This window comes from Protomyctophum parallelum, assembly GCF_964188405.1.
Source record: "Protomyctophum parallelum genome assembly, chromosome: 5".
NCBI classification, from domain to species: Eukaryota; Metazoa; Chordata; class Actinopteri; order Myctophiformes; family Myctophidae; genus Protomyctophum; species Protomyctophum parallelum.
This window is the reverse complement of record NC_139702.1, coordinates 12,043,236-12,187,414: the sequence shown is the minus strand read 5'-3', so window position 1 is coordinate 12,187,414 and position 144,179 is coordinate 12,043,236. Positions and strand designations below refer to the sequence as shown.

General features: G+C 39.8%; 1 protein-coding gene across 1 annotated transcript; it reads right to left on the bottom strand.

Moving 5' to 3' along the window:
• Positions 1-72,974: 72,974 nt before the first annotated feature.
• Positions 72,975-139,048, bottom strand: LOC310858195 (neuronal acetylcholine receptor subunit alpha-7-like; the record flags this gene model as incomplete). Its single annotated transcript, XM_083764300.1, has 21 exons — positions 72,975-73,616; positions 75,192-75,301; positions 79,338-79,424; positions 81,745-81,939; positions 92,666-92,833; positions 93,628-93,707; positions 101,083-101,192; positions 111,615-111,659; positions 126,108-126,247; positions 129,805-129,841; positions 130,705-130,774; positions 130,999-131,092; positions 132,749-132,823; positions 133,020-133,164; positions 133,746-133,856; positions 134,685-134,728; positions 135,719-135,863; positions 136,532-136,597; positions 136,970-137,041; positions 138,018-138,166; positions 138,826-139,048. The coding sequence occupies 21 exons, from the start codon at positions 139,046-139,048 to the stop codon at positions 72,975-72,977; spliced, it is 2,808 nt and encodes a 935-aa protein (XP_083620426.1).
• Between the last annotated feature and the right edge of the window lie 5,131 nt (positions 139,049-144,179).

Here is a 144,179-nt window from a genome sequence, read left to right as displayed (position 1 = left end):
TAACAGAGTAGATCTACATTGCAGTATTGATACTTTTACTTTACTACATTTGATTACTTTTCCCCACCACTGCATGTATGTGGGTGTGTCCAGGTGCATATTGGTGGGTGTGTCCAGGTTAGTAGCTGTCATAGGAACAGTGTGACAGCCTGCTCCTCACTAGACAACTAACCACATCTTTATCCTGCTCTGTGAGTCCTGCTTTACATAGACAACCAGGTCACACCGAGGACTCACAGCTACAGAGAGGACATTATGACAACAACTGAACTCTGCCCGGCACTCCTCTCTACTTGAACTGAATAAACAACTTGTGAAAATGGCGAAGGGGAGCCTATTCAACACCCCCCTCTTCCTCTTCCTCTTCCTCATCATCATTGCTGCTCTTCAGTTGGAAGCTCGTGTCCCGATGAAAACATTTCATTATGTGAAAGAGGACAAAAGCTGGCCTGATGCTCAACAACACTGCAAGGAGAAGTTCACTGACTTGGCTTCTGCTAGTAATCATAGAGAAGACCTGCTGAATCAGTTTCAGACGTTTAATTATAGATATGCGTGGATCGGCCTGTACAGAGACCCCGGGAATGCTTCTATCTGGAGGTGGACAGGAGAAAGGTTGGTCTTGTTCTCTGCATGGCGTCTCACATTTTGTTTTAGAATGCAATTCGAATGGGTGCTTACTAACAACCAGCCTGCAATCCATTGACACTTATAACTAACTCACTCAATCGATCAATCAATCAATCAAACGTGTATATGTATGTAGAGCGGTCATGTAATATTGATTATTTTTGTCCTACTTTTTGTCCTTACACAAACATTAAATGCAATTGACAATGAATGGACAATTTTGAGTGTCTGTGTAAACACAAACATTGTTGGCGAAGGAGAGGATGCAAACGTGATTGGCCGGAATGAGATGATGTATGATGATGATGAGAGCTTCACACAGGTGTGATTTTTTATTTTTTTTACAGAGGAGACGCTTCAAGTGACACAAACTGGGCATCTGGACAGACAGAACAGGAGGAGAACTGTGGAGAAATTGTCTTTAAGAATAGCAGGTGGTACAGTTATAATTGCTCCTATCGCGAGTCATTCATCTGTTTCGTTGACAACGTGATCCTGGTGAAGGAGAACAAGACATGGGAGGAGGCTCTGGAGCACTGCAGGGCCATCGGCAGCGTCGACTCCAGCCGACATAATCATTACCGCGACCACCAGTATGACCTGGTGAGCCTGCAGTCTGAGGACGACCGCCGCTACGCCAGGGACAAGATCCAGGAGGCCACGACCAATGAGGTTTGAGGATTTGGGGTTGACATTGTAGGTAGAACTGACATTTTGTTGAAATGAATGGAGGAAACTTGATTTTCTTTATTTTTTTTTCTGAGTTTTATTATTCTGATGATAATTTGTTGAAACCGTCAATGTACTTTGTAATAGGCCTTGCAACCTATAGGCTCCAAAGTAGCCTGACAGTTAGTTGCGGGTTTGAGTAAATACAACTTCTAATTGTTTTATGTTGGATTGTGACCGTACCCACAACACAAAAAAGTTTATATCATTAATGTTTCATTAAATAACAAAAATACATATCATAGGAACAAACAGCTTGGACAATAATAGTAAGGTTGACTAAACAATGCTAAATCTAAGCTGAGTCCTGATTCCAACACAGTAACACTTTAGTGGAGATGTTTCACCTGCTTTGCTTTCCATGTCGTCCCCAGGTGTGGACGGCTCTGCGTTTCCTGGCGGGCCAGTGGCTCTGGGTGGACGGGGAACCACAGCAGTACCAGGACCTGCCACTGTGTCCGGCCCGGGGGCGGCACTGTGGAACCCTACCCAAAGACCACGGCACCCAGTGGCAGATCAGGGACTGCAGGGAGAGAAGGAACTTCCTCTGCATCAAATCCCGTTAGAACAGACACACTACTAGTAGTAACCAACCAGGCACAGCTGGACTTTGTGGTCATTCATATAACTTTAGAATACTACTGTATTTCCACAGACACATTTGTCTGTGTACGGACATGTTGGTGACCCCTTCTTCCCATAATTGTTTGTTAGAGTGATATAACCTGTTTGCTTGACCACAAATGCTAATAATATATGTTTAGATTAATTTAGGTTTGATGTTTACCTGGTGTACTACACTTTATAATCAAGCCCAAAAAAAACCATCAACCAGCAACTACCAATAATTTATTTGCAAGTGACTTTACAGAAAATACAAGTCAAATGTTGCTTATAATAAGCAGACATGGCAACACGGACTGAAGGAAGCAAAGCACACACACAAGGAGCCCCAGTACCTTGGCGGGGGAAAACGTGGATAAACAAAGTGAGTTTTGCATCACTACCCAAATGAAATCTGCTGACCAAATAAATTCAAATGCCTCCACTTGTATTGTTTTGATTTACCAAACCCAAGTATCATGGAGACAGGAACGTTTTGACTGGTTAATTCAATTTTTTTAACTTAAAGCTGTAGGAAATACTTGGCATTAGTGGTTGCAAAGGTATTAATTGAGTCCCGTGGTGGGAGTTCTGGTCTCGTTTTGGTGAATATTAAGTAGTTCCGGCCATTTTGTGGGGGGTCTGGGGGACGTGACATTGTAATTGGCTAGCAAAAATAGTGGGAGGGGCCTATGTAAGCGATTGCGGCAACCACACTTTTCTAGTTTGTATTGTTGACCTATTTCTACCATATAGAGCAACTTTTGTTCAACTTGTAACCCTCTGTCACATGAAGGATCTGCTTTTTGTGTCCAGTATCACTACGCCAGCAGCAGCACTAAACCATAGTTCCATGTGACAGAGGGGTCAAAGTTGAACGAAAGTTTCACTATATTGTAGCGACCCTTCGAAAGACCCGGCCATAACTTCATAGACAGGCTGTAGCTCCAAGGGAGCTACAGCCTGTCTTGGCAAGGCTTGTTGCTTGCCTTGTCTACTGAGTTGGAGATCGGGGTTCGACTCCAGCATGCGGCCTTGCGCGAGGGACGTGAGGGACTTGAGGAGTGAACCGAGAAGCACGGGGGGGGGGGCGCTTCAGAAAGGAGGAGGTATTGTAACGATGAAGTATCAATGAAGTATGAATGCAGTCAGTGCACGCACACACGTACGTGCCTGCAAATCTTCTCCACCCCAAACAGCTTATTCTGCCGTTACTATTGACTCTTGTTTGGGAGATTGGATCGTTGAAAAAGTCATTAAAACTTTCATAACTACAATATATTCAAGAAAAGTTATTTTGCATGGCTGCGAAACGTTGCTCACTATAGACATTCAATGAAATTGAATGGGAGGCAGACAAATCGGCAACACAATAACACATTCTATAAATTCGTTCGTACGATCCGTTTATCACAGTAACTGTATTGCCAGTGAGAGATGGAATTGCCACAATTTTAGAAAGTTAGTTACTTCCAAATTTATTTTACTGTTTTGGTTTTCAATTAACTTTCAGGTGACAGTTCGATCTCTAAGAGTGCACATAACTTCTGCAACAAATTGATGTACTGTAGATTGTGTTTTATCATTTCTGTGCTGCTGTGCTGTGCTCTGTGACATTTAATTCTGCTGCTCCTTCTCTGCTGGGAAAATCACTGTCTTTGAAGTGAAATAATTTGGCCTCAAAGCGAGCGTGCCATTGCTCTCTCCTCTCAGAAGAAGCCGTTTCTCTTTTTTGGACCGATGGGTCAACCAGTAAAGGTTGAACTACTTGCCCATCTCTCTCTCTCTCTCTCTCTCTATCTCTCTCTCTCTCTCTCTCTCTCTCTCTCTCTCTCTCTCTCTCTCTCTCTCTCTCTCTCTCTCTCTCTCTCTCTCTCTCTCTCTCTCTCTCTCTCTCTCTCTCTCTCTCTCTCCCCTAATGTCCTTTGTAAGTATTGCAGAAAACGGCATAGTGCTTGTAGTTTTAAGTAGAAGTAGACCTAGATCGGAGAGGCTATTGTCGGTAGCAGCCAGAGGCGAGCACGGCAGTCGCAGTGCGCTAGGTGGTGCGCAATGGTGTGATTTTGGTTGACCTTCCGAATAGGTCCCATCAGAGTCTCATCTAAACAAGGGTTCACTAGAAAGAGACCACACCTTCTGCTCAAGTTTAACAGTATAGTATAGTGTATTGATGAGGAGCCTGAGGTGGGTGGGGGCGTGTAGTCTCGGGAGCCTGACGACCACCGTAGCTCTGCTCGGGAGAGGACAGTCACCTTTCCCCCGAACTGCATTCATACTCCATTTTGACAGGATGAAGCAGCATAGGTAAGCGACGCGATAACAGGTGTATATTTACACTGTGGTGACTGTTTAGTGATTGGCTGTGAGACTAGGAATACAGGTGTAATTGATAAAGGGTCAAAGGGATGGGAGTGATGGAGATCGCAGAGGGCGGTCTCTACTCCTGAACCTGATAAAGGGTCAAAGGGATGGGAGTGATGGAGATCGCAGAGGGCGGTCTCTACTCCTGAACCTGCGTTGAATACAACTTCATTTGGTGAACATGACAACCCCAGGGAGTATTTGTAGCGACTCATAATTTGCACAACACATTCTCGTTTATTACAGACACACAAATAATATATACAGTATTGAACAGTGGATAGAACGTCCATTTCAGTCTCTCTGATACAGTAGTTGATGCTCATCATATCATGCATATTGCGTAGACACTGTGTCAAGCAGCAAGGTGAGAAATCATGACAATGGTCAAACAAACACAATTCTGACAAAGGCCTACAGTATATCTCGCTTTCTCTCCAGGGATGGATATACACGGTTTCCCCATTTCCCATTCAATTATTTTTTTATGTAGCCATTATGTAAACAAAACTCAAAATAAAGCACCAACACAAACAAAACAATTGGAACTTCAGCACATTTTTCAGCAAGAAACACTTTATACTTGAGGCAGGGAATGCGGACTGTAGTCTCTCTAGAGGACTATTACGATGATAAACGAATGAACAAAGAGTTAATTATTAAGTAATAGTACCACTGCAAAAGAAAAGAGAGGGAGAGAGAGAGAGCTGGGAAAACAGTAAATCATGCCCAGCATGGTATGCGAAGATCCCACACTGGGTGCAGTCGGGCACTAAACGCACCCTGGTTACTGTTAGGTCATGCCAGGAGGAACTGAGGGCGGGTCAGACAGAGCCATGATGCCGGGTTCCGGCCGGGGTTTTGTTTCCTTAGAACATTTCTTCATTTGAGGCTATGATCACGCTGGCCTAAAGGTGTCAAAAGAGCAAACCATGCAGTGCACAGCTAGCGGACACCCTCAGAGCTGCAGCGCTGTCATAAACTATCCCGTCAACTCTGACTATATCCCCCATGTATCCTCCTCCTCCTCCCCCTCTTTTCTCAGCTGGCCTCGATCCTCTCCCTTCTTTCTTTCGTCCGTCCCTATCCTTCGTCCACAACGTAACATTATCCTGTTTGTGTTGTTTGTTGAATGTAGATGCAGTGGCGTGCACACGACATTTAGAGGGGCAGGTGCTCAAGTGAAAAAAGGGCACCTTGTGCAGCGCATTTTGGGGCGGGAACCCATTTTGGTGCTTCAGCTATTGAAAAATAGCAGATCTACAAGCTCATAGTGTGCCACCGAGTGGCGTGCTACGAGCTTGTAGGTCTGCTATTTTCTTTTTAATCGAAGAACCACTGACATAGAAACATAGCTTTAGATTGTGGGGGCCTAAATAATATAGTAGAAGCGTTTTTTATCAAGATTTGATCAATGTCACCGCATGGTCCACACACTACAAATTAAGGAAAAAAATAAATCGTTTTTGTGGTTGACACACAGGTAACAGCCTAGCCGCAATTTGCAACTCTAGATTTTTTTACAATCTGTTGAATCTAGAGTTGCAACACCCTCCATCCACTTCCTATTCATGATTTTCGGTTTCTGATCTGCTGGTCTTAAATGACGTTAAACTCACCAACATTGCAGCTGTAGTCCAAGCTTGAATTATCCTCTTTCAATCTGCCGAGCTTGTTTTTCATAAAAATCCCCCGTAGACATGTTATGAGTTACTTTCTGTCCAAAATATTCCAAGAGTGACATTTCCGAGCCGCCATTTGTATTTTTGCAACGTGCCGTAAAACAAGATGTGAGGGGGAGCGCTTGTTTAATAGAATCTTACCTGCGCAGGTAAGACACCCAAAGAAGAGGCAGACACAGTGCGACGCCCCATCACACACAGCCTTCTATTAAACAAGCGCTCCCCCTCACATCTTGTTTTACGGCACGTTGCAAAAATACAAATGGCGGCTCGGAAATGTCACTCTTGGAATATTTTGGACAGAAAGTAACTCATAACATGTCTACGGGGGATTTTTATGAAAAACAAGCTCGGCAGATTGAAAGAGGATAATTCAAGCTTGGACTACAGCTGCAATGTTGGTGAGTTTAACGTCATTTAAGACCAGCAGATCAGAAACCGAAAATCATGAATAGGAAGTGGATGGAGGGTGTTGCAACTCTAGATTCAACAGATTGTAAAAAAATCTAGAGTTGCAAATTGCGGCTAGTAACAGCCTAAAGTGAGAGCTCCCAGGGCCCTTTGGAAAGTAACGGTGTGGCCTGTTAGAGCTTCTCCTTGTTTTAGGTGTTGTTCAGTAGTGACAGTGTTGTCTTCAAGTGTGTTTATGTTTGTAAACACACGTTTTAGTGTACGAAGAATATAATATAGGCTACTGTGTTTTGTGTAGTTGAACCATGGTCATCAATTTTCTGTTGACAAATGACAAGGTTTGATCACAAGGGGAGCTGTGGGGAAATGTGTGTGAGCAATAGTTCCAGGAATAGTTCTTATTCCAGGAAGTGAACTGCCAGGAAGCTATAAAAGAGCAGGAAGTGAGGCACGCAGCCTGGGTTCCATTTTGGGCATGTTAGAAGAGGGTTTGGTGTGGTTATGTTTCTTTGCAAAACACACTCTTTTAAAAGCCAATGCACAGCCTGACTGAAGAACTTTGCTTAGGGAAGGAGAGAAGGTTTGGTCGGCCATCTTCTGAGGTTTTGAGCTCTTACAAACAATCAGAGCTTGTATAACAAAGGAACCAGCAGAGGACCCCGGACTTAAAGGTCGGGTGAGGTGGATATATCTTTTCTTTTTCCGGTAAGCAATGCATTGCCTTTTTATTTCATACGTTTTTTGGACTACCTAATTTAATAAAAGAGGATCTACGACGTTCGGCACACTCGGATACTTGGATTACCTTTTTTCGGGATTACTTTTGGAATACTTTGACTTGGGGGCACCTTTAAAGGGACATTGCAGGGGAGAATTTAAAGGGAGTTGAACATTTAATTTACGTTTTGAAGGGATTGATTGCTCAATTGTATGATTTTGGTTTGATCTACCTTTAAACAATATAAAGATATTGCATTTCAGTTAGAAGGAAATAGTTTTGTGTTTTCTTGTGCTCTACAATACTGCTCGTTTCCAGTATTAAGATTTACTGTCGCAGGTACAGGACCTTTATTAATATAACTCAGTCAGACTTATTACTTCAATAGTCCTGATTGTTATAATCGCTTTTTCATCTCGCTTTTTCATCGCTTTTTTCATCGCTTTTTCATCGCCTTTTCATCGCCTTTTCATCGCTTTTTCATCGCTTTTTCATCGCTTTTTCATCGCTTTTTCATCGCTTTTTCCATCGCTTTTTCCATCGCTTTTTCCATCGCTTTTTCCATCGCTTTTTCCATCGCTTTTTCCATCGCTTTTTCCATCGCTTTTTCATCGCTTTTTCATCGCTTTTTCATCGCTTTTTCATCGCTTTTTCATCGCTTTTTCATCGCTTTTTCATCGCTTTTTCGTCTCGCTTTTTTCATCGCTTTTTCAACGCTTTTTCATCGCTTTTTTCATCGCTTTTTCAACGCTTTTTCAACGCTTTTTCATCGCTTTTTCATCGCTTTTTCCATCGCTTTTTCCATCGCTTTTTCATCGCTTTTTCCATCGCTTTTTCCATCGCTTTTTCATCTCGCTTTTTCATCGCTTTTTTCATCGCTTTTTCCATCGCTTTTTCATCGCTTTTTCATCGCTTTTTCATCGCTTTTTCATCGCTTTTTCCATCGCTTTTTCCATCGCTTTTTCATCGCTTTTTCATCGCTTTTCCATCGCTTTTTCCATCGCTTTTTCCATCGCTTTTTCCATCGCTTTTTCCATCGCTTTTTCCATCGCTTTTTCCATCGCTTTTTCCATCGCTTTTTCCATCGCTTTTTCATCGCTTTTTCATCGCTTTTTCATCGCTTTTTCATCGCTTTTTCATCGCTTTTTCATCGCTTTTTCGTCTCGCTTTTTTCATCGCTTTTTCAACGCTTTTTCATCGCTTTTTTCATCGCTTTTTCAACGCTTTTTCAACGCTTTTTCATCGCTTTTTCATCGCTTTTTCCATCGCTTTTTCCATCGCTTTTTCATCGCTTTTTCCATCGCTTTTTCCATCGCTTTTTCATCTCGCTTTTTCATCGCTTTTTCATCGCTTTTTCCATCGCTTTTTCATCGCTTTTTCATCGCTTTTTCATCGCTTTTTCATCGCTTTTTCCATCGCTTTTTCATCGCTTTTTCATCGCTTTTTCATCGCTTTTTCCATCGCTTTTTCCATCGCTTTTTCCATCGCTTTTTCCATCGCTTTTTCCATCGCTTTTTCCATCGCTTTTTTCATCGCTTTTTCATCGCTTTTTCAATCGCTTTTTCCATCGCTTTTTCAATCGCTTTTTCCATCGCTTTTTCCATCGCTTTTTCATCGCTTTTTCATCGCTTTTTCATCGCTTTTTCCTCGCTTTTTCCATCGCTTTTTCATCGCTTTTTCATCGCTTTTCCATCGCTTTTTCCATCGCTTTTTCCATCGCTTTTTCCATCGCTTTTTCATCGCTTTTTCCTCGCTTTTTCCATCGCTTTTTCCATCGCTTTTTCATCGCTTTTTCCATCGCTTTTCCCATCGCTTTTCCATCGCTTTTTCCATCGCTTTTTCCATCGCTTTTTCCATCGCTTTTTCCATCGCTTTTTCCATCGCTTTTTCCATCGCTTTTTCCATCGCTTTTTCATCGCTTTTTCATCGCTTTTTCATCGCTTTTTCATCGCTTTTTCATCGCTTTTTCATCGCTTTTTCATTGCTTTTTCATCTCGCTTTTCCATCGCTTTTCCATCGCTTTTTCATCGCTTTTTCATCGCTTTTTCATCGCTTTTTCATCGCTTTTTCATCGCTTTTTCATCGCTTTTTCATCGCTTTTTCGTCTCGCTTTTTCATCTCGCTTTTTCATCACGCTTTTTCGTCTCGCTTTTTCATCACGCTTTTTCGTCTCGCTTTTCGTCTCGCTTTTCGCTTTCTCGCTTCTCGCTTCTCGCTTCCTCGCTTCCTCGCTTCTCGCTTCTCGCTTCTCGCTTCCCGCTTTCTCGCTTCTCGCTTCTCGCTTTCTCGCTTTCTCGCTTATCGCTTCCTCGCTTCTCGCTTCTCGCTTCTCGCTTCTCGCTTCTCGCTTTCTCGCTTCTCGCTTCTCGCTTCCCGCTTTCTCGCTTTCTCGCTTCTCGCTTATCGCTTTCTCGCTTCCTCGCTTCTCGCTTTCTCGCTTTCTCGCTTTCTCGCTTCCTCTCTTTCTCGCTTCCTCTCTTTCTCGCTTTATCGCTTTATCGCTTCCTCGCTTCTCGCTTTCTCGCGTATCGCGTTCTCCCTTATCGCTTTGTTTCTCGCTCTCGCAATTGCTGTGATGTGGTTTGGTATGTCTCTCTGCTATAAAAGGGAGGTGTGTGAGTTAGACCTTGGTTGACACCAGGGGGGCAGTCAGCCAGATATTTCGTGAAGCCTCATTTGAAATCGGTAGTTCATAATAATGGCCTGTTGTGGCGCTGGACTGGACCCAAAAAGCCCCATAGCTCCATAGAGGCCCATGTATTTTGGCCCAACTTCACCTAGACTGTATTACCTTAATAAACATGGTCATGAATACTTTCTTCTTCCAGTCACTAGTTTAAAGTCTCATTTCTAATGTCATAATATTCTTTTTGGAAAATTATGGTCCCATTAATTAAAAAAATTACCATAAAGAAAAAACACCATCACGTATGTTCTGAGGGGCGTGGCTACCGTTACAGTCTATGATCGGGATTCCCCTCCCACTCGAGTCAAAATAAAAACCAACGGAGAAGAAGGGGGGAAGTCCCGCCTCGTTGTCTGGGCAGCCAATGGCCAGCTGGTCCAAAACGGAGCCAGCCAATGGCCAGCTGGTACCAAACGGATCTAGAAAGATGGCGACTTACAGTGCAGGAATAACAGGCTTCATTTTACGTCCATGTTAGACCCGGCGAACGCTTTGTCCATATTTTTTACAGTCTATGGTTGACACACAGGTAACAGCCTATAAGTGAGAGCTCCCAGGGCCCTTTGGAAAGTAACGGTGTGGCCTGTTACAGCTTCTCCTTGTTTTAGGTGTTGTTCAGTAGTGTTGTCTTCAAGTGTGTTTATGTTTGTGTACATCTTTATGTTTTTCGCCATTGTCTTTGCAGAGGCCGCACTGTACCATAATCTGCACGGGACTGGAAAGGTGAATAAAAACCCCTGTCTTTTTGGAGCCTTGGCCGGTCAGCTAAACTTAACACATGCCTTGTGAGCTTGTAGATCAGCTAATTTAGCTGTGCAACAGCGTCTCGTGATGAATGTTTCAGGGCTTAAGAGATTAAATCACAATCTTACCATTACCTCAACGCCACAGGTACATGCCTATGATGCCTTGTGAAGCTGAAGTAATGACAACCGATTTTGTCCCCAATTAGACATGCCATCTCCAATCAACTGCATGGTTTCATGTTCAACCAGTGGCGTGCACAGATAGACACTAGGGGGTGCTAGAGCACCCCCTGCCCTTTTGGCAATTTTGCTCTTTAAAAAAAAATATATATATATATATATATTTGTTTTCCTTAATTTGTAGTGTGGACCATGCGGTGACATTGATCAAATCTTGATAAAAAAACGCTTACTATATTATTTAGGCCCCCCACAATCTAAAGCTATGTTTCTATGTCAGTGGTTCTTCGATTAAAGAAAAATAGCAGACCTACAAGCTCGTAGCGCGCCACTCGGTGGCGCGCTATGAGCTTGTAGATCTGCTATTTTTCAATAGCTAAAGCACCAAAATGGGTTCCCGCCCCAAAATGCGCTGCACGGCGGTGCCCTTTTTTTCACTTGAGAACCTGCCCCTCTAAATGTCTGTGCACGCCACTGTGTTCAACCGTTTTTCCCAAAGATGACCGATGTCAGCATGTGTGCACACGCACGCACACACACACACACACACATGCACCCATAAGGATACACATCGACCACACAGACAAACTGCCTATAACAGCCGGAACAGAGCAGTATTTGGCATGTCGTTTGGCTTTGCTCTTATTGGTGTCATGCCAGCTATTGTTAGTTTATGTACATGGCTCACATGTACACACACACACACACACACACACACACACACACACACACACACACACACACACACACACACACACACACACACAGAGTAAATCCCTGTTTAAGAATGGCATGAAAACATAAGAACCAGCTGCTCTCTGTCCTGTCCTACACATGCAGTTAAAATCCAGACTAGAGTGTTCATCCATTTACCCCTGAGAGTAACACTGTCTGCTTTTTGCTTTGTTATATCACCCCACATTTCTCTCTATCAGTGCATTTGCTTCACTGGCCCTAACTTTAGACTGCTCTTCCATGAGACTGGTCCAAATGTGTTTATTGCGCAACCCACAACACACGCATGCTCGCACGCACACACACACACACACACACACACACACACACACACACACACACACACCCACACACACACACACACACACACACACACACACACACACACACACACACACACACACAGATAGAGAGAGACACATTACAAAAGGGGAAGAGAGTTATATTGGCTTAAAATGTGATTGGGGGGGGGGGGGACTGTTGTGTAAGATTGCACATGTTCAGGACAGAGAGCGCACCCACCACCACAACATGCCAGTAAACATTTTGAGTCAAGACCCACTGGGAGTCAGTTATAGGTCCAGACCCACTGGGAGTCAGTTATAGGGCTTCTGTTTGAGTCCAGACCCACTGGGAGTCAGTTATAGGGCTTCTGTTTGAGTCCAGACCCACTGGGAGTCAGTTATAGGGCTTCTGTTTGAGTCCAGACCCACTGGGAGTCAGTTATAGGGCTTCTGTTTGAGTCCAGACCCACTGGGAGTCAGTTATAGGGCTTCTGTTTGAGTCCAGACCCACTGGGAGTCAGTTATAGGGCTTCTGTTTGAGTCCAGACCCACTGGGAGTCAGTTATAGGGCTTCTGTTTGAGTCCAGACACACTGGGAGTCAGTTATAGGGCTTCTGTTTGAGTCCAGACACACTGGGAGTCAGTTATAGGCAGAGCCGGACTAACAATGGAACTAGGTGGAGCCTAAGCGCCAGGGCCCGAAGCTTGCAGGGCCTGGTACGAGACTATAGGTACAGCTGTTGCTTCTTTCGAAAAATATAACGCAACATAAGAACCCCCGCTAGTGTTTTTGGTCTTCTCGTCTGACAGTTTCTGTAGCAGTTTTCGGGAGGGGGGGGGGGGGGAGCAGTCTGTTTGGGGGGGGGGTTCCCGACGGCTGCTCGTCGCTTCCTGACAGAGGGGAAGCGAGTAAGCGACGCCGTCAGAAGCCCCCTTGCTCAGGAAGGCCCCCTCACTCAGACCGACCAACGTGTGTTCTTGCGACAATAACATACAGCCTATGTAAAGAGGAATATAAACAAGACATTGGCGCAAAACTTCATATTTACCCTGCTCTAATACAACAAAAGTGTGTTCTTACATCCTCCATTTCACGATTCCAGCACTCGTGAATAAATTAATTTAATTGCTATTATGAAAGTTTTCAGTGACGTTGCACCCACTGGTTGCATTGTCGTCAATAATTAATCTGTTTTTAAAACGTTCTAATATTAATATAGCATATTGGCATTGTCTGTTGGTGCACACATGTTATATGGACCATGTAACAACATGGTCAACAGCACTGTTTGCAAATGTAGCTACATTTGTTGGCCACAAAGACAATTTAGACAAAACATGCTGCTGCCTGCTAATGGAGCTTGTAGATATAGGCTAATTCTTTTTCGGGAAAATTGCAGTTTAGCAGAGACTGAAGTTGGAAAGGCTGTGCCCAGTGCGGCAGTTCCTACTGTGTCTTGTGTGTCAGCGGGCAGCGCAGGCAGTAGTGGATATGCGCTAAACGCATGCATGTTAATTAATTAATTAATTAATTTACTGAATCTGTAGGGCCTTTTGATTTGGTGAAGCGCCAGGGCCTTGAGAGGGGTTAATCCGTCACTGGTTATAGGGCTTCTGTTTGAGTCCAGACACACTGGGAGTCAGTTATAGGGCTTCTGTTTGAGTCCAGACCCACTGGGAGGCAGTTATAGGGCTTTTGTAATTACTACTGGGAAGACCCCATGTATAACTATACCCCCATGACTAGTGCACACAAAAACATTATGATAGCACTGTTTTGTCGAAATACGCTTTTAAACTCGCTTTTACCACAACCCCCCCCCCCCCCCCCCCCCCCCCCTCTCTCTCCCTGCAGAGAGAATCCAAGTCTTCATGGATCTGCTGCTTCCTTCCCCCTGAAGCAGTGATGTAGAGTCTGTGGGTGCCGGGGAGGCAATTTTGAGGTATTTGTACTTTACTTGAGTATTTCCAATTTCCAGTAGCATACATTTACTGCTATACTCCACTACATCTCAGAGCCAACATTTTTACTTTTACTCCACTACAATTATTTGACAGCTTTATAGTTACTTTTTAATTTTGATTTGGAAACATAAATTAACCACTTCAAGCCTACACATTTCGGCCATTTGAAAATAGCCAATCTACAAGCTCACAATGCGTTGCAACGCGACGCTTTGTGAGCTTAGATTTTGTACACATTTGGAACTTGTGAAAAGGGACATTCTGCAATATGAGTACTTTTTGATGCCGATACTAAATAGTAGTTCTAAATTGCAGTATTGGTACTTTCACTTAAGTAAAGCAATCGAGCCCACTGTGTGGGCGTACGGTAGTTGAGTGAAAGACAAAACAATAGAGCTGATGATGTTAGAGGGTTGGAGTGGGCAGAGGAGCAGACATGATGTCAGAGGGTTGGAGTGGGCAGAGGAGCAGACATGATGTTAGAGGGTTGGAGTGGGCAGAGGAGCAGACATGATGTTAGAGGGTTGGAGTGGGCAGAGGAGCAGACATGATGTTAGAGGGTTGGAGTGGGCAGAGGAGCAGACATGATGTTAGAGGGTTGGAGTGGGCAGAGGAGCAGACATGATGTTAGAGGGTTGGAGTGGGCAGAGGAGCAGACATGATGTTAGAGGGTTGGAGTGGGCAGAGGAGCAGACATGATGTTAGAGGGTTGGAGTGGGCAGAGGAGCAGACATGATGTTAGAGGGTTGGAGTGGGCAGAGGAGCAGACATGATGTTAGAGGGTTGGAGTGGGCAGAGGAGCAGACATGATGTTAGAGGGTTGGAGTGGGCAGAGGAGCAGACATGATGTCAGAGGGTTGGAGTGGGCAGAGGAGCAGACATGATGTTAGAGGGTTGGAGTGGGCAGAGGAGCAGACATGATGTTAGAGGGTTGGAGTGGGCAGAGGAGCAGACATGATGTTAGAGGGTTGGAGTGGGCAGAGGAGCAGACATGATGTTAGAGGGTTGGAGTGGGCAGAGGAGCAGACATGACAAGAATAGAATTGATTTTTTTATTTAACCTTTATTCAACCAGTAAAATCACATTGAGACTGCGTCTCTTTTACAAGTGGCAACTGGCCAAGAGGCAGAAATAAAATGACACTTACCACATCGTCAATGTTACATTTTGAACCAGCAAATACAACATCCATAATACACCTTAAAGTACCTATGCATAAATACAACAAGTCACCTGTCCTACTTTTTAGTAGCAGGGCAAAATACACCATATACACAACTACACGATCTGAACCGATATAATAAATATATAGGCATGAACATAGGCTATAGATTGTTGATGTCTGCTGGAGAGGAACTGCTCTGAAGCCTTGGATATGTCTTCAGAAACTATAGGATATAGGCTATTATGGTCTGAGAATTCAAGTCATATACTGTATATCCTGTGGTGTTGTTCATAATGTAATAAGATGACAGCACACAGGGATGACATCATCGGTGACGCGTCGCCCAGGGTGACGAAGAACCCCTTACACACCTGCGATATACTTTGAAACCGCATGTCACATTAACTGTCACTGGGCGACTGTGGCTCAGGATGTAGAGCAGGTCGTCCAATGATCCATCGGTCGGCGGTTAGAATCCCGGCTCCTCCTCATGTCTTCATGTCAAAGTGTCCTTGGGCAAGACACTGAACCCCAAATTGCTCCCGATGTGCTGGTTGGTGCCTTGCATGGCTTCGGCCGCAATGTGTGTGCAAATGGGTGAATGTAATGCACATGAAAATTGCCTTGGATAAAGGTGCTATATAAATGCACCATTTACCATTTAATTTACAATTTTGGAGGTCTGGCTCATGGACTAAAAACTGGTTCTGAACTGAGCCGGTTCCCACCCGGTGGAAAAGGGGTGAATGACAGCAATGCACACATTTCTCTGTGAGGAAAGAGAGGAATCTCAAACAGGCTGAGGTTTGGACAGGGGGGGGAAAGCTCTCCACTGTTTCTTTCATACACAGTCCAGCCATATATAACCAGGCTTTTACTGTGCCATTACTAAATGAACAACATGACACACCCTTAGAATATACTTGAGGCACACTTCGTTATACACGCAGAGTGTCATCGCCTTGATCTATGCACCTCCTATCCCTCTCATCTGTAATACAGAGAGATCAGAATCTGTTGTAGTCATTAAAGTCCTTCCTCGCAGCCAGGTACACGATGAAAGCAGCACAGGTCAGCTCTTTGAAGCTAAGCAGAATTAATTCCATCTCCACGGTGTAAACAGCATATATTTAGACTCCTTGTTCGGAAGGATCCATTTGCGCTGCACTCTAACTGTCTGCAATGTCGCATTATAGAATAATTAATCATTCGGTACCGGGAAAATACTGATACCTGGATGGATGGGTGGGTGGGTGGGTGGATGGATGGGTGGGTGGGTGGGTGAGAAGATAAACTGATGGATAGGAGATTGACAGACGTGCGTGGATAGATATACATACAGTATGTAGGCCTACAGTAAAATGTTATTTTTACCGTTAAATTAACACACATTTGGCTAGATACTGTAGATAGACGGACAGAAGCGGACATTATGTTAATAATGTGGATATCTCGGGAATAATGACTTGACAGGCATGAAGGATGATTTTTATAGATATAATATTGATACTAGGGATGTCCCATGATACTGACATGATATACTGACATGATACCGACATGATACTGACATGATATACTGACATGATATACTGACATGATACTGACATGATATACTGACATGATACTGACATGATATCCTGACATGATATACTGACAGGATACTGACATGATATACTGACATGATACTGAGCATGATAAAACTAATAAAACTCTAATAAAACTATAGGATAAAACTCTAATAAAACTCTAGGATAAAACTCTAATAAAACTCTACGATAAAACTCTAGGATAAAACTCTAATAAAACTTTAGGATAAAACTCTAATAAAACTATAGGATAAAACTAATAAAACTCTCATAAAACTCAAACCAAAACCTCAAATAAAACCCCAAATAAAACCAAAACCTCAAATAAAACCAAAACCACCTGAACCACTGGAACACTGAGCCAAGGACCAACTGGCCTGAAGAAGAAGGGTCCAGATGGGACCCCCCCCCCCCATAAAAGACGTATTTTTACGGCTCTAGCAGTGACTCTAAGCATTTTATTTCAAGGACCCCCAGTTTGACATGCATTAGTCTATGGACCCCCCATTTAATGGCATTTCTATCTCTGGGACCCCCCAATTTATTTTGTTAAATCAATGTTAATTTAACTCAGAGTGTACAACTGGAACCAAATGGACCTGTGTGACGGCCCTGCCCCCTCTGCCTCTGCTCAGTAGGCTATCTGGCAGCCTGGGTGATTAGGGCAGAGTGGAGCAGGCCGTCAGGCCAACTGTGTACACCTGAGTGGGGTGTGGTCTCTGGGAGAGTATATAAGGGCCTCTCCTTCCATGCTCTCAAGCCAGCTATCTTACCTTCCTTTCAAGCAGTCGCACACCTTTTACAACACTCACACACAGCACACTCCATACATCCATACACTGCATACATGACTGATTACTGACATTGTCACATCTCATACCAGTTTATTTGATTACTGCTTACTTATTTTAAGAATTAGAATAATAAATATAATATAAAAGGTTTGCCTTGTGTGTGGACTCCCTTTTTGTCATGTATTGCCCTAGAGTGCATGACAAATGGGGGCTCGTCCTTAAGGTCAGTTTGATTGTAAAACAAAATTAGTTCTTTGATTGAAATTGGTTTGTACCTTGTTTTGTTGGGAGTTGCACACACAAGTTTGGTTTTGGTTTTGAATTCCTTTTAGGAGCTGGAATTAGAGCAGCATTTGGCCCCAGAGGTAAGTGTTGGGACTTGCGGGTTACAGGGATAGGTTGGGGTAGGTTTTTTTTGTGAACAAACCCCAAGAGACTGGTGCCGATAGGGTATCAGTTTTTTTGTTTTGTTCTTTATTTTACCCGTAGTGTGGTTTTTGTGTAGCGGCGGATTCTGAGGGTCACAATGGGTGGCTGGAGGGGAGAAATCCTCATGCTCAGTGGCCGACCGTAGGATGAAGTTATGTAGGTAGTATATAGGATCATTAGGTAGATTAGGGTGGGGTTTGTTCCACTTTTTTGCTTAAATTGCCTTACTGCCCCACACTTGCCTTGTACCTTATAGCCCCAATACTATCTTTTTGGTAATCTGCATACTGCCATTGTACAAAGTTTAAGTCACCGTCTATTGAATTGTTGAACAAGATTTTATTCAGTACCCAAGCATTTGTAAGAGAATGAAGAGTATCATACAGGCTAACATGGAGGATTCTGGGAGTGCTGGTGAATGGGGGAATAAGAGTGGTGCAAGTTTTATGACTGGGTTGTGTATTTTGAACATGGCTATGCAATTTAAGTGTCTGACAAACGTCTTCCATAAGTTTAAAACTGGACTGGTGAGCATTTGGGGAATTCAGGGATTTATTGGGAACATATGAATAAAATGTTCAATGACAAAATGGCCCAAACAATGCTTTTCAGGTTGCATGTGTTGTGGGTGACCCAGGCGGTGCTTTTCTGGTTGCATGCACTGGGGGTTGGATTCAGTTTGTCATTTGGCTGTGGTGTGTTGCCTTTGATTGGCAAAAAGCACAATTTGTTGGTGTGTGCCTCCTTTGATGTCCTGTTGAGGGCAAGGAGGACACTTTGGTCCACGGACTAAGCCTGGCATATAGGCTTAAGTCCAAATTCATTTGGATGGCCCATAAATTATTTGGGTCCTAGATCCTGAATTCCAGATACATGGTAGCTTGCCAGCCTTGCCTAGTGGATTTAAATTGCTTCAGTCACTGAAAATGTCCATTTGGTTCCATTTGTACACTCTCTGAGTTACAGAGACAATTGGATTATTGGCCATAATCGCCGTTAACTAAGTAGCTAGTAAAAAATACCTTATTCTTTAGTTTAATGACGTTTTGATGTCGCCTGGCCAACTGGTCCTTCCTGCATACGATACGTCATGGACCCTTACAGGTCTGTGACTCTGAGAGTGTAACACATGTAACCAAATGGACCCTTATGGGTCTGTAACTCTGAGAGTGTAACGCATGGAACCAAATGGACCCTTATGGGTCTGTAACTCTGAGAGTGTAACACATGTAACCAAATGGAACCTTACGGGTCTGTAACTCTGAGAGTGTAACACATGTAACCAAATGCACCCTTACAAGTCCAACACTGGTCATCGAAGCGTTTCAACATTTCAACGAATGGACCTGTAAATGACCACAAAACAAACTAAGGCACTGGTTGTGGTACTTCTGGTTTACCGGAACGGGGTTCAACTCCCTGCAGTGTTCTGCTCAATGTGTTGCGTTTACATGGTTCAGTTTTATTTTCTGCTCAATGTGTTGCATTTTCATAGATGATAGCTGTGATGATACTGTGTTTGTAGCCTACTCCCTACAGTTAGGTTACCACTCTATTATATGTGTATTATTTCTGTTCACTATAGAACTAGAAGCAATTGATGATATGCACACGGCCGCCATCTTGCCAGCAAGGTGCTACCTAGTCAACAAGCACTTCCGAACTCCAGCATTTAGGAAAAAAATCATCCGCAAGGAGTTTCTTGTTAGGGAATACCTCATAACAAGTCTACAGTGGATTTTTATTAAACAAATACATTGCAGATAGAGGATAATTCAAGCTTTCTGTACAGCTGCAATGTTAATGAATTAGATAGGACTGTTCTGATTGGATGAATAGGCTGTCCACGGGAAGTTGCACCATTTTATTCCCCTGATTTCGGAGGATTCGAGAAAAAAAAGGGGAAAACCCGGAAAAGCAAAAGGCTATAGTCCATGACCTCATACTATCGTGTGCCATTTTTTCCCGATTTCGGGGGATTTGGAAAAAAGGTGAAAATCATTTCATTTATACTGGTCAAGGTCATTTATACTAGTGAAGGTCATTAAAAAAGGATTTGAGGATTTCTAAAATTTCAAAAAACATGGGCTATAGCCCATCGTTTTTTTTCTCCAAATCCTCAAAAATGATGAAAAACGGCGTGCTATAGTATGCCGTACGGTAGCGGCTATATCCCATGTTCAAAAATGATGAAAAATGAGGTTAAAATAATAATTCAAAATTTCAAAAAACGATGGGCTATAACCCATGGTTTTTTTTTTTCATTTTTTTCAAATCCTCAAAAATGATGAAAAACGGCGTGCTATAGTATGCCGTACGGTATGGGCTATAGCCCATGGTCAAAAATGATGAAAAACGAGGTTAAAAAAAAAATCAAATTTTTTAAAAACGATGGGCTATAACCCATGTTTTTTGAAATTTTGAATTTTTTTGAAATCCTCAAAAATGATGAAAAACGGCGTGCTATAGTATGCCGTACGGTAGGGGCTATAGCCCATGTTCAAAAATGATGAAAAACGAGGTAATTTTTTTTTTCAAAATTTCAAAAAACGATGGGCTATAACCCATGTTTTTGAAATTTTGATTTTTTTTCAAATCCTCAAAAATTATGAAAAACGGCGTGCTATAGTATGCCGTACGGTAGGGGCTATAGCCCATGTTCAAAAATGATGAAAAACGAGGTTAATTTTTTTTTCAAATTTTCAAAAAACGATGGGCTATAACCCATGTTTTTTTTAATTTTGATTTTTTTTCAAATCCTCAAAAATGATGCAAAACGGCGTGCTATAGTATGCCGTACGGTAAGGGCTATAGCCCATGTTCAAAAATGATGAAAAATGAGGTTAAAAGAATAATTCAAAATTTCAAAAAACGATGGGCTATAACCCATGTTTTTTGAAATTTTTAATTTTTTTCAAATCCTCAAAAATGATGAAAAACAGCGTGCTATAGTATGCCGTACGGTAGGGGCTATAGCCCATTTTCAAAAATGATGAAAAACGAGATAAAAAAATAATAATCAAAATTTCAAAAAACGATGGGCTATAACCCATGTTTTTTGAAATTTTGATTTTTTTTTCAAATCCTCAAAAATGATGAAAAACGGCGTGCTATAGTATGCCGTATGGTAGGGGCTATAGCCGATGTTCAAAAATGATGAAAAACTAGGTAATTTCTTTTTTCAAAATTTCAAAAAACGATGGGCTATAACCCATGTTTTTGAAATTTTGATTTTTTTTCAAATCCTCAAAAATTATGAAAAACGGCGTGCTATAGTATGCCGTACGGTATGGGCTATAGCCCATGGTCAAAAATGATGAAAAACGAGGTTAAAAAAAAAAATCAAAATTTTTAAAAACGATGGGCTATAACCCATGTTTTTTGAAATTTTGAATTTTTTTCAAATCCTCAAAAATGATGAAAAACGGCGTGCTATAGTATGCCGTACGGTAGGGGCTATAACCCATGTTCAAAAATGATGAAAAACGAGGTAATTTTTTTTTTCAAAATTTCAAAAAACGATGGGCTATAACCCATGTTTTTTGAAATTTAGAATTTTTTTCAAATCCTCAAAAATTATGAAAAACGGCGTGCTATAGTATGCCGTACGGTAGGGGCTATAGCCCATGTTCATAAATGATGAAAAACGAGGTAATTTTTTTTTTCAAAATTTCAAAAAACGATGGGCTATAACCCATGTTTTTTGAAATTTAGATTTTTTTTCAAATCCTCAAAAATGATGAAAAACGGCGTGCTATAGTATGCCGTACGGTAGGGGCTATAGCCCATGTTCATAAATGATGAAAAACGAGGTTAAAAAAAAAATCAAATTTTCAAAAAACGATGGGCTATAACCCATGTTTTTTTAAATTTTGAATTTTTTTCAAATCCTCAAAAATGATGAAAAACGGCGTGCTATAGTATGCCGTACGGTAGGGGCTATAGCCCATGTTCAAAAATGATGAAAAACGAGGTTAATTTCTTTTTCAAAATTTCAAAAAACGATGGGCTATAACCCATGTTTTTTTTAATTTAGAATTTTTTTCAAATCCTCAAAAATGATGAAAAACGGCGTGCTATAGTATGCCGTACGGTAGGGGCTATAGCCCATGTTCATAAATGATGAAAAACAAGGTAAATATTTTTTTCAAAATTTCAAAAAACGATGGGCTATAACCCATGTTTTTTTTAATTTAGAATGTTTTTCAAATCCTCAAAAATGATGAAAAACGGCGTGCTATAGTATGTCGTACGGTAGGGGCTATAGCCCATGTTCAAAAATGATGAAAAATTAGGTTAAAAAAATAATTCAAAATTTCAAAAAACGATGGGCTATAACCCATGTTTTTTGAAATTTTGATTTTTTTTTAAATCCTCAAAAATGATGAAAAACAGCGTGCTAAAGTATGCCGTACGGTAGGGGCTATAGCCCATGTTCAAAAATGATGAAAAAGTAGGTTAAAAAAATAATTCAAATTTTCAAAAAACGATGGGCTATAACCCATGTTTTTTGAAATTTAGAATTTTTTTGAAATCCTCAAAAATGATGAAAAACGGCGTGCTATAGTATGCCGTACGGTAGGGGCTATAGCCCATGTTCAAAAATGATGAAAAACGAGGTAATTTTTTTTTTCAAAATTTCAAAAAACGATGGGCTATAACCCATGTTTTTTGAAATTTAGATTTTTTTTCAAATCCTCAAAATGATGAAAAACGGCGTGCTATAGTATGCCGTACGGTAGGGGCTATAGCCCATGTTCATAAATGATGAAAAACGAGGTTAAAAAAAAAATCAAATTTTCAAAAAACGATGGGCTATAACCCATGTTTTTTGAAATTTAGAATTTTTTTCAAATCCTCAAAAATGATGAAAAACGGCGTGCTATAGTATGCCGTACGGTAGGGGCTATAGCCCATGTTCATAAATGATGAAAAACAAGGTAAATATTTTTTTCAAAATTTCAAAAAACGATGGGCTATAACCCATGTTTTTTTTTATTTAGAATTTTTTTCAAATCCTCAAAAATGATGAAAAACGGCGTGCTATAGTATGTCGTACGGTAGGGGCTATAGCCCATGTTCAAAAATGATGAAAAATGAGGTTAAAAAAATAATTCAAAATTTCAAAAAACGATGGGCTATAACCCATGTTTTTTGAAATTTTGAAATTTTTTGAAATCCTCAAAAATGATGAAAAACAGCGTGCTAAAGTATGCCGTACGGTAGGGGCTATAGCCCATGTTCAAAAATGATGAAAAATTTGGTTAAAAAAATAATTCAAATTTTCAAAAAACGATGGGCTATAACCCATGTTTTTTGAAATTTTGAATTTTTTTGAAATCCTCAAAAATGATGAAAAACGGCGTGCTATAGTATGCCGTACGGTAGGGGCTATAGCCCATGTTCAAAAATGATGAAAAACGAGGTTAATTTTTTTTTCAAAATTTCAAAAAACGATGGGCTATAACCCATGTTTTTTTTAATTTTGAACTTTTTTTCAAATCCTCAAAAATGATGAAAAACGGCGTGCTATAGTATGCCGTACGGTAGGGGCTATAGCCCATGTTCAAAAATGATGAAAAACGAGGTAAAAAAAAAAATCAAAATTTAAAAAAACGATGGGCTATAACCCATGTTTTTTTTTATTTTAATTTTTATTCAAATCCTCAAAAATGATGAAAAACGGCGTGCTATAGTATGCCGTACGGTAGGGGCTATAGCCCATGTTCAAAAATGATGAAAAACGAGGTTAATTTTTTTTTCAAAATTTCAAAAAACGATGGGCTATAACCCATGTTTTTTGAAATTTTGAATTTTTTTCAAATCCTCAAAAATGATGAAAAACGGCGTGCTATAGTATGCCGTACGGTACGGGCTATAGCCCATGTTCAAAAATGATGAAAAATGAGGTTAAAAAAATAATTAAAAAATTAAAAAAACGATGGGCTATAACCCATGTTTTTTGAAAATTTGAACATTTTTCAAATCCTCAAAAATGATGAAAAACGGCATGCTATAGTATGCCGTACGGTAGGGGCTATAGCCCATGTTCAAAAATGATGAAAAATGAGGTTAAATATTTTTTCAAAATTTCAAAAAACGATGGGTTATAACCCATGTTTTTTGAAATTTAGATTTTTTTTCAAATCCTCAAAAATGATGAAAAACGGCGTGCTATAGTATGCCGTACGGTAGGGGCTATAGCCCATGTTCATAAATGATGAAAAACGAGGTAATTTTTTTTTCAAAATTTCAAAAAACGATGGGCTATAACCCATGTTTTTGAAATTTTGATTTTTTTTCAAATCCTCAAAAATTATGAAAAACGGCGTGCTATAGTATGCCGTACGGTAGGGGCTATAGCCCATGTTCATAAATGATGAAAAACGAGGTTAAAAAAAAAATCAAATTTTCAAAAAACGATGGGCTATAACCCATGTTTTTTGAAATTTTTAATCTTTTTCAAATCCTCAAAAATGATGAAAAACGGCGTGCTATAGTATGCCGTACGGTAGGGGCTATAGCCCATGTTCAAAAATGATGAAAAACGAGGTTAATTTCTTTTTCAAAATTTCAAAAAACGATGGGCTATAACCCATGTTTTTTGAAATTTAGAATTTTTTTCAAATCCTCAAAAATGATGAAAAACGGCGTGCTATAGTATGCCGTACTGTAGGGGCTATAGCCCATGTTCATAAATGATGAAAAACAAGGTAAATCTTTTTTTCAAAATTTCAAAAAACGATGGGCTATAACCCATGTTTTTTGAAATTTAGATTTTTTTTCAAATCCTCAAAAATGATGAAAAACGGCGTGCTATAGTATGTCGTACGGTAGGGGCTATAGCCCATGTTCAAAAATGATGAAAAATGAGGTTAAAAAAATAATTCAAAATTTCAAAAAACGATGGGCTATAACCCATGTTTTTTGAAATTTTGAATTTTTTTGAAATCCTCAAAAATAATGAAAAACAGCGTGCTATAGTATGCCGTACGGTAGGGGCTATAGCCCATGTTCAAAAATGATGAAAAATGAGGTTAAAAAAATAATTCAAATTTTCAAAAAACGATGGGCTATAACCCATGTTTTTTGAAATTTTGATTTTTTTTCAAATCCTCAAAAATGATGAAAAACGGCGTGCTATAGTATGCCGTACGGTAGGGGCTATAGCCCATGTTCAAAAATGATGAAAAATGAGGTTTAATTTTTTTTCAAAATTTAAAAAAACGATGGGCTATAACCCATGTTTTTTTTAATTTTTTAATTTTTTCAAATCCTCAAAAATGATGAAAAACGGCGTGCTATAGTATGCCGTACGGTAGGGGCTATAGCCCATGTTCAAAAATGATGAAAAACGAGGTAAAAGAAAAAATCAAAATTTCAAAAAACGATGGGTTATAACCCATGTTTTTTGAAATTTTGATTTTTTTTCAAATCCTCAAAAATGATGAAAAACGGCGTGCTATAGTATGCCGTACGGTAGGGGCTATAGCCCATGTTCAAAAATGATGAAAAATGAGGTTAAAAAAATAATTCAAAATTTCAAAAAACGATGGGCTATAACCCATGTTTTTTGAAATTTTGAATTTTTTTCAAATCCTCAAAAATGATGAAAAACGGCGTGCTATAGTATGCCGTACGGTAGGGGCTATAGCCCATGTTCAAAAATGATGAAAAATGAGGTTAATTTTTTTTTCAAAATTTCAAAAAACGATGGGCTATAACCCATGTTTTTGAAATTTTGATTTTTTTTCAAATCCTCAAAAATGATGAAAAACGGCGTGCTATAGTATGCCGTACGGTAGGGGCTATAGCCCATGTTCAAAAATGATGAAAAACGAGGTTAATTTCTTTTTCAAAATTTAAAAAAACGATGGGCTATAACCCATGTTTTTTGAAATTTAGAATTTTTTTCAAATCCTCAAAAATGATGAAAAACGGCGTACTATAGTATGCCGTACGGTAGGGGCTATAGCCCATGTTCATAAATGATGAAAAACAAGGTAAATCTTTTTTTCAAAATTTCAAAAAACGATGGGCTATAACCCATGTTTTTTGAAATTTTGATTTTTTTTCAAATCCTCAAAAATGATGAAAAGCGGCGTGCTATAGTATGTCGTACGGTAGGGGCTATAGCCCATGTTCAAAAATGATGAAAAATGAGGTTAAAAAAATAATTCAAAATTTTAAAAAACGATGGGCTATAACCCATGTTTTTTGAAATTTAGAATTTTTTTCAAATCCTCAAAAATGATGAAAAACGGCGTGCTATAGTATGCCGTACGGTAGGGGATATAGCCCATGTTCATAAATGATGAAAAACGAGGTAATTTTTTTTTTCAAAATTTCAAAAAACGATGGGCTATAACCCATGTTTTTGAAATTTAGAATTTTTTTCAAATCCTCAAAAATGATGAAAAACGGCGTGCTATAGTATGCCGTACGGTAGGGGCTATAGCCCATGTTCAAAAATGATGAAAAACGAGGTTAATTTCTTTTTCAAAATTTCAAAAAACGATGGGCTATAACCCATGTTTTTTGAAATTTAGAATTTTTTTCAAATCCTCAAAAATGATGAAAAACGGCGTGCTATAGTATGCCGTACGGTAGGGGCTATAGCCCATGTTCATAAATGATGAAAAACAAGGTAAATCTTTTTTTCAAAATTTCAAAAAACGATGGGCTATAACCAATGTTTTTTGAAATTTAGAATTTTTTTCAAATCCTCAAAAATGATGAAAAACGGCGTGCTATAGTATGTCGTACGGTAGGGGCTATAGCCCATGTTCAAAAATGATGAAAAATGAGGTTAAAAAAATAATTCAAAATTTCAAAAAACGATGGGCTATAACCCATGATTTTTGAAATTTTGAATTTTTTTGAAATCCTCAAAAATAATGAAAAACAGCGTGCTATAGTATGCCGTACGGTAGGGGCTTTAGCCCATGTTCAAAAATGATGAAAAATGAGGTTAAAAAAATAATTCAAATTTTCAAAAAACGATGGGCTATGTTTTTTGTTTTTTGAAAAAAATTTTGAAATTTTGATTTTTTTTTCAAATCCTCAAAAATGATGAAAAACGGCGTGCTATAGTATGCCGTACGGTAGGGGCTATAGCCCATGTTCAAAAATGATGAAAAATGAGGTTTAATTTTTTTTCAAAATTTCAAAAAACGATGGGCTATAACCCATGTTTTTTGAAAATTTTAATTTTTTTCAAATCCTCAAAAATGATGAAAAACGGCGTGCTATAGTATGCCGTACGGTAGGGGCTATAGCCCATGTTCAAAAATGATGAAAAACGAGGTAAAAGAAAAAATCAAAATTTCAAAAAACGATGGGTTATAACCCATGTTTTTTGAAATTTTGATTTTTTTTCAAATCCTCAAAAATGATGAAAAACGGCGTGCTATAGTATGCCGTACGGTAGGGGCTATAGCCCATGTTCAAAAATGATGAAAAATGAGGTTAAAAAAATAATTCAAAATTTCAAAAAACGATGGGCTATAACCCATGTTTTTTGAAATTTTGAATTTTTTTGAAATCCTCAAAAATAATGAAAAACAGCGTGCTATAGTATGCCGTACGGTAGGGGCTATAGCCCATGTTCAAAAATGATGAAAAACGAGGTAAAAGAAAAAATCAAAATTTCAAAAAACGATGGGTTATAACCCATGTTTTTTGAAATTTTGATTTTTTTTCAAATCCTCAAAAATGATGAAAAACGGCGTGCTATAGTATGCCGTACGGTAGGGGCTATAGCCCATGTTCAAAAATGATGAAAAATTAGGTTAAAAAAATAATTCAAAATTTCAAAAAACGATGGGCTATAACCCATGTTTTTTGAAAATTTTAATTTTTTTCAAATCCTCAAAAATGATGAAAAACGGCGTGCTATAGTATGCCGTACGGTAGGGGCTATAGCCCATGTTCAAAAATGATGAAAAACGAGGTAAAAGAAAAAATCAAAATTTCAAAAAACGATGGGTTATAACCCATGTTTTTTGAAATTTTGATTTTTTTTCAAATCCTCAAAAATGATGAAAAACGGCGTGCTATAGTATGCCGTACGGTAGGGGCTATAGCCCATGTTCAAAAATGATGAAAAATGAGGTTAAAAAAATAATTCAAAATTTCAAAAAACGATGGGCTATAACCCATGTTTTTTGAAATTTTGAATTTTTTTGAAATCCTCAAAAATAATGAAAAACAGCGTGCTATAGTATGCCGTACGGTAGGGGCTATAGCCCATGTTCAAAAATGATGAAAAACGAGGTAAAAGAAAAATCAAAATTTCAAAAAACGATGGGTTATAACCCATGTTTTTTGAAATTTTGATTTTTTTTCAAATCCTCAAAAATGATGAAAAACGGCGTGCTATAGTATGCCGTACGGTAGGGGCTATAGCCCATGTTCAAAAATGATGAAAAACGAGGTAAAAGAAAAAATCAAAATTTCAAAAAACGATGGGTTATAACCCATGTTTTTTGAAATTTTGATTTTTTTTCAAATCCTCAAAAATGATGAAAAACGGCGTGCTATAGTATGCCGTACGGTAGGGGCTATAGCCCATGTTCAAAAATGATGAAAAATGAGGTTAAAAAAATAATTCAAAATTTCAAAAAACGATGGGCTATAACCCATGTTTTTTGAAATTTTGAATTTTTTTCAAATCCTCAAAAATGATGAAAAACGGCGTGCTATAGTATGCCGTACGGTAGGGGCTATAGCCCATGTTCAAAAATGATGAAAAACGAGGTAAAAGAAAAAATCAAAATTTCAAAAAACGATGGGTTATAACTCATGTTTTTTGAAATTTTTAATCTTTTTCAAATCCTCAAAAATGATGAAAAACGGCGTGCTATAGTATGCCGTACGGTAGGGGCTATAGCCCATGTTCAAAAATGATGAAAAACGAGGTAAAAGAAAAAATCAAATTTTCAAAAAACGATGGGCTATAACCCATGTTTTTTGAAATTTTTAATCTTTTTCAAATCCTCAAAAATGATGAAAAACGGCGTGCTATAGTATGCCGTACGGTAGGGGCTATAGCCCATGTTCAAAAATGATGAAAAACGAGGTTAATTTCTTTTTCAAAATTTCAAAAAACGATGGGCTATAACCCATGTTTTTTGAAATTTTGAATTTTTTTCAAATCCTCAAAAATGATGAAAAACGGCGTGCTATAGTATGCCGTACTGTAGGGGCTATAGCCCATGTTCATAAATGATGAAAAACAAGGTAAATCTTTTTTTCAAAATTTCAAAAAACGATGGGCTATAACCCATGTTTTTTGAAATTTAGATTTTTTTTCAAATCCTCAAAAATGATGAAAAACGGCGTGCTATAGTATGTCGTACGGTAGGGGCTATAGCCCATGTTCAAAAATGATGAAAAATGAGGTTAAAAAAATAATTCAAAATTTCAAAAAACGATGGGCTATAACCCATGTTTTTTGAAATTTTGAAATTTTTTGAAATCCTCAAAAATAATGAAAAACAGCGTGCTATAGTATGCCGTACGGTAGGGGCTATAGCCCATGTTCAAAAATGATGAAAAATGAGGTTAAAAAAATAATTCAAATTTTCAAAAAACGATGGGCTATAACCCATGTTTTTTGAAATTTTGATTTTTTTTCAAATCCTCAAAAATGATGAAAAACGGCGTGCTATAGTATGCCGTACGGTAGGGGCTATAGCCCATGTTCAAAAATGATGAAAAATGAGGTTTAATTTTTTTTCAAAATTTAAAAAAACGATGGGCTATAACCCATGTTTTTTTAAATTTTTTAATTTTTTCAAATCCTCAAAAATGATGAAAAACGGCGTGCTATAGTATGCCGTACGGTAGGGGCTATAGCCCATGTTCAAAAATGATGAAAAACGAGGTAAAAGAAAAAATCAAAATTTCAAAAAACGATGGGTTATAACCCATGTTTTTTGAAATTTTGATTTTTTTTCAAATCCTCAAAAATGATGAAAAACGGCGTGCTATAGTATGCCGTACGGTAGGGGCTATAGCCCATGTTCAAAAATGATGAAAAATGAGGTTAAAAAAATAATTCAAAATTTCAAAAAACGATGGGCTATAACCCATGTTTTTTGAAATTTTGAATTTTTTTCAAATCCTCAAAAATGATGAAAAACGGCGTGCTATAGTATGCCGTACGGTAGGGGCTATAGCCCATGTTCAAAAATGATGAAAAATGAGGTTAATTTTTTTTTCAAAATTTCAAAAAACGATGGGCTATAACCCATGTTTTTGAAATTTTGATTTTTTTTCAAATCCTCAAAAATGATGAAAAACGGCGTGCTATAGTATGCCGTACGGTAGGGGCTATAGCCCATGTTCAAAAATGATGAAAAACGAGGTTAATTTCTTTTTCAAAATTTAAAAAAACGATGGGCTATAACCCATGTTTTTTGAAATTTAGAATTTTTTTCAAATCCTCAAAAATGATGAAAAACGGCGTACTATAGTATGCCGTACGGTAGGGGCTATAGCCCATGTTCATAAATGATGAAAAACAAGGTAAATCTTTTTTTCAAAATTTCAAAAAACGATGGGCTATAACCCATGTTTTTTGAAATTTTGATTTTTTTTCAAATCCTCAAAAATGATGAAAAGCGGCGTGCTATAGTATGTCGTACGGTAGGGGCTATAGCCCATGTTCAAAAATGATGAAAAATGAGGTTAAAAAAATAATTCAAAATTTTAAAAAACGATGGGCTATAACCCATGTTTTTTGAAATTTAGAATTTTTTTCAAATCCTCAAAAATGATGAAAAACGGCGTGCTATAGTATGCCGTACGGTAGGGGATATAGCCCATGTTCATAAATGATGAAAAACGAGGTAATTTTTTTTTTCAAAATTTCAAAAAACGATGGGCTATAACCCATGTTTTTGAAATTTAGAATTTTTTTCAAATCCTCAAAAATGATGAAAAACGGCGTGCTATAGTATGCCGTACGGTAGGGGCTATAGCCCATGTTCAAAAATGATGAAAAACGAGGTTAATTTCTTTTTCAAAATTTCAAAAAACGATGGGCTATAACCCATGTTTTTTGAAATTTAGAATTTTTTTCAAATCCTCAAAAATGATGAAAAACGGCGTGCTATAGTATGCCGTACGGTAGGGGCTATAGCCCATGTTCATAAATGATGAAAAACAAGGTAAATCTTTTTTTCAAAATTTCAAAAAACGATGGGCTATAACCAATGTTTTTTGAAATTTAGAATTTTTTTCAAATCCTCAAAAATGATGAAAAACGGCGTGCTATAGTATGTCGTACGGTAGGGGCTATAGCCCATGTTCAAAAATGATGAAAAATGAGGTTAAAAAAATAATTCAAAATTTCAAAAAACGATGGGCTATAACCCATGTTTTTTGAAATTTTGAATTTTTTTGAAATCCTCAAAAATAATGAAAAACAGCGTGCTATAGTATGCCGTACGGTAGGGGCTTTAGCCCATGTTCAAAAATGATGAAAAATGAGGTTAAAAAAATAATTCAAATTTTCAAAAAACGATGGGCTATAACCCATGTTTTTTGAAATTTTGATTTTTTTTTCAAATCCTCAAAAATGATGAAAAACGGCGTGCTATAGTATGCCGTACGGTAGGGGCTATAGCCCATGTTCAAAAATGATGAAAAATGAGGTTTAATTTTTTTTCAAAATTTCAAAAAACGATGGGCTATAACCCATGTTTTTTGAAATTTTTTTTTTTTTTCAAATCCTCAAAAATGATGAAAAACGGCGTGCTATAGTATGCCGTACGGTAGGGGCTATAGCCCATGTTCAAAAATGATGAAAAACGAGGTAAAAGAAAAAATCAAAATTTCAAAAAACGATGGGTTATAACCCATGTTTTTTGAAATTTTGATTTTTTTTCAAATCCTCAAAAATGATGAAAAACGGCGTGCTATAGTATGCCGTACGGTAGGGGCTATAGCCCATGTTCAAAAATGATGAAAAATGAGGTTAAAAAAATAATTCAAAATTTCAAAAAACGATGGGCTATAACCCATGTTTTTTGAAATTTTGATTTTTTTTGAAATCCTCAAAAATAATGAAAAACAGCGTGCTATAGTATGCCGTACGGTAGGGGCTATAGCCCATGTTCAAAAATGATGAAAAACGAGGTAAAAGAAAAAATCAAAATTTCAAAAAACGATGGGTTATAACCCATGTTTTTTGAAATTTTGATTTTTTTTCAAATCCTCAAAAATGATGAAAAACGGCGTGCTATAGTATGCCGTACGGTAGGGGCTATAGCCCATGTTCAAAAATGATGAAAAACGAGGTAAAAGAAAAAATCAAAATTTCAAAAAACGATGGGTTATAACCCATGTTTTTTGAAATTTTGATTTTTTTTCAAATCCTCAAAAATGATGAAAAACGGCGTGCTATAGTATGCCGTACGGTAGGGGCTATAGCCCATGTTCAAAAATGATGAAAAATTAGGTTAAAAAAATATTTCAAAATTTCAAAAAACGATGGGCTATAACCCATGTTTTTTGAAAATTTTAATTTTTTTCAAATCCTCAAAAATGATGAAAAACGGCGTGCTATAGTATGCCGTACGGTAGGGGCTATAGCCCATGTTCAAAAATGATGAAAAACGAGGTAAAAGAAAAAATCAAAATTTCAAAAAACGATGGGTTATAACCCATGTTTTTTGAAATTTTGATTTTTTTTCAAATCCTCAAAAATGATGAAAAACGGCGTGCTATAGTATGCCGTACGGTAGGGGCTATAGCCCATGTTCAAAAATGATGAAAAATGAGGTTAAAAAAATAATTCAAAATTTCAAAAAACGATGGGCTATAACCCATGTTTTTTGAAATTTTGAATTTTTTTGAAATCCTCAAAAATAATGAAAAACAGCGTGCTATAGTATGCCGTACGGTAGGGGCTATAGCCCATGTTCAAAAATGATGAAAAACGAGGTAAAAGAAAAAATCAAAATTTCAAAAAACGATGGGTTATAACCCATGTTTTTTGAAATTTTGATTTTTTTTCAAATCCTCAAAAATGATGAAAAACGGCGTGCTATAGTATGCCGTACGGTAGGGGCTATAGCCCATGTTCAAAAATGATGAAAAACGAGGTAAAAGAAAAAATCAAAATTTCAAAAAACGATGGGTTATAACCCATGTTTTTTGAAATTTTGATTTTTTTTCAAATCCTCAAAAATGATGAAAAACGGCGTGCTATAGTATGCCGTACGGTAGGGGCTATAGCCCATGTTCAAAAATGATGAAAAATGAGGTTAAAAAAATAATTCAAAATTTCAAAAAACGATGGGCTATAACCCATGTTTTTTGAAATTTTGAATTTTTTTCAAATCCTCAAAAATGATGAAAAACGGCGTGCTATAGTATGCCGTACGGTAGGGGCTATAGCCCATGTTCAAAAATGATGAAAAACGAGGTAAAAGAAAAAATCAAAATTTCAAAAAACGATGGGTTATAACCCATGTTTTTTGAAATTTTGATTTTTTTTCAAATCCTCAAAAATGATGAAAAACGGCGTGCTATAGTATGCCGTACGGTAGGGGCTATAGCCCATGTTCAAAAATGATGAAAAATTAGGTTAAAAAAATATTTCAAAATTTCAAAAAACGATGGGCTATAACCCATGTTTTTTGAAAATTTTAATTTTTTTCAAATCCTCAAAAATGATGAAAAACGGCGTGCTATAGTATGCCGTACGGTAGGGGCTATAGCCCATGTTCAAAAATGATGAAAAACGAGGTAAAAGAAAAAATCAAAATTTCAAAAAACGATGGGTTATAACCCATGTTTTTTGAAATTTTGATTTTTTTTCAAATCCTCAAAAATGATGAAAAACGGCGTGCTATAGTATGCCGTACGGTAGGGGCTATAGCCCATGTTCAAAAATGATGAAAAATGAGGTTAAAAAAATAATTCAAAATTTCAAAAAACGATGGGCTATAACCCATGTTTTTTGAAATTTTGAATTTTTTTGAAATCCTCAAAAATAATGAAAAACAGCGTGCTATAGTATGCCGTACGGTAGGGGCTATAGCCCATGTTCAAAAATGATGAAAAACGAGGTAAAAGAAAAAATCAAAATTTCAAAAAACGATGGGTTATAACCCATGTTTTTTGAAATTTTGATTTTTTTTCAAATCCTCAAAAATGATGAAAAACGGCGTGCTATAGTATGCCGTACGGTAGGGGCTATAGCCCATGTTCAAAAATGATGAAAAACGAGGTAAAAGAAAAAATCAAAATTTCAAAAAACGATGGGTTATAACCCATGTTTTTTGAAATTTTGATTTTTTTTCAAATCCTCAAAAATGATGAAAAACGGCGTGCTATAGTATGCCGTACGGTAGGGGCTATAGCCCATGTTCAAAAATGATGAAAAATGAGGTTAAAAAAATAATTCAAAATTTCAAAAAACGATGGGCTATAACCCATGTTTTTTGAAATTTTGAATTTTTTTCAAATCCTCAAAAATGATGAAAAACGGCGTGCTATAGTATGCCGTACGGTAGGGGCTATAGCCCATGTTCAAAAATGATGAAAAACGAGGTAAAAGAAAAAATCAAAATTTCAAAAAACGATGGGTTATAACCCATGTTTTTTGAAATTTTGATTTTTTTTCAAATCCTCAAAAATGATGAAAAACGGCGTGCTATAGTATGCCGTACGGTAGGGGCTATAGCCCATGTTCAAAAATGATGAAAAATGAGGTTAAAAAAATTATTCAAAATTTCAAAAAACGATGGGCTATAACCCATGTTTTTTGAAATTTTGAAATTTTTTGAAATCCTCAAAAATAATGAAAAACAGCGTGCTATAGTATGCCGTACGGTAGGGGCTATAGCCCATGTTCAAAAATGATGAAAAATGAGGTTAAAAAAATAATTCAAATTTTCAAAAAACGATGGGCTATAACCCATGTTTTTTGAAATTTTGATTTTTTTTTCAAATCCTCAAAAATGATGAAAAACTGCGTGCTATAGTATGCCGTACGGTAGGGGCTATAGCCCATGTTCAAAAATGATGAAAAATGAGGTTTAATTTTTTTTCAAAATTTCAAAAAACGATGGGCTATAACCCATGTTTTTGAAATTTTTTAATTTTTTCAAATCCTCAAAAATGATGAAAAACGGCGTGCTATAGTATGCCGTACGGTAGGGGCTATAGCCCATGTTCAAAAATGATGAAAAACGAGGTAAAAGAAAAAATCAAAATTTCAAAAAACGATGGGTTATAACCCATGTTTTTTGAAATTTTGAATTTTTTTCAAATCCTCAAAAATGATGAAAAACGGCGTGCTATAGTATGCCGTACGGTAGGGGCTATAGCCCATGTTCAAAAATGATGAAAAATGAGGTTAAAAAAATAATTCTAAATTTCAAAAAACGATGGGCTATAACCCATGTTTTTTGAAATTTTGAAATTTTTTGAAATCCTCAAAAATAATGAAAAACAGCGTGCTATAGTATGCCGTACGGTAGGGGCTATAGCCCATGTTCAAAAATGATGAAAAATGAGGTTAAAAAAATAATTCAAATTTTCAAAAAACGATGGGCTATAACCCATGTTTTTTGAAATTTTGATTTTTTTTTCAAATCCTCAAAAATGATGAAAAACGGCGTGCTATAGTATGCCGTACGGTAGGGGCTATAGCCCATGTTCAAAAATGATGAAAAATGAGGTTTAATTTTTTTTCAAAATTTCAAAAAACGATGGGCTATAACCCATGTTTTTTGAAATTTTTTAATTTTTTCAAATCCTCAAAAATGATGAAAAACGGCGTGCTATAGTATGCCGTACGGTAGGGGCTATAGCCCATGTTCAAAAATGATGAAAAACAAGGTAAAAGAAAAAATCAAAATTTCAAAAAACGATGGGTTATAACCCATGTTTTTTGAAATTTTGATTTTTTTTCAAATCCTCAAAAATGATGAAAAACGGCGTGCTATAGTTTGCCGTACGGTAGGGGCTATAGCCCATGTTCAAAAATGATGAAAAATGAGGTTAAAAAAATAATTCAAAATTTCAAAAAAGATGGGGCTATAGCCCATGTTAAAAAATGATGAAAAATGAGGTTAATTTTTTTTTCAAAATTTCAAAAAACGATGGGCTATAACCCATGTTTTTGAAATTTTGAATTTTTTTCAAATCCTCAAAAATGATGAAAAACGGCGTGCTATAGTATGCCGTACGGTAGGGGCTATAGCCCATGTTAAAAAACGATGAAAAACGAGGTTAATTTCTTTTTCAAAATTTCAAAAAACGATGGGCTATAACCCATGTTTTTTGAAATTTAGAATTTTTTTCAAATCCTCAAAAATGATGAAAAACGGCGTACTATAGTATGCCGTACGGTAGGGGCTATAGCCCATGTTCATAAATGATGAAAAACAAGGTCAATCTTTTTTTCAAAATTTCAAAAAACGATGGGCTATAACCCATGTTTTTTGAAATTTTGATTTTTTTTCAAATCCTCAAAAATGATGAAAAGCGGCGTGCTATAGTATGTCGTACGGTAGGGGCTATAGCCCATGTTCAAAAATGATGAAAAATAAGGTTAAAAAAATAATTCAAAATTTCAAAAAACGATGGGCTATAACCCATGTTTTTTGAAATTTTGAATTTTTTTGAAATCCTCAAAAATAATGAAAAACAGCGTGCTATAGTATGCCGTACGGTAGGGGCTATAGCCCATGTTCAAAAATGATGAAAAATGAGGTTAAAAAAATAATTCAAAATTTTAAAAAACGATGGGCTATAACCCATGTTTTTTGAAATTTTGAATTTTTTTCAAATCCTCAAAAATGATGAAAAACGGCGTGCTATAGTATGCCGTACGGTAGGGGCTATAGCCCATGTTCAAAAATGATGAAAAATGAGGTTTAATTTTTTTTCAAAATTTCAAAAAACGATGGGCTATAACCCATGTTTTTTGAAATTTTGAAATTTTTTCAAATCCTCAAAAATGATGAAAAACGGCGTGCTATAGTATGCCGTACGGTAGGGGCTATAGCCCATGTTCAAAAATGATGAAAAACGAGGTAAAAGAAAAAATCAAAATTTCAAAAAACGATGGGTTATAACCCATGTTTTTTGAAATTTTGATTTTTTTTCAAATCCTCAAAAATGATGAAAAACGGCTCGCTATAGTATGCCGTACGGTAGGGGCTATAGCCCATGTTCAAAAATGATGAAAAATGAGGTTAAAAAAATAATTCAAATTTTCAAAAAACGATGGGCTATAACCCATGTTTTTTGAAATTTTGAATTTTTTTCAAATCCTCAAAAATGATGAAAAACGGCGTGCTATAGTATGCCGTACGGTAGGGGCTATAGCCCATGTTCAAAAATGATGAAAAATGAGGTTAATTTTTTTTTCAAAATTTCAAAAAACGATGGGCTATAACCCATGTTTTTGAAATTCTGAATTTTTTTCAAATCCTCAAAAATGATGAAAAACGGCGTGCTATAGTATGCCGTACGGTAGGGGCTATAGCCCATGTTCAAAAATGATGAAAAACGAGGTTAATTTCTTTTTCAAAATTTCAAAAAACGATGGGCTATAACCCATGTTTTTTGAAATTTAGAATTTTTTTCAAATCCTCAAAAATGATGAAAAACGGCGTGCTATAGTATGCCGTACGGTAGGGGCTATAGCCCATGTTCAAAAATGATGAAAAATGAGGTTTAATTTTTTTTCAAAATTTCAAAAAACGATGGGCTATAACCCATGTTTTTTGAAATTTTGAAATTTTTTCAAATCCTCAAAAATGATGAAAAACGGCGTGCTATAGTATGCCGTACGGTAGGGGCTATAGCCCATGTTCAAAAATGATGAAAAACGAGGTAAAAGAAAAAATCAAAATTTCAAAAAACGATGGGTTATAACCCATGTTTTTTGAAATTTTGATTTTTTTTCAAATCCTCAAAAATGATGAAAAACGGCTCGCTATAGTATGCCGTACGGTAGGGGCTATAGCCCATGTTCAAAAATGATGAAAAATGAGGTTAAAAAAATAATTCAAATTTTCAAAAAACGATGGGCTATAACCCATGTTTTTTGAAATTTTGAATTTTTTTCAAATCCTCAAAAATGATGAAAAACGGCGTGCTATAGTATGCCGTACGGTAGGGGCTATAGCCCATGTTCAAAAATGATGAAAAATGAGGTTTAATTTTTTTTCAAAATTTCAAAAAACGATGGGCTATAACCCATGTTTTTTGAAATTTTGAAATTTTTTCAAATCCTCAAAAATGATGAAAAACGGCGTGCTATAGTATGCCGTACGGTAGGGGCTATAGCCCATGTTCAAAAATGATGAAAAACGAGGTAAAAGAAAAAATCAAAATTTCAAAAAACGATGGGTTATAACCCATGTTTTTTGAAATTTTGATTTTTTTTCAAATCCTCAAAAATGATGAAAAACGGCTCGCTATAGTATGCCGTACGGTAGGGGCTATAGCCCATGTTCAAAAATGATGAAAAATGAGGTTAAAAAAATAATTCAAATTTTCAAAAAACGATGGGCTATAACCCATGTTTTTTGAAATTTTGAATTTTTTTCAAATCCTCAAAAATGATGAAAAACGGCGTGCTATAGTATGCCGTACGGTAGGGGCTATAGCCCATGTTCAAAAATGATGAAAAATGAGGTTAATTTTTTTTTCAAAATTTCAAAAAACGATGGGCTATAACCCATGTTTTTGAAATTCTGAATTTTTTTCAAATCCTCAAAAATGATGAAAAACGGCGTGCTATAGTATGCCGTACGGTAGGGGCTATAGCCCATGTTCAAAAATGATGAAAAACGAGGTTAATTTCTTTTTCAAAATTTCAAAAAACGATGGGCTATAACCCATGTTTTTTGAAATTTAGAATTTTTTTCAAATCCTCAAAAATGATGAAAAACGGCGTGCTATAGTATGCCGTACGGTAGGGGCTATAGCCCATGTTCAAAAATGATGAAAAATGAGGTTTAATTTTTTTTCAAAATTTCAAAAAACGATGGGCTATAACCCATGTTTTTTGAAATTTTGAAATTTTTTCAAATCCTCAAAAATGATGAAAAACGGCGTGCTATAGTATGCCGTACGGTAGGGGCTATAGCCCATGTTCAAAAATGATGAAAAACGAGGTAAAAGAAAAAATCAAAATTTCAAAAAACGATGGGTTATAACCCATGTTTTTTGAAATTTTGATTTTTTTTCAAATCCTCAAAAATGATGAAAAACGGCTCGCTATAGTATGCCGTACGGTAGGGGCTATAGCCCATGTTCAAAAATGATGAAAAATGAGGTTAAAAAAATAATTCAAATTTTCAAAAAACGATGGGCTATAACCCATGTTTTTTGAAATTTTGAATTTTTTTCAAATCCTCAAAAATGATGAAAAACGGCGTGCTATAGTATGCCGTACGGTAGGGGCTATAGCCCATGTTCAAAAATGATGAAAAATGAGGTTAATTTTTTTTTCAAAATTTCAAAAAACGATGGGCTATAACCCATGTTTTTGAAATTTTGAATTTTTTTCAAATCCTCAAAAATGATGAAAAACGGCGTGCTATAGTATGCCGTACGGTAGGGGCTATAGCCCATGTTCAAAAACGATGAAAAACGAGGTTAATTTCTTTTTCAAAATTTCAAAAAACGATGGGCTATAACCCATGTTTTTTGAAATTTAGAATTTTTTTCAAATCCTCAAAAATGATGAAAAACGGCGTACTATAGTATGCCGTACGGTAGGGGCTATAGCCCATGTTCATAAATGATGAAAAACAAGGTCAATCTTTTTTTCAAAATTTCAAAAAACGATGGGCTATAACCCATGTTTTTTGAAATTTTGATTTTTTTTGAAATCCTCAAAAATAATGAAAAACAGCGTGCTATAGTATGCCGTACGGTAGGGGCTATAGCCCATGTTCAAAAATGATGAAAAATAAGGTTAAAAAAATAATTCAAAATTTCAAAAAACGATGGGCTATAACCCATGTTTTTTGAAATTTTGAATTTTTTTGAAATCCTCAAAAATAATGAAAAACAGCGTGCTATAGTATGCCGTACGGTAGGGGCTATAGCCCATGTTCAAAAATGATGAAAAATGAGGTTAAAAAAATAATTCAAAATTTCAAAAAACGATGGGCTATAACCCATGTTTTTTGAAATTTTGAATTTTTTTCAAATCCTCAAAAATGATGAAAAACGGCGTGCTATAGTATGCCGTACGGTAGGGGCTATAGCCCATGTTCAAAAATGATGAAAAATGAGGTTTAATTTTTTTTCAAAATTTCAAAAAACGATGGGCTATAACCCATGTTTTTAGAAATTTAGAAATTTTTTCAAATCCTCAAAAATGATGAAAAACGGCGTGCTATAGTATGCCGTACGGTAGGGGCTATAGCCCATGTTCAAAAATGATGAAAAACGAGGTAAAAGAAAAAATCAAAATTTCAAAAAACGATGGGTTATAACCCATGTTTTTTGAAATTTTGATTTTTTTTCAAATCCTCAAAAATGATGAAAAACGGCTCGCTATAGTATGCCGTACGGTAGGGGCTATAGCCCATGTTCAAAAATGATGAAAAATGAGGTTAAAAAAATATTCAAATTTTCAAAAAACGATGGGCTATAACCCATGTTTTTGGAAATTTTGAATTTTTTTCAAATCCTCAAAAATGATGAAAAACGGCGTGCTATAGTATGCCGTACGGTAGGGGCTATAGCCCATGTTCAAAAATGCTGAAAAATGAGGTTAATTTTTTTTTCAAAATTTCAAAAAACGATGGGCTATAACCCATGTTTTTGAAATTTTGAATTTTTTTCAAATCCTCAAAAATGATGAAAAACGGCGTGCTATAGTATGCCGTACGGTAGGGGCTATAGCCCATGTTCAAAAATGATGAAAAACGAGGTTAATTTCTTTTTCAAAATTTCAAAAAACGATGGGCTATAACCCATGTTTTTTGAAATTTAGAATTTTTTTCAAATCCTCAAAAATGATGAAAAACGGCGTGCTATAGTATGCCGTACGGTAGGGGCTATAGCCCATGTTCAAAAATGATGAAAAATGAGGTTTAATTTTTTTTCAAAATTTCAAAAAACGATGGGCTATAACCCATGTTTTTTGAAATTTTGAAATTTTTTCAAATCCTCAAAAATGATGAAAAACGGCGTGCTATAGTATGCCGTACAGTAGGGGCTATAGCCCATGTTCAAAAATGATGAAAAACGAGGTAAAAGAAAAAATCAAAATTTCAAAAAACGATGGGTTATAACCCATGTTTTTTGAAATTTTGATTTTTTTTAAAATCCTCAAAAATGATGAAAAACGGCTCGCTATAGTATGCCGTACGGTAGGGGCTATAGCCCATGTTCAAAAATGATGAAAAATGAGGTTAAAAAAATAATTCAAAATTTCAAAAAACGATGGGCTATAACCCATGTTTTTTGAAATTTTGAATTTTTTTCAAATCCTCAAAAATGATGAAAAACGGCGTGCTATATTATGCCGTACGGTAGGGGCTATAGCCCATGTTCAAAAATGATGAAAAATGAGGTTAATTTTTTTTTCAAAATTTCAAAAAACGATGGGCTATAACCCATGTTTTTGAAATTTTGAATTTTTTTCAAATCCTCAAAAATGATGAAAAACGGCGTGCTATAGTATGCCGTACGGTAGGGGCTATAGCCCATGTTCAAAAATGATGAGAAACGAGGTTAATTTCTTTTTCAAAATTTCAAAAAACGATGGGCTATAACCCATGTTTTTTTAAATTTAGATTTTTTTTCAAATCCTCAAAAATGATGAAAAACTGCGTACTATAGTATGCCGTACGGTAGGGGCTATAGCCCATGTTCATAAATGATGAAAAACAAGGTAAATCTTTTTTTCAAAATTTCAAAAAACGATGGGCTATAACCCATGTTTTTTGAAATTTTGATTTTTTTTCAAATCCTCAAAAATGATGAAAAGCGGCGTGCTATAGTATGTCGTACGGTAGGGGCTATAGCCCATGTTCAAAAATGATGAAAAATGAGGTTAAAAAAATAATTCAAAATTTCAAAAAACGATGGGCTATAACCCATGTTTTTTGAAATTTTGAATTTTTTTGAAATCCTCAAAAATAATGAAAAACAGCGTGCTATAGTATGCCGTACGGTAGGGGCTATAGCCCATGTTCAAAAATGATGAAAAATGAGGTTAAAAAAATAATTCAAAATTTCAAAAAACGATGGGCTATAACCCATGTTTTTTGAAATTTTGAATTTTTTTCAAATCCTCAAAAATGATGAAAAACGGCGTGCTATAGTATGCCGTACGGTAGGGGCTATAGCCCATGTTCAAAAATGATGAAAAATGAGGTTTAATTTTTTTTCAAAATTTCAAAAAACGATGGGCTATAACCCATGTTTTTTGAAATTTTGAATTTTTTTCAAATCCTCAAAAATGATGAAAAACGGCGTGCTATAGTATGCCGTACGGTAGGGGCTATAGCCCATGTTCAAAAATGATGAAAAACGAGGTAAAAGAAAAAATCAAAATTTCAAAAAACGATGGGTTATAACCCATGTGTTTTTGAAATTTTGATTTTTTTTTAAATCCTCAAAAATGATGAAAAACGGCGTGCTATAGTATGCCGTACGGTAGGGGCTATAACCCATGTTCAAAAATGATGAAAAATGAGGTTAAAAAAATAATTCAAATTTTCAAAAAACGATGGGCTATAACCCATGTTTTTTGAAATTTTGAATTTTTTTCAAATCCTCAAAAATGATGAAAAACGGCGTGCTATAGTATGCCGTACGGTAGGGGCTATAGCCCATGTTCAAAAATGATGAAAAATGAGGTTAATTTTTTTTTCAAAATTTCAAAAAACGATGGGCTATAACCCATGTTTTTGAAATTTTGAAATTTTTTCAAATCCTCAAAAATGATGAAAAACGGCGTGCTATAGTATGCCGTACGGTAGGGGCTATAGCCCATGTTCATAAATGATGAAAAACAAGGTAAATCTTTTTTTCAAAATTTCAAAAAACGATGGGCTATAACCCATGTTTTTTGAAATTTTGAATTTTTTTCAAATCCTCAAAAATGATGAAAAACGGCGTGCTATAGTATGCCGTACGGTAGGGGCTATAGCCCATGTTCAAAAATGATGAAAAACGAGGTAAATCTTTTTTTCAATCTTTTTTTTTCAAAATATGCCGTACGGTAGGGGCTATAGCCCATGTTCAAAAATGATGAAAAACGAGGTAAAAGAAAAAATCAAAATTTCAAAAAACGATGGGCTATAACCCATGTTTTTTGAAATTTTGAATTTTTTTCAAATCCTCAAAAATGATGAAAAACGGCGTGCTATAGTATGCCGTACGGTAGGGGCTATAGCCCATGTTCAAAAATGATGAAAAATGAGGTTTAACTTTTTTTTCAAAATTTCAAAAAACGATGGGCTATAACCCATGTTTTTTGAAATTTTGAAATTTTTTCAAATCCTCAAAAATGATGAAAAACGGCGTGCTATAGTATGCCGTACGGTAGGGGCTATAGCCCATGTTCAAAAATGATGAAAAACGAGGTAAATTTTTTTTTCAATTTTTTTTTTCAAAATATGCCGTACGGTAGGGGCTATAGCCCATGTTCAAAAATGATGAAAAACGAGGTAAAAGAAAAAATCAAAATTTCAAAAAACGATGGGCTATAACCCATGTTTTTTTAAATTTTGAATTTTTTTCAAATCCTCAAAAATGATGAAAAACGGCGTGCTATAGTATGCCGTACGGTAGGGGCTATAGCCCATGTTCAAAAATGATGAAAAATGAGGTTAAAAAAATAATTCAAAATTTCAAAAAACGATGGGCTATAACCCATGTTTTTTGAAATTTTGAATTTTTTTCAAATCCTCAAAAATGATGAAAAACGGCGTGCTATAGTATGCCGTACGGTAGGGGCTATAGCCCATGTTCAAAAATTATGAAAAACGAGGTTAATATTTTTTTTAAATTTTCAAAAAACGATGGGCTATAACCCATGTTTTTTGAAATTTTGATTTTTTTTCAAATCCTCAAAAATGATGAAAAACGGCGTGCTATAGTATGCCGTACGGTAGGGGCTATAGCTCATGTTCAAAAATGATGAAAAATGAGGTTAAAAAAATAATTCAAAATTTCAAAAAACGATGGGCTATAACCCATGTTTTTTGAAATTTTGATTTTTTTTTAAATCCTCAAAAATGATGAAAAACGGCGTGCTATAGTATGCCGTACGGTAGGGGCTATAGCCCATGTTCAAAAATGATGAAAAATGAGGTTAAAAAAATAATTCAAAATTTCAAAAAACGATGGGCTATAACCCATGTTTTTTGAAATTTTGAATTTTTTTCAAATCCTCAAAAAAGATGAAAAACGGCGTGCTATAGTATGCCGTACGGTAGGGGCTATAGCCCATGTTCAAAAATGATGAAAAACGAGGTAAAAGAAAAAATCAAAATTTCAAAAAACGATGGGTTATAACCCATGTTTTTTGAAATTTTGATTTTTTTTCAAATCCTCAAAAATGATGAAAAACGGCTCGCTATAGTATGCCGTACGATAGGGGCTATAGCCCATGTTCAAAAATGATGAAAAATGAGGTTAAAAAAATAATTCAAATTTTCAAAAAACGATGGGCTATAACCCATGTTTTTGGAAATTTTGAATTTTTTTCAAATCCTCAAAAATGATGAAAAACGGCGTGCTATAGTATGCCGTACGGTAGGGGCTATAGCCCATGTTCAAAAATGCTGAAAAATGAGGTTAATTTTTTTTTCAAAATTTCAAAAAACGATGGGCTATAACCCATGTTTTTGAAATTTTGAATTTTTTTCAAATCCTCAAAAATGATGAAAAACGGCGTGCTATAGTATGCCGTACGGTAGGGGCTATAGCCCATGTTCAAAAATGATGAAAAACGAGGTTAATTTCTTTTTCAAAATTTCAAAAAACGATGGGCTATAACCCATGTTTTTTGAAATTTAGAATTTTTTTCAAATCCTCAAAAATGATGAAAAACGGCGTGCTATAGTATGCCGTACGGTAGGGGCTATAGCCCATGTTCAAAAATGATGAAAAATGAGGTTTAATTTTTTTTCAAAATTTCAAAAAACGATGGGCTATAACCCATGTTTTTTGAAATTTTGAAATTTTTTCAAATCCTCAAAAATGATGAAAAATGGCGTGCTATAGTATGCCGTACAGTAGGGGCTATAGCCCATGTTCAAAAATGATGAAAAACGAGGTAAAAGAAAAAATCAAAATTTCAAAAAACGATGGGTTATAACCCATGTTTTTTGAAATTTTGATTTTTTTTAAAATCCTCAAAAATGATGAAAAACGGCTCGCTATAGTATGCCGTACGGTAGGGGCTATAGCCCATGTTCAAAAATGATGAAAAATGAGGTTAAAAAAATAATTCAAAATTTCAAAAAACGATGGGCTATAACCCATGTTTTTTGAAATTTTGAATTTTTTTCAAATCCTCAAAAATGATGAAAAACGGCGTGCTATAGTATGCCGTACGGTAGGGGCTATAGCCCATGTTCAAAAATGATGAAAAATGAGGTTAATTTTTTTTTCAAAATTTCAAAAAACGATGGGCTATAACCCATGTTTTTGAAATTTTGAATTTTTTTCAAATCCTCAAAAATGATGAAAAACGGCGTGCTATAGTATGCCGTACGGTAGGGGCTATAGCCCATGTTCAAAAATGATGAGAAACGAGGTTAATTTCTTTTTCAAAATTTCAAAAAACGATGGGCTATAACCCATGTTTTTTTAAATTTAGATTTTTTTTCAAATCCTCAAAAATGATGAAAAACTGCGTACTATAGTATGCCGTACGGTAGGGGCTATAGCCCATGTTCATAAATGATGAAAAACAAGGTAAATCTTTTTTTCAAAATTTCAAAAAACGATGGGCTATAACCCATGTTTTTTGAAATTTTGATTTTTTTTCAAATCCTCAAAAATGATGAAAAGCGGCGTGCTATAGTATGTCGTACGGTAGGGGCTATAGCCCATGTTCAAAAATGATGAAAAATGAGGTTAAAAAAATAATTCAAATTTTCAAAAAACGATGGGCTATAACCCATGTTTTTTGAAATTTTGAATTTTTTTGAAATCCTCAAAAATAATGAAAAACAGCGTGCTATAGTATGCAGTACGGTAGGGGCTATAGCCCATGTTCAAAAATGATGAAAAATGAGGTTAAAAAAATAATTCAAAATTTCAAAAAACGATGGGCTATAACCCATGTTTTTTGAAATTTTGAATTTTTTTCAAATCCTCAAAAATGATGAAAAACGGCGTGCTATAGTATGCCGTACGGTAGGGGCTATAGCCCATGTTCAAAAATGATGAAAAATGAGGTTTAATTTTTTTTCAAAATTTCAAAAAACGATGGGCTATAACCCATGTTTTTTGAAATTTTGAATTTTTTTCAAATCCTCAAAAATGATGAAAAACGGCGTGCTATAGTATGCCGTACGGTAGGGGCTATAGCCCATGTTCAAAAATGATGAAAAACGAGGTAAAAGAAAAAATCAAAATTTCAAAAAACGATGGGTTATAACCCATGTTTTTTGAAATTTTGATTTTTTTTTAAATCCTCAAAAATGATGAAAAACGGCGTGCTATAGTATGCCGTACGGTAGGGGCTATAGCCCATGTTCAAAAATGATGAAAAATGAGGTTAAAAAAATAATTCAAATTTTCAAAAAACGATGGGCTATAACCCATGTTTTTTGAAATTTTGAATTTTTTTCAAATCCTCAAAAATGATGAAAAACGGCGTGCTATAGTATGCCGTACGGTAGGGGCTATAGCCCATGTTCAAAAATGATGAAAAATGAGGTTAATTTTTTTTTCAAAATTTCAAAAAACGATGGGCTATAACCCATGTTTTTGAAATTTTGAAATTTTTTCAAATCCTCAAAAATGATGAAAAACGGCGTGCTATAGTATGCCGTACGGTAGGGGCTATAGCCCATGTTCATAAATGATGAAAAACAAGGTAAATCTTTTTTTCAAAATTTCAAAAAACGATGGGCTATAACCCATGTTTTTTGAAATTTTGATTTTTTTTCAAATCCTCAAAAATGATGAAAAGCGGCGTGCTATAGTATGTCGTACGGTAGGGGCTATAGCCCATGTTCAAAAATGATGAAAAATGAGGTTAAAAAAATTATTCAAAATTTCAAAAAACGATGGGCTATAACCCATGTTTTTTGAAATTTTGAATTTTTTTGAAATCCTCAAAAATAATGAAAAACAGCGTGCTATAGTATGCCGTACGGTAGGGGCTATAGCCCATGTTCAAAAATGATGAAAAATGAGGTTAAAAAAATAATTCAAATTTTCAAAAAACGATGGGCTATAACCCATGTTTTTTTAAAATTTGAATTTTTTTCAAATCCTCAAAAATGATGAAAAACGGCGTGCTATAGTATGCCGTACGGTAGGGGCTATAGCCCATGTTCAAAAATGATGAAAAATGAGGTTTAACTTTTTTTTCAAAATTTCAAAAAACGATGGGCTATAACCCATGTTTTTTTAAATTTTGAATTTTTTTCAAATCCTCAAAAATGATGAAAAACGGCGTGCTATAGTATGCCGTACGGTAGGGGCTATAGCCCATGTTCAAAAATGATGAAAAACGAGGTAAATTTTTTTTTCAATTTTTTTTTTCAAAATATGCCGTACGGTAGGGGCTATAGCCCATGTTCAAAAATGATGAAAAACGAGGTAAAAGAAAAAATCAAAATTTCAAAAAACGATGGGCTATAACCCATGTTTTTTGAAATTTTGAATTTTTTTCAAATCCTCAAAAATGATGAAAAACGGCGTGCTATAGTATGCCGTACGGTAGGGGCTATAGCCCATGTTCAAAAATGATGAAAAATGAGGTTTAACTTTTTTTTCAAAATTTCAAAAAACGATGGGCTATAACCCATGTTTTTTGAAATTTTGAATTTTTTTCAAATCCTCAAAAATGATGAAAAACGGCGTGCTATAGTATGCCGTACGGTAGGGGCTATAGCCCATGTTCAAAAATGATGAAAAACGAGGTAAATTTTTTTTTCAATTTTTTTTTTCAAAATATGCCGTACGGTAGGGGCTATAGCCCATGTTCAAAAATGATGAAAAACGAGGTAAAAGAAAAAATCAAAATTTCAAAAAACGATGGGCTATAACCCATGTTTTTTGAAATTTTGAATTTTTTTCAAATCCTCAAAAATGATGAAAAACGGCGTGCTATAGTATGCCGTACGGTAGGGGCTATAGCCCATGTTCAAAAATGATGAAAAATGAGGTTAAAAAAATAATTCAAAATTTCAAAACCCATGTTTTTTGAAATTTTGAATTTTTTTCAAATCCTCAAAAATGATGAAAAACGGCGTGCTATAGTATGCCGTACGGTAGGGGCTATAGCCCATGTTCAAAAATTATGAAAAACGAGGTTAATATTTTTTTTAAATTTTCAAAAAACGATGGGCTATAACCCATGTTTTTTGAAATTTTGATTTTTTTTCAAATCCTCAAAAATGATGAAAAACGGCGTGCTATAGTATGCCGTACGGTAGGGGCTATAGCTCATGTTCAAAAATGATGAAAAATGAGGTTAAAAAAATAATTCAAAATTTCAAAAAACGATGGGCTATAACCCATGTTTTTTGAAATTTTGATTTTTTTTTAAATCCTCAAAAATGATGAAAAACGGCGTGCTATAGTATGCCGTACGGTAGGGGCTATAGCCCATGTTAAAAAATGATGAGAAACGAGGTTAAAAAAACAATTCAAAATTTCAAAAAACGATTGGCTATAACCCATGTTTTTTGAAATTTTGATTTTTTTTCAAATCCTCAAAAATGATGAAAAACGGCGTGCTATAGTATGCCGTACGGTAGGGGCTATAGCCCATGTTCAAAAATGATGAAAAACGAGGTTAATTTTTTTTTCCAAAATAAAAAAAAACGATGGGCTATAACCCATGTTTTTTTTTATTTTGAATTTTTTTCAAATCCTCAAAAATGATGAAAAACGGCGTGCTATAGTATGCCGTACGGTAGGGGCTATAGCCCATGTTCAAAAATGATGAAAAATGAGGTTAAAAAAAGAATTCAAAATTTCAAAAAACGATGGGCTATAACCCATGTTTTTTGAAATTTTGAATTTTTTTCAAATCCTCAAAAATGATGAAAAACGGCTCGCTATAGTATGCCGTACGGTAGGGGCTATAGCCCATGTTCAAAAATGATGAAAAATGAGGTTAAAAAAAGAATTCAAAATTTCAAAAAACGATGGGCTATAACCCATGTTTTTTGAAATTTTGAAATTTTTTAAAATCCTCAAAAATGATGAAAAACGGCTCGCTATAGTATGCCGTACGGTAGGGGCTATAGCCCATGTTCAAAAATGATGAAAAATGAGGTTAATTTTTTTTTCAAAATTTCAAAAAACGATGGGCTATAACCCATGTTTTTTGAAATTTTGATTTTTTTTCAAATCCTCAAAAATGATGAAAAACGGCGTGCTATAGTATGCCGTACGGTAGGGGCTATAGCCCATGTTCAAAAATGATGAAAAACGAGGTAAATTTTTTTTTCTCAAAATTTCAGAAAACGATGGGCTATAACCCATGTTTTTTGAAATTTTGAATTTTTTTCAAATCCTCAAAAATGATGAAAAACGGCGTGCTATAGTATGCCGTACGGTAGGGGCTATAGCCCATGTTCAAAAATGATGAAAAACGAGGTTAAAAAAATAATTCAAAATTTCAAAAAACGATGGGCTATAACCCATGTTTTTTGAAATTTTGATTTTTTTTTAAATCCTCAAAAATGATGAAAAACGGCGTGCTATAGTATGCCGTACGGTAGGGGCTATAGCCCATGTTAAAAAATGATGAGAAACGAGGTTAAAAAAACAATTCAAAATTTCAAAAAACGATTGGCTATAACCCATGTTTTTTGAAATTTTGATTTTTTTTCAAATCCTCAAAAATGATGAAAAACGGCGTGCTATAGTATGCCGTACGGTAGGGGCTATAGCCCATGTTCAAAAATGATGAAAAACGAGGTTAATTTTTTTTTCCAAAATTGAAAAAAACTATGGGCTATAACCCATGTTTTTTGAAATTTTGATTTTTTTTTCAAATCCTCAAAAATGATGAAAAACGGCGTGCTATAGTATGCCGTACGGTAGGGGCTATAGCCCATGTTCAAAAATGATGAAAAATGAGGTTAAAAAAATAATTCAAATTTTCAAAAAACGATGGGCTATAACCCATGTTTTTTTTTATTTTGATTTTTTTTCAAATCCTCAAAAATGATGCAAAACGGCGTGCTATAGTATGCCGTACGGTAGGGGCTATAGCCCATGTTCAAAAATGATGAAAAATGAGGTTAAAAAAAGAATTCAAAATTTCAAAAAACGATGGGCTATAACCCATGTTTTTTGAAATTTTGAATTTTTTTCAAATCCTCAAAAATGATGAAAAACGGCTCGCTATAGTATGCCGTACGGTAGGGGCTATAGCCCATGTTCAAAAATGATGAAAAATGAGGTTAAAAAAAGAATTCAAAATTTCAAAAAACGATGGGCTATAACCCATGTTTTTTGAAATTTTGAATTTTTTTCAAATCCTCAAAAATGATGAAAAACGGCTCGCTATAGTATGCCGTACGGTAGGGGCTATAGCCCATGTTCAAAAATGATGAAAAATGAGGTTAAAAAAAAATTCAAAATTTCAAAAAACGATGGGCTATAACCCACGTTTTTTGAAATTTTGATTTTTTTTCAAATCCTCAAAAATGATGAAAAACGGCGTGCTATAGTATGCCGTACGGTAGGGGCTATAGCCCATGTTCAAAAATGATGAAAAACGAGGTAAATTTCTTTTCTCAAAATTTCAGAAAACGATGGGCTATAACCCATGTTTTTTGAAATTTTGAATTTTTTTCAAATCCTCAAAAATGATGAAAAACGGCGTGCTATAGTATGCCGTACGGTAGGGGCTATAGCCCATGTTCAAAAATGATGAAAAACGAGGTTAATTTTTTTTTCAAAATTTCATAAACGATGGGCTATAACCCATGTTTTTTGAAATTTTGATTTTTTTTCAAATCCTCAAAAATGATGAAAAACGGCGTGCTATAGTATGCCGTACGGTAGGGGCTATAGCCCATGTTCAAAAATGATGAAAAATGAGGTTAAAAAAATAATTCAAAATTTCAAAAAACGATGGGCTATAACCCATGTTTTTTGAAATTTTGAAATTTTTTCAAATCCTCAAAAATGATGAAAAACGGCGTGCTATAGTATGCCGTACGGTAGGGGCTATAGCCCATGTTCAAAAATGATGAAAAACGAGGTTAATTTTTTTTTCCAAAATTAAAAAAAAACGATGGGCTATAACCCATGTTTTTTGAAATTTTGATTTTTTTTCAAATCCTCAAAAATGATGAAAAACGGCATGCTATAGTATGCCGTACGGTAGGGGCTATAGCCCATGTTCAAAAATGATGAAAAATGAGGTTAAGAAAATAATTCAAATTTTCAAAAAACGATGGGCTATAACCCATGTTTTTTTTTTTTTTGAATTTTTTTCAAATCCTCAAAAATGATGCAAAACGGCGTGCTATAGTATGCCGTACGGTAGGGGCTATAGCCCATGTTCAAAAATGATGAAAAATAAGGTTAAAAAAAGAATTCAAATTTTCAAAAAACGATGGGCTATAACCCATGTTTTTTGAAATTTTGAATTTTTTTCAAATCCTCAAAAATGATGAAAAACGGCTCGCTATAGTATGCCGTACGGTAGGGGCTATAGCCCATGTTCAAAAATGATGAAAAATGAGGTTAAAAAAATAATTCAAAATTTCAAAAAACGATGGGCTATAACCCATGTTTTTTGAAATTTTGATTTTTTTTCAAATCCTCAAAAATGATGAAAAACGGCGTGCTATAGTATGCCGTACGGTAGGGGCTATAGCCCATGTTCAAAAATGATGAAAAACGAGGTAAAAGAAAAAATCTAAATTTCAAAAAACGATGGGCTATAACCCATGTTTTTTGAAATTTTGAATTTTTTTCAAATCCTCAAAAATGATGAAAAACGGCGTGCTATAGTATGTCGTACGGTAGGGGCTATAGCCCATGTTCAAAAATGATGAAAAACGAGGTTAATTTTTTTTTCAAAATTAAAAAAAACGATGGGCTATAACCCATGTTTTTTGAAATTTTGATTTTTTTTCAAATCCTCAAAAATGATGAAAAACGGCGTGCTATAGTATGCCGTACGGTAGGGGCTATAGCCCATGTTCAAAAATGATGAAAAACGAGGTTAATGTTTTTTTCCAAAATTTAAAAAAACGATGGGCTATAACCCATGTTTTTTGAAATTTTGATTTTTTTTTAAATCCTCAAAAATGATGAAAAACGGCGTGCTATAGTATGCCGTACGGTAGGGGCTATAGCCCATGTTCAAAAATGATGAAAAATGAGGTTAAAAAAATAATTCAAATTTTCAAAAAACGATGGGCTATAACCCATGTTTTTTGAAATTTTGAATTTTTTTCAAATCCTCAAAAATGATGAAAAACGGCGTGCTATAGTATGCTGTACGGTAGGGGCTATAGCCCATGTTCAAAAATGATGAAAAGTGAGGTTAATTTTTTTTTTCAAATCCTCAAAAATGATGAAAAACGGCGTGCTATAGTATGCCGTACGGTAGGGGCTATAGCCCATGTTAAAAAACGATGAAAAACGAGGATAAATTCTTTTTCAAAAATTCAAAAAACGATGGGCTATAACCCATGTTTATTTATTTTTTTTATTTTTTCAAATCCTTAAAAATGATCAAAAACGGCGTGCTATAGTATGCCGTACAGTAGGGGCTATAGCCCATGTTCAAAAATGATGAAAAATGAGGTTAAAAAAGAAAATCCAAAATTAAAAAAACGATGGGCTATAACCCATGTTTTTTGAAATTTTGATTTTTTTTCAAATCCTCAAAAATTATGAAAAACGGCGTGCTATAGTATGCCATACGGTAGGGGCTATAGCCCATGTTCAAAAATGATGAAAAATGAGGTTAAAAAAGAAAATCCAAAATTAAAAAAACGATGGGCTATAACCCATGTTTTTTGAAATTTTGATTTTTTTTCAAATCCTCAAAAATTATGAAAAAAGGCGTGCTATAGTATGCCGTACGGTAGGGGCTATAGCCCATGTTCAAAAATGATGAAAAACGAGGTTAATTTATTTTTCAAAAATTTAAAAAAAGATGGGCTATAACCCATGTTTTTTTAATTTTTTAATTTTTTCCAAATCCTCAAAAATGATCAAAAACGGCGTGCTATAGTATGCCGTACGGTAGGGGCTATAGCCCATGTTCAAAAATGATGAAAAACGTTTTTTTTTTTTTTCAAAAATTATGGCTATATAACCCATGTAAAAAAAAAATTCATTTTTTTCAAATCCTCAAAAATGATGAAAAACGGCGTGCTATAGTATGCCGTACGGTATGGGCTATAGCCCATGGTCAAAAATGATGAAAAACGAGGTTACATCTTTTCTTTCAAAAATTCAAAAAACGATGGGCTATAACCCATGTTTTTTGAATTTTTGATTTTTTTCCAAATCCTTAAAAATTATCAAAAACGGCGTGCTATAGTATGCTGTACAGTAGGGGCTATAGCCCATGTTCAAAAATGATGAAAAAAGAGGTTAAAAAAAAAATCCAAAATAAAAAAAACGATGGGCTATAACCCATGTTTTTTGAAATTTAGATTTTTTTTCATATCCTCAAAAATTATGAAAAACGGCGTGCTATAGTATGCCATACGGTAAGTGCTATAGCCCATGTTCAAAAATGATGAAAAACGAGGTTAAAAACAATTCAAAAATTCTAAAAACGATGGGCTATAACCCATGTTTTTTGAATTTTTGATTTTTTTTCAAATCCTCAAAAATTATGAAAAAAGGCGTGCTATAGTATGCCGTACGGTAGGGGCTATAGCGCATGTTCAAAAATGATGAAAAACGAGGTTAATTTATTAAAAAAAAAAAAAAAAAAGATGGGCTATAACCCATGTTTGTTTTTTTTTCACGTTTTTCAGACATCTATTTTTAGACGTATTTTATCCCATTTTATGTAAAAAACTCTATTCTAAATGGGCTATAACCCATGTTTTTTGAATTTTAGATTTCTTTTCAAATCCTCAAAAATTATGAAAAACGGCGTGCTATAGTATGCCGTACGGTATGGGCTATAGCCCATGGTCAAAAATGATGAAAACCGAGGATACTTTTTTTTTTCAAAAAATCTAAAAAACGATGGGCTATCGTGATATCGTTCGATTTGAGATTTGAGATTTGTTCGATTTGAGATTTGTTCGATTCGATTTGTTCGATTTGAGATGATTTGAGATTTGTTCGATTTGAGATTTGTTCGATTTGAGATTTTGTTCGATTTGAGATTTGTTCGATTCGATTTGTTCGATTTGAGATTCGTTCGATTTGAGATTTTGTTTGATTTGAGATTTGTTCGATTCGATTTGTTCGATTTGAGATTTGTTCGATTTGAGATTTGTTCGATTTGAGATTTTGTTCGATTTGAGATTTGTTCGATTTGAATTGGTGAGATTTGTCACACATTACCGCAGTGAGATTTGTTCGATTTGCCGATTTGAGATTTGAATTTGGTTCGATTTGAGATTTGTTCGATTCGATTTGTTCGATTTGAGATTTGTTCGATTTGAGATTTTGTTCGATTTGAGATTTGAATTTCGAATAGCCCATTCAAAAATGATGAGAAACGGCGTGCTATAGTATGCCGTGCGGTATGGGCTATAGCCCATGGTCAAATATGATGAAAAATGAGGATAAAAAAAATACAAAAATTCAAAAAACGATGGGCTATAAACCATGTTTATTTTCTTTTTTCCATTTTTTTCAAAACCTAAAAAATGATGAAAAATGGCGTGCTATAGTATGCCGTACGGTATGGGCTCAAAAATGATGAAAAACGAGGATAAAAATCTAAAATCTAAAATTCAAAAAACGATGGGCTATAACCCATGTTTTTTTTTTTTTTTTCAAATCTTAAAAAATGATGAAAAACGGCGTGCTATATTATGCCGTACGGTATGGGCTATAGCCAGCCCATGGTCCAAAATGATGAAAAACGAGGATTAAAAAAAACTAAAAAAGAATGGGCTATAACCCACCGTTTTTTTCATTTTTTTCAAATCCTCAAAAATGTGGAAAAACGGCGTGCTATAGTATGCCGTACGATACTTAAACGTAGGTTTAAGTACGTATGTAGGACTAGTAGCATGCCAAAGTTTGTGCTATTGCCATAGAGAATGCATTGGGCGTTTAAGTTAAATAACTCAGAAACTATAAAACATTTCAAAGTAAAAAGTTCCAGCATGTGTCTCCACAGTAAGCTGAATAATAAAAAGTGTGAATGGAGTTTCTAGGTGAAAGTAATTTTTTGACGTGACAAAATCTGCCATGGAGCCCAAAAGTCTCAAATTTGAAAGCACTATATTTCTAAAACTATGAAACATTTCAAAGATTCCTTTTCAGGCAAACATGTCCACATTTTTTTCAAATTCTCAAAAATGATGAAAAACGGCGCGCTATAGTATGCCGTATGATATTGGTACGATATTGGTACGATATAGCCCATGGTAAAAAATGATGAAAAGCGAGGATTAAAAAAAAATGAAAAAATGAAATGAAAAACGGCGTGCTATAGTATGCCGTACGATATGGGCTATATGAGTACAAACACAGTAAAGAACCTGGGGGTTATCATCTATGAAAAGGCAACACAATGAGCAGAAAATGAACCATGTAAATACAACAAATTGAGGGCACCGCAGGGAGTTGAACCCCGTTCTGGTAAACCAGTAGTACCACACCAGTGCCTTAGTTTTTGTTTTATAATGTACAGGTCCAAATCAGTCATTAGTTTCAATTTAGCTAAATATGTTTTAAACTTACTCTTGCCGATCTCCTGCGGCAAGATAATTAAAAAAGATAGCCTACACACTCAATTTGAATCAAGACTATAAATGATAGTCATGATTATGTCTTTTTACAATTAAAAACCGGAAGACTCACCTCAAATACCTTAAGGAAAACTCCTCAGACATAAACTAAGAAAATATTTTATCATGCTCATAAAGTGCTGCAAAGTGCTAAGAGTGAAAAGTGCAGCAAAAACGTTTGGGTCATAGGCCCATTGTCAATGCCTCGCCTACTGACCGGCATGGATGAAGTTTTAGCTGCAAATGGCAGCATAAATAAATCACATCAATACACACCACATAATGTGATGTTAACTGACATGAAGCTTCACTCGAACATTATAAAAGACATACATCACATCAACCAACATCACATACCTAGCCCTAACCTAACCCTATGTTCATTATGTGATGTGGGATGACATGATGAAGCCTTACTCACAAATGTGAAATGAGACAAGACATAAACACACATCACATACCGGGCCTGTGTTCATAGGTGATGTTGGCTTAGGTAATGAAGCTTTACTCACAAATTAGATCTGATAATATAGCACCAACAATGGTCTTATGACCTAGATGTTTGCTGCTGCACTTTTCACTTTAAGCACTTGGAGCGCTTTATGAACATGAACAAAATAGATTGTCTTGGCCTCTGCCCAAGCAGTTGGCCTTAGGTTTTTCTATCTAGTATTTTTCTATCTAGTTGTCCCATGTAGGAAACATGGGGCAAGACTGTACAATTTATGCCATTTGTGGACGATTGACATAAATTATACGAGGTAGCAGCATTCTTTGCGCCCCAGTATTTGTCAGCAATAGCCTACTATGAACACAGTACACAACATACAACAGCAATTAACACAATTCGTATGGCGTGAACAATGCCGACAGACGTGAATGACGAGCTATCCGCAATTGCTGTGAAATATCACCTTTAAAAAAACCCTCACATAAATGCACATCACATACCGGGCCTGTGTTCATTACATGAAACGGCTCCAAACTGTACGCGAGACAAGACCCGAATCACACATACACTAGTGAAGAACTAGTGTCATAGATAGGCAAGAAAGAAATAAGAAATTACAAAAAAATAAAGCAAAATGCGATTAAAAACTCTGAGACCACAAAAACAAATAACTTTATTAAAGCAAAGAATAGAAGAGAGAAAAGATGAAGGTTGGGTAGAAACCAACTGTGATCCAATATTATTAATAAAATAAAATAAAAATCAATAATGGATTATCTTTGCCTCGTGAGATTGGCCATTTGCTACTTTAGTGTGTGACACTAGCATGACCAAGTAAGGAAATTAATTTACAAAAGAAGGTTGAACTATGGAGATACAAGTTTTCTGCCCAACAGCCAAGGATAATAAACTACGCTCACTTACCTTCAATATCAGCCAGTAAATGACACAGCGGCCATCATTTGCTTCCTCGTTAGTTTGCACAGACCTACAGCATAGTAAGCTGTAAACACAGTGTTAAGGGGCTACATGCTACCATAATGACACAAGACATAAATCACATACCTCCACATAACATTTGTACACATAAAACACTAGTGAAGAACTAGGGCAATAGATAGACAAGAAGAAAGAAATTACTTAAATGAAATAAAGCAAAATGCGATTAAAAGCTATGACAACAAAAAATAAATAACTTTATTAAATCCAAAGAATAGAGAAGAGAAAGGAGACACAAGAAAACATACATATGTGATGTGGACAGACTTTACCCGTAAATTATGTTAATGGTTAAATAAATCGACTGGCATTATACACACAAATTAAGTGAAACTATACACAACCTACGGTATGGTAGCATGTAGCCCACTTAAACAAGCAGCAGGAATCAGACGGTTAACTAACCTTCTCTGCTAACAGCACCCAGCAGTGACAACAGCATAGAGTTCACCCAGCAGTGGCAACAGCATAGAGTTCACACCTCCAGTTAGCTTCACTTTCTGAAATGGCAGGGGAAAATAAAATAATTAGTTGTCAATTCAATTTGGTTTTGGTAGCTCTGAAATTATCTCTTCCTTCCTTCCTTGACTTCCTTATTGACATCCCATCGTACCGCCTCCAGCCCCGACACATGGCTAGCTGGTGTACCTACGTTCCTGCCTCTGATCTGCTAGCCACTGGGCTGGAGGAGGTACAATGGAAGGAAGAGATAATTTCAGAGCTACCAAAACGGTCAAACACAGATAAAAAATACTTAACGACTTCTGTGCCAAAGGAAAATTTGCAGCCGTTTCCGTTGTCTCCTATAGCTCTTATATGCTTGTTTTGAAACTTATCACGAGTTCTCACACAGCGCAGCACGGGCGTTTTCGACGCTAAGTCCGTCCGTATTCCATAATTTCCATAAGGATTTCAACTGATGGCAAGGGACCCCACGGGTCAGCGATGAAAAGAGCTCAACCGGGGGTCCGAGAGGGGCTATATTATGTGATTTTCATCTTTTTTTCAAATCCTCCAAAATCACGAAAAACGACATAGGCTACTATAGTATGCCGTCCGAAACCATGGACTATATTATGTCGTTTTTTCGTGATTTTCATCTTTCAAATCCTCCAAAATCACAAAAAACTGTATGTATAATGGGGCTCAATGTCAAAAAATCACTTTCACACTTTCACCTTTCATGGCAAATCACGTTCACCTAGAAACTCAATTCACACTTTTTATAATTCAGCTTACTGTGGAGACACATGCTGGAACTTTTTACTTTGAAATGTTTTGTAGTTTCTGAGTTATTTAATTTAAACGCCCAATGCATCCTTAATGGCAAAAGCACAAACTTTGGCATGCGACTAGTCCTACATACTTACACCTAGAAACCCCATTCAAACCTATTTAGGTTCATCTTACGGTGGACATGTTTGCCTGAAAAGGAATCTTTGAAATGTTTCATAGGTTTTTAAATATAGTGCTTTCAAATTTGAGACATTTATAATGGGGCTCAATGGCAGCTCTGTGGCACGTAAAATAATCCCTTTCACCTAGAAACTCCATTCACACTTTTTATAATTCAGCTGACTATGGAGACACATGCTGGAACATTACTTTGAATTGTTTTATAGTTTCGTAGTTATTTTCGTCTTTTTTTTAAATCCTCAAAAATGATGAAAAACCGCATGCATTAGTATGCCGTCAGTGATTATCGTCTTTTTCCTCAAAAATTATGAAAAACGGCATGCTATGCTTCCGAGACCATGGGCTATAAATGATGAAAAACGAGGATTTGAAAAAAAATCACTCCGAGACCATGGGCTTCAAAAATGATGAAAATCGGCATGCCATAGCATCCCTGTTCGAGGCCATCGGCTATAGCCCATGGTCAAAAATTATGAAAAACGAGGATTTGAAAAAAAGACGAAAATCACTCTGAGACCTCAAAAATGATGAAAAGCGGTATGTATCGATCAAACACAACCATTCACACCTCTTACCAAAGCTTACAAAAGCTGCCGAGTGTCAACAGAGTGAATTAACATTGGCTGCAGAGTTTAGGTGTGTGGTCTTCAAATCACGGATAAAGTCCACAGAGCTCTGTTCCGTTTGACCTGGCAAAACCGATGCCGCCAAACAGAGCAGACATCATTTACTGTACCATGCTTACATAAGACACCTCCACCTACAGTATAGCCCAGGTGCTCATGTACAGTATGTCCCTCAGTTTCAGCATACCATGAGACCAGGAACAGCATGCTCTGTGCGATTCTAACAACTGAACTGACCCATAAGGGTTACATCATTTTTTTCAAATGAACAATGCAGATTTTACTATGCAGGGAGGAATGCAGAAAGAATGGTGCGTGCGTGCGTGCGTGCGTGCATGCGTGCGTGCATGCACATGTGCTGCATGCATACGGGACTGTGTGCATGTATGGTGTCATGCAGTGCAATCTATTTCCAAACACCAAACAGCTGTCCGTCTGGGTGTAGTGGAGCCTGAGATTAGATTTAATTAAACAATAATGGTACCACTCTGTTGAGCACCATTTATATGTGTCTGTTTTCTGACTGCATGTCCCTGTTTGTGGATGTGTTACTGCATTCCATGTACAGTAAACTGACCTACATGTCTTGTTCTGTGATAGGTCCACAACAATATGTATGTTGTTGTTATCCACAACAATATGCACACAATAGTTCCTCACTTTGTTTCTCTCAGCCATTCGTCACTGCTGGGAGATGTGAATGCACACGGTTGTTGAAATTTCCTAGGCTGAACTGAACATGTCTGTATCCCTATATATCGGCCCTAATAGAAGTAAGCTTTGGGAACGGTTTCCGAGCCATGTCATGTGGTCCGTATATGGCAGAAGTATCTCATGTTTGCTGTAGCGTGTAAGGCAAGTACATACCTGCCTCAGCCATGCTGTAAAAGCACACCCCCTGGACAGCATGACACTCATGTCACCCCCAATCCAATGCTTGATGCTGAGTGCCAAGCAGGGGATTAGGTCCCGTTTTTCAGTCTTTGGTATGACCCGGCCCGGGGGATTGGACCCGACCTTCCGATCTCAGGACGTACACTATAATAACTAATGAGCGTTGTGCATGATACTATGCAAGTTTTGTTTGGTAACTCGGTTCAATTGATGCTGGCTCCATGTTTCTAATCTCAACCAATCACATACTTCATAATGGATCACCCAGTTAAATGGCTGCTCTCTCTTGCTGCTGCTCACCCTCCACCACCCCACCTGTCGTTTTCGATCTGAGGAATTGCTTTCTCAGAGCAAAAAGAAGATCCAATTCATTGCCAAAACAAAATAAATATTATGCTTCTCATTTTATATTAAACTATAAAAAGTGCCCTTCTTCAGAGCACAGGTCTCCACCAGGGCAGGTACAGTAGGTTATGGTGGCCTCCTGGTGGTGCTATAATAGGCCAAACGTGAAAAGTGTGGCATTCCGTGTTACGCCTTTCACGGCAATTGGATGCTGCATTCATGATTTGAGGCATTGGCCGAATACAAGCGGCCGAATATAAGCGGCCGAAATACTTCACCCTACTCCTTTTCGGACATTGGAGTATTTTCTTTTTTGTTTCAGTTTTGTTTTAATGTATTTGATTTCAAATAATGTTCGAAATAAAGTCATTAATTCATTCATGATTTGAGGCATTTTGTTCAAAACGGACCAAACCTATACAAACGTTGACATCAAAGTCAATTGACGTTGATAATCTGAATTAGGACGGAATATGAAATATCAGACAGATGCGTAATCCCAGTCTGCCTAAAGTTTAATGCTGGAGTTTCAATTTTATTAAGGCTAACGTACATATTTACCAAGAAACAGACATATTGATCAGACTTTCAGCACAGAGCACATGTTGAAGTCCCATCCCTCGTACTGTTCAATTTTAATGTTTGAATGGGGTATCTAGGTGTAAGTATGTAGGACTAAGTTTTAACTATTCAGATGGAATATGAAAAGAAATATAATGAAATTAATGTCATAAGAATACACAACTGTATTACATATAACTTCTCAAGTGCTTTTATTTTTATGAATTAATTTATTTTTAACATGAATAAGGCTCTTATGTCCCTCATCTCAAGAATGAGTGCTATATATAGATGTCTGTATACATTTAGACGTCTACATTTAGACCTTGATTAGCCTGGCTAATCAAGGTCTAAATGTAGATGTCTATATATATAGACGTTGAAACAACGTTGTTTCAACGTCTACATTTAGACGTCTGTATACATTTAGACGTCTACATTTAGACCTTGATTAGCCTGGCTAATCAAGGTCTAAACTAAATGTAGACATCTATAGACGTTGAAACAACGTTGTTTCAAAGTCTACATTTAGACGTCTGTATACATTTAGACTTTGAAACAACGTTGTTTCAACGTCTACATTTAGACGTCTGTATACATTTAGACGTCTACATTTAAACCTTGATTAGCCTGGCTAATCAAGGTCTGAATGTAGACGTCTATAAATAGACGTTGAAACAACGTTGTTTCAACGTCTATATATAGACGTCTGTATACATTTAGACGTCTACATTTAGACCTTGATTAGCCTGGCTAATCAAGGTCTAAATGTAGACGTCTATATATAGCACTCATTCTTGAGATGAGGGACAAAAGTGGAAAAAACATGTCCCACACATAAGAGCGATATTTATGTTAAAAAATAAATTAATTCATAAAAACTTGTAAAGTTAAATGTAATACAGTTGTGTATTCTTATGACATTAATTTCATTATAATGTTTTTCATATTCCATCTGAATTAGTTAAAAGCAGGCTCTGTACCCAAAAAGCCTGTATTAAGCTTGTCCCCAGCAAGTGGTCACAATTTCAAACTGCCAAAAAAGTGTCTAATACTGTCACAATCACATAAATATACATACTAAATGAAAGCAGATTGTCAACAACATAGCAAACAATATACACAGTTAATTTGAATTTATATTTTCCAATAAATATCTCATATCAAATGTGTGTCCCACATCTCCGTCAACTCCGTCAGGTTTTTTAAAAGTCTTAAATTAATCAGAATATATTGTCGACAGATTTAGCCTGAAGACTCCTTTTCCAAGTCATGTTTATATTTGTTGCAACAGTGAAGCACCTGGTCTGACAAGCATTCAATTGTTTGATATTTTAAACAAACAATGTTGATGTGGTCACAGCTTTTACATGTCAACTCCGTCAGGACATTATTATGCTCTTTGTTAAGAATTCCAAAATAATGTTTAGTATTTTAGTTTAGGGTTAGGTTTAGCTAACAACTGAAGAAAAAACAAAATGGCTACATTGTACTACAGAGGGTTAAGATGAAAACAAATGCCATTTTGTCAACTCCGTCAGACGTCAACTCCGTCAGGTTTTGTGTCTGACGGAGTTGACATGTATCTGACGGAGTTGACTAAATGGCATTTGTTTTCATCTTAACCCTCTGTAGTACAATGTAGCCATTTAGTTTTTTCTTCAGTTGTTAGCTAAACCTAACCCTAAACTAAAATACTAAACATTATTTTGGAATTCTTAACAAACATAATAATGTCCTGACGGAGTTGACATGTAAAAGCTGTGACCACATTGATATCAACATTGTTTGTTTAAAATATCAAACAAATGAATGCTTGTCAAACAATAAAAGCAACACACAGCCATATACATTGATGACATAAAGTAGTTCTGTTGTCTGTTCTGTTTAGAGTACAAACTGTATCCACATATAATGAACCAGGTAGGTTAGCTTGGAACAATGTGCTAGCCACTAGCCAACATTTGTGCTAATATGAAAGGCATTGGAACTGCTTGGTGGCTCTAGCCAATTAGCTGCTAACTCTTATGGCTAACCAACATGGCTACAGGCTTAGCTAGTTTGTAGCAACTCACCAATGTTTAGCTGTGCAGTGCAGCTTCTGTGTGTGTGTGTGTGTGTGTGTGTGTGGGGAGCAGAGAAGGGCGGGGCAAGCAGTTGAGGTGTGTCGTCTGATTGGGTGAAATTCACCTGTCAGTCTCCATGTCTTTGGCTGGCTATTTGTCAGCAGCATGACAGGGGGAAATCATGTTAGGTAGACTTGCTCCATTTCTTCATTAGTAACCAGTTTCCATGACCTGGGTTACACTAACTCATGTTGATTAGGTGAAACGGTGCCAACACAAACATTAAATGACATTAAGAATAAAGAGACAATATGACATAATGGGACAATATGACATAATGGGACAACATGACGTAAATGTTCCCTTCATTGTCAATGGCATTTTAAAAACAACCATTGAACTAAACACAAACATTAAACCTGTATATAGGAGGGGCTAGCTCCCCTCAAAAAGTGTGAATGGTGTTTCTAGGTGAAAGTGATTTTTGACACTTGCACTCGGTTTGAGCATAGATATATAAATAGGCTAATAGAGAGGGCACTGGAATTCCCCTCCCATCATGGACCGTCTCGATTATTTATATATCTATGCTCAAACCGAGTACGTAGTTTGTAGGGCGAGTGGCGAGTGGCTAGTTTCAAAAAGGGCCACTGGGTCACATTTTTATAGTCTTTGGTATGACCCGTCCCGGATCTAACCCCGACCTCCCGGTCTCAGGGCAGACACTTAACAGTTAAGAGTCTAAACACAAGCCCAATGAGCTGGTCAATAAATACAAATAAAATAAAAACTATCCAAAGTCCCAAAAGAAAATGACAGAGAGGTTCAAATTGTGGAAAAGTCTTTCAGCAATAAGATTACACTATAACACTATAATTATGATTTTGATTTTGATTTTGAATTATGATTTTGCAGGGCTTGAAGTCAGGCAAGCGTATCAAGAAAGCTGGATTGTTCATGATGTAGAAGAAGATCAGACAACGTGTCATCGTCATTTTGGCTGGTGGTGAACATTTTTGTTAAAATGACTTTTTACCTTGGACATACACAATGAGTATAACACATAAACAGCTAGCCCTGAATGACCATAACAGGTGTAACATAGGGCCGATTCATACTATTTTACCGCTGTTTCGGCGCTGTAGTGCCGAAATGATTTCGGCTCGTCAGAAATTTTCAGTAGCACCGAAGAGCCGACTTTAGGACGGTACCCGCCGCCCCGAACCTCAAATGACGTCAAATTGTAGGCTCTACAGAGCCGAACCGACTTTTATTCGGCTCTAAAAAGAAAGAGATGCAAGAATGCACGGCCTGGGCCATGGCATCTTGGCTGGTAATCCAGTCTGGCAGTATGCTGCGGGTTCAACTCCCGATCCCGACGGCCTTTACTGCATGTCTCTCCCCCCCCCCCCCCCCCATCTCTCTCCCCATTCATGTCAGCCTACTGTCTGTCCCTCCATAAAATATATAAAATAAAAGGCGAAAGCCACAAAAAAACCCATTTAAGAATGCACGCACACCCACACATGAGGACTGTCTCATGTTGAAATATGTCCACTGAAATAAGGGGAGGGGGGTACAACTAACATATGAGAAGGATTAACGTCGCTAACCCATTAAATAATCAAACTTATAAATCACGGCTATAATGTCACTGTAACATTCATGATTTTCATGAAAATCGACATTAGGGCATCATTTGTCATGATGAAAATCATGAAAAACTATTTTCATGGTTGTCGACAATAAAAATAACATGGACGGATACACACACAGACACACGGACACACGGACGGAGTGCATACTCACCCCATGCCTTCGGCCTGGTGGAGACAATAAACAATATTTTATACATTCATGAGTTATACCGTATACTGAGCTGAGCTGGTCAATAGAATAAAGAGCAGAGAACTTTTGCAGAGAGTGCTGTATGTCCATAAAAGGTTACTCAGCTGTCGAGTAACGAGTCACGACTTTGTGATGCACATCATCATCACTCACACACAAGTGTGCTGTCCTGTCCGTGCCATAAAATGTGCACGTACTGTACACAGAGGATTATTGATTGATGGGGAGTCTTCTATACAACACTGGGTGCGCTCGGTAATGTGCAGCGCGAGCGCACTCGCCTATTAGTTTGTATTGGCAGTGCACTCAGTGTGCCTATATATCCGAACGCACCCCCATAGTTTCCCCAAACAATATGGGTTGGGCACCCATTTTGGTTCGCAGACCTATTTCTTTCGGTCATGACATGACATGACATGACTCCTAAGTACAGTACAGTACAGCACAGCACAGCACAGCACAGCACAGCACAGCACAGCACCACTCACTTCAGACTGGTCTGATTTGTTGTACCATTTCGCTTTTTGCAGAACGGTTTTGTCATAGACATAGTAGAAGTCATACAGCAATTACAGCGACTATTATTTACAAGTTTACTCCTTTATTTTCTTCAAAACAATCATGTACAGTTAATTAATGTACACATTTCAAAGCATGTGGAACTGATACTGAGTAGAGAGGTACAGACCACAAAGAAAAAGACACTCGTATTGTAATCGTATTGGTTAAAGTTAACCGATATTACAACAATCGTGATCAATAGTGGCCTGCAAATCACAGTGATGTACAGCTAAATCATCAAACTGGCGTTTTGATCTGTTCTCCACTGGATTAATCAAGGAAATTATGAATCCGCCATGAACCCAATCATATTACCATAGATACCAACAGAATGACATTTTGATTATTTTACAGATCATGGTTACTGCATCTTAAATATTGTGTTCATTTATATTTTTATACAGAATAAAAATGTCCTGGATTTTGTAATGACATTATCATCACAACTGTATCACTCTCCGCATTGTTCACAGTCAATATGATATATTTTGAACACCATAAGAGTCAAACTAAAATGCTACTCACAGAAACAACTCAAATATGTCCATTAGTTGTCAACATGTGTGTTGGTTTATCCCACCAAATATCTACACCTTTGGCTCTTTCGCCGTTTGCGTAGCCACGTCTCGAAGGTGTCAGTAGAGGTCCAATGTTCCTTTGCCCATTGGGCCAGTGGTACAGTGATAATAAAAGCTTTGCCACATTGAACATTCTTTCACCTGTGTGAAATACTGTAAAACACTGGCTGCAACCTTCTGCCAAAATGAACCTTGACAGCTAAAACCATATGGCCTCTCACACCAGTCACAACATTACTGGTGGTTGCAGGAAAACAGTATCATCTCGACTAGCAGAAATCATATATTTTCGTCATTGTGGGAATCATAATCTATTATTACATTTGGGAGAATTCCACGTCCACATATTTGTGCCCATGGAGCTCACAACTTTGTGCGCCAGTTCAGGTGGCCAAGTTGTATATTGGGCGCGTTCGGAAATGCGCACCGGGAATGTGGTCAGTTTGTTGAGTGTGGTGGGCGGTGACGTCAGCGCGTTCAGTGTGCCTTATTTACGCGACCACAGCTGTGACGCATTCACACGGATCACACCGGACAACCCCAGCTTCAGGGTAGGGTCGCTCAGTGCGGGCACTCGGCACACCTGATGCGCAGCGCACTGGATTTTCGAACGACAACGCACTGAGTGCACTAAATAAACGAACGACAAAAGAGCACACCAGTGCGTTCAGGGCGCATTTCCGAACACGCCCCCTATATACAACTAGTGGAGTATGCGGAAGTGCCGTTCACGCCTTTGTCGCCGCGATACGTCACCGTCTTGACCGAACCCAGCGCTGTGGGGTCTGTGACTAAACTGGGCAATCACAGTGCGACTCCCCTACGCCCAGCTTTTGCAGTTCCCTCGCTCGGTGTTGAAAGTGAAAAGTGTGAAAGAGCACTTTTCTGTATCGCATCGAACTAGAACACTATGGATGCACTTGGATTATCTCTCTCTCTCTCTCTCTCTCTTATTCAAGGAGAAAAAACAACACGGAACAACATGGCTAAAGGTCACATCGCTGTCTGCCTTCGTTCAAAATGTACGGTTTGTGTGTGTGCGGGTGTCTCACTCGGACACACGATATTGACAGAGAAACAACATGGACATGCGTACGTTAAGACGCGGGCTCTCCACGTGAGATTCTAGTCCTTATAAGACTGTATAAATGAGTGAGACGCTGGTGTCAAAATCAAGAAATCTCGCTCTAACAGTCTATGTGTAGATATAACTAGTAGAATCATGCACATCATGGAGTGCAATTCACAATATTACACAATCAACATTTGCCACTCTCCTCATCCAAATGTGGTAGGAGAGGAGGACGACGTTGAGATAATATTGTGTGCCACTTTAGCAGTGAAAAAGGTCAAACTTAAGGCCTATTCATAGTCTGGATTTTCGGTGGTGAGCTGACCACCTCGACCACCGCGAAATAACGTTGATCGGTGGTGAGTAAAAACAGAGAGAAGGGCTGGAGCGGTGGCGGTGGTTTGCTCTTCACCGCGGCTCGTGACGAAAATCCAGACTATGTATGAGCCTTAAATTGTTGCCATTTTTAGGGACCACATCCACTGATTCATCGTGACGGCAGATTAAATTTTTACATTTTAAGTGACCCATTTCTGCAGATGGTGCAGAGTCAGACACATCAAACGGTGCAGCTAGTGACACATGTCATGTCACACACTCCCCCCTCCATCCCCAAGATAGTCCACAGATCTTCCAGACATTTGTATCAATGCGGGTGAGCGAGTAGCATAAAAGAGGTGGATGGCTTTTTTGTTGTTCTTTTTATTAACTGCCTTGCTTTGTCTTATAACCAGGATTAGCCTAGATATATTTTTGTGCTGTTTTTTTTGGCTGGATAACTGCTTTGAAGTCAGTGATCCCATATGAAATGCTATTGTTTGCTGAATGAGATTTGGTTATATTTGGATTAAATTCGCTTTAGTATTTTTATTTTTCTGTATTGGGGGCCAGTGAATTGTGCTGGTATGAGGATCATATGATCTTTAGCTGGAGTTGGCGGGTATAGGTACAGTGTGTGCATGCCTGTATACGGTATATCACTGCATGACTGTAGTAATGCCAGGTAACACACACGCTGACTTCAGGTCAAAAATACTTTTCCCCCCCTGCAATGTTATGTATTGGCTACTCTGTCTCACCTTGGAGCTCCTTTGACACCTTCTCCCCCCCAGTGGGGTTCGTAGAGCCATTGTGTCTTTTAAATATTGACTACTTGAACAACGGGCTGACTGGAGGTGTGACGTTCACTCCCGTGGGGAAGAAAGGGTTCCAGCGGTCAGTTTGACATGAAACCAACAGCTAAAAATGGTTTAATTAATAAATATGCCGGATTATTTGCGGATTATTTGCATTTAGGAAAAGTCATGGAAGAGGAACGGTTTTAGAGCTTCATGGGCAAAGATAATCAACTTAAAAATCTAAAAAAAATGGGTCAGAAAGACCTCTCACAGTGGCCTGGGCCGGCCAAGCGGTCCAGGCACCTAGGCTGGTAATCCCCCCTCCCCCCCCCCCCATCTCTCTAAAAGTAATCAGGGCTGGTGAGTTGTGACATCAACTCTATCATTTGAATTGTTGGCACTAGTTGACAAATGATATATTTATTCTTTGGTGGGCAGACCACACACCACAGATAGTATACTTACAGCGGGCTTCAGAATATGTTACATTGGAGTCTGGAGCAGTGTTTTGATAAGAATAACGGGGATGCCTATACACTGCCCGTCCCCTTGCACAGGCGCCGAAAGTTCTTTTAACGGCAGTGGGTGCCCCCCCCCCCCCCCCCCAGTGCGGGAGTGCACTCGCCTATTAGTTTTATTAGTTATTACACAGAGCGCTCAGTGCGCTATTTCCGAACGCGCCCATAGTGTCAGTGGGTGCTTCAGCCCTCAAGCACCCCCGGACTCGACGCCGCTGGCCTTGTGTGTCAATGTGCTTCACTCTGTGGTCGAATGATGTAGCATTTATACCCTCACTGCGCGTGGAGTGTGTGGCACTATTTTAGGACATTTACCTGGCAGGTGGATTGTCTGTTCAGTTCTGTGTCACCTCAGTCAAGAACACCAGACAGCAGTGTGACTGTGAAGGGATTTCCCTGAGGTTTTTAACTACAGCACCTGTGTCCTGCAGAGCCTAAATAATCTTACATCTCGACAATCGTCTGATCTTCCTTGCTCTCTGTGTCATAGTGACCAAAAGGAGGACTGTGCAAGTGTTGTTTAAGGCAGTGGATTTCACTGCCCAAACTGTTCCCGAATACGGTTGCCTGGTCCCCGCTGGCCATGATTCACATTGGCCTTGATTCTTCTGCACCCGAGTACGCGTCAATCAACTGTATTCAATGCTTTCACATTGCAGCGATCCGTATCCAAGTACACTTCAATCTGTCCCGAGACTTCATCCATGCGGTCCCGTGAACGGTTGGGTGATCCGTTTCCGGTAACGGTACGCAGCATTCACACTATACCACAACATCTGCCAAGTGGTCCCGAGTGCACAACCACACAAGAGGATCAGATTGAAGTTTTGGGTGGGATTAATGGTGACAAGTGACGAGGTTGAATACACATCCGTATATACTGTAAATGTCAGCCAGTAATCCGTGTGGCATGTCGTTTGCAAGATTACAGGAGGGAAATGTTTGCCTTACATTATTAAAATGTATTAAAAGAGTATTAAAAAAAGAAAATGCACTAAAAAGCTAATCAGCAATACAAAGGCTTGGTATAAACACATCCCCAAAAGCAATGTCACATCCAATACATTATAGAACATTTTTTTCTTTTTATTTCTCGTTTCTCTTTTCATTTTTCTTTCTTTTTTTTGTGTGGGGGTTGGGGGGGGGGATTTAGTCTGCATTTAGTCCAATTGCTACACCATTTCGATTTTCTGCAACTGACCACAAATCCGACACTGATCATACATGATATCTGAAGAATATAACGACACCAATGTCTTCCGTAACCAACCATTGGTTACGGAATAACGTTTACTAATAGCCAAAGTGTATAATACAGTAAAGATATAGAATATACTACTGTATATTTAGGGGGTATGCTGAACAGTGAAGCTGTTACAGGACCTCGTGGAATCACTGTGCTAATGTATAAGCTCAATTGACACATAGTCAAGTATACTGTACAAACAAAATTGGTCTTTAAAGTCTTTAAAATCACAGTGAAATCCCTTGTTTTTCCCCAGTTCATGGCCCTCTCCTCTCTGTCCATGACGTAAGTGTTGGGCTGTGAGACCGATGCAAAACAGGAGTTCCCAGGAGCTCTCGCGTACAGACGGGAGGCGAGGCGACAGTGAGACAGAAATGCAGAGGATCACTGTACAGTACACTGTACAGCGTACAGTGAAGGAAGAGGTGCGCTCTACGGCAAACGGGACAGAAACCATGGTGACATATAAGGTTTAAGGACAACTTTAGTTTTTTTCAACCAAGGTTCATGTTTTAGGTTGTTATTAGAGAAACTAAAAGATGAGTGTTGTTTTTTTTTTTCCATTTGCTGCTTTCTTTCGTTTTACGGATTTTAGCTGTTTTTGACAGGGGGCAAGGGCATTCGAGCATGGGGCTAAATATGTATTTTTTTACAACATGTTATAGCGATTTATTTTTAAATTATTTACTATAGTCCTAATAAACCCCAGGAAATTTAATCTGGCCACAAAACATCACGAGATCTACTGAATGTGTCAAACTGACATTGAGCCTACAGTGTGGCTATACTTCACATTCAGTAGATCCTGTGATTTATTTGTGGCCAGATGTATTCTTTTATTTGTAGGGTTTATTAGGACTATAGTAAAAAATAAAATCTCCATAATATTTTGTAAAAAAATACATATTTAGCACCATGCTCGAATGCCCCGGCCCCCTGTAAAAAAACAGCTAAAGAAGCGGAGAAAGAGATAGGAGAGAACTCAATTGTTTGCTGATCAAGACTGTCAAATATCGGCCTGGGCCGTGGCTCAGCGGTCCAGGCACCTTGGCCCCGAGTCTGGCAGTGTGCCGCGGGTTCGACTCCCGAACCCGACGGCCTTTACTGCATATCACCCCCCCCCCATCTCTCTCCCCCAGACAGTGAGCCTGTCTGTCTCTCTATAAAAAATATAAAATAAAGGCGAAAGCCGCAAAAAAGAACAAACAAATAAAAGGACAAACATCAAATATCTTAACCCTAGAACACTTAACGCATTCTGACCGGGCACCCATTTTGGTGTTAGCATCATGTTATGCTTTAGCTATTGAAAAATAGCAGATCTACAAGCTCATAGCGCGCCACCGAGTGGCGCGCTACGAGCTTGTAGGTCAGCTATTTTTGAAAAATCGAAGAACGACTGACATTTTTAGAATCTGATCTCAGGTCAGAATGGGTTAATCAGACCAGTGCGTGTCCAGTGGAAACCTCGTATGAATCTGATCTCAGGTCAGAATGGGTTAAACCCAGGTGATTTTTATCCCGACAATTATGTGATTCTGGCCCGGGCCGGGACAGTGTGTTGCATGGTTGAGTCCTGATCCTGTTGCATGGTTGAGTCCTGATCCTGTTGCATGGTTGAGTCCTGATCCTGACGACCATTGCTGCGTGTCTCCCCCGCCACCCCCAATCTCCCTCCCCGTTAGCAGTCAACCTACTGTATTTCTGTCAACAACATTTCATGTTGAAATATTAAAGAAGAGTACCTCAAATGGCCATGGCATTGCTGTACTTTAATATATTTTGATATATTTTCGGTTATTAAAATATACCCAGGTTTAGTGATGTTGTGACAAAATTAAGGTTTAGTGTTCTAGGGTTAAGAATGGACTAGTGTGGTGCTCTTGTATTTTCAGTGGTGCTCTAAGGTGACAATTACGTAATATATTTATACATTTTAAGATTGTGTAAATTAGTCTAAATGAGTGATTTGTATGACACTTGAACGACGCATGAATGTAGGACATAGACAAGAAGGGCTATTTGGAATTGTCTATGATGGGGCTATAGAAGAAGTAGTGTTGGCCAAGTCTGTGTTCACACTGTCCAACTGTTTATGAATAAATAAGCGCTGCCAAAAGCGCTTTTCCGACACTGGGGGATATCACAACCTTATCACAACCTCACCAGGCTAAGTAACGGGCAATCTTCAGACCTGTTGAGCCGGCAATCTCAAGAGAGCAGACTCAGCAGACACAAAATGCATCGTTGGGCAGCCGATAAAAACAAGTGGCCCATCATATGCACATTCCTCCAAAAATGTTAACCATTCTCAACTTTTGAAAGTGCAGCAACAGCCTATTAGTTCAAAGGAGGACAGTGTGAACTGACTCGGTCCAAGATGGATTGACATGAAAAGTGCATTAGTGAGCTTCTACATTATTAACAAGAGCACGTAGCCTCGACCTGCTACAGAGCAACAAGCTACCTACTGTATACACAAGGTGTTGTCAGCGATTATACAGCTAGGGAAGCCATCTTGAGATGGAGTACAGCCACAGAATCAACACGTAAAGATGTATTATTGACAAATATATTAAAACGGGGGGGGGGGGGGGGGGAATGTTTGGCGTTGAGGTGTCATAACTTGTAAACGGTGGATTTAAAAACGGACTGAACGGGGTTACAGAGTAGTAGTAGGAACAGTAGTAGCCTAGGGAGGTTTGTGCGGCATATAGTTTTTAGTGTTAATATGTTTCCTTTAGCATTAGCCAAGCCTTCCTGGGATCCCTCTCAGAAAAAGAAAGTGTGAGTGAGTGTGTGTGTGTGTGTGTGTGTGTGTGTGAATGTGTGTGTGTGTGTGGGGGGGGGGGGTGTTCATCCTTATGTGAAGTCTTTGGTAACGGCCTCTAAGAAGTTGGGAGCCGACATGAGGATGGTGAAGGTGCATATGATGGAGAAAAGGGAGAAGGCCACCAGGCACAGTCGATCCACCACGGCCGCGGCAAACTTCCACTCGCTGCAGACGGCCTCGCCCTCGTCCTGGTCGCGGAAGCGCTTGGCGATGTACTGCACCTCCTCCAGGATGCGGGAGATCTCGGGCACGTGCTCCAGCAGCAAAGTCCTGGTCTGGAGGGGGTGGTCGTGCGGGGACGACGACCCGTTCGTCTGGCTGCCTCCGATCCCGCCGCCGCCGCCACACATCACCACGCCCGAGTCCGTGCTCGTGGGGGGGAACGCGGGGTTGTCCGTGCCCATGGAGTGGTAGCCAAAGTACAGGTTCATGTTCCCGTTGGTCGTGGTGGTGGTGGTGGTGGTGGAGGTGGTCGACGGGTTGGACGCCTGGCCTGGAATGGTGGTCATGGGGATGCTGGTGGTGCTGGCGTGGTGCGGGGCAGGGTGGCAGTACTTGTAGGCGTTGGTCGAGGAGGTGCCGCTGCTGGAGCCGGTGGCCGTCTTGCGGTCCTCGCCGGGCTTCTTCATGCGGAGAAACCAGGCACACCAGTTGAGGAGGATGATCCGGACCTGGAGGAGGGAGAGATGACAGCGGAGGCAGACAGAATGTCAGGGACCAAAATATGGATGAACAAAAAGGAGATAAAGAAATATGGATGAACAAAAAGAAGATGAAGAAATATCAGAATGTTCAGCATGAGAGTATGATTTCCCTCTGACTCACATTACCCTCGAGGCAATCTGGGAACCCAAAGCCAAAAAAGAAAAAAAGTTTTTTTCCCCCTTTGAATATGCCTCTGGGGGAACCGCCCAATTCCCCGTGTAGAGACCGGATGTCGGACCGGCGTTCACTCTCCTTCAGCTCTCCTCTTCCGGTGGTGCGTCTCGGTTTACATTCCTACTGACAGCAAACTCTAGATTGCTTTGCTGACAGATTCAGCTGCGGAGCTCTGAATCTGTCTTGAGAGATTACCCTATACTAGACTGGAAAGATGTCGAGCATGGCAATGATGCCTCGGCTTGGACACAGACAGTTGAATACTGGACTACTCGCCCCGGTGCTTGCCTGTTTTTCCTCCCGGAATTCTCCCCAGTGAGGGGGATAACTTTGTAATATGCTATTGGCTGTTTGTATTCTTTTTGGAAAAATATAAAAAGATACTCCTGTGGAAAGGCTATATTATTTGACTTATATTGAACCTATAAACAATTTAGTATTATTTAGTATATGGTTTTGCCCCCTCAAATGGTACCTCGTCAGATAATCCCCACATATCCTACAACAACTTCTGTGAACAGACTTAGTAGCTTTTCATAAATTATATTTGTACTTAGGCTGTCTGCTGTCATGAAAGTTTATAGTTAGAGAAATTCAAAGTCCAGCCGTCTGCTGTCCTACCTCTCCCACCCCTCACTGGGGAAAATTCTGGGAGGAAAACAGAAACGGGGCGAGTAGTCGAGACAGTTTGGACAGCTCACCAGAACCTCGGCTTGGACACAGACAGTTTGGACAGCTCACCAGAACAACAAGTCACAACACCACACACTGAGCAACTGTGAGAATGATTGCATTCATTTATAGGGCATATCTCAGCTTTATCTAACTTTTTCCATTTGATTTCATTTTGCACATGTTGGTGTACTACAATACAATATAATTTCCTAATAAAGGAGAATAAGAAAAGAATACCTGATGATCGGCATATCCAACAGTATAGGCTACTTTTTATAATAATTTAAACAAAAGAAGAAAAGAAAAAACAAACAAATGAACAAACAAAATATTGAACAATTAAACAATAATAAAAAAAACTCTAAATTCAACTCCTATATATCATATTCGTCTTCAATTTGTTTAATTATTTTATTTATCATTTTTGTATTTATCATTATTTTGTTTTAAATAGAAAAATATCTGTACAACCCTTTAAATCATTGCGCGTGCCTGTGTGTGTGTGTGTGTGTGTGTGCACGTGTGTGCACGTGTATGTGCACAGCAAAAATCCTGAGTGCTAGAGAGTGCTGAGGTTTCACTCTGAGAGTGTAAACATTGTTGCTCACTCACATAACGCTCAGCATTTGACTCAGTACTGTACATATTATAAAGAATATAACGTGATATTAAGAAGTCATGCAGCCGCCTACCACTTGGGGCATCTTCCCTCCCTGTGGGTCATGATGGTGGAACTGCAGAACCAGGACCGTGACCACCACGGACAGGCCCACGATCATCATGGTACTGGCAAAGTACTGGGCTGAGAACAGGAACACGGACATTATTATCATCATGGTACTGTCAAAGTACTGGGCTGAGAACAGGAACACGGACATTATTATCATCATGGTACTGGCAAAGTACTGGGCTGAGAACAGGAACACGGACATTATTATCATCATGGTACTGGCAAAGTACTGGGCTGAGAACAGGAACACGGACATTATCATCATCATGGTACTGTCAAAGTACTGGGCTGAGAACAGGAACACGGACATTATTATCATCATGGTACTGGCAAAGTACTGTTGTTTACAGCATGCACTGCTGACGAAGGCTACAAGCCGAAACGCGTACGTTGTGCATACTATACATAGCATACTATGCCAATTAATATAAACAAATAAAGTGCCTTAAAGGACATGCATTTCCGCGAGTGCTGGTATTCTCTTTTTAGAGATTTCGTGAAAAAGTATACTGGGCTGAGAATAGTAACACAGAGAGAACATGATCATGTTTATTACAAATAAAGAAGTTCCTAAGAAACTATACTCGAGAGAGAGAGTGTGGATATTTCCTTTTATCATTTGAACATCATTCCTAGAAGTTCTTTTAAAACAGGCCTGGAAATCCACCTTTCAGCTGGTCCAAGGGAGAGGAAATGATACAGGGTGTTATTTTTCCTCAAAAATCAATAAATGTTGTTGATACTATTCTAGTTACTATTCTAGTCTAGACTGCAAGGACTTTTTTGGTGCTATCCCTTTTGGAGTGTTTGACCATGAGTACTCTGTTGCTGTTTTAACATTCTGTCTAAACTCTAATACATTAATCAATCAACCAATCACAAGTATTTCTCTTCAAGGAAAGTACTGTAGCATTGGTAAGCGCTGGCATTTACGCTGTCACAATTATTACATAATAGCCAGAGTCATTTCCATTCATATCAATTCAGCTGTTGATAGACGTTTAGTTTCTCACACACACACACCCACACACACACACACACACACACACACACACACACACACACACACACACACACACACACACACACACACACACACACACACACACACACACACAGTCAGCATCGCGACTTAAGGGCAAAAACCTTCATATTTCCGGCGTATACATATAACATTTCAACATAATTTGATTCATAAATGACACGGATGAACTTGAGAACCATTTAATTGAATCTTTCATCTATCACTTCTGCCTCCGCAGTACAGATGTACTGTACGTGTCCCTTCCAATAAAGTGGACTGTGCTAATAGCTACTGGCTCCACACTACACCACACAGAGCTGAGCTAATAGCTACTGGCTCCACACAGAGGTGCCAGCTCTCATTACCTAGAGCCCTTTCTCCTCTGCTGTCTTTAATAGCACATTGTATCACCACCTGCCTTCATTCTCTCTCTCTCCCTCTCTCTCTCTGTAAACCATTTCTGCAGGCACAGGCACAGGGTATATAATATCCTCCAGGCCAAACCACAGGTGAGACCTTACATTGATTATTCAAACGTTTTCGCCTCACCAATTACCAACAACACTTTGTGGACACAATAACAACAGAAGGAGGTTTTTAACACCACAGGCAGCCACAGGTTGATTCCTTATTGGCACAATTAGCACACCTGAGTTTGTTTCTCTTTGACTATAACAATGTTTGTGTCAGTCTTATGTGTGATTAAAACATTGATGCATCTGAGGTCCAGTCGTTGAGCCGGCGCGCCATGGGCAGTCAGTCAATGTCGTCAGAGTCAGTCTGAGATCCCCATCCTGAACTGACCTCGGCTGGGTAATTGATTCTTGCTTTCATAGCCTCTCTCTCTCATATCTCTCACATCACATCACATCACACCGATAGTTAACCCAGATCTACAAGCTACGAGCTTGTAGATCTGCTAAATTTTTTTTATCGTGTAGCTTGTAGATCTAGCTCATAGAAAAAAAGCTTGTAGATAGCCACCGAGGTGGCGCGCTACGAGCTTGTAGGTCTGCTATTTTTGAAAAATCGTAAAAATGTGGCCCAAATGTTTGAATATATATTCTTTCAGAGTGAATGTTTTTAACTAAATGGGTTAAAGTCATATACCTTGTGGATCTTCCAACCCGAGATCACCCAAACGCGGTGAAATAACACGGATTGGCAAATTCCGTACATACACTACTGGAAAACCCCCAAAAATCCGTACATATTACACTGAAATCAATCCGTACATATTACACTGAAATCCTCCATATAGACCGCGACAGAGGGGCGCCGTCTCTACCGAACTTGAGCAACGTACGAGAGACACCACCGAGCGAGTTGCCCCGTCCGAGTTGCAACCCGATATAGGCACATGCAGAATGGTGAATAATGTTGTGGGGAGAGCATTTTCCCCCGACTGAGATAACGTGCGTGAAAGCCCTGTTGCGGTCAAAACAGTAGTAGTGTAATAATATCTACGGATTTTTAGGGTTTTCCAGTAGTGTATGTACGGGATTGCTTGGGTGAGATCGGGCTCGGGTCTTCAATTAAACAAGACAGGGTATAATAGCAGTGTTGATCTGGGACTACATGTGGCCAGCAGTCTGGGACCAATGATGTACAGTATGACGACATTCTGGGGCTTTTATTCCATTCATGCTGAGATCATACATGATGCTTGCAATCCATCCGTGTTATTAGGCTTAACACAGCGTTCGTCCAAGGGGACAATCGTCCATATTATTTTATGGGCATATTATTTTATGTGGCCCGCCATAAATAACATGGACCATAAATCAAATTCATATTGTGTGTAGAATTAATATGTGACCTTTTTAGACCTGGTTACATTTGACTACAGTACCAACAAAATAATTGCGAACGCAGTGATTGCGAATGCAGTGAGCACTAACTATGAGACCCTGCAGATCATGTCTGTGTGTGTGTCTGTGTGTCATGAGCACTAACTATGAGACCCTGCAGATCATGTCTGTGTCTGTCCCGCTGTGACACCACCCGCCCGCCACCAGAGGGCGCAGCTGTAGCACACACACCCACACACACACAGGGCGCAGCTGTAGCACACACACACACACACACACACACACACACACACACACACACACACAACCACACACACACACGAGCTGCGTTCGCTTCCCGCGTTTGCGCGTCTTACTTGTATTGTTAAGGTACATACAGTATGACAGGAGATGCCGTCAGTCGTAAGGTATTTTCATATTTTCAAAAAATATGGCCCCTGGTTTAATAAAATGATGAAACACAGGGGAGATACGACAGAGAGATTGTGTCCTCAGACTCAGGTGTACGTTTACCTCGCTGCTTGGACCTTTGGGGACAACACGCCGGTACATTCCCTTTTTACACTTTATCGAGCAGCGAAACCGTTGAGATTGGGAGGATCAAATCTGAGCGAGCGTTTGTTGACCCTACGGTTACTTCACAGTGCAGAAGAAAACTGTCTACCGTATTGGGTTGGGCAACACATTCAGAGTTTCCAGGAGGTGGAACACTACCACTCATATAGTCAAAACAAAGCTGACAACCCCGTGATTTATGTTTTGAAACACCTTAGATGTCAGGCATTATTGCCCTCTCGGGCCGTTGCTTTTAGTGCATAAAAATAAAACTAGCAATCTGCAATACGTACTTTTTTCTCCTTGACAAGCAAATTATGAATTGAGACAACCCTTGAGACACGGTTATTAGAATAGGCTATATGTCCCATTGCGAATAGTGTGTGTTATATTATAGGCCTGGCCCTGTTGCAGTCCAGCCAAGACAAATGCACACTTGAACCTAGCAGTTCTTGTTCACGCAGGCGTAACACCAGCTTTGTATCTAGTTGATTTGCAACACCTTATATCAATAAGGAATAAAGACCACCGCTCATCAAACATAATTCACCCTAATTTCATTTAAAATAATCTAGAAATGTGTTTAGTAATAATATTCATCAGTAGAACACATGGTTACACATGAGGTTACCACATGGATATTCATTGTTGATAAAAAAAACAAAAAAACAAGTAATGTTCAGTGGATATATGCGAGCAGAACTGCAGTGCATCTTACCTATGAGAGGAACAGAGTCTGACGTAGCGGGCATGATTTCTGCTACCAGCAACATGAAGACCGTCAACGACAGCAGCACTGTGATTCCTGGAGGCAGATAGGAAGAGAATGGGTTGACATGTGTGTGTGCGTGCGTGTGCGTGCGTGCGTGCATGCGTGTGTGTGCGTGTGTGCGTGCGTGGCATGTGCGTGTGTGAAATTGGAAGGTTGTTTTCAAAAAAATGCATTCAGTCTTTCTTCATTGTGTCACACCGAATGGCATTTTGGTACGATCTGCCATTTTGTCCGGGTGATTACATTGCCATGCTTACACCAGGGTTTTTTTTTAATTCATCTGGTAATGAATAGAATCTAGCCCGCACACTAATTCACGGCCATAATGTCAACATTAGCATAGAGCAATGAAACATGAACGGGTTCACAATAGTTCTGGGATTCAGTGTGCAGCGGATGTAGACTGATCAGCTTCCATTACTCCTCCGTCCGCGCTATAACACATCTGTGTGTGGGGTCCAGGGACCCCCAGGGGTCATTGAGGGAGTACCAGGAGGAGCTAAATGATAGTTTGGAACCAAATGGACCCTTATGGGTCTGTAACTCTGAGAGTGGACAAATGGAACCAAATGGACCCTAACGGGTCCATTTGGTTCCATTTGTCCCCTCTCAGAGTTAAATTAACATTGATTTTACAATATGAATTGGGGTCTCAGAGATAGAAATGCCATTACATGGGGGGTCTGTAGACTAATGCATATCAAACTGGTGGTCCTTGAAATTAAACAGGTTGAGAATAATCCCTGACATATCTTTTTCAAATGGGGGTCCGCGGGCTAATACGTGTCAATTTGGGGGTCCTTGACATGAAAAACTTTGGGAACCACTGCTATAGATGATAGATTATTATAAATATAGTATACTGTCTGAATATAATTATTGCCAATATCAAACATTTGTATTTAATTTAGAAAAACGTCATCTGAACAACACAAATCTTGGGGGTCCCTGGCACTAAACTAAATATTTTCAGATAGGTGTCTGCAGCCAAAGGCATATCGTCCCTGTCGGCTGGAAACCTCATATTTATGTCCAAAGCTGTGGCTTTTCAGGATGAAAACAAAACAAACAAAATAGCACATCAACTATTTAAAAAATGCGTTGCTTTGAGCTGCGTTTCGGGCTTGTAGATCTGCCGTTTTTGATCATTGTGAGACGCTTTTAGTATGATCAAGATAACATTTGTGATTACGGCTATGGCCGTTTTTAGCCGAAGGAGTGTTTTTCGTTCAAAACTAATGCTTGGAATGGATTCAGAATCATGAATCCTAGTTTGACATGTCACATGCCACTTGAAGCCTAATGGAATTTTGAAAAATGTGCCTTATATGGGCATGTCAATGGTACCCCAGCTTATTATGCTAATTATGAAAATTGCCCAACATATGCAAGTTAGCACCCGGCAGTTTCAACTCAACATTTCTAACATAAAACTTTAGGGCACTCAGAATGTCTGGGTTGACAATGGGGCTCTATATGGGCTGGCAAGTATAGACTATAATGAAAAGGCTTGAGAGAAGCAGTGCTTTACTTCAGTGTTGATATCGTCGACTAAAACAAAAACGAAAAATGTTCGTCGACTACCTTTTTCCACTGAGGAAAACTAAATGGAAACTAAATAAAAACTAAGCTATGATGATTAAAACTAAGACTAAATATACTGACAATTCCGTCAACCAATAAAAACTAGTGGACAAGAGATCCAGTATTAGTCATTTCATTCACTTGGTTGCATGCTGAAAATAGCCGATTTACAAGCTCACAACGAGTCGCAGTGCGACGCGTTGTAGAGCTAAATCGGCTATTTTTACACTGCAAGTGTAAAGGTGACTAAAATGTGACTAAAACTAAATGGAAGCTATATTCAAGAGACTATGTATTTTGCGTGTCTTAAGTACCAGGTCTTATTACCCAACTTGAGTAAACTAAAGACCTGGAGGCGTGATCAATGCCATTTGGCTATTCTGAGTGGCCATGTGTGGGCAGCGGTGGCCGGACGGTTTGCGGAGCGGTCTTGATATCGGAAGGTCGCTAGTTCGTATCCCCGGACCGGCACGTTAAAATTACCAGCGCTGAAGTGCCCTTGGACAAGGCATTGAACCCCTACCATGAAATGTTCTATGAGCAGGGCCTGGCTGTAAACAAGTTCTTGAGCTTAGTCCAGTTACCCTGAGTAAACATAGTACCTTTCCTTTCCTTTTTGCCAAAGAGCATTGATCACGCCTCCAGGTCTTTAGTTTACTCAAGTTAGGGAATAAGACCTGGTACTTAAGACACGCAAAATACAGCCCTAGGACTAAAGCTAAAATCAAACTTTCCTGCGTGCCAAAAACACCACCAGTGCTTTACGTACCCAGTGAGATCTTCTCCCCGGAGTCGGCGGGCAGCAGGAACACCAGCAGGGCCAGGCCGGAGATGAGCACACAGGGGATGAGCAGGTTGAGGCCGTAGTAGAGCGTCCGCCGCCTCATGGTCACCGTGAACGTCACGTCGGGGTACGGCTCCTTGCAGCAGTCGTAGTACAGCTCGTTACGCTTGGAGGGAACACCTGAGAGATACAATAATGTGGTAAAATGTGGTGCATTTATGTAGCGCTTTTTATAACACTTTTTATGACTACTATTCACGAGTTGCCCCGAGTTAATTCATTGTAGAGCACTTTCCCTGCTATTCGCGAGTTGCCAGAGTTATGTTTAATCCACGTTTTTAATCCGTTTTTTTACGGGAAATCCAATACGTCGCACAAAGGGTTATGGGAAATTGAGTCCCATTGTTTACAATGGCGAATCTGCCGGAGGAAGAAGCCGTGCGCTGCCCGGTCTGTTGTTGTGACGGCCGCTATGGAATACTTTTCTACACTACAACAAGCAATTACACTCAGGGGTGAAAGTGGGCCGGGACGGTCCGGATCTCCGACCCGGTAAGATCTGACGCCCCCGGAGCGCACCGGAGCTATAAAAACACTATATTAAATAACCTGTCACTATGTGACGTTCACCCACCCATGCACCTATGTGACTGTGAGCACCAGGAGGGGAGGGGAGTTGCACCACTCAGTTCACACGGGTGTGATATTTTCTAAGTGCTGGAGTTTGGAAGTGCTCGTTGACTATATCACTCAACGGCCCATGCGTACCACCTGTTTTGAATGTGCACATGATGCAGGAGGCAGCAGGAGGTTGCTTTACTTTGATTACACTTCAAATGGATTTTCATGACAAGCAACTCAGCGGTCGGTGCACTGGCTGTTCAAAGGTCACTTTAAACATAGGCAGTCTAGCCTGAAAGACGGCCGTACATTTTCGCCATTAAACCCGATTTATCCAAACCACTTTACATAGATTGTGCATTTATGTGCATTTATATTCACCCATTCACACAAATTAATTTCAGTCAGGACAACTCAAGAATGGATGGAATATATATTTATTGAATGTAAAATGAGCAATATATTTATTATGGTTTGGCGATGAATCTGCTTTTTAGGTACTCGGATCAAGCGCATCAGTCCCAACCAGAGGGACTACGAATCCCCCGTACCTAAACAGCAGATCCAAAACGACAGGTGGTAGCTGGGGTGGAGGAGGGTGAGCAGCAAATGAGCATCAGTGTGCAGCAGCAAGCATGCAAGCAGATTGAGCAGTGCAAACTTCCAGTTTAAATAGCTGTTATGAAAATGGAATGAGTGTGTGATTGGATGAAGTGAATCATGTGAATGAGAACATAATGCTGAGGCAGCCCGATTAACGGCCTGCAGCAACTGCACTGAGTTTCCTGACTGAACTTGCTCTGCACATGTCTGTGACATCATGTCTGTGACATCATGTCTGTGACATCATGTCTGTGACATCATGTCTGTGACAGGTGCGATGCTCATACACTGATGGCGGAGGAAACCGTGCAAGGCACTCTTAAGAATGCGCAAATGGAACATTTGGTTCCATTTGTACACTAGTCAGAATTACATTAACACTGAGGATTTTACTGTGTACTGAGGTGCGTGCTAAAATGTAAAAGAGCCCAGCTGGAACCAGTTAGATGACATGATAAAAAAAAAAACTCAAATCCAATTAGCCAATTAGAATAGGGGAGGATCTAATATGGATTGAATCCACATCAGATCCTCCCCTATACCAATTGGCAGATTGGATTCGTATTGTATAGTTGAGTGAGTGGTCTGCACCGTGCTTTGAGTCATGACAGATGTAAAGTAGGCTGAGGAACATTTTATTTTCTAACTCAGTCAAATCATATATTATAGATGCATTTATTTATTATAATTTGTTTTGCTTCACTTATACTGGCATCTGAAAAAGAGAAACTCTGGTGGAATAAACTGTCTTTCCTGCCCGCTGTGCTCAAGTTGCTAGAGCAGCCACTTTGGAAACAGAAGGTTCCCGGTTAAAATTTAAATTAAATTGTTAAATTGAAACACTGACACACACATAAGACAGTCTAAATTGCTGGACATTTTAAATCAGTCTGACGAAGCAGGGATAAAACATATCAACCACCACCACCGGCGATACAAATGAATGACCAAAGGGGGATATACATATCAAGCATCAAACAGGCCCTCCACCTCCACAGTAAATCCAACACTGGGTTTATTAAAAGCGGCTGATAGAGTGGAAATGACAATCACATCGTCACTTAAAACATCCAATTTACCCCGTCATCCATCCAAAGCCTGCAGTCTTAACTACTGTACAGTGTCCATCGCCACTGATTGATACCAGCTTGGTATGTTGTTCTGGCCCAGTGCAATCTGTCTTGTTGAGTGATTCACGGCACTAATGAAGTCTATCTAACGTCACCTGGGACCTTATTGGACCGCATGGTGAAAGCTAAAGAAAAACACAAAACCAATTTCACCTTCCCCTCTTTCCTCGGCACTGCCTTGCCCGCCATCTCTCTCTCTCTCTCTCTCTCTCTCTCTCTCTCTCTGTATGTGTGTGCGCGCGTCTTTTTCAATATAATCTAAGCACGTCTTTGATGGATTACACAATAACTCCAAAGCACGCATATTCGTATAAATAGTTTTAGCATTTACTTGATTAAAACGCTTTAAATATGAGTGTGTGTGTGTGTGTGTGTGTGTGTGTGTGTGCGAGTGTGCGTGTGCATGTGTGCGTGCGTGCGTGTGTCTTTGCATGGACCTGAGCTGTCTGAATTCAGTTTGGGCATCATTAACTAATCTCTAATCAACTTTTGCAGTGCGTTGGCCTGTAATTGGCATTTAATTTTCATAGTAGATCATCTCATTGTAGTTCATGTGAAATGACACAGAACCACTTTCAGTCTCTCTCTCTCAAAACGCGAAGCGGTGAGTAATGTCACAGCGTGCAGAGATTTGATTTGATTGTTTTAAAATTGAGTCACATCGAAGCTAATTTGTGAAATACCGATAGCTGCATGCTCGTTATTTTTTACCACTTGAGCCACAGCCTGGTGCCTGTTATGGGCTGTTATTTGCCCAAAAAATAACAGATCTACAAGCTCACAATGCGCCACACAACGTGACCAGCTATTTCTGACAAATCGATTGGGTGTAGACGGAAGAAAAGTGGTCCAATTACAGTTAAAACTCAGGTCCGTTTTAACAAGTCTTGAGGGTTTAAGTGGTTAATATTTTTTTTATATTACGAGCTTCATAATCATATAGCCTACCTCTCTCTGCCAATCAATGTCTTCTTTACGTCTCTCTAGTGTGTGTGTGTGTGTGTGTGTGTGTGTGTGTGTGTGTGTGTGTGTGTGTGTGTGTGCATGCGTGCGTGCGGGCAGAGTGATGTTTCTAGTCACCATGCCTGTGTGTGTTTCTGGCATGCTTGGTGCCCGGCTGTACCCGAGGTAAGTGAACCGTCCCAGTGCCAGCTGTCACCACACAGAGCCCCAGTCCACTTTTGCAGACAGCTGGGTACCTTTTGAATGTGCGCTGTCTGTGCACGCAGCCGCGCACGTGTGTGTGTGTGTGTGTGTGGCCTCAGAACGACACCCAAATGTGATTTAGAGATGATTTTGCCCACACTACCACAGAGAGACGTGTGAGTGTGTGTGCGACTGTGCGTGAATATGTGTTGGGGGGGTACAATACATTAAAATGAATTACTTGCTGGGCACAGTTTGGTAACTGAATTCAGTTACATTCAGTCTCTCCTCTCATGGTTGTATGAACCCATCAATGCCATGGCAGAAACTGTTCCGTTTAGAAAGTCGCTGGGTAGCCAGCCAGGAGAATTAAACTACTGTACTCTAGGGCAGTGTCTCTCAACCTTTTTTGTCCCGGGGCACACTTTTCATAGCCTAAAAATCTCGGGGCACACCTAGATATATGGTGTGTGTATATACTGTATATATAATATATGATATATATATATATATATATATATATATATATGAACCCAATATACTTTTAAAAACACACATGACAGCACTCGTCAAATTACTTTAAAGAGAAAGAAAAGGACAGAGACAGTGCCTCAGTTTCACCAATTTATTTTTGAAAACTCATACAAAATGTAGCACACACATGTTCAATTTGTCAATGCAAAGTAATACTTCTAAATAAAAAAAAAGGAGTTGTAAAAACAAGAACAAAAATCTTTTGCCACAATACAATGGTCTTAAACTTGAGCACTTTTGTACAAAGAAAACCGTAAAAAACAATTGATAAAAAGAAAAGTAAATATTTTTGACAAGTTCTGTCTTAGTGTGAACCTTGAGCTTGTTTTCCTGAACAAAGAGTTTTTATCCTGGCTGGATGATGGACAGACAGACACGGAGCTCTTCATTTTCAAGTCAGGCTTGAAAAGCTAAGCTCACAGGTAGGTTGTGGAAAAGGGGAGCAGCACTGCCATTGCGCTGGCTGTGATGGCTGGATATTCTTTCAAGTATCAAGAGACTTGCCTGCTTCGTTGTGTCTTTCTCCTTTTTTTCTTTCAAGCTCACGAAAAAGTGTTTGTCCTTCGTAGCGAGTTCATCATGATTGGTATGAAGGTGGCGCTTCAGTTTACTCGGAACCATGCGCTGTTTGCAAGCTTGAATCCACAAACTATACACAGCGGAATCGGGTACGTTTTATCCCCAGTAAACGTGAATCCAAACTTCATGTAATCATCGCGGTACGCCGGAACAGTCTGGCAGGGGCTTTCTTTGTAGGCGTTGCGTTGTAGCCGCCGTTGTTGCTGTTGTTGCTGTGCCGTCGTCAGGTGGAGGTGACTCGGCGGCGCTGTGTGTGCTGCTGTCGGGTTCTGGTGGTGTCTTTCTGGAGGGGAGCGAAATGTCTGTGCTGTGCCCCATTTATACAGTAAAGTTGCCAGGCGATTAACATTTCTATGGCCGATGGTCGTTAAGAGTGAAGAGTCTATTGTTCCGTCGTCATGTTGTTTTCGCATGTCTATTTAGACGTGTGACAACAACAACGACGCAACAATAGGACGCCTATCTATCGCTTTCGGGGGAGGGCTAGTGTTACTTTTGGTCAAAATCTCGAGGCACACCTGGAGATTTCAAAGGCACAGTAAAGTGCCGCGGTACATAGGTTGAGAAACACTGCTCTAGGGCACTGCCAACGACACCAAGAGCTGCCAGCCAGCAAATGAGTACGGTGGGAACCAACACACGGTATACACGAGGACGTCCGACGTTAAACATAATTATCTGGATGTACTCAAGAAAGACGCAGGAGCCCCAAAGCACCTACGTAGCACAAGCTGGCCAAATGTATGGAGAACCGGGATGATGGGATTGAAGTGACGACGGAGGGCTCGTCTGAGGACGACCTCTAGAGAGGTAGTCGGGTATAACGTGCAAAGGAAGGCACATGACACGTTTAACCCATGCTGGGCGGGAACCCCTTTTGGGGTTTTAAACATGGGGTTATAATTTAGCTATTGAAAAATAGCAGATCTACAAGCTCATAGCGCGCCACCGAGTGGCGCGCTACGAGCTTGTAGGTCTGCTATTTTTGAAAAGTCGTGAAAATGCGGCGCAAATCTTTGAATATATATATATTTCAGAGCGAACATTTTTAACTAAACTATTGGCTTCTGGGGAGGGGGTCCCTGGAACTACATATTTTGAGATGGGGCGTCCGTGGCCCAATAGAGATAATTCTGGGGGTCCTTGACATGAAAAAGGTTGAGCACCACTGACATAGAAACATGTTTTTTTTTTAGAAAAATGTTAGGATCTAGAAGCCTTTTTTTTATCGACCTCAGTCCAGAATGGGTTAATACACCTAGATTCCTGCAGACTCCATATGGCAGTGCAGGGACCGCTGGGGCCTATACCTCTATGGCACCGCCGCTTGAGCAGGATCAATACATATTAACACGGACACATAAGAGCCTCGACATCTGCGCGCGGCGCCTTCTAAAAGGACATTGATTGGTCTAACACTCCAGGGGATGTGACATGAAAAGGGCTTGGGGGGGGGGGGGGGGGGGTGATATGCACGGGGGGGAGAAATCACTATTCTGTGGGTTTCCTTTCCACATCCCCCCCTCCCCTCCCTCTTTTTCATCACAGAACACAGGGCTTTTGAAGTTTGTATATTAGATGGGCGTTTGAGGTTGCATGAAAGAAGTGTTACACAGTCAAGACTGTAACATGCCTGAAGTGGAGAGACCGATTTTCAATTCCATTATCAAGTCCCACCAGGAATTGTATCAACAGCTCGAAGCATTAATTGAGCCGTGCTGTATTGTGTCGACATAATGGCATTAACACATACACGTACACTGTATATTACACTAGCCTACTGCATAGTTAGGCCTCCACAGAGCTCAATGTTCACCTTAACCACTCAAATGCATAGTATCCCTATAGAGAGGGTATCGTCATAGTATCCCTATAGAGAGGGTATCGTCAAACCAGGAATTTATGTGGGAACGCCTACTGAGTGCCAAAAACTACTTTCTGGCCTTGACAGCCCATGCATCAAATGGTAAATGGTGCATTTATATAGCGCCTTTATCCAAGGCGCTTTACATAGATTGTGCATTACATTCACCCATTCATACACCGATTGCGGCGGAAGCCATGCAAGGTACCAACCAGCACATCGGGAGCAATTGGGGGTTCAGTGTCTTGCCCAAGGACACTTCGACATGTAGACAGGAGGAGCCGGGATTCGAACCGCCGACCCATGGATCATTGGACGACCTGCTCTACCTCTTGAGCCACAGTCGCTCAGTCGCATCCAAACCATAGACTGTAAAAAATATGGACAAAGCGTTCCCCGGGTCTAACATGGACGTAAAATGAAGCCTGTTATTCCTTGCACTGTAAGTCGCCATCTTTCTAGATCCGTTTGGGCCCAGCTGGCCATTGGCTGGCTCCGTTTTGGCCCAGCTGGCCATTGGCTGGCCCAGACAACGAGGCGGGACTTCCCCCCTTCTTCTCCGTTGGTTTTTATTTTGACTCGAGTGGGAAGGGAATCCCGATCATAGACTGTAACGGTAGCCACGCCCCTCAGAACATACGCAACTTTATGGTCATTTTTTAAATAAATGGGACCATAATTTTCCAAAAAGAATATTATGACATTAGAAATGAGACTTTAAACTAGTGACTGGAAGCAGAAAGTATTCATGACCATGTTTATTAAGGTAATACAGTCTAGGTGAAGTTGGGCCCAAATACATGGACTTCTATGGGGCTATGGGTTTTTTTGGGCCCAATGACAGCGCCACAACAGGCCATTATATGAACTACGATTTCCTTAATGGCTTCACAAAATATCTGTCTGACTGCCCCCCTGATCCAAACAGAAAAGTCCAATATGATTGCATTAAACAACGTTAAACTCACTTTGCCACTCGATTTGCCATTCACTTTATGAATGTGCATACCCTCTATTCTGGGGGGAACATTTACAACAAATAGCAGATTGTGATGCATTGTGAGCTTGTAGATCGGCTATACTTTCACATTTTTCAGTGAGGGACATTTTTTTTTAAAGTGGTTAAATGATTGTATATCTGGGTGGGCAGTAATTTCCAACTTGCATCGTTCCAAGTAGGCCAGTGCCCAACAGGCACCGCTGTAGAGGCTCCAACGCATAATATCTGGGTAGGCCAGTGCCCCACGGGCAGCGCTGTAGAGGCTCCAACGCATAATATCTGGGTAGGCCAGTGCCCCACGGGCAGCGCTGTAGAGGCTCCAACGCATAATATCTGGGTAGGCCAGTGCCCCACGGGCAGCGCTGTAGAGGCTCCAACGCATAATATCTGGGTAGGCCAGTGCCCCACGGGCAGCGCTGTAGAGGCTCCAACGCATAATATCTGGGTAGGCCAGTGCCCCACGGGCAGCGCTGTAGAGGCTCCAACGCATAATATCTGGGTAGGCCAGTGCCCCACGGGCAGTGCTGTAGAGGCTCCAACGCCTCATCATTTTATGCTAAACTAATGTCCTACTTTGTCGTATAAGAATGTCACGCCAAAGTATAAAATACAGCCGAACTCCACGTGCCATATACTACTTTCTGAATATTATATTAAATTCATGCCATACATCAAAATAGGCGGGTTATATCATTTATGTTCGATCAGAATATCTAGGAATTAGAATCGAAAATGGGTAAGGAAAACCTTACTAGCCTTGAGATTACCATGACAATGTCGTTCCTTGAAGGCTTCCATACAGGGAATAATGATGAAAATAAATGTTCTTCGGTTACATTTTCAGTTCTTTACGCTCCCACTGATATGCTAATATCCAAATTCATACGGTGCAACAAGCATGCAAAATACAACGGACTACATTTCAAAGCCAAAAGCAATTATAGGATTGCCCTTTACAAGGCTCTTTATTACAGCTCCCTTCAGACGAGGGCTGTACTGTAGAGGAGGTCAGAGTCAAAACTCTTCAAGACAATATTCTTTGAGACACACATTATGGTTGTTTGGTGGTGTGGTCAAATCAAACCATTGTCATGGAGATAGCAGAGGCATGATGTTACTGCAGCTAAAACAAATTGGTCAGCTCAGAAGAAAATCCTAGACCACTGTGGCCCCTTTTCCACCTAAAGAACTTCTAGGTTCTATAACTGGTTCTGTTCTATACATTCTTGGAACCGTAGTGCTTTCACGGAACCCGCGGCCATTTTTTGGTTCCAGTTCTGGACCAGCTTTTAACCCATTTTGACCTGAGATCAGATTCTGAAAAATGTCTTCTACATCCTGACAGTTTTCTGAAAAAGCTATGTTTCTGTCAGTCGTTCTTTGATTTTTCAAAAAATAGCAGACCTACAAGTTCATAGTGCGCCACTCGGTGGCTATGACAGGATGATTATGATGATTATGACAGGATGTTTCAGGGCTAACATCCTCCCTGCCGAAAAGGTATTTATACCGATCGCTGTGATGCATACGACATCGTCAACCAACCACTGCATATTACAAGACCAACTGGGATAACCCTGTGGGGACCTTCTGGCACAGTACTAAACTGGAAAACCCTGTGGGACCTCCGTGCTAAACTGGTTTGAAATCCTACTTAATTGGCAGGGGCTGCTCCCGTCTATTGGTTAATTACACATCTGAGCAGACATTGACACGCAGAGTCTCCTGAGGCCTCTTTGGCTTCATCATTGTCATCATTCCCGACGCTCCCACTGGAGTTGATTATGGGAAGCAGCTGTCTGACCGTAATTCTTGCACATTTACATATTCCGTGTTCACCGGGAGAATATATTCCAAAACGAGCACAGAGAAAGTGCATTGGACAAAATCAATAGGTTAGATGTGCCAGAATTCAAATAAACAAAGACAAAACTCAAGTAATTGTTTTTTCGAGCCAATGAAGAATAATTAAAAGTCAGTGATTTGCTTCAATGGAAAATGTTAAAAAGCTCGACCCGAGCCAGCTTGGTGTATTCATGCACTGTAAACCGAACACCCACATTACAGTAAAACAATTATAAATTCAGCTAATCTAATTGATATAACGTCAGGCTGTAATTGGTAACATTAGTGTTGTTTGTATTTGTTATTGCCTATTCTCTTGACTCGAGTACTTTTAGAATTTGTATGCACTGCATGTGAAAAATATGCACAAACTGCAACAAACACTATTTCTACTGGCTTGAAGCGGCTTCTTTCTGTACATGTTGTGGTACAGTGTGATCAATTCATCCTGGAAATTATGTATTGTCACCAGAAATGGTTGAAATTCCCTGGAAATGTACCTACTCTATGTGTTTATGTTTATCATCAAAAATCAGACATGGGAGAAGACCTTAAACCATTTTGGGGGCGGGAACCCCTTTTGGTGTTAGCATTATGTTATGCTTTAGCTATTGAAAAATAGCAGATCTACAAGCTCATAGTGCGCCACAGAGTGGCGCGCTACGAGCTTGTAGGTCTGCTATTTTTGAAAAATCGTAGAAATGCGGCACACGTACATCTTTGAATATATATTCTTTCAGAGCGAATGTTTTTTTTTATTTCGACGTCAGATCTAAGAGGGGGCTGTTCATATACAGCTATGCCGTGGAGTCAGTACTGCTGTATGGGGGCTGAGACAATGACATGGACACTACTACTACTATTCTCTCTAACTATAAACCTTCACGACAGCAGACAGCTGTACAAATATATGAAAAAGGCTACTACAGTGAAGTCGGTTCAATACTTTTACTTCTACTGAGCTTGTAGATCTTCTATTTTCAAAAGATGTGTATACATTTTGAAAACTTGAATATGGGACATTCTGCATAACGAGTACTTTTACTTTGGGAACTTCCAAGTACCTTCTGATGCCAATACTTTTGTACTTTTACTAAGTACATTTTGAATTCCGGACTTTTACTTGCAATAGAGTACTTCTATATTGCAGTATTGGTACTTTTAAAGAAACTGGGAGTACTTTTTCCACCACTGTCCACCTGACCCTGCCCGTATGTCCTTGTTGTTCTTACCCACAAGGTCCCACTCTCCGTTGGATATGTAGGTAGAGATGTCCACCTGACCCTGCCCGTATGTCCTTGTTATTCTTACCCACAAGGTCCCACTCTCCGTTGGGTATGTAGGTAGAGATGTCCACCTCCATCATCTGGAGGTGGACATCATCTGTCCTTGTTGTTCTTACCCACAAGGTCCCACTCTCCGTTGGGTATGTAGGTAGAGATGTCCACCTCCATCATCTGGAGGTGGACATCATCTGTCCTTGTTGTTCTTACCCACAAGGTCCCACTCTCCGTTGGGTATGTAGGTAGAGATGTCCACCTCCATCATCTGGAGGTGGACATCATCTGTCCTTGTTGTTCTTACCCACAAGGTCCCACTCTCCGTTGGGTATGTAGGTAGAGATGTCCACCTCCATCATCTGGAGGTCCAGCAGCCAGCCGTTGTGGGTCCAGGAGCCAAACTTCAGGTCACACTTCTGCACGTCGAACGGGAACCACCGCACGTCAATGTAGCAGGTACTCTTTAGGATGCCTGGAGGAGGGATGATGGGAATACACTGATGAAGTTTGCAATTGATACACAATTATGATAACGATGGTTGAAACAAAGGTTACTATAATTCTGATGATGGTGGTGATAATGATGATAATGATGAGAAGGAGGCTGATGATCAAAGTGGGTGAAAACGAGAGTATTCACGATGATGCCAACAACGGTGATGCCAGGACCGTGGCTAAATGGTAAATGTTTATATAGAGCGTATATAAGTATTTATTTAAAGGCGTTTACGCCGCGGACAAAGCCTACTTTTGTCGTGACAAATCATGACAATAAACACAATGTTTTGGGCCGGACAAATAATTAGAAAGTAGAAAAAAACGGCAGGTTACAACACTTTTTTTGTTGCTTTTCTTCTTTGTAATTATTTGTTTGGTCAAAATATTGTTTGTTGTCATGATTTGTCACGACTCGAGTTGGCTTCGTACAACGCTTAAAAGGTCTTTAAATAAATACTTTATGAAATGTCTATGGGAGAAATGCATTGGGATTCATTTCCTGGGCCTGGCGTCGTCATGAAAGGGGGCAGGACTGCGACGCTCTATAGTGCCTTTATCCAATGCGCTTTACGGAGATTGTGCTACATTCAACCATTCACACACGCATTCATACACCGATGGCAGAGGAAACCATGCAAGGCACCAACCTGCTCATCAGGAGCAATTAGGGGTTCAGAGTCTTGCCCAAGGACACTTCGACACTAACTCTGGGGGAGGCAACCGGCAACTCGGGGAGGCAACCGGCAACTCTGCGTAGATGGCTCTCACCTGGTGGTATGTACTGGCAGGCTCCTGAGGCGTTGACCAGGACGTTGGTATGGAAGGTAGCGTCAAACCTCTCATCTGCACTACAAGGGGAGACGTACAGAAGTTGATGTGAGTGAACAACAGTTAAGACGTCAACCATTACTGACACAAGAGAGGGAAGTCAATAGGGAAATATAAGGGAAATGGAAAACCAGAGTCATTTATGAATTTTCCAGGCAATTACCTCTCTGGTTCCCAGAGGGAATGCGGGTGAAGAATCTCATGGATATCAGAATGAAATGAGATGAAGGGCGAATGATATGACAGTATACATAACATAATGCTGTCGCATCACAGATATTGTGTTGAATTGAAACTCACGCTGATCAGACCAAAGTGTACACTGCGCTTACAGCTACATCACAATACTGTATACCACCCAGACAATGAACCAATACCGCCCACACATTGTACATACACCCACACGATGTATACCTACACACCACCCATCTGCACCACCAGAATATGTTCCCACACCACCTAAATAACATACATAGAATAGAATACAGTAATACTCCACCATGACTTACCTCAAGTAACACAAACACAAATATGTGAGAAAGAGAAAAGAATGATGCCACATGCTATGAAGTAGAATATATATGAAATGGGGAAATCCACAGAAGAGAGACAGAGAGCAAATTAGTGTTGTTTTCGTCGACTAAAACTAAGACGAAAAATGTTCGTCGACTACCTATTTTCACTGACAAAAATAAATGGAAACTAAATAAAAACTAAGCTACGATGACTAAAACTAAGACTAAATATACTGACAATTTCGTCGACAAATAAAAACTAAAATGTTAGGAATGGACTAGTGGACAAGAGATCCAGTATAAGTCATTTTACACTTGGTTGCATGCTGAAAATAGCTGATCTACAAGCTCACAACGCGACGCGTTGTGAGCTTGTAAATCGGCTATTTTCAGCAAGTGTAAAAACACTCATTACGACGGCATCAAGACCAGCCAAAATACATTTTAGTCGACTAAATCAACTGTAGATTAAGTCGACTAAAATCTTATGACATTTAGTCGACTAAAACTAGACTAACACTAAGACATTCCAGGTGACTAAAATGTGACTAAAACTAAATGAACTTTCAGTCCAAAGACTATGACTAAACTAAAATAGAAATTTGCTGCCAAAAACAACACTGGAGCAAATGGAAAATGACCCGATAAAGGTGAAAGAGAGAAAGACAGACAGAGGTGAACACTAAAAAGAAGGGTGTGGAGGGATCAGTATAATATCTGCACAGTGTTGTTAATGTTATATTGATCATCATCTCATTCACTCGTCAAACATGGCCGTCTGACACCGGGGACATGCCCTTCAGACACATGAGTATTATGAAAGCATCACTCAGTATTATGTACACACGTACTGTACATGCATGCACTATTGCAGGCATGGCATTTACACCAACACCTTACACATACAAATCAAAGCATAGGCTACGTGCATTACAGTCACACCATTCGAATCAGACAATTTATACCCTGTGCACGGACGGATAAATAATCTCCGACGTACGGTATAACAATAATGTTCTCGTCTGACTTTTATTTCAGATATTGCCATCAGATGAAGGTACAGATTTGAGCACGTCTGATGAATGTGACTGCGTAGCATTCCCCTTTCTAATCTATATGCTTTGGGGCTGTGTGTCAGCATCACAGCAGACCTTCCCTCCTGGTTGTGTTTTGTTTTTGTAATGTGACTGTCGATTTGTGTCAAACCCATAGGCGGAGCTTGAAGTTGACGCTGGGGGGTGCGACTGCTTGGCCAACGACACCCGATTTTTTTAACCTTTATTTTATTATTTTAGCGTTTTTACAATGCCCTAACCCCTAAAAATGAGTTATTTAGGTAGTACAGCAGCTCACACACATGCACTACAGCCGTACAGCGAGTCATCATATCATGATAAGAGAGATGATTACAAACTAGTCAGAAGCCAGAAGGTATTAAAGTTAAAAAAATATATATATTTTCTTTTTTTTTTCCTTTTTTTTTTCAGGGGGTGCAGTGCACCCCCTGAACCCCCCCAAGCTCCGCCCATGGTCAAACCCTTTTTTATTTTATTTTGTTTGCTCTGTATTGTTGTTACTGTTGACTGGTATTGTGGGTGTTGTGTTCCAATAAAACACTAATCACAAAAAAAAAGAAGTAGACCTCAGTATTCCATCAGAACTCAGAAGATACTCAAACTCAAAACTGATTTGAACAGGAGTGTGTGTGAAATAATTAAGTTGTAAAAGGTACAAGAATGGTACTACATAATAGTCAAATCAGTTCTCCACTGTTCCTCAATCTGCAGTATTGTGCCAATATTGTCAAATGTATGCGGTCAGGTCATGGGGTCAGGTATACATAACCATGAATGAGGATATGTGTATAAGATCAGTATTAGGGCAGACATGTCAAAGTATCAGTAGAACCTGTGAATTAATCACATTGAAAACACTGATTTACAGGTTTGAAAAGAACAAACGACTCGTGTCCTTGAGCAACTTGCTGAAGGACACAGGTCTTTTGTTCTTTTCTCAGAGCAAGACAGACACTAATCCCTCCCTTGGTGCTGCCGCCCACCGCTACTAATTGTTAGGACAGGTTCAATGGTTTGGACAGATTCTGAGTAAGTGCAAATGAAATTGGTCAACGAAACATTCCCCATCTCCTCTGATGTATCTGGAGACATTTTAGGACATCTTCTAATGGTTATCTCTGTTACATCCATTCTGACCTGAAACAAACTGGCCCATGGACCCACCTCCTCTTTAAAACACAAGACTATACGTGCTAATTCAGATCTGGCAAAATGAGTCACGCTGACCCATCATCTACCATCATCATCATTGGCAGTTTGATGGTGAATCAATTACTCATGTGATTAATGCAGGAAGTTGAAGGAAAGAGAGAGAGAGAGAGAGAGAGAGAGAGAGAGAGAGCTTTAAGGACATGCACTTTTCCTGATTTTTGGGACAATACAGGAAATAGAGTCCAAATCTACATAATAAATATTCACAGCCTGTGCCCAATAAACAGTTGCTATTCAATTGGCCAAGGGAGGTTGAAAAACAGAATTAATCATCCATGCTCATTTCCCAGAACATTACTTTGCAAAATTAGCACTTTAGTTCTAAAAAATAATCAAGTTCCACTGAAAATGTATGGTTCACAACCCTAAAAGCTGGTTCGTAACTGGCACCAAAGAATGGCAGTCGGTTCCGTGAAAGCACCAAAGGTTTCAAGAATCTAAAACAGAACCAGTTCTAGCACCAACGTTGTTTTGTTGGAGAAGGGGGCACAGATAAAACAAGGTCACGCACAAAGCATACACGGTTATGGTAAAAGGGCACAATATTGAATCGCAGTGGTCATTAATTGCCTTCACTGGAGTGGTGGATTAATTCCAACATTTATTGTGGATTAACTTCCTAACCCTTGTAATTAAATGACTGATAAAGAGAAGATAATCACATTTGGTTACATGCAAAAGTTTCCTGGCATATTGCATTCAAATTACAAGAGGAGAGGTCAAGGAGATGAGGTGAAAGTGCATCAGAACTTTTTTTCTTTTGTCATCTGTGACCAAAGGTCAATGGCTAAAACAAAATGGCATCAATTCACAACTTAAGTCTGGTGAAACTATTGAAAATGATTGAGAATAATTTGGCTTCCACAATGAGTAGTAAAACTACGTATAGGCCTAGCTACAGTATATCTATATCACAAAATATAAAGTTTAACAAATCATTAAAACACTAGCAGTGTCCACACACCACATATCTATAACGACTATAGTGATTAACAATACAGTTACAATTATAGTGCTTGGTGATAAACTTTTTTTTCATCATCATCATCATGGTCTGCCACTTTCTATCTCTGTGCCTCTTTAATTGATTGGCAAAAGAACATTGGACCATAAATCTTTAACATGAATAAATATCGCAAGCCTCCCCTGATGCAAGAAAACAGCGAAACTGAACAGACATGTGATTGTGAATCAATCTCTCTCTCTCTCTCTCTCTCTCTCTCTCTCTCTGTGAGTAACTTTTGGGGCTTTCTAGCCTTCTAATTTTCCAAATTGCTCATCAGATTCTGTCCTGCCTGCTCTCTCCTTGTGTTTTTTTCTGTCATTTTGGGTATTTCAGTGAGCCCATTTGGACTGTTAGTTGTTGATTAGAGGGATTTCACTCAATTCCGCTCTACCTCAGTTGAACTTGCACTTGGTTAAAATGGTAATTGGTGCATTTATATAGCGCCTTTATCCAAGGCGCTTTACATAGATTGTGCATTACATTCATAGCCTGGCTATAGCCTGGCTATGAATGTATGAATGAATGCCCTGAATCACTAGCCACGCCCATTAAGAAAATATGTTCTGGCGATTCAGGTCTGTATTCACGGCACACGCACAAACTCACGCTAGAAGTTCATCTCAATCTGCCTGAAAAAAGGATCCTCAATCAACTTGATGGAAATACTGAAGCCAGTTCCATCAATCAACTTCAACTATCTCATATATTGTGTTGTTCTAAGCCAAATCTAGCCCTATTACAATTATTGTCTGTGGACATGAGAAAGATTCAGTGTGTGATTGGGCAAAACAAACAGACACGTGCAAATTTCCCTGTTGCTTTTTACAGCCAGGTGTCGATGCTGCAGCATGATAATGTTGCTTGGTTCCACTGAAGGCCTTCTAAGGTAACGCCATGGACTTTACAGCAGTGGAATTTCCATCAGTATAAATGCACCACGTCTCTGCGTACGTGGTACGGTTGTAATGCCCGTAACTCGAGAACCGTTTGACCCACCCACTTCACATTCGACACACGCGTTCCACACCCCCAACAGGGAGTGCTGCAGTGCCAGCTATCGAGTCGGTCGGACCCACGGTTCTCCAGAACCACCACAAAAGGCTCTGGTCAGGCTCTGCCAGTGGGCCTAATTGATTGCAAAGTACACTTTTCAGTTTGCAGTCTTCACACACAGGCACATACACAGATCTCCATGTGGGACACCGGCTGACAGTTAAAACGGGTGCTATGACAACGTATATCATTAGGTTCCCAAGTTGCATCGTTCCCAAGTAGGCCGGTGGCCGACTGGGACGGGCACATACAGGTAGTACAGATTAATATGCGTTTTGTAAACAAGGTCCACATCTATTCAAACTTTTTTTATTCTTTTTTTCCACAGAATCAAAGATCCAGCTACACAAACTACTCGTCAATGATTCATCTGCACATAAACAGTGCTGCGCAAAGCCATAATTTATAATTGCCACATGGATATTTGCAATGTAATGGCAATCCATTCTTTATGAATTTGCTTCTCAGGATGATCTGTGTACCACAAGGGTGACCTTTTTTAAATGACTACGGTTATTGTATCCGTCTACCCTGTGTATTATTGAGTAAACAATAAACGCAATCCATCTATTCCTGTTTCATTGACACGATGACCTGACATAAGCTATAGAGCCAATACAATGAGAAAGATGGGTTGATCAGTATAAACAACAAAGCCTGAAGAGAGACGTGAAACAGGAGGATTTGCCACAGAACCGAATCAGAACAATGCATATATATGTTGTTGTAATCTTGCTAGCAATATCATCCCATAGTATATAGTTTGACCATAATTCAATCTACATTGTGTTTTGATCTGTACAGAAACCCAATTTAGGCTTAATGTCTGTGTTGTTCCAATTTATTAGGGATAATCCAAGCGTGCACTTTGAATGCCGATACAATATTGTGGGGTGTCGCTAGGCAACCAGCCGCCAGGTGAGCATATTAGTAGCCCAGACAGCCAGTGGGGAGAAGGCCGAACGCAGCCAAGGAGAACACGCCTACTCGGCCTCGTCAACGAGCAGACATACTACCCCGCCTACCTATTGGCTCAAGGCCAAGTGCACGCGCCTACGCCAGGATAAAAGGAAAGGGCTGGCTGCTTCTGCACCATAGACTGTAAAAAATATGGACAAAGCGTTCCCCGGGTCTAACATGAACGTAAAATGAAGCCTGAAATCCCTTGCATTCTAATGCACTGTAAATCGCCATCTTTCTAGATCCGTTTTGGACCAGCTGGCCATTGGCTGGCTCCGTTTGGGTCCAGCTGGCCATTGGCTGCCCAGACAACGAGGCGGGACTTCCCCCCTTCTTCTCCATTGGTTTTTATTTTGACTCGAGTGGGAGGAGAAGACTCTTGAGTGGGAGGGGAATCCCGATCATAGACGGTAACGGTAGCCACGCCCCTCAGAACATACGCAACTTTATGGTCATTATTTTAATTAATGGGACCATAATTTTCCAAAAAGAATATTATGACATTAGAAATGAGACTTTAAACTAGTGACTGGAAGAAGAAAGTATTCATGACCATGTTTATTAAGGTAATACAGTCTAGGTGAAGTTGGGCCAAAATACATGGGCCTCTATGGAGCTATGGGGCTTTTTGGGTCCAGTCCAGCGCCACAACAGGCCATTATATGAACTACCGATTTCAAATGAGGCTTCACGAAATATCTGGCTGACTGCCCCCCTGGTCTGCACTCATTCCCCACTGACAGCTAACAGGGGCAGTTCGGGTATGCTCGGCGGTAAGCGACATCTCACTCATCCTCTCACACCACGACACCAGGCATATCTACATTGATGCGAGCATGAAATTAAAAGCCTATTCTCTTCCTATAGCTATAGGTAACCCGCTACCCCGGACAAATTGTTACTGCTGAGAGTTCCACTTCCCCAGGAGAATACTGACCAGGAAACAGAAGCACCTGTCAAACCCGGGGACAGTGTGATATAATAGGGCGCACTAAGCCCGTTAGGGGAAAAGGACCCTAACTAAACCGCCTATCCTGCCCGTATGACGGGCGCCAGAGAAGAGGCGGAGTTTTGTTCCTTAATGACATTTTGAGTTGCATTTCATGCCGTGCGCCTGTAGAAGCGCATTTATCCTTAATAAACGGCCGTGGTGGCCCAGTCTAAATCAGTGCATTGTGTGTTGGTGTCCGCTCAGTGCTCACAATAAATATGATGAAATAATACGGTATATGGTTCTATACTTCTATCAGTGAAAGGTGGAATGGTACCGAGCATGAAGCTTTGCGAGGAGAATTGGGTGAACCCATGCCTCTGCTTTTGATATCCACCTCTCAGAGGAGAGATGGAAGCAGACACAGAGTGATGGAAGTGAGATCAGAGGAGAGGAGACACCAAACACAGAGTAGTAACAGTACCTGTTGTAGAGGAGGACGTCGGGCACCCAGATCTGAGATCAGAGGAGAGGAGACACCAAAAACAGAGTAGTAACAGTACCTGTTGTAGAGGAGGACGTCGGGCACCCAGATCTGAGATCAGAGGAGAGGAGACACCAAACACAGAGTAGTGACAGTACCTGTTGTAGAGGAGGACGTCGGGCACCCAGATCTGACTGGAGGGGAACCTCAGGGTCTGAACGCCGGGGTAATTGTCCACGTTCCACTGCAGGTAGACGTCCGTCCAGTACTGCAGTGTGATCAGACACGAGATAAGAGATTCTAAAAACATTCTTCTACATCCTGACAGTTTTCTGAAAAAGCTGTCTTTCTACGTCAGTGGTTCATCGATTTTTCAAAAATAGCAGACCTACAAGCTCGTAAGGGCGCTATGAGCTTGTAGATCTGCTATTTTTCAATAGCTAAAGCATAACATAATGCTAACACCAAAAGGGGTTCCCGCAAAAAATGGGTTAAAGGAGAATTTCATGCTAGAAGGTCACCTTTAGTTGCAGTTGTTTAGTCCCCCAAAAAGTGGTCCAGATGTTAATTTGTGCAAAAACGCATTATTCAGTATTTTAGCCGTGACGTAAGCGCCCCCTCCAGAGATACTTCCGGGTCCTATACTTTTGTGAATACTATCGCCATTTTATTTCATCGTGTCAACTAAATCCTCCATTAGAGATCACGCAAACTAGATTCAACATACACAACCCTACCCTGCACACATTCTAAATATGCCCCCGATATATCGTACTGAGCAAATGGACTGTTACCACCTTAAATAATAAAGATAATAATTAGAGCTGGGACTCGATTAAAAAAATTAATCTAATTAATCAGAGGCTTTGCGATTAATTAATCTAGATTAATCGTATTTTAATCGCATATCAATATTCAACCCGAGGACAGCGAGAAACCTTTTTTTTTTTAAGTTTTTTGGTATCCCAGTGAATCAACGAATAGTGACTACAGGATAACACTCATTTTCAACATTTTACTGTCATTAATATACCTGTTGTGGAAATAATAATAACTAGAAAAAGTGCCCTTCTGGGCACAGGTCTCCACCAGGATTTCTTCCTCAGCCTAGTGGGAATATGCGTGCACAGTTTCATCGCAATCGGACGCTGCGTTGAGGAGTTGTGGCGATTTGTACAGAAGTCCTGTGAACTTTGGAAGCCAATCTTAACCAATCAGGATGGAGTGTGAGAAATCTGAAAGACCAGTTTTGTTGAATGGCTCTAGAGAGACTGTGTACCAATTTGCGTGATGTTTGGACAAAATCTGTAGGTGTACTGTGCAAAAACTTGTTTTGCACAAAGCGGCCTCCTGGTGGCGCTATAACAGGCCGTTGTGGAAAGTTTGGGGCAGAGGTTCATCGTTGGCATCCAGGGAGTGTGTGTGCAAAATTTGGCATCGACCGGGTTGTTTTGCACAAAGCGGCCTCCTGGTGGCGCTATAACAGGCCGTTCTGGAAAGTTTGGGGCAGAGGTTCATCGTTGGCATCCAGGGAGTGTGTGTGCAAAATTTGGCATCGACCGGGTTAACGGTGGCCGAGATTAGCTGTTCACGGACACACGGACACACACACGGACGGACGGACACACGGACGGACGGAGTGCAAAACATACTCTCCCCACATGCCTTCGGCCTGGTGGAGACAAAAAGTCACCCCATTCTGTGTTGCCTAGAACTGGAGGTCTGGGAAAAAAAATAGTAACAGTAACAAGTACATCTCAGTGACATCACAAAGCTGTACTTACTTCATATTGTTACTGTTTTTTGTCAGACCTCCAGTTCTACGCAACACAAAATGGGGTGACTTTCCAGTTTTCAGTACTATAGAAAAGCGCCCAGTGAGAAACGTTCTGCGGTGAAAAAAAAGGTGCGATTAATTTATCTGTAGTTAATCGCGATAAATTTTTCTGTAGTTAATTAATCTAAATTAATCGCAATTAGTCCCGGCCCTAATAATAATAGTCTTTATTGTCTCCACGTCCATTATTTTCTTTGTCATGGACACAGAACATAAATAATTCTACTCGAGTTGGAAGCATTAAGACCCATTTTAACCCTCAATGGCTTCCTTTCTGAAAAATAACATCATTCTAAAAAAAATCACGCGTTTAGATATTACCATTTACAATGAGAAGCGGACGGGAGCTGGTGCCACTTGGACCCGGACGTAACGTCGGACTACAAAATGACATCGGACTTAAATACCGAATTGGCCATTTCCCCGACCCGACGAGTTCACGCTTTACGGCTGGAACACAGCAACAGCGTTACGATGGAGTAAAGCTTGGGATACTATTTACATTATGAAGAAAGGATATATACAAACAAAATGGATTGTCGAGCAATGGAAATAAGCACTAAAACCGCCCCATTGATGGCTCATGGTCGGGTAGGGGAAATAGCCAATAATGCGTTTTTGCACAAAATAACGTCTGGATCACTTTTTGGGGGACTAAACAACTGCAACTAAAGGTGAGAAAGCCTTCTAGCATGAAATTCTCCCATTAAGACAAGGTAGTGTAGGAAAGAGAGAAAAAAGGGGGAGGGGGGTAAATAAACAACCTTGATATTGAAATACTGAATAAAGTAAAACATTTATGGAACTAGACCATCGAGTCCTCCCGTGATGTCACTTGTGAGGACTCGTGGTATGATCTGCAGCGGTCGGGTCTGTGGCTCTGGACAACCGCATCTCCATAATATGTGCCCATAAGTGGGCGTATCAGCTTTGTTCCACAGTTATGTCCGAGTGATAGCAATCTGGGTATACCCATCGGCAGAACAAAGGAAAAACAGCGGCCTCTTTTCCTTAGCATTTGATGCGACAGTCAACAGTCTGTCTCGAGAGAGACTATAGAGTCATTGTGACATGTCATGCCTATATATGGGCATATTGACACCGGGCACTGCACTCCCTGTGTTAATGTGGAACGCGTGTGTCAAATTTAAAGTCTGTGGGGCGAACGGTTTTCGAGTTATGTGGATTACGGACGTACGTACACATGTATACACACATCAGAGACGTGGTGCATTTGAGCAGTTGAGTATTTTTGATGATGCATTTGTACAACATCCAGAACTAACTGAATTATATAAAGGTTTGTGTGCGTGTGTGTGTGTGTGTGTGTGTGTGTGTGTGTGTGTGTGTGTGTGTGTGTGTGTGTGTGTGTGTGTGTGTGTGTGTGTGTGTGTCTTAGCGCCTGCAGTAGGTTTTACCGTTGGTTCCTGTTTGTGTTGACACCTTATTTGGCAATGCAATGTTGAAAATAGTCAACGGCAACATTCCAATGTTCCCTGCACACAAATCTAAAATGACTCTGAGCTTAATTAGATACACTGCTGCTGTCCTAGTTAAAGAGGAGATAATATCTACACTTAGCAAAGTTTCAGGTTATTTTATTTCACGTAATATTTCCATTTCGCTGTACATTCACTTCTACTCCACTAATTTTCAGAGACAAATATTGTACTTTTTACTCTAGTCTACACTACAATTATTTGAAAATGTTAGTTACTAGTTACTTTGTAGATATGGATTATTATTACAAAACATATATTACCCACTTCAGCTATACATTTTTGCCATTTGAAAACTTTAAATGGGACATTCTGCATAACGTGTAACATAATAAGTACATTTTGATACCAATACTTTTACTCAAGTTTGAATTCTAGACTCTTACTTGTACCAGAGTACGAGTAGCGACGGGACCGCGATGGACCGTCAAAAACACAATCTTTGGTTAGAATTGATTTACAGTAGATCAATTTTAAGATTTTCGATCTCATCCATTAAAATGGAAGGGGGACCACTTTGGATGACGTCCCAGCCGGAAATGACATGGAATGTTGCCCAACAGACGCTCCCAGCCTGTAGAGCGGCATGTGCTCGGTTATGGAATGATGATAATGTTCCGTCTTTTGATTAATCTCTGCCCTGGGCATCCGACGGAATTAATTAATGAGGTGGAGACCTCCTGTCTCGGTGCTTTCTAAGTCCTCAGAACCCCATCTCGCTCCTGTAAGAACTGGAGTTGTCTCCCATGCACGTGTGTGCGTGCACTAGGCCAGGAGACACGTGCATTTAGACATGTTACCTTACATAGCCCATTATTAGCCCTGACAGACTGCAGAGCCACTGAGTTGTGTCCTGTTCCAGCCAACTGAAAGAGAGGCTAAAACCGAGACTAAAACCAAGACGAAAAATTTTCGTCAACTACCTTTTTTCACAGAGGAAAACAAAATGGAAACTAAATGAAAACTACACTATGATGATTAAAACTAAGACATAAATATATTGACAAGTTCGTCGACAAATAAAAACTAGACTAAAATGTTAGGAAGACTAGTGGACAAGAGATCCAGTATAAGTCATTTTACACTTGGTTGCATGCTGATGAGTCATTACGACGGCATCAAGGCCCGCCAAAACACATTTTAGTCGACTAAATCAACCATATATTTAGTCAACTAAAATCCTTTGATATTTAGTCGACTAAAACTAGACTAACATTAAAACATTCCAGGTGACTAAAATGTGACTAAAACTAAATGGAAACTATTCAAAAGACTGACTAAAACTAAAATAGAAATTTGCTGCCACAAAAACAACACTGCCACCAGGGCCACAGATTGAGAGGACACGTGTAGTGAGGAAGCCATTAGGTGCATGACTGAAAACACATGTCAGCAGCCTTTAAAAGGAGGCTAATTATTGTATTATAACGTATGGAGAGGTCATGCACACATAGTGTACACACTTACACATGCATGCACGCATGACAGACAAGGCAGACAGGCAAACAGACAGACAGAGAGTCACCAGATGCCCGGACCACCTAAGCTGGCTCCTTTCCAGTCGAAGAAGCAGCGGATCTACTCCCGAGTCTCCCTCGTGTGACTGAACTTCTCACCCTATCTCTAAGGGAGATGCCAGCCACCCGTCGGAGAAAACTCATCTCGGCCGCTTGTATAGTATTCACGACCTTATTCTTTCGGTCAAGACCCACACACTTCATGACCATATAAGGTGAGAGTAGGTCACGAAGATTGCTCGGTCGGTATAGACGGAGAGCTTTTGCCTTCTGGCTCAACTCTCTTTTCGTCACAACAGTGAGCGGTACAGGGACTGCAATACCGCCCCATGCTGCTCTGATTCGCCGGGCTGATCTCCTTCTCCGTCCTCCCCTCACTCGTGAACAAGCCCCCGAGATACTTAAACTCCATCACCTGGGTAATGCCTCATTCCCTACTTGGACTGCACAGTCCACTGGTTTCCTGCTGAGAAATGATCAGCTAAATCCAATGTGACAGTCATTTAAGGTGACAATGTTAAATGTCCGTTTGAAGTGCCAGTTTGAAAAAACCAAGGACTTTACAATGAATAAAGGAAGCTCACTTTAACAATACAGGCTGCATTGTTGGTGTCCCAGACATAATAGTAACTAAAAACAGCACTTAACACATTTAGGCCTGAGGCCGATTCTAAAAACGCCTCTAAATCCTGACCTAAGGTTTCTGAAAACACAGAACTCGAAACACAGCCGAAAGCCACGTCAAACCATGTGACTTCCATTGGAAATGTATAAACAAACCCTTTCTTTACATCTAGCATGCATCAATGTCGTATGCTAGATCGAAAGGTGCGAGTGAGGCCTAAGTCATTTGCCTTACTTGTTTACGTTTCTGCCTCCCCCCTCAGTCGAGCTGCTTTTTAGTGTATTATTATATATTGTTGCCCAATTTAAGGCTGACAGACAGTGTATCAGACAGAGGAATACACATCTATATTCTCTCTGTGTCCTGCTGCGTGTCTGGAAGGTGTTGGGTCTTTTCACACAACGTGTCTGCTACTGTAGATGCCCCCCCAGGACCAGTTTTCACATCACGACATATATAAACACCACACAATCAAGGTCCCCCATGAGGCTCACGACATGGCACAAAGCGACACATTGTGAGCTTGTAGATCTGCTATTTTCACTATAGTTTGGGTCCTGGGGGCGGGGGGGGGCGAATATCGTAAATTCTGTTTTACGTCACGGGCTGAAAAGTTTGGGGAAACCCACTGATCTAATAATCAAACCTACTCCTGCCAGTGTGTCCTTGAGCTATATAGGCTTTGGCCTGCCCTGATAGAGCCGCAGCCTGGTGACTGCATCCATGGGCACTTTGGCCTGATAGAGCCGCAGCCTGGTGACTGCATCCATGGGCACTTTGCTCAGTGGCCGCCTGCTTCTCCTAACAGTTCACAGTAGATGGGTCAAACGCAGAGGACGGATTCTCCCACCTTGAGCGATAAAGCATAACTTAACTGCCAATGTGGATAATGAATCACTGAAGCTTGGCTGTTAACGCATGCCAACAGTCAGTCAATCAGTCGGGCCCTGATCTGATCCCTAATGGGCAGCGGTGGCCGAACGGTTTGCGGAGCGGTCTTGATATCGGAAGGTCGCTATAGTTCGTATCCCCGGACCGGCACGTTAAAATTACCACCGCTGAAGTGCCCTTGGACAAGGCATTGAACCCCTACCATGAAATGTTCTATGAGCAGGGCCTGGCTGTAAACAAGTTTTTGAGCTTAGTTCAGTTACCCTGGGTAAACATAGTACCTTTCCTTTCCTTTCCTTCCATCTCCTTTGTGATGGAGTCCTATAAGCTGCACACCAACGGTGAAGTGCTACTATATAAGAGATTGCATTTCTTTTCCCTTTAAAAAGTTTATCCCACTATTTTTGTAACCCCATTTTTTTCAATTATCTAATGTAATCCTGGGCGCTTGCGCTACACTCTCTCTGCCAACCCCCGACAGCACACATTTCTAAATGGTCCAAAGAATGTAATGGGATTATGGAACAAATACAATGACAAGCAATGAGCTATATTTTTTATAATAATATTACCATTTCCCCTTCCTATTAAATATTGTGCTAACACCCTGTCTTGATTTAATGGTTTTAACTTGTACAGTAGTTTATTTATTTTCTTTAAAAAACAATGCATCCTACGCCTCTATTCAACATTTCCCATTGTTGGGAGTCTTTGGAAATACACTAATTGCATTTGTTCTGCATACACTTCTTTAACAATAGGTTTTGAAAGGTTTCATTTTGCATGCTTGTATATTTACAGTACGTGCATAAAATGTGCTCGTTACTGAAGACATTCATCGCAGCTCGTTGCTTTGTTGCAGGTACAGTAGGCAGTGTGTATTCCAGTGTTCTGTTATTGCCTTTGAGTGCCTATACAGTAAGTGCTGTTTTGAGTTACTATTGTGTCTGTGACACCAACAATGCAGCCTGTATCGTTTCAGTGAGCTGCCTTTATTGCTAGTGCCATATAATATTACACAGTAGCCTAAAGTCCTTGGTGTTTCAAACTGGCACTTCAAAAGATGATTTTTCTCATTTCTGTTCATAAAGATGAAGGCCGAAATGTTGTTGGTTTCCAAATAAACTATTTCACTGCACTTGAAGACAGTGTGTGGGAGTCCCTTCTTTTTCAAATTTAAAATGTTGAAACCTACATTCTCTCTCTCTCTCGAGAATGTAGGTGAGTATTTAGCATTCCATTTGTCTCCACTCTCTAACCCAATGAACACACTTTACAACATGCATACAGTATGGTACATACATGCTCTGGGACATACAGTACATGCCTTTTCATGACATTGGTCATGTAGGTCAGCTGATATGTTGTTATGTTAGTAGCAGCTTATGGCAGCGTGTTTGGGCCTCACCAAGAATACTGTGTGCGTGCGAGTGTGAGTGTGAGTGTGTGTGTGTGTGTGTGTGTGTGTGTGTGTGTCAGCGTATGCTATATATAGTCACATGCACTCAGATGTTGTGGCCATAGGGCATACTGTATACTTATATTCCCTATACAAAATGAATGATGTGTTGCTGATGTGGCCACTAATGAGTCATTGTGTGTGTGTGTGTGTGTGTGTGTGTGTGTGTGTGTGTGTGTGTGTGTGTGTGTGTGTGTGTGAGCGTGCGTGCGTGCGTGCGTGCGTGCGTGCGTGCGTGCGTGCGTGCGTGCGTGCGTGCGTGCGTGCGTGCATAAAGTGAGTAGAGGTGTGTGTTTGTGATGAAGTGCATATAAATATGTATATGTGTTTGCGTGTGCGTGTGACCTCCATTGTGTCCACCTCAGGTCGCACGTTATAATCAAAGAAATGGGCTCCGTTTACAGGCTTTGCTGACATGTGTTTTCAGTCATGCACCTAATGGCTTCCTCACTGCGCGTGTCATCTCAATCTGTGGCCCTGGTGGTGGTTATAATTCACCACCATCAGGAGCCTCTCCTCCTGTGGCCCTGGTGGTGGTTCATTCACCACCATCGGGAGTCTCTCCTCTTTCATGTCAGCTCACAATGCGTCGCCGTGCGACGCATTGTGAGCTTGTAGATCGGCTATTTTCGAATGGCCAAAATGGATATGGGGCTGAAGTGGTTACTGTACGTTTCATAATAATAATCAGTTCAGTGGCTCAGGGGTAGAGTTGCCGGTTCCAAGTTCGATCGCGAGCTCCCCCAGAGTTAATGTCGAAGTGTCCTTGAGCAAGACTCTGAACTCCTAATTGCTCCCACCTCCCGGTGAGCTGGGTCAACCCCGTTAGATAAAGTGACATACTTATGTATGTTTAATGCGTGTGTTGGTCTGTTTCCTATAAATCTGCTGCCATTGCAAATTTCTCTCAGAGCCATCAGAGTCAAGCGGAAAACTGAATAATGGTAGGTCGTGAATTAATGACAAGCCGTGGTGCGTGCGTGCGAAAACCATAGCACCCCCAACCTGTGGTCTAGGAGCAAAACACTACTATTTTAATCATAAACATTAATATCGAAAATATATATGTTAAAAATGACATGGTATGTTGTGGGGTCCTCAGGCTAACAATGAGTATAATTGTGGGGGTCCTTGACATGAAAAAGTTTGGGAACGATCTAGAAGTCTGTGTCAGTGAGCTGTGTAATAGTGTACTGCTAAGGTCTTCTTTGAAATGTGCTGTGTCTGCGGTGCGGTGTGCGGCGCTGCCCCCCGTCTGCCATCCCAGTCAGCGCAGGTGAATAATTCAGTCATTCAAAAAGCACTGTGAGGCTCGTCAGCCTGATTGGATTGGATATGTCCAATAGTGCAGGTGGGTTTGTCTCGTGACCTCCTTAAAGGGCCGTCCTAATAGGGACTAGTATACCGCGGTAATGACACAGAAGAGCTGACGCGGTAAAATCATCAGTGTTAATTTAAAGTGTACCAATTAAGTCCTATTGACCGGTTTTAAATGAACACTATGGATTTTATTAGTGTGTATAGATTTCCTGATTACCTTTCCTACCTTTCCTATGCCACCCTTTTATATGCAGTGTTGGGTCAGCTACATGTAGCTTAACCTCACCAAACACTGCAATGAATCATAGCTAATAGGCCTATTAATTAACTTTAATAGACCTATTGCTTACTCCACTATACAGTATATGCATACCTCAGTGTGAATGGCCCTTTTATAGGCTGCTCAAGACAGACATACTGTACAGTACATACATACATAAGGCCTACATACTGTACATACATTAAAGTCTCTATCCTTACTTATCTTCAAATACCCTGCTCTTGCTTCTGATATGCCTCAGTTTGTTTCTTACATACAGACCTGTGAATATACTGTAAAGTTGACATCTACCGGTATGCATGTGCACGTTTGTAATTGTGTATCCATCTCATCTCGTTAAAGCATTTTACTGCATGTGCACACAGTATATGTAACAGTTCGTTTCTGACTTTGATTTTTTTGATTTATGATCCATGTCCTCTATATGAGTACCATGATGCATTAAGTCCCTTATTCTCTGGGTGATTAGGTGGGGTGGGAGCGGCCAGCTTGGGAGAGCTTTTTGTTTTGTAACGTTTGCGTGGATGTACTTGTTGTAACGTTTCTGTCTAATGTATTTGTTGTATGTTGCTGGACCCCCTCGAAAACGAGATGATACATCTCAAGGGGATATCCTTTCTCAATAAAGGTACATACATACATACATACAGTATATATAATGTACATACAGACAGACAGGTGAGGCAAAAGATAGATGTATTGAATATTACATTTCACAATCCATCAATCCATTTAGCCTAAAATGTGTGAACAATTTCAATCTAACCTAAAGTTTGACCAAAAATAGTAAGCCACTGTCAGCATGGGTCCATTGCAGTGGCTCTTTTGTTTGTGCCACATGATTTCATAAGTAATATAAATAATAAAACATCTCTTTGTGTTCTAGCACCTTTACAGAGCCTACACATATACATTGAAATGAAGCAAAGTAAAACAAAATCAATAAAATAAGGAATAATTAAATAAAACAACTGGGAAAAAAATCCATGTTCACAACTGACAAACTGTTACATTATTGGTTTGGATTTTTTGGTTCGCCTCTTTCTTTAGTATGCATTGAAATATGAACAAACATTTGAGGGAGAAAATCAGTATTACAAGAAACCAATGTTGAATGCATATGCTTGTACGCGCACACACACGCATGCACGCACGCACGCACGCACGCACCACACAGAAACAAACAACTCGAAGTGTGAAAGTGTGACTAGACTATCAAAGTAGAAACAAGCTAAAAAACAGGTGTATATGTTGGTACATACCAACTGCAGCCAGGCATTTGTAATCATCACTTGGTTCTTCTCATCCTGCACGGCACAGACAGAGAGAGAGAGATAGAGAGACAGAGAGACAGAGAGACAGAGAGAGAGAGTGTGAGTTTAGCATAATGACATTAAGTGGAGCGTAACTCAAACTATTTCCCTGGAGGAGGAGGAAAGAGTCTGGAAGAGTTGAGATAAGATTGAGAAACAGATAGTCCTATTTACAGTTTAGTCACTGTCTGAGAAAAAACACAGATAAAACTTTGATAGAAATTTGACATAAAAAAAACATTGGCCTGGACAGAATAGAATAGATGCAGCTGTCGAACAATAAACAGACAGGCAGATGAAATTTAAATGGTAATTGGTAAATGGTGCATTTACCGTATATAGCGCCTTTATCCAAGGCGCTTTACATAGATCGTGCATTACATTCACCCATCCACACACCCATTCATACACAGATTGCGGCGGAAGCCATGCAAGGTACCAACCAGCACATCGGGAGCAATTTGGGGTTCAGTGTCTTGCCCAAGGACACTTCGACATGTAGACAGTCAGGAGGAGCCGGGATTCGAACCGCCGACCCACGGATCATTGGACGACCTGCTCTACCTCTTGAGTTAACAATCACAAGCAACAGGTCTGATCTCAATACTTAGTAAATGCACTTAGTTACTTTCCACTGCTGATAATATGGCCATGTTTTCAATAGGGAATACTACTTACAGGTAGAGTAATACTTACAGGTAGAGTAATACCTGCCGAGTGAATAATGCTCAGTTCATCCAGACATATCACATTTTCAATTAAAATATTTGAATGAATGTGCATTTATTTAGTTTCTTGGCAAGAAAAAAGGGATCGGCTTTAACCCATTCTAAATTTGTCTTCTAAATCCTGACAGTTTTCTGAAAAACCTACAGTTTCTATGTCGACCTTGGTCAACCATGCTCAACCTTTTTCCTGTCAAGAGTTATCTGTAAATATATTATTCCAGGGACCTCCGGAAGCAAATATTTGAGTTAAAAATGTCTGCTGTGTCCGACAGTTGACATGTGGCTAAGGGAGCTGGGAGGAGTGCTGCATTTGGAGAAAATTAGATTTACCTTGTCGAAAAGGGAACACCTTTATCTAAAAATCTGGTCGCCCATTATTGAGATGCTTGTTACGTTGGACTGAAGTGGTGGAATTCAATGTTGTTCTGCCCCGTAATGTCATCTAATTAATGTACCTATGAATGTTTGATATGTGTATACTGTATGTATATTTATATTGTCTAAGAGGGTACACATGTATGCATATGTCTTATTTTCCATATCAGAAATGTTTTTTAGAATTGATTGTGATGTTGTTTCTGTCCTCGGAGTGCCGTGTAGTCATCAGCCTTGTCAGTTATTATTTTATTGTTTTTGTCTTTTTCTTTGAGTTATGTTTTGTCTCTTTTTATTGTAAGTCTCTTGTTTGTATGTTTTTTGTAATTTTTTGTCCGATCTGTAATTTTCTGTTTAATCACTAATGAAATGCTTTTATGCCAAAAAATGTAAATAAACAGATGTTTAAAAAATAAAAGAAATGTCCGCTGTGAAAGAATATATATTCGAAAGATTTGCGCCACATTTTCATGATTTTTCAAAAAATAGCAGATCTACAAGCTCGTAGTGCGGCACTCGGTGCCGCGCTATGAGCTTGTAGATCTGCTATTTTTCAGCATAACATTTAACATTTATCAAGGTAATATAAGGGAGCCTGGAGCACACATACTGCATGTCTTCTACCAAATATGAGGCACCGCCCTGCTTCCAACCTATAAGTGGTAGCTGGGGTGGTGGAGGCTAGCAGCAGTAGCAGCATGAGACAACGCAGCAAGGAAGTGGTCAGACTTCCAAGTTCACTGACCCCGTTAGTGAATTGTGTATGTGATGGTTGGTTGAGAACGGGAGAACGCAGGACTATAAGGCTGACCAGGGTCGGCCACCAGAAAGAGTTCCATGCAATAATTATGACTTAATGCCTTCAAGCGAGCTCTTTCAAAGCCTATAGTTTTGTGATGGTTCGGTTGTACAATCCTGTCAAAACCAGTGTTTCTTCTGCTTGCAGAAGAATCATCCCCCATGGTTGTCTGTCTGTGTCTGTCTGTCTCTGTCTCTGTCTCTCTCTCTCTCTCTCTCTCTCTGTGTCTGTCTCTGTCTCTCTGTGTGTCTGTCTGTGTCTGTCTGTGTGCCTGCGTGTCTGTCTGTCTCGACGCGGCACTCCATTCCTGAGATGCCAATCAATCTGCGCACCTGCAACCCATCTCCATTCTCCACTCACCAAGCTCCTATAGTACGGTAGTTATACTGTAACTGTATACACCCCAGCTCTACACTCTAGTAGTCTTTCAGTGTTTCGTTCAGTCAGTTCAAGTTCTCTTTCAATATATGTTGCTTGAACTCCATTACACTCCCATTCTTCCCTGTACCTGGGAGGTTAATGTCTGAGTCTCTGCCTGTCTGACTGCTTCCCTTTGTGTACACCACCTGCCTGCCTGCCAGCGTCGTGCCAGCCTATTTTCCAAATGACAGCTCGGCTCTCCGTGGCGTCCCCACTCTACTGTTCTGGCTGTGCCCGTCGTCTAACACTTCACAATAGACCCGTGTATGCAAAGTTGCAAGCCGTGTGTGCCTGCAACTCCTGCTTTCTGGCAGTGTTGATTGACAGCAAATTTAGATTTTAGTCATAGTCTCTTGAACAGTTTTCATTTAGTTTTAGTCACATTTTAGTCACCTGGAATGTCTTCGTGTTAGTCTAGTTTTAGTTGACTAAATATCACAAGATTTTAGTCCTTGATGCCGTCGTAATTTTCATTTTTACACTTGCTGAAAATAGCAGATCTACTGTACATGCTCAAAACGTGTCGCACTGCGACACGTTGTGAGCTTGTAGATCTGCTATTTTCAACATGCAACCAAGTGTAAAATGACTTATACTGGATCTCGTCCACTAGTCCCTTCCCAACATATGAGTTGACAAAATTGTCAATATATTTAGTCTCAGTTTTAGTCATCATACATCCATCAGTCATACATGCATGGATCACTACATATAGTTTCCATTTAGCTATCGTCAGTGAAAAAAGGTAGTCGACGAACATTGTTTTGTCATAGTATTCGTCGACGAAATCAACATTCTGGAACCAAAAACTAACTAAACCTAAACATGACAGATTCCCTTGAGTTCCTTCCAGCCTTGTGGACCTGAATCAATGACCACCACCAACTAACAAAGTGTGTCAGTAAAACCATTAATCCTACTAATTGCTGTATTGAAAGCCTATTATAATGGGGATTCACCATGATGATTTACGTGATGACTGTAATGTAAATGCAACGATTCATTATAATTATATTAATTAGTTAATTAATTATAATCATTACGTAAATTATAATGTTCTTCTAGGAAGGTCTTGGTTCATCGAACAGTTCATCTAACAGTTAATTTATTTGAGGGCATTTCTTATACTTCTTATAGGGGCAGCGGTGGCCGAACGGTTTGCGGAGCGGTCTTGATATCGGAAGGTCGCTAGTTCGTATCCCCGGACCGGCACGTTAAAATTACCACCGTGTGCTCAAGTGCCCTTGAGCAAGGCATTGAACCCCTACCATGAAATGTTCTATGAGCAGGGCCTGGCTGTAAACAAGTTCTTGAGCTTAGTCCAGTTACCCTGCAGGGTAAACATGGTAACATAGCAGTGCTCTTGAGTGTCTTCAGTCTTGGCGCTTGATGCATTACTTGCCTCCAACAACCTTGGGACTAAAATAAGATGAACTCAAATAGGTCGAACACTGTGTACTTCATACAGGAGTAGCATGACACGAGCAGGTTGACCTACAAAGGAAGGCAAGAAGGGAGTGTTTACTGGCCCCCAGGGGAGGGGGACGTTTGTTTTACCGCTTCACCCAGCAGATGGCTGATGGGATCAGATGGCTCGGATGAGTGCATGTTGGGGGGAGCCCGAACTAGTGATCGGTCAAACGTTGGTTCAGACGCTCTGCAATTGTTTCTGCATTCAGCCCAGCTTCAAGTTAATTCTGTCAGCAGTGAAGCAAAGTGCAAACAAACACCTCTGAAAATGTAGGACATTCATAAACACAACCTATCTAGACATACTTCCATCACAGACTCAGACTCCCCCACAGAGTGTTGCAAAGGGTGCACTTTGGTCTAAACTCGGGTTAGATTTAACCTGTCATGGGTTAGTTGTAACTTGCCACGCATGTCGGGAGCCACGGGTGAGTTTTAACAGGACAGCCTCTGCATACCCACTCTGCTACAGCAACAGAACAGCCTCTGCATACCCACTCTGCTACAGCAACTCAAGTGCATGATAATCAGCTCGTTCATGACAAGCGACTGTGGCTCAGGAGGTAGAGCATGTCGTCCAATGATCCGTGGGTCGGCGGTTCGAATCCCGGCTCCTCCTGACTGTCTACATGTCAAAGTGTCCTTGGTCCCAAATTGCTCCAGATGTGCTGGTTGGTACCTTGCAAGGCTTGCATGGTTTCCGCCGCAATCGGTGTATGAATGTGTGTGTGAATGGGTGAATTTATTCAATGCACTATGTAAATTTAAGCGCCTTGGATAAAGGCGCTATATAAATGCACCATTTACTAGTCCTACTACTGCAACACCGACTAAGTTCGACAGGAATGAAAGACACACCTGACACGGGTTACACTTGTACACTACTGGGATTGTATTGTGTAGTGTGAGAGAACAAAAAGGCTTGGGTGGGAGAATTGCTTGTTTTGCAGAACCTTTACAGTACAGTACACGACAGGGAGCGACTCCTGTTTGCAGGCACATGCTGTGGCAGACAGTGCATGTGTACAAGTATTGTCTCCCGTTTGCCTCTGCAAACAGCATGGAATCTGACAGTCTGCAGGGATTGCATGGGAGACAACAATGAGATGACAACTCCACGTCTTTCTCTCTATGGAGCAGTTTTTTTCTTCTTCTTCTTCTAGGCGTGGCTCTGTAGGAAGTGGAGCTGTCCTAGGAATGGAGCAGTCTGTACAGTAGGTGTGTCTGTCCGTGTTCCGCATTTGTGTCTAGAGCCAGCCTTTCAAACTGCCGGATTTTCACATTAAATATTTAACTTTAATTTAATAACTGGCATTGGTAGTTGAAACAATTATTGAGTGATAAACGAGCCACGTGTATTCAGAGATCCACATGGATGCCATATCGTTTATACCGCCATGCTGACCCATCTCGTTAGGTGGGTCACAGTAACAATTGTGGAGTCAGTGAGATGCAAGATAATTGCATTATGCTGGTACATCACCCACTGCTGGAACATTGCCCTATTAGTTCTGGACAAGCCACTGTGCAGAACAGATATATATATACATTTTAATTCTAAATGTAATCATAAAATAAAATCTCTCTATCTCTCTCTCTCTATCTCTCTCTCTCTCTCTCTCTCTCTCTGACTGAGCAGAGGAGAGAACACTTGCAGAACTGCAGAAACGCTGTTGATTGCAATTAGTACGGCAGACTCACTCCCACTCCTCTCCAAATCTTCCGACTGTATTTACGGTGGCCTAGCCTCGACGACCTTGCAGGCTCATGCATAGACAGATGCCACGGTCATTATTGACATGGCATCCTAAAGTGTTTATAGTTTCAATGTATACAGATAATTGATGATGCATACTTTTATGATCCTAGATGACTATTATAATACTTATAATAGTCATCATGTTCAGAGTATGCATGTGCAATTGTGCATACGCTGAACAAGAGCATATCGTTGCTGTCGGGAGGAAACCTCATCATAACTCCATTTTTGAGGTTTGTGATTTATTTTCTCCATAAATCAGTGCTATTGAACACCCTTTACGTCTGTGTGTTGTTTCCAAAATACTGAACCAATGGAAAGTAGTAAAAAATGCATTGGACAATTAAAACAAAAAACCTCTTAACTCCATTAGACCCTCAAACTGTCTGCTAAAGCTGTCAGCAACTCCAAAACCTCTCTCCTTCTCATGCAAGTAATTGACACTATATAATGTCACAACATCAACTTTGATGAGGCAGTATTGCATCGTTTAAAAAAATATAAGGTTTTATTAATTTCCTTAAAAATGAGTTATGAGGTTTCCTGTCCTCTGGACAGCAGAGATATGTATTTGATGTATTACCTTGTGTCGCCCTTGCTTACTGTAAAGTCGCTCTGGATTAAGAGGGTCTGCTGAATGGCTAAATTGTAAATTGTACATTGATGATGAATGATGATTACCGTATTGTTTTATTTGTTTGGAGGAGCTAAAAAATGCTCACTTCAAGACATTGAGAGATTTTCTTGGCCTCTGGCGTGGTGTTGTTGGAAGAGGATTTGTGTTGAGCAAGAGGCCAAGAGAATACTTTACTTGAAAATGTTCAGATATGATATGAATCAATAATGGTAATAATGGTCCAGGCCGTAGCGTAACGGTCTGGGCACCGGACTGGTAATCCAGTCGCAGTGTGCCGCGGGTTCGACTCCCGGACCCGACACGGCCTTTACTGCATGTCATCCCCCCATCTCTCTCCCGTTTCCTGTCAGCCTACTGTCTGTCCCTTCAAAAATCAATAAAAAGGCGTAAGCCGCAAAAAAAATAAAAAAATAAATAATAATAATAATAATAATAATAATAATGGTAATAATAATTGTACGCCCCAGGTTCATTCTTACAAATACTTGGGTGTACATAATTGTACTGTAATCTCTCTTGTACTGAATTTGGTTCTCGGACTCTTTCATGATATGAATCAATAATGGTAATAATAATTGTACGCCCCAGGTTCATTCTTACAAATACTTGGGTATATATATATTGTACTGTAATCTCTATTGTAATGTCCTGTGGACATAAGGAGGGTGTGAAATGAGAGGCTGTGTTGTATGCACTTGAATGCACATGCATGTACACAAGGTTGTGTTATGTATACATTATGTTTGTTACGGTCTGTTGAATACTTCTTTTTAAGATGAAGGATATCCCCTGCTCGATAAACATGCAACACTAGACATTAAACATGTGAACTGTGTGCCACGTATAGAGGAGAGCCCTGCAATTCCTGCAAATCTGTATCTGGCATATGTAAAAAAAGAAGAAAAAAAAGTAAATATACAGTAAACTGTATGCAACATTTACAGATGAAAATAGTCAATTCGCAGCCGCAGGAGTGCAGATGATTATTGATGATTATTATTATGTCCTTCATAGGACTATACTGCACACATGGTTTTCAAACTGGGGTCAGCGGACCCCGCCGTTTAGATCACTTATGACATGAATCGTTTGATCCTCGGTCCAAATACATTTTAACTTGCAGCGGGGGGGGGGGGGGTCCTTGACATGAAAGAGTCCCGAGAACCAAATTCAGTACAGCATTAGAATGCAAAGCAGAATCCCTATATATCCCTGAGAACACCTGATAGCACAGATGTATGGAACAATGGGCGGTCCAAGTAGCTGCACTATATCAACCCTGCAGGCTCCAGCACCATGCACGCTTTTTATGTCCTGTGCTGATCATTGTTTAAAGTCATGCTGTTCCTCCATCTCATTAGGAGATTACGAAACCCTGAGCTGAGCTGTTCTGACAATCCATTATGTTTATAGTTTGACTGCACCGCACCAACACAACATAATTTCTCTGCCCTTCTCCAAACCCTCAATACCTTAAATTAAGTTACTTTAGCATGAAATAATATAGACAACAATGACTGTTCAAACAAATCGATAATCAATACCAAGCAGTTATGTCCAACTTCCGACATTATGATGCACTTTGTGATTAGTGCAACAGTTGCATAAGCATTCCCACAGGTTGCATAACTTCTATTGGAATTGTTGACTTGATTCCAAACGAATGTAAAATATAAACGATACGTTTATCATCACTTAGACGTTCTACCCAAATGTGCAGAGTGGACATGCATTCAAAACGCTACCAGACCTACTCACCCTAATGAAATGTGCATATATAAACTTTATTACAGGCTCGTGGCCATATACGAGAATAAGAATAAATAAAAATACATTACATTTACCCATGCAGCCCCACAGGTTACTATACTCTAGGCGAGGCACATACAGTTGCATCATCATCATCATTTTTCGACCACGGTCGAGATCGTGGGTTTCACAATGCCACGCCAGACTTTCCGGTCCTTCATCACCATCCTCAGTTCCTGCTTACTGATGCATGTGTCCCAAGCGATGACATCAGGGAACGACAGTTTTCTACAGTTTTTCTGGTCTGCTTTGAAGATAACCTCATTGTCAGCTCTGTAGCAAACTGTGTTCTTCTGGATCGGACCAGTGAAGAAACACGGGGAAGGTTGCCGTATATTAGATTAGTCGATGGGTGTGCCATCCAACGGTTTCTCTAGTTTCTTTGAAACTTGCAACTTGCAACAACAATTGCAAATCCACATTTGTCTCTGCCCATGGTCTGCTCCATGGTTGATTTATTATTGTCTACCTTGTCTGTTCTCTTTGATCCTTGTCTCTATAACTGAGATATGGTTTACCTTTTATATTTATCTTTTTGACCTCACTCTAACTTTAACTTCACTTTGTCACATAAGTTTATATGGTGTAAAGGAGTGGGTGAAATTATTTCTCTACAGGCTAGCCATGCAGCTGCATTATTAAATGATAAGAATATAGAGGGGGGAATAACTATCAAATATCAAGACAAAACAACATCAAATATGCATAAAGTGTGTGTACTCAGAAAAGTAAAGGGAGCGTCAGCCATTTCCCTGCCCTAGAGTGCAAAAGCACATGTGCAATGTGTCCATCACCTCCCTGCCCCAGACAGTCAGGGTGGCAATGTGGCATAGGGCATGCCACCCTGCCACAGACAGGCATGCCCGAGTCCTGCCAGGAGGCCTGAGCCCTTCCTCGCCTCGGTGCAATCGTATCTCCTCCTGGCCTCTCTGACTGACAAGTTCCTCTTTATTCAGCCGTCTTTCTCCACCACCGAAACGGGGAAACCAATTCCATTGTGTGCCTGCCTGCCTGCCTGCCTGCCTGCCTCCCTGCCTGTGCACGCACGCACGCACGCACGCACGCACGCACGCACGCACGCACGCACGCACGCACGTGATCTCCCATGATCTAGATATCGTTGAGATGGCTGTGTTTAGTGCTTGACCTTTCCTTTGTGCTATACCGCCGGACCTTCAAAAGGGGCTGTAACACTTCTGTCCACTTCAATACAAGCGCTCTAATCTCCTCATGAATCAACTCTGATGGGCTTCAGAGTGGCTGACACAAGGGCCCACACAAGGCTTCAGAGTGGCTGACACAAGGGCCCACACAAGGCTTCAGAGTGGCCGACACTAGGGCCCACACAAGGCTTCAGAGTGGCTGACACAAGGGCCCACACAAGGCTTCAGAGTGGCCGACACAAGGGCCCACACAAGGCTTCAGAGTGGCTGACACAAGGGCCCACACAAGGCTTCAGAGTGGCTGACACAAGGGCCCACTCAAGAAGCAACAATAGCTCCCTATATCTGTACGTTATTGTGACTTTATGATACACAGCAATCATGCTTTGTCACACGAGAACGCCCACCCAATAAAAAAGGATAAGCAAATTGATTCTTTCCCAAAGGAATCCTGTACTGTGTGTTTTAGCGAACACTAGTGACTGAATAGAATAAGCACTGGGTTTTCATGGCATGGCGGTGGAAGAGGCCCGGCCCGACTAGAACATGGATAGTCTGTCTCCATAAAAGAAGAGCGATCACTGTTCAGCTCATGCCGCCACGCCGCTACGTGCACAGTAGTGCAGTGGTTCCCAAAGTGGGGTCCGGGGACCCCCAGGGGTCCTTGAGGGAGTGCCGGGGGGGACCCAGCTAAATGATCATTTGTAACCAACGGGTCCATTTGGTTCCATTTGTACACTCTCAGAGTTAAATTAGCATTGACTTTACAATATAAATCGGGAGTCACAGAGATAGAAATGCCATTAAATGGGGGGGGGGGGGGGGGGGGGGTCCGTAGACTAATGCATGTCAAACTGGGGGTCGGTGAAATTAAACAGGTTTAAAATCACTGCTAGTGCCATAAAAGTCTTCTCTTATGGGGGTCCCTGGCATATCCTTTCAAATGGGGGTATTTAGTGTCAATTTGGGGGTCCTTGACATGGAAAGGTTTGGGAACCAGTGCAGTAGAGCACCTTATCACATCATCGGTGATGCGGAGGCAAGATATACAGTATGCATAATATCACATACTAGAGTAGACCAATGTTCAAAGGAAAGGAAATTCTCCCACCGCAGTTATAGCCTGAAGAAATGTTTTCGATTTACATTTTAGGATGTAGACTTTTACATTTCAGTCAGTGTTGTAATTATAGCCCTGCGTCACATACACACTCGGTTGAGAAACGAACCCATTCATGTCACCCTCGCTGCCAACCACTGGGTTTTACTGGGTTCAAACTGACATGAAATGAGGTGAATGTGACCTTGCTAGCTTATTGTTGTGAATGTAATCAGCAGGCAATGTATATAGAGGATAAAAATATAATACATGGATGAAACTTTTTCCTTTGTTAATCTGCCTATATATCCACCTTTGCATTATCACTGCTGTTTCTCTCCGTTGCATGACTATACGAGGAAACTGAAGAAGCGTGACACTATATATTAATGTCGGTATATCTGTTCGTCTTGAAGGTCACTGCCACAGACATCGGTTACGACGGGGGCGTCCCACACAAGCGTACGAGGATGCGCTACATAAAGATGCACGGGGAGAAAGCACTGGCGAGTTATAGCCAGACGCATGGAGAATCCAGATGACTGCTGGAGGGCTCATCTAAGGACAACAGTAGCAGAGACAGTATACAGCCTTATAGCCAGCGGGCCAGCACCAACACTTTGAGAGGACCTGTGATGTTCATTACATACTTTTATTTGTATTTTCTTCTATTCACTTGGTCATTAAGGTCCACAGAATGAGAGGAAATATCGCGGAAATATCGCAAAAAAGGATTATGGCCATTTTTGTATACCACACCATAGACAACCAATATAAGGCAAAATTTCATCATACTTTAAGTAGCTTGTGACATGATGTCAAACTAGGGGGTTTTCATGATTCTGAATCCATTCCAAGCATTAGATTTGCACGAAATACACTCCTTGGCCTAAATTTGGCTATATCAACTTGCCTAAATGTCCTCATCACAGTGATGACGGCTATCGCACAAAACTAATGCTTGGAATGGATTCAGAATCATGGAAATCCCCTATTCACATCATGTCACATGCTACTAAAAGTATGATGACATTTTTAGTTGTTTATGGTGTGGTATACAAAAATGTCCATAACTTCTTTCACAGTGTTTCCAGCAGAGCAGACCTCTCATTCTGTGGACCTTAATGACCAGAGCAGACCTCTCATTCTGTGGACCTTAATGACCAGAGCAGACCTCTCATTCTGTGGACCTTAATGACCAGAGCAGACCTCTCAGTCTGTGGACCTTAATGACCAGAGCAGACCTCTCATTCTGTGGACCTTAATGACCAGAGCAGACCTCTCAGTCTGTGGACCTTAATGACCAGAGCAGACCTCTCATTCTGTGGACCTTAATGACCAGAGCAGACCTCTCATTCTGTGGACCTTAATGACCAGAGCAGACCTCTCATTCTGTGGACCTTAATGATCAAATGAATAGAAAAAAAACACAAAAAAGTCATGTCATGACATCACAGGTTAATCCTTAACCGTTGAGCTTTTGGGCCTGTGGTTCCCCGGCTATTATAGCCAGACAAGACACAGACACAGACACAGACACAGACACAGACACAGACACAGACACAGACAGACAGATAGACAGAAAGACAATACACCAAAGGGAGGCTGGCATAAGAGAATACAGCAGCTGCTGTATTATTATAGTCTTGTGAACCGATGGGGGAGGCCATGTGTAGAGAGTTTCACAACAGACTTCACAGTCGTATCCGAATCCGATCATGCATGGCCCCCAGGGATCTGGGGGGGCCCCCAGGGATCTGGGGGGGCCCCCAGGGATCTGGGGGGGCCATGTGCAGCTGCATTACACACAGAGACTGAGCCTAGTCTGGAGACAGCAGCGGAGGCGCTAGGTAGGTTTTTGAGCCATGTCACGAGAAGCATGAAGAATTCCTCCGAAAAGTTTACAAAGCCGGCACGCACATCCAAAAGGATGGAATCCCAGGTGGACCCCACATGGAGGAACAGTGGATCATGCTCCCGTGGATATCACAACAAAGCAAAAGGTGATGATTGGAGCATCTAGAGCGACATTCTGGCTCTTCCCCCAGGCACCTCATGGCAATGAAACCACGTCGTTCATTGTCTGTGGGAGAGCTAGACGCTTGTTTCTATATGCAGTACGCTACGCGCTAGACGCTTGTTTCTATATGCAGTACGCTACGCGCTAGACGCTTGTTTCTATATGCAGTACGCTACGCGCTAGACGCTTGTTTCTATATGCAGTACGCTACGCGCTAGACGCTTGTTTCTATATGCAGTACGCTACGCGCTAGACGCTTGTTTCTATATGCAGTACGCTACGCGCTAGACGCTTGTTTCTATATGCAGTACACTACGCGCTAGACGCTTGTTTCTATATGCAGTACGCTACTATTATTTATTTAGAGGATAGTCCCTTGAGATGCATCATCTAGTTTTAGAGGGGGTCCTTATCATGAAGACAGGGACGTCCACAGAAAGATATCAAAGGGGGCTTCATGAGCCCCTGCCCTTTTACCCGTCTGTAAAACAGCTGCCCCATACTCCAGACCATGAATGCAGCATTTACTAGTGAAAGAAATGCAAAAACGTTACCCTCTCCTTCCCATACCATACCGGAAGGCAGCATTCAGGAGATTTTTTCTTCTTTTTTTTTAAGTCTCCTGAACTAATTTGTTTCGAAATCCATGCCGTCCAGTAGATGAAAGAATGCAGGGTTGCGCCCCGAAAATAGCTGATCTACAAGCTCACAAGCTTGTAGATCTGCTATTTTGGGCCCAAAGTGCCCTCTTTTGGGATTTCAGCCCCTGCCTCTCCAACACTCTCTGCACGCGCCTGCATGAAGTGACACACAGCGTACGACGGAGTCTGACAACCCCAACTCAGAGCTGCAACAGGGTGTCAGTCTGGGTTTTTTGGATGAGTGCTCAGGCGTACGTGGGTCACGGATCATGTGTGGGTTTGCCTAGAGGATGGGTGCATGAGCGTGGAGAGAACATGAACAAGAGCGGACAGATCTGACAGTGAACCCAATATAAATAGCATTGATTGAGGTGTAATTAGTCATGAGACTCATGACACAGACAGAATGCAAATGTAGCAACGAGAACTGTAACCCAGTGGACTACTATGCGCTCTCAGAGTAGAATGAACACTGAGGATTGCAGTGTGTAGAGAAGAGAGGAGAGGAGAGGAGAGGAGAGGAGAGGAGAGGAGAGGAGAGGAGAGGAGAGGAGAGGAGAGGAGAGGAGAGGAGAGGAGAGGAGAAGAGAAGAGAAGAGAAGAGAAGAGAAGAGAAGAGAAGAGAAGAGAAGAGAAGAGAAGAGAAGAGAAGAGAAGAGAAGAGAAGAGAAGAGAAGAGAAGAGAAGAGAAGAGAAGAGAAGAGAAGAGAAGAGAAGAGAAGAGAAGAGAAGAGAAGAGAAGAGAAGAGAAGAGAAGAATCAGACTGAAATTGAATTGTCTTGTCCAGTGAAAGGACGGAAACCAGTGACCGTCTCCAAATGAGAAATGAAGGAGGGGAGAAGTATAAGGCAAAGGATAGTGGCTTATTTCTCACAGCCACCTGGATGAGTACAAAGTGAAGTACACTGCAGTCACAGCAAAACTCCCAAATTAAATGCAGCTGAAAGTCAGTAAGTCACCACGTCCTGAAAATCCACAGTGTACATTTAACTCCAATAGTGTACAACTGTACACTGTGTACAATTTGTAACCGTATGGGTCCATTTCTACTATCAGAGTTACAAATGAATACTAAGAAAAGAATGCTCAGGAAAACACTCTCTCCGTAGCTTCCCATCTGTCTTTACCAAGCAACACACACACACACACACACACACACACACACACACACACACACACACACACACACACACACACACACACACACACACACACACACACACACACACACACACACACACACACACACACACACACACACACACACACACACACACACACACACACACACACACACACACACACACACACACTATAAGGCTGTACCCTAGCCCTGTTTTTAGGACTCGAACTTTGGCAGGAACCATTTGGTTCTAATTAATTAATTGGAGTGCTTTTAACCAGGCTGCAATTCATAAATAGATCCTCCGGGGCGACGTTAACCCTAACGAGCGAACATTCAAACCCTGAATGTTTGGGGACAGCCTTAACACACACACACACACGATATTACTTACTCACCACATCAATAATCTGGAGCAACGTGAGGCCCAGCTCCACCACTATGGGTGCTGAGTCATTCTGGACAGGCCTCTCCAGACGGTTATAGTTGACCATCAGGTCTTTGTAGAGCTTCCTCTGGTTCGCTCCTCCTTCACAACCTGGAAGGAAAGGAGGAATGATAATTAACAACACAAAGAGGAATGGAGTGAAAGATCCCTAGATCCCTAAATCAAAGCTGAAATCCCGGGGGGATATAGGTAATTTTCTGTTGTAGCACCCACACTGTGGAATGAACTTCCACCTCATGTCAGAGCTTCTCAATCCTTGTCTGTGTTTAAATCACGTCTGAAAACTCACTTGTACTCCTTGGCATTTGAACATACTGAATAAGAGTTGCTGCTTCCACTGCATTGTGTCCTTATGTGCCCTGTCTATGTACTGTTGTTGTTGTTGTTGTTGCTTTTTTAGTATTTCTTTGTGTACAGCACTTTGTTTCAACCTTGTTGTATAAAAATGTGCTTTATAAATAAAGTGGATTGGATTGGATTGAAGAGAGAGGGATGTAATCTGAATCAGTTTTATTGTCTCATTCACGGGTTTACAGGTGTATTAGTTTTCCCATCGTGTCGTTGCTTTCAGGAAAGAAAGAAAATTGGGGGGTGGAGAAAAACTGAAATGGAAACAATCAAAAATGTAAGATATCTGTATGCGTATACATAAACAAGAAAATGACTGCCAGGTGCAACAAGCTCTTGTAGTGCCCGTTTTCGTTCATTTCCGACCGTTCTTTTGTTGGTTCACTCACTGGGTTTTGTTATGACTTTCCTCTAGCTCCAGTTAGCTCATAACATTAGCCGCTGTTGCGGTGTTCGGAGTATGGATTTTTATGCCATTCAGACTCCCATTGGCTTAGGAGGCAGCCAATCATGACTAGGTCGCTAGTAAGGTCGCTAGGAGGCAGCCAATTATGACTAGGTCGTGTTTGCGGTCGTCAGTAGTGGTGCGTGCAAATGTAAGCCAGGCTGCTTCGCACCTGGCAAAAAGCAGCACTAGTACATGGGAAGAAGGGTGAAGTAAGAGGGTAAGATGTAAAAAATAAAATAAAAAGAGAAGAGAGAAAAGTAATTAAAGAATATGTAAGGTGGGCAGAGGAGGAAGAGGGAAGGAAGGAGAGGTAGAAGGAGGGACAGTGAGTTGCCAATTAAAACGTATATAGGTGAGAAGCTCTCAGATAAAGCGGGAGGTGGAAGGGGTAGCTAGCGTGGCACATGGTCTGACCACTCATTAGTCCGACCCCAAACCCTGACCCTGACCATAACCGCACGCGGACGCCACGGGGTGAGTCTTAACCAGCCACGGGGTGAGTCTTAAGGTTCATACATAATCCAGTTTTTGGTTTACCCAACTTCTAGACCAATCAATGAACGGGGGTGATAGCTCCAGAGTGAAAAGACTTGTCTGATAGTAAAAACAGAGAGATGGGTCTGTGTCCGCGGTGATAGCTGATCATCACCGCGACTGACGTAATGGTGTAGTTTTCCAACCCTTTAAAAACTACACTGCGGTGATAAGCAATCACCAAAAACTGGAGTAAGTATGAGCCTTAAACCGGCCACGGAATGAGTCTTAACCAGCCACGGGGTGAGTCTTAACCGGCCATGCCGTAGTCAGACTAACAGAATGTCGGACTACTGCGCAGTCCCCGGGGAAAGGGGGGGAGACAGACGGATAAAGGGATACAAGAGGAGCTGAGGATGAGATCAAACGGAAGAGAAACAGTAACGGAGATAGGAGGGTTTGAAAAAGGTGAGTGAGATCATCTGAGATGGTGAAGAAACGAGCAGAGGGAACAGGAGAGGGAGAAACTGGTAGAAAGAAGGAAGAGAGAGATATAGGAGAAAAGATGAGACTGAGATCGAAGGAATGCCAGAGAGAGGGAGAAGACAGGAAAACCAGTCACAAGAGATTCAAAGATTACTCTACCGTTTATTTTAAATGGTCAATTAAAATATATTAACCCATATATTAGAATTTTTTACTATGTATTCTCTAGACATTTAAATCGTGGTCATAAATTATAATCAGACCCCCTTACATAACTAAGGCAATTACTCCTGGATGCTCAAATTGCTCATGCACACCGCCTCCTGTCCCTAAGGGAAAGCAGTTAAGATACGATACGCTCAACTTATTATGAGCATATATTAACAAAGCAGTAGACTGTGCTTTGCTTTTGTCTCGCTCGAATCCATTGAGTCTCATTAATTGGTTGGCAAAGAAGGAAAGTCTTTAACATGAATAAATATATCCCCATGACAGACATCAGGGTCAGTGACACAAACGGGTTCTATTCTCCACCCATTGTTTGGGAAACACTGCCCTAGGGGAGTTGAATTATTATTATTTGTTCTCGCTAAAGACTTTCACAAACACGTCGGGGAAGAGCTTGTCATAAACCAAGAACATTTTTTAAATGTGTGCAATTGCCTGGGGGAAATGCATGCAGATTGTCTGATACATTAACTACTCAACATTGCATGCTGAGAGGATAGCAATTGTTGTAGCTTAGTAATGTGTGAGATAGATGTATTAACATTTGATTTATAGGTTGACTGAGCCACTGCTACTGTAGGGATATCCTAGACTAAATAATGACTAATAGTCATAGGAATTTGTCAACTAATTGATTGCTTTATCTCAAATCTGTAAACTTGTTTAACACATACAATTACGCTGAGAGCATCCATTTCAGGTTGGTGAGGTTGAGAAATGAACATTCTGATTTTACACACACACACACACACACACACACACCTGGTGTTGGTTCACTGTGTTGTGTTGTGTCGCCAAGAACGAGCTCAATGTTTACAAAAACAGACCGACACTCTATTTTGAAGCTTATGGGCTAGAGTTTAAATCCCAGAAACATGGCGCCGCTAGCTTTTCAGACGCCACCCCCCCCCCCCCCCCCCCCTCTTGGTGACACATTTTGACAAACTATAGTCCTATTATAGACTGGTAGGATTTAAGGGTCACAGTATATCTAGACTAGTTTACAAGTGTGCTCATTGAATTTCAACAATTTAAATCCAATAAATTAAAAAATCTAGAGCACATCCACCTGAATGAGAGAGTGTCTGAGACAGATGTCATTTAAAGTAGCTATGAGTTCCTGCAACCTCCACACGGGAAGCGGCGAGCTGTGAAGTAATGAGCCAAGCTGTCAACGATGAAGATGATGAGATGACATATTATCACTACGACGATAGGTTTATTTTCACACAATGCAAGTACAAAAATATAAGACTGATCTAATTTCTTTTCACTAGAGTCAATAGTACAAATATTTACTGTATCATAATTAGTTGCACACCTGGAAGTTAGCTACTGTATCTTCCTAGTGACTCTTGTCCAAATTGAACCATGTCTGAACTCAATAGCAAAGCTGTCTGCTCAAACATGAACACGCCAATAAAGGCTGAATGGCTGACTACTGGTCTAATGAGCCAAGAATAAACAAAGAGGTGACTGGCACTGTTAGTTTGTATGGATGCAGAGCAGCAGAGCCTAGCTGTCAAGGCTGCCAATCCTGTCAATCGTGTGTCACCATAAATCTACATAATGTGATGAGTTGAATCATGACTCAACCAAGCTGAGCCAAAACAATCTGAGAAAAGTATTGCCTAAACAGCACAGGCCTGATGTACAGCCGTACCCAGAAAGACGGTCCAACATGAGCATGATACTGTAGACTACAGATACAGGACAATAGAAATTAAGACACTCTGGTACGTAGGTGAAATCCAAAGAAAACGCTTTCCTCTCCTCTCCGACTATGTAAAAACATCAATATTGGCATATCACCTGTGTAGTGTTAACAGGTAGTGTTTTCTAATTTCCAATGTATTGTTCTCAGCCGCACCGGAAAACATTATGCAAGCGGTATTTATATATATATATATACACAAAAAGGTCCTTCCAAACCTTTCACATTACACTTTCAGTACTGCAAACTGCACAGTAAAGTAAACAATGCCAGTCAACTGCGGAGCTGAAACACTTTCTCCCTGAGAGCAAGCCGAGAGCGAAACGCTCTGGTCCCCCACACGGAAAGGACTTATATGTTACATATATGTTAGACATATATGTCTAACATATATGTAACATATATGTTAGACATATATGTTAGACATATATGTAACATATATGAAATTGGACCCCCTGAACATATATGTGCATATATGCACTTATATGAACATATATGCACATGTACATATATGTGCATATATGTACATAAATAACAATATAATATAACATAAAATGTACAATATAATAATAATACAATTATAAATAATACAATAATAATAATATAATAGCAACAATTTTATTTACACATACACAGAAATTGTATGTGGTTTGGGAACCAGTGATGTAGCCTATTATATGTAAATTACATAATCTATATCTTTATCTTTCTGAATAAAAAAACATCCAAATATGTGTCAGAAAAGAAGACCTCAGATGTTTCTTGGGAGAATAAACATTTATTCACGGCAATATAAATAATACGGCAATTTCAAGAACAATAATTTGGCCAAAAAATAATAAAATATACATTGGAGGGGTGGGGGCTCCAGGTCACCGGCTTCTCTTGGGCACGTACCACTCCCATGTCATCCCCGAATCTGATTTGATAAAAGAGTCATTAGTTCAGAAGCAAGCTACAAAATGCACATCACAATTTGAGTCATGTCATCATGACGTACAATACACTATGATGTATCATTCTCCATTCATTGTCAATCTGAATTTAATGTTTGTGTAGTGGACAGGCATTAAAGCTGGATATAGGAGGGGCTGTATCAACAGCTTTATTTCATTTTAATAATATCATTACTTGTTTGTCTACTTCTTGTGGGACCGCCGCAGCTCCGTCAGCTTCCCATTCACTGCTGTTCCCAGCATGCCTTTGGTGGCTTGGGGAAACTTCTTTAATGTGGCTTCTACATAGAATCAAGGAAAAGGCAATAATGAGAAGACAGTGGACCTGATTTATAATTTAGGCATTTAGCAATGTAAATCGCTTTTAATCCAGAGCGATTTACATTTAAGCAAGAACAAAACATGGCAATACAAAAAAAATACATGCTTGAAGTCAACTAGAATTCAAGCAGTCCATCTGTTAGTGTGTACACAAACCTATTGTTGACGATTGTTGGCCTTTAACCAAAAAGATGGTATATGGAATGAATAGATTTAAACAAGCTTTTCTCACAAATGTCACTTTAATTAGTATTGGCGACGTGACAGCACTCATCAGCACAGGTTATTTAGTGATAAGACATGCAAATCAAGCAAATTAACTAAAAGCATGAAATGGCATGATTAATGATGAACCCATTTAGACCTGAAATACCCTTCATGTCAATGTGCAATTAAATCTGGGAGTCATTTTGGACGTTACTACATTATACAGGGCTGGGTGTTAATGGAAAAATTAAAATATCACAGGCCCTGTTATTTGTAGAGTGAGTATATATAGTTATATGTTCATTGAATGTTAACAATATTCTAAAAATAAAAAATAAACTGCGTTTTGAATTGGCCTCAAGTCTAAATGGGTTATGGGTGAAGAAGGGTGCAGTAGATGTAGGGAGGCATACTATGATCCGACGGAGCAATGATCCGACGTGCATTGGTCCGAGGTTAGGTTTAGGTGTGCTGCGCCCCGGGGGAGGTTAGGGTTAGGGTGAGGGTCTGCGCTGGGGGTCGGGGTTGGGGTTAGGTTTAGGTGTGCTGCCCCCGGGGTGGTTAGGGTTAGGGTGAGGGTTTGAGGTAGGTTGTCGATCACACCAATGCATTGGACCAATGCTCCGTCGGACCAAACATGCACTCGTAGATGTAGAGCAGTTTTTCCCAATCTTTTCTTGTGGCAGAATCAACATGAAAATCTTCAATTGTTTTCACGGCCCGCCTATCTGATCACATAACCTGGCAGTAGACAAGTCGATAGGTGGGCCACGTGCATTTTCTTAAGATGTTTATTTGATGTTTATTTAATGATCAATCAACTTGTGTTCTGGCTTAGATCAATGAAAATCAATGGAAAATATAACATTCATATTTAAAGAAGTCTTTAGAAATTGATACTATTTTATGGTGTTTCTTAGACTGCAAAGTATACTAAGAAACACCATAAAATAGTATCAATTTTTAAAGACTTATTTAAATATGAATGTTATATTTTAATAACATTCTAGTGTTTTGTCCAATGATTTGGGGGCCCACTTGAAATCCCCTTGCGGCCCACCAGTTGGGAACCACTGCTGTAGGACAACAATTGTTATTGACTAACCAACTACATGTTCTACAACCCAGAGGACCACACTTAATTATCTCAGTGGAAGCACACTAGCCCAGAATATAGAATATAGCGAGCTGCGATGAAGTGAGCAAATTAGGTTAGGCTTTTATAATTACCAGGTGCTACGCCGTGCAGATTTCTGCAATGGGTGTCATCACTTACCTGATTTCTGACTCCAGTGATAAACTACCACTGATGGCTAATAAATAGTGAAAATAGGGATGGTTAAAGTAGTCAACTCAATGCATATCTATGAACTGTTCTTTTACTTCTTGAATTAATTTGATGTACTCACCAAGTATGGCGTTCTTTTTATCAGGGTCCAGGGCCTTCAGATGTTCCCCGCCACTGCCACGCTTTGACATCCCACCTAAATAAGATATTTTAAACATTATTTTTTAAATGAAACGTGGGAAATCCCTCAACTACATGATGTTTCACTTAAGCAATATCTCAGATTTATGTTATGGAGGTACAAACGGAAATACATTATCCCAAGCAGGTTCAAATCTTAATTCTGCATTAGTTAATGGATCGACTTTAAGAGATTTTGGGGGGAAAAATACCGCTGAGGTTGCTCTCCAGGAGTTCCTTCATGGGGAAGACGCCCATCAGGAGCAACCGCACCATTTGTGTTGGAGTGGTGGCGGCGGCGGCGGAAGTCCAGGTTGCCCTATTGCAAAGGACACCTGATCCTTTGACAATTTCTATCTGAAAAAACAAAATATCACATTTAAGTTATTTAAGTCCTCCTCCTGAGGAGGAGGATTCTAAAAACGACTTATAAATCCTAAAGCCTTGTTTATACTTCACTGCGCCACCATGAGGCTGAGTTGAAAATATTCAAGTGCCATTTCTTCCTCTGCCTAGTGGTATTGTGCGTGCGAAATGTCACGGAAATCACACAATGTGTTCATGATTTGCAGCATTTTGTACATTTTGTAACTTTGGAAGCCAATCTTAGCCAATCAGGATGGAGTCTGAAAAATCTGAAAGCCATCGTTGAATTGCTCTAGAGAGACTGCATTGTACCAATTTGCGCAATGTTTGGACTAAATCTGTAGGTGTACTGTCAAAAGCGGCCTCCTGGTGGCGCTATAACAGTCCAATGTGAAAGCTTTGGGGCAGAGGTTCAGCTCTGGCATTCAGGGAGTGTGTTTGCAGAGTATGGCTGCGATCAAGCCAGCGGTGCCAGAGATTAGCTATTCACAGACGGACGGACGGACGGAGTGCAAAACATACTCTCTCCCTATGCCTACGGCCTGGTGGAGACAATGACATAATGTACTTACTTTCGGGGGACCTTCAGGTCCATTAGGCCGGTGTTGCTCGGGACAGGGAGGTCTGGAGCTCTCTGCTTGAGCTGTTGCCTCCACAACACGGCCCGGGGTAGATGACTGGCTCTTAAAATTAAACAGTGACATGACAAAAGTGTTAACTTTTGCAGTAGTGGGCAGCACAGCACTCTACTACTGTCAAACTACAATTACTTTGCTGCTGTTTTTATTAGCCTGGCCAGCATTCCTTTTTGGGTCCACACAGCACTTTTGTAACACAGACCAGCCTATCCTCCGAGGTGGAAAGCCTGGTGATGCGAGGTTACGTTTTTATAAACTGCTTCCTGAACAACCACAGTATATGGGGGTTTTTAAAAACTGAAAAAAACTGCAGCCGCATTATTTGGACTTTTTTGGTTGTGGGACAAAAACATAGCAGGCTGCATAATGCTGCCTTCACATTTACAATTTTACACCAGCAATATTATGTTGCTGCCATGATCTGAGAAAGTAATGAGGGTCAATGCATTGTCTACAGATAATTAACCAATTGTTCCAGGAGGTCCAAAAGCAGAGCAGCAAAGTTGAGGATAGTTCAAAATTCTAATTTTCCAAATTCAATTAAAATAAAATCAATTGTTGATCAATTGTTAACATCCATACCTGCTGGCAGTGCAAATACATTGAGCATTTTGTGAGATCAGCCCTTAACAAACCAATTTGCCTCCTCTAGTCAAATATAAGTAAATCACAATCCTTCTGTCTAATATATTACTCACCTGCAATGGTTGTGCTGTTTCTGTGTCTCTAATTGGTCGATTCTTAAACAAGTATAAACACAAATGCAGCAAGTTAATTACCCTACAAATGAGACCAACATCATACAAACTTATCTATGGTGAAAAAAACAAGTAGGCCTACAATACAAAAATAATAATAATAATAAGAACTTACTCTACCAGCCAGAACGGCGATGTCTTCTTTAATTTGAGGTATATCTAGTGTAGGGATGAATAGGAAAGGATCAATCACGATGATCAGATCAACAGACAGTAAGTAATAAGTATAGTTAACCTAATTATAATAACCTTTGTTAAGGTTACCCTTGATAGTAAGGTAATAACAATAAAACATTGCACATCCTATGATGTGCACTTTGTGATGGCATGCCTAAAATGGCTTATCTACAAGCTCACAGAGCTGTAGGTATTTTCAGTGTGCAACACCATCACACAACGGCCCATAATGTCACTGCGGTTCGGGCTCTTCCCACTTTGACATCTGAGTGGCTGCGCTCAGATGTCAAAATGGGAAGAGACATAGCCTTGTTGACAGAGGGCTGCAGTTTAAGAATACAGCAATGGCTGATTCTGTCACTGAATACAATATACATTTTAGACGATATCTTTGTTACATAGCATACCCGTTTGTATTTGTGCACGCACCTCGACAGTGGGTGCAGGGCCAATAAGGCAATCATGGAAAGAGGGAGTGCCTGCACACCGTTCTCCAGGTAAAATAATTACTTTATTGAGAAGAAGACCATTTTTTCCACACAATCTTCATCAGGTCAGTAATTATTTTACCTGGAGATATTTGTTACAACACAGGAGCTATGGAGTCATGTTGTATTTCATAATGTGTAGTACTAGTATCGATTCATTTTGGGTCCGGGATATGTTTGCTCGCCAGACCTATCTCAATCATGAGCTGGATAAATCAACCGCAACTACTGTCTGAGATTATCTGTTCTATTACAGGGAAACGAGAGAATTTGCAAAGCCCCCCCCCACAGAAAATCTCCCCATAATATGATTGATTACACATATTTATGGTAACTGTTGCATAATTGCAGTGATGATTATGACTTGACCGCATCACTTTCGTGGAATAACCTCTGCAATACACATTTTCTCATGTAATATTACTTAAATAGACTTGGGCTGACTGACACCTAATAGCAATAGAATAATGGAAATATAACATACGTGTGGTGATAATGTGTTGGAGGCGAGAAACTTCAGCATTCAGTTTAGCGTTCTCATCCCTCAGTTCCTGGATGGTCGTCTGAAACTGGGCAAGCTTCCTATTCTGCCACAGATGCACATCAGACTCTTTTCTTTGTTCAAGTGCCTTTGGGAGTATTACATTTTTTTAAATTACATTCATGAGGCAATAACATGGCAAGTAATACCTGGGTTGATTTAAATTGTTTCATTTGTAATCTAAAATATATACCCCTACTTGGTGCAGTTAAATAAATATAACATCATGTTGAACTTATAGTAGTGTACAAGGCTTTCCAACACAAATGATAATACCTTTTTCTTTGAAAGCCCTTCACCTGACTCCATCTCCAGATCAGCTGACCTTTTCTGAATCTTCTCAGACAGACAGACAGACAGACAGACAGGATTTCATTCAAAGGAAAAGAAAAGTGTTAAGACTGACCTTTAAAAAAAAATCAGTTTGAAGTTATTGTAATGGTACAAGAACAATCTACACAATGGATGGACATTACTGAGGAACTGTATTCTATGGAAAAACTAACATCCATACTTAGACTACAAGAGGATAAATTCTATAAAAAGTGGGAAAAGTGGAATTTCTTCTCTCAGCCTAGCGATATTGCAATTGGATTTCATTGAAAGTTTTTTTTTGTAATATGAGAAATGCAGCCTTTTTTTCGTTTACTTTTTGTCTTTTTTCTTTCCGTATTGTCTTGTCAGTTGTGTATGTTTTTTCCTTCAATAAAAATTAAGTGAAAAAAAAAAAAGAACAATCTACACAGTTGAAGTTACCTTTTTCTTTGGAGGGCCGGGGATTTCCTCAACTTCAACCAGAGGAGTCACAGGACAGTTGGATGGCTATATGGTAGAGAGCAGAGTTCATCAGCTTACCATGTGCCAAGCCTCAGCATAACCCGTCCTATACCCACATACCTGTCCAATGACTCTTGGAGAGTGTGAATTAGAGGGACAGGTGTTGATCATGTTGAACTTATAGTAGTGTACAAGGCTTTCCAACACAAATGATAATACCTTTTTCTTTGAAAGCCCTTCATCTGACTCCATCTCCAGATCAGCTGACCTTTTCTGAATCTTCTCAGACAGACAGACAGACAGACAGGATTTCATTAAAAGGAAAAGAAAAGTGTTAAGACTGACCTTTAAAAAAAATCAGTTTGAAGTTATTGTAATGTTACAAGAACAATCTACACACTACACAGTTGAAGTTACCTTTTTCTTTGAAGGGCCGGGGATTTCCTCATCCCTCCCTTCAACCAGAGGAGTCACAGGACAGTTGGATGGCTATATGGTAGAGAGCAGAGTTCATCAGCTTACCATGTGCCAAGCCTCAGCATAACCCGTCCTATAGATAGCACTTCCGTAGACTTAGATAGCATTTGATACAGACTTATAGCATGTTATGTAGACAGCACTATAATTGCATTGTATATAGTCATAGCACGCCATAGTACATATGTATAGCATAGTAGTATATATTATTCGTTTACAATTCTAGTATATATGTATAGTTTCATTATATAGATATTCCACTGTTACTTTCTTAGCTACGCATGTTTCATGATAAATGCTTTTATGTGATGTATTCCCATGCTTTTTGTTCTTGATTAATGTAAATCGCTCTGGATTAAGTCTGCTAAATGCCTAAATTGTAAATTGTATACTCACATACCTGTCCAATGACTCTTGGAGAGTGTGAATTAGAGGGACAAGTGTAACTCCAGGGGTAGCATTAAATTTTTTTATGTCCCAGAGGTCAATTCTGAATTGGGTAAGAAAGCCTTCTAATATTCTGCTGCCATGCAGTGGACCGGCCTACTATTGCACATCAAAGCATGGGGTGCCATTGGCTCCCCATGCTGGATAGTAACCGCAAGGTTGCCAGTTCGAACCCGGGCTCCCTAGAGTTAGTGTCAAAATGTCCTTGAGCACGACACTGAACCCCTAATTGCTCCTGATGTGCTGATTGGTGCCTTGCATGGTTTCTGCTGCAATTGGTGTATGAATGTGTGTGTGTGAATGGGTGAATATAATGCACAATCTATGTAAAGCGCCTTGAATCCAAGGCGCTATATAAATGCACCATTTACCAATGGAAAAATCTGACTGTACTTCCAAAAGGGCAATTAGGAGACAGATGACGAAAGATATCTGAGTGCATTAATGACATGTCATTTAGAATTAGATACTGCTTTAATTAGAATCTTGGATTACTTTGTGGTAGTATGTACATAATAAACACACAAAAGACCACACTTACCTTTTTCTTAGAAAGATCCATCCCCCCCTCCTCCTCTACATATTTCATGTTAGGCTTGGGGGCCCGTTTACTGTCCTGTCCATGTCCACTGCCCTGTCTCTCTCGTCTCTCCATCTCGTTCAGAGTCTTCTGAAGAGACTTCTCATTAGCTGGAAAATGAATAAGTGTTATGAAACTATAAATTAGTTCTGATCTTTGTTAAGTTCGCCCACCGAATTAGGGGTCGGAAACAAAAATGGATTCAGGGATATATTGTGATTTTTAATCACACCAATCGCCAAGTTCAGAATCAATATTTATTTAAATGTTTTCTTTTTAGGAGAGGGGGGGGATGTCAGTCAGTCATAAAGACTGACTGACATAATCTGCTATCTGGCTGCATTGAAGTATAGGCCTATGTATACTTCCCATGGTCTAGCTATGTTTTTTAGAATAATTTTAAATGTTCTAAGATATTATATTATTTTGAACATAGCTAGGACAGACACACACACACACACACACACACACACACACACACACACACACACACACACACACACACACACACACACGACGTATAATTGTGTACATGACACTGCACAACAATGAATTACAGGAAATAAAGCTAAACAGTTAATTAGTTGACTGGAAACTGGAGTGAACTAAAGTGCTGCAGGCTCTTTTCCTGCTTTATTTCCTGTAATTCAATGACAGGTTCACACGACGCTCGCTCTGAACTTTAACATGCTTAGCCTGGCTAATAAGCCAGACTAATATCGCACAAGGGAATGTATGTCGGCCTGTTAAATTAAATTTGTTCACTTACGTGCAACACTGAGGAGGGTCGCTTGGTAGACAGGCCATGGCTTTCCTGTGTTCTTCTTGCGTCCAGGGATGAAACCTCGCCACTCCACTAAAACGGGTTCAGATAGCTCACCTTCAGCGAGATATTCATCTTCATATTCTTGGCCATTTTTTATCCATTGAAATGGAACAATGCTTCTCCTTCCCTTGTCCATGCCCTCTAGGAATACCAGCAACGCAAACATTTTGTTTAGTTTCTTTTACCTTCTATTCTAGTAAGTTCTCTTTATGTGACTGACTCGGATTTTCTCTCTCTCTCCTGTCAGTAGCTCGAGCGCCGGCGCCCACAAAGTATCGCGTGGTCTGGAGATTGGAGAAACAGGAGAACAGCTAATGGTAACGCGAGACTTTTTTTGGTTGCCCGCTCGACACGGCTCGAGGCTATAAAAAAAGCGGCAAGCGGATGTGACGTACTATAGAGCTGAAAATTAATCCTAGGCAATATAAAAATAATAAAATTAAATAAAACGTGAAAATTGTGCAGGAAGGTAATTCATGTGCTTAAAGTGTACAACAATGTATAACAACGTAGAACAATATAATTGTAATAACCAAATAAAGATTTTTACGTCATGCCATATAGGTCAGCTGACCACTGCCGGATGTTGCGTAATTGCCACTGAATTCCTTCCTGCCACAGAGGAGAACACTAGAACATTCGAATGAGAAGGGTACGGAGACAAACAAAGAGCAGCTGATTCTGATCAACTTTTGTGACACATTAACTGTATTAATGGACAAACTTGTCCGGTACAAGAGGTACCTCGTTGACGACGAAGCGTCCATACCACGCACAACTAAACGAAGATGGAAAAAGAGGTAACAGCACCAATACAAGCCACCCACTATACTAGTTATCTCTACAGTATCTATGCTAACGTTAGCACGCTAACTGTTTAGCCCATTTCTTTATAACTATGGTCTCGTAAGCTGTGTCTTCATTAACTTGTCTTGCACCGTAAATAGCATACCTAAAAGCCCTCAGTGCACCGCCGATGCGACGCGTTGAGGCTTATTCTTAAGACATTGTTTGGCGCGAAAGTAAACATTTAGCTTCTAGCTGGAGCAGAACTAACAGCGTGCTATGTAAGGAATATTTATTTATTTTTATATTTAAAAAAAAAAGCATGCGGTTGCTAAACAATTGACACTTCCAGTTTTTCTTTCTTGCATGCTAATGTAGATATTGTCTGTAGACATTTAGCCAAGTAGCTAATATTGGCATTGTTACACACACACACACACACACACACGCGTGTGATAGTAATTCTAAATTGATATAATTGTAATTGCTTTCTCGCACAGCAGTGTTTTATAACTATATGGTCGTACACCGAAAATTGCAGACCTACAAGCCCACCGCTGATGCGACGTGTTGAGGCTTATACTAAAGCTATTGTTTGCTGCGAATGCATTGTAGAATGCATGAACGCGCACGCTTATTTTCGCGCCAAACATGTCGGTGCAGAAAAAAAGCGCACACACACACACAGTCATTTTTGAGCGGTGCAACCATAGATATATCTGCAACCACTCCAAGGAACAGCTTTGTCCCAACCTATGTAACTTATGTGTCTGTCTAATTGAGTCCAAGGAACAGCTTTGTCCCTACTGTATGTCCCAACCTACGTGACTATGTCTGTTTAGAGTACCAATAGGGGGTGCTGTTGCACCACTCGCTTCAGACTGGTCTGATTTTTCTCTTAATTAAGATGGACAATATTTCTATCTGCTTTCTGTCAGGTTTCTGCTCAATATGTAAAGTGTAAGACAACTTTTGATTTGCCACTATTATTGAATTCTGTATTTGTTTTAGGCATTTCACCAATGACGTGGGTAATGGTGACACTAAGGAGGGCTCCTTTAATGGTTCTAAAGACACAGTAAGTTGACAAAAGAGCTAATACAAAATCATTCATTTAAAGGATCCCCAATGCCTATCTGAGAGAACGAAATTCAAATGCAACCAAATGGACCTGTATTGTTCAATTGACATTCATTTAGATCAATTTATATGATAGACTTCTAGAACTCTGCAAGTATATTTAGGACCAAATGAGAGTCCCTGGACCCCATTTGGAAAACCACAGATTTAATGTATCTTCTACATTTGTTTCTCTCAAACTTTTCATATCAGCATCCATGTGAAGATATTTTGTGCCAGGGTATTCTCACAAAGGCGTACTTCATAGAAATCATAGAAATTATTCAAAAACGATCAAAGATTTTTCAAAAATAACTCTTCAAGCTTTACATCTTAAATGGGATCCGTGCAATCCTTCAATAAGCTAATCCACTGTTCATTCACAGATCATGCAAGCAGTGCCTGACCCGTGTCCTTGGGTGGATGCGTCTACTGATACAGTAAGTTGCTGGAAAAGCAAAACGCATTACAATAGGTAGTTGGCAGACATTAGATTTAGCATGGGCGATAGATGTGAAAGTCCATAACGACATGGTATTGTATCAGTGACTAGGGTGTATTGCGTCAGTTGACAAGGTCATGTAAAGTTTGGCGAGCTGCGGCTCATTCCAGTCAGACTCAACCCCAGTGCCATGCACTCCAAACTGCAAAATGATCCCTAACCTCTCAAACTAATCTTATGTCGAGCGGACCCTGTAAATTTACGTATCATTGGAAAGTCTACACTTGTTTGATGTGATACCACTTTTCAATAAGGAGGCTAATCTGTTTTAATTCACAGATTATCCAAGCAGAGCCTGACCTAGCTATACGTTTGACAGAGGCCTCAACTGTTTCTACAGAAGACACAGTAAGTTCTCCATAAAGCTAAAAGAAGTTGGGGGGGGGGGGGGGATTCCTGTAGTATAGTTGGCATTACTTTAAATTGAACTAGGAGGATACTCTTTTGGATTCAGTGCAGCCTTTCACTAAGCGTAATCCAATGTGTGAAATTCACAGATTATCCAAGCGGAGTTTGACGCACATGCACTGGCATATCGGACAGAGGCCTCAACTGCTTCTACAGACACGGTAAGTTCTCCAAAAAGCTAAAGGGTGGTAGGGGGAATTCCCGTAGTCTAGTTAGCATTTCTTAAATTTAACTAGGAGGAGACACTTTTTTGGATTCAGTGCAGCCTTTCAGTAAGCGTAATCCAATGTGTGAAATTCACAGATTATCCAAGCGGAGTTTGACGCACATGCACTGGCATATCGGACAGAGGCCTCAACTGCTTCTACAGACATGGTAAATTCTAAAATAAATAAACCAGTAATACGCCCTGATGGCGAGAAGCCGATGTGTCCACGCATCGGCTTGGGTGACAGCAGACTGCTAGGCGAGCACTGGTGCTTTGGCTGCGGTCAGATACTCTGTACTGGCCATATATGACGCGTGTCTTGAGTGTACATGGTTTGATGAGGTTAGATCAACATGATTATGGAATGTCAGAACAGGAAGGACATAGTCTAGTTGGCATTACTTTCGATTAAACTACCTGCCACAATTTAAGAAATGCATTTGTTTGATTCAGTGCAATCTTTCAATCAGGCTAATCCAATATTTGAAATTCACAGATTATTCAAGCGGTGACTGACCTACCAAGTCCACAGGCAGAGCCCTCAGATGCTTATAGAGACACAGTAAGTCACAGATAAATGGTTAAAAAAAACAAGAAATTATCACATACTGTAGTGATATTTGTCAGGTGAAAGAAGCACTGGTTTCTTTATTTGGTAACAAACGCTCCTCTCAACCGGCCCGGCCGGTCTCGATCATATTACGTTACATAACATTGGGGGTCTCTAAAGATTTCTGTTACCTGCTTCCTGTTACCCGTTTCTTGGTCATGTGACCTGACTAACCAATACATGTGGCAGCCAGTCAGTACTCAGTATGACTTATGTATGACTAGGTCTTGTACATTTCATGAGCTGTTAGTCAGGTTTCACCTGACAAAAGAAACATCCACACTTGAGTATAGATTTTACATGGCACTGGAAAGACTATTTGCTACATCCTGACATTTTTAAATAAGGCTAATCTCTCATGAGACTGGAAGCTGTGGGTTCAAATTCCGACCGGGTGCAGTGAATGTAAATATGGGAATCAATGCCTTACTGGTACTGGCACTGTCGGTGTACATTCTTTCAGTAAATTCTGATCTTGTCATAGTCTATTCAATAACATAATTAATATTCTTAGTCTAGTTTTAGTTTTATGGAATATTTTCTTTTAGTCTAATTTTCTTTTAGTCTAGTCGGCCTGTATAATTAATTGTCGGTGAGATTGGGGGGTAAAGTTGTGTCATTCTTGCATTTTTCATCTGCTGCGTTTCTTCACTGTGCTGTCAACCGCAGCAGGGAACTTTATCAGTCTGGCCATATTGCAATAAATACTTTAATCTCATCATTAGACTTTCTGTCCAACGGCCATCTTTGAACTGCATAATATTGGCTTTTCCTTCCTCATGTGCCAAATACCAACTTTTTCATCCCACAATGGCACATTATTTGATTCATCTAAATTGTATGTGTTTGCAACTCACAGGACCAACCACTATGCACTCCACCAGAGGAACCACAGATGGACCAACCACTATGCAGCACTCCACCTGAGGAGCCAATAGATGATGAGGATGATGACATCAGCCCAGCAGAGCAAACTCCATCAAAGGAACAAGTAGAACTACTCCTGCTTGCATTAAAACTAAAACACGGATTGACAAACAAAGCCTTAGAGGATATCATGAAACTTATAAATTTGAGTGGTGGTCAAACTGTTAGTGGGTCTAAGTACCTATTCTACAAAGCATTTGATACGGTTAAAGATGTTTTAGAAATACACTATGTGTGCAAAATGTGCAATGTCAACATGGAGGAATTTCCTCATACTGTGAAGTGCCATGTTTGTGACCAGGTCATCTCTAAAGTGGACGCACAGAAAGACCAGTGTTTCTTATACCTGCCACTAGAAAGTCAAATTAAAACATTACTCCAAGACCATGACCTGGGAAAACACTTGAGACACAGATTTGATGAAAGGGACCCCTCTGTAATCAGAGATGTTTATGATGGACACATCTATAAAAAACTATCACCCCTCGCTTCACCAGACAACCTATCACTGGCTTTCAGCTGTGATGGCGTGCCAGTCCACAAATCCAGTAAACGTAGTTTGTGGCCAATTCTGTGTACCATAAATGAACTCCCAGTACATCTACGTGGCAAACATGTCATGGTCTGTGGGCTGTGGTTTGGTGCAAACAAACCACATATGAACAGTTACATGAAACCATTCGTTGATGAATGCATTCATTTGTATGAACATGGTCTTGAATGGGAGAGTGAGAGTG